Source organism: Halichoerus grypus, chromosome 6 (assembly GCF_964656455.1).
Source record: "Halichoerus grypus chromosome 6, mHalGry1.hap1.1, whole genome shotgun sequence".
NCBI lineage: Eukaryota > Metazoa > Chordata > Mammalia > Carnivora > Phocidae > Halichoerus > Halichoerus grypus.
In genome coordinates, this window is record NC_135717.1 from 170,195,335 (window position 1) to 170,317,391 (window position 122,057).

The 122,057-nt window shown below is 39.4% G+C and overlaps 1 protein-coding gene and 1 long non-coding RNA gene across 2 annotated transcripts; one reads left to right on the forward strand and one right to left on the reverse strand.

The window, feature by feature from the left end:
• Positions 1 to 6,125: 6,125 nt before the first annotated feature.
• ENTHD1 (ENTH domain containing 1) lies at positions 6,126 to 111,940 on the reverse strand. Its single transcript, XM_036078579.2, has 6 exons — positions 111,581 to 111,940; positions 92,467 to 92,709; positions 73,814 to 73,932; positions 60,025 to 60,148; positions 18,362 to 18,757; positions 6,126 to 7,238 (listed from the first exon to the last, which is right to left on the reverse strand). Exons 1-6 carry the CDS (start codon positions 111,927 to 111,929, stop codon positions 6,637 to 6,639), a joined length of 1,833 nt encoding a protein of 610 aa, XP_035934472.1. The 5' UTR covers positions 111,930 to 111,940; the 3' UTR covers positions 6,126 to 6,636.
• Positions 30,328 to 57,746, forward strand: LOC118527006 (uncharacterized). Its single transcript, XR_004912926.2, has 3 exons — positions 30,328 to 30,690; positions 36,248 to 36,318; positions 57,445 to 57,746. It is a non-coding gene; the product is annotated as an uncharacterized LOC118527006 (long non-coding RNA).
• Positions 111,941 to 122,057: the final 10,117 nt, after the last annotated feature.

A 122,057-nucleotide genomic window follows, 5' to 3' on the forward strand; every position in this document is an offset into this window, starting at 1 on the left:
AGGAACGATGCAGTACACAGTATAGGGGACAAGTTTTCAATGCAGCGCATCTGAACACACAGATCATGATATTTTATAATGGAATTTCACTGTGTGAATGGCTGTGAACGCCTGAAGCCATAATTCTGCAATAATTACCATATCTTTGAGAACTTTCTGCACCATCAGTGAGAAAACAGAATTTGAAATTACCAAACAAAATCATCTTGAAAACTGGGTTTCTTCTGAGCCAATTTACTCTTTTCTAAGCCTGCCTGCTGATAAGAGGTGGTATATATATTCTGGCATAACAATAATATGCTTGGCCTCCTCAAATTACTTGTTCTGCAGGAAAGAAAAATCTCTCAATTCCACATATCTAAATCCTTTTATCACATCTCAGAATCCCCTCTATTAAAAGTACAGTGAGACCGAGAAAACCAGTCCCCCATATCGGAGCATTTAACTGACTCACCAGGCTGCGCTCAGGACTCACCTTCTCTTCAGAAGGAAGGCACACAAAGAAGCAGCTCCTTATACAACCCGAGCAAACCACTGTCACAACCATCCTATTTGTGAGGAAGATGAGTCACCAAGGTCTCAAACAACAACAACAACAAAACAAAAAAAAACAACCCTATAAAGTCTATTTTTATCAGTTTGTGAATAGATTTTGGAAACCCCCAAATCTCTAGGACACTTCATTTTCAATATGATCCATTTCCTTGTCGTTCAGTCCTTTTCTGCTACTCAGTTGGTTAATACTACATAATACTAAGTAACCATCACCGTGTCTCTGCATGAAGGGAAACCAAGGCACTCAAATCTCTGATCTACCAGCTTTGTCCAGTCCTCAGTCTCACTTAGCTCCCTCCTGCTCCCAGCTTTTGTACCTGCTGTTCTCTCTGCCTAGAAAATTCTCTCTCTTCCCTGTCTTTGTTTGACGAACTCCTGCTTATCCTTCAGGATTCACTTTGTACTTCATTTTCTCCAGGAAGCACTCCCTGACCTTCCCCTAAATCAGAGCTGGTTGTTCCTCTTTACCAGGCCCTCCCACACTGTCCCCTGCTTCCTAAACTCTTAGGACTTACATATCACACTCTGCCCATGAAACGGCAACTCTGAAGACAGGACTGCCCCCATCTTGTTCACCATTGTGTCCCCAATGTCTAGCAAATTGCCTACTCATAATGAGCACTTAATAAATATCTAAAGGATGAACACATAAGTAATTTGACAATAGGTAAACTGTAAAATATTTTCATAACTGCCTTAAAATAAAATCCTCAGGTTTCAAATAAAATACTTAATAGCATTTAATGATGTATTTTTAATCTGAGATAATTACAAAGTCAATCAGAATATACCCATTCTTAATTTAAGCCAAGTTTGTTCTATTAATTTAATGGAGTTGGCTAAATAGAAACTCAAATAAGTGCTTGTTAATTATACTAATTAAAAAATGGTTGAATTAAAATATACGAGCTACATAAAACCTAGTTAAAATCTGAAGTTACTGGGACGCCTGGGTGGCTCAGGCGGTGAAGCGTCTGCCTTCGGCTCAGGTCATGATCCCAGGGTCCTGGGATCGAGCCCCGCATCGGGCTCCCTGCTCAGCGGGGAGCCTGCTTCTCCCTCTCCCTCCGCTTGTGCTCTCTCTGTCAAATAAATAAAATCTTAAAAAAAAAAATCTGAAGTTACTATGTGCATGTAAGGTAGCTTCTCAAAGGGATAGCTTTTGTTGCCTTAGTTATTTGTGGGGTTTCTCTGAGTGAATTTCAAGATATCTGATGCAACACCTTTTGGTAATGGGGGAAGGGGAGGGTGGAGTGCTGTATCTCTGGAGCTTTGTTTCTTCTCAACTCTTAGCAATGTACAACTGAGAAATGTTAGAGCCAGTAAAAAAAGGAGATACTATATCCTACTATCCCTTAAGAATCCATTTGTGGGTCTCCCAGACTTATGAAGAAAGCCAACAGAAGATGTCCTAAGATTTCATCCTCACTTTATGCTCTGTGTTGTTTCATAAAGAAGCCGACTTGCCCCACACGTCATTAGTGGCATTTACTTCGATAATCCTAGAATTCGTATTTCAGCTCAAGTGACTTCCTTAGATAAGCTTTCCCTGAACCCCTCACCAGGTCAAATCCTACATTTCCTTTCCCAGAATCACAGACTTTTACAATTTAAAAAAAAACAATTTGATTAATCTACCAAATCTCTCCAGAACTCTAGAACTCAATTCTCTGTGAGGACAGGAATATCTGGTTTTGCTCACCACTGAATCCCCAGGGCCCAGAACAGAGTCTTGTGTGAAATAGGTACTCAAAAACAAAGAACAAAACAACAACAACAACAAAAAACCCAAAAAACAAAACACAAACCCAGAGACCTGATAAGTAAATGATCACAGATGCCACTTTTCCCTAAGTGCATTAGTTGAGTTCAACAAATTCCAACTTTCCTTTTGATGGTGATAGGAACAGAAATCACCTCACACAGGTGGGAAGTCTAATAAGACATGCTCTTTACAACAAAGTGGAACCCAACAGCTATGCAATGAGAGTGAATTAGAAATGAACCATCCTTTATGAGGAATTTAAGCCTGGGATTAACCTGGGTATTACAGAAAAACTCAAGCTATGACCTTCATTTACCTAACCAGTATGGTGTTGCAATAGCACCAGGCACTTGGCAGAAGTAAAAACAAATTCTTGTATTAATCATATAAATATATTTTCAAGTGTCATGACTAGCACATAGTCAAAGATAATCAGGTATGCAAGGAAATAGAACATCATGAGCACAAATCAGCAGGGTAATAGATAACAAAAACAGAAATATAAAAACTTTAGATGTTAGAATTATTACAGTTCAAATGCTGGGAAGTTAAGAAATATACTTCTACACTTCTTCATGAAGGAATTAGAATATTTTTTGAGCCAAAGGACAATGAAAATATTACATACCAATACTTGTGGTAAAATGGTGAAGCTACTTCAGAAAATAGTTTGGCAACTCCTCAAAAAGTTAAACATAAGAGTTACCATATGACCCAGAAATTCTACTCCTAGATATATATCCAAGAGAATGGAAAACATATGTTCACACAAATATTCATAGTAGCCAAGAAATGCAAACAACCTAAATGTCCCTCAACTGATGAAAAGATAAACAAAATGTGGTATAGCCATACAATGCAATATTATTCAGACATAAAAAGGAATGAAGAACTCATACGTGCTACAACATACACGCTACAACATGATTAAACCTCCAGAACATTATGCTAAGTAAAAGAAAACAGACACAAAAAGCCACAGATGATTCCATTTATATGAAATATCCAGAATAGGCAAATTCATGGAAACAGAAAGTAGATTAGGGGTTGCCAGGGGCTTGAAGGAGGGGAAAATGGGGTGTATTTTTGTAGTGATGAAACAATTCTCGAATTAGATAGTAGTGATGGTTGTGCAACTCTGTGAATATACTAAAACCACTGAATTATATACCTTAAAAGGGTAAATTTTATGGTATGTGAATTATATCTCAATTTTAAATTTTGTGGGTTGCAGTAAAAGGAAATTTATAGCCTTAAATGCATATATTCTTGATAGTTTGCTGGTAAGAATACTCTAGTTTACTTATTATTCTTACTAGTAAAGTTATGCTTGAAAATATCTGCAAGAAACATGGACCTATGAAAAGTTTTTTCTTTTTTTTAAAGATTTTATTTATTTATTTGAGAGAGAGAATGAGATAGAGAGAGCATGAGAAGGGGGAGGGACAGAGGGAGAAGCAGACCCCCTGCCGAGCAGGGAGCCCGATGCGGGACTCGATCCCAGGACTCCAGGATCATGACCTGAGCTGAAGGCAGTCGCTTAACCGACTGAGCCACCCAGGCGCCCGTGAAAAGTTTTTTTAAAAGAATCTTTTAAAATATTTAGAAAGAACCAAGTAGAATTCTAGAAATGAAAAGAGGAATAACTGAATTAAAAACTTAATGGGAAGATTTAACAAAGATTAGACACAGCTTAAGAGAACTGACTAACTTGAAGGTAGGTTGGAAAATAATCACCCTGATTCATGTAGTAAAGTATGTTGCAGTATTCTGTGGCGAAGTGTCAGGATATCTGAATCTTCCTTTCAAATGATTCAGCAACACATGTGTGTACCTATTTACCTGTCTAAATAATAAAGATATAAACATGTTTAGCAAGAGAGGGAGATAAAGCAAACATTGTAACATGTTAACTATTAGTGAATCTTGATGGAGATTTAGATTTCTATCAACTGTTATGTTCCAAAATTTAAAAACTAGCAAAAAGGTAGCATTTACAATAGCACAAAAATATCAAACATGAAAATATTAAGTCTTTAAAAAAGAAACAGAAGCCCTCTGTGGGGGAGTTTATGAGTTTACTGAAGAACACTAAGAGAAGACATAAATGAACATAGAGATATACCATGCCCATGGATTGGAAGACTAAATATAAAGTTTATAAGACAAGACCCATAGAAACATACAGATATACCATGCCCCTAGATTAGAAGATTAAATTTATTTTAAAAATTCCCTAAATTGAAGAATAAATTTAATGCAACTTTGATCAAAATCAAATAGAGCTTTGAATCACTATATTGTACACCTGAAACTAATATTACACTGCATGTTAAGTAACTGGAATTTAAATAAAAACTTTTAAAAAAATCTAATAGGATTTGGGAAGAACTTGGAAAGGTGCTTCTGAAATGCATATAGAAGAGGAAAGGGCCAAGAAGAGAAAAACACCCTGGGCTTCTGAACACTACACACTACTGTTTTGTTCCTACTTCAGTGGTAGCTCCTTCTCAGCCTCATTCATTGATTCCTCAACTTCTTCTTGATCTTCTTCTGTTAGAATGCCTCAGGGCTTAGGCTTTCAGATTCTCTCCACTATCACACTCACTCCTTTGGCAATTTTATCCAGTCTCATAGCTTTAAATAACCACAAATTATTAACCCCCAGCCTCCATTCCAATCTAGATCTCTCTCTCTCTGACTCAACTCTCACATCCAATTGTTTACTGGGTATCTCCACTTGGGTTATCTAATAGACATCTGAGATTTTAACCTGTCTAAAACTGAATGCCTCCACATTTTCCCTATCTGCAACCTTCCTCATTCCAGTTGATGGCAAGTTCATCTTGAATTTCAACTGCTCCATCCAATACCTTGGGTTTGGCGGTCACTCTTCTCTCTCATATATTTTATCCAACCTATCAGCAAATCCCTAAACAAATCACTTCTCATGTCCCTACATTATGCCTAACCTGGCTTGATCCACCATCAGCTCTTACCTGGATAACTGCAATAGCCTTCTAATTGGCTTACCTGCCTCACCCCATGGCCCTGCATCCATCTCTCCCCCAAAGCCAACATGATCATTTAGAGCCCTAAGATCATTTTTCACCCTAAAACCTTGTCACAATTTTTATTTCATAGAGGAAAGGCCAAAATGTCTAACAATGGTCTTCTAGAACCTATATCATCTGGCACTACTCCTTGCTCTTTCCTCCATGACCTCAAATCTCCTACTAATCTGCCCTTTCCTCACTTCACACCAGCCACAGTGACTTCTTTGCCCCTCCTCAAATATGCCAAACCTCCTCCCAGTTCACAGTCTTCCCACTAACAGTTCCACTAGCAGTTCCCTCTAGTTCATAACCCAGTTTGCATGGTGAAAATCAGTTTTGGCTTGGGAGTGCACCCAGCATTAGAATATTTTTGAAATGTCCCATATTTCTTCAAAATAATCAGGAATTATTTTAGCTTTTAGTTGGTAATTGTCGAAACTGAGTGATGGGTACACGGAGCCCTTGCACTGTCCTTTCAAATTAATATAAATCAGGAATAAAAGCATCTCTGGTGATTCTAATGTGCAGTAGGATTGAGAAGCACTGGTCTATGACCCCGAAACTAGATCATTTTCCCATAAATATAAAAACTGAGATATTTCTACTTGAAAGTCTGTCTTAATGAATTAAAAAAATACATATTAGATGAAAAGTATCAAATTTATTTTCCAAATACAAGAAAAAAGTATGCATTTGAATTCACTTTGCAATATACATTAACAATAAAAACTCCTGTTCCGTGTCCTACTTGTCTCAACTTAACCCCTAACCAATGGTGGCAGCCACAAGAAGGGAAAGATTGCTGGCCCTTGGTTTGGGGAATCTGAAACTTGGCATGAGACCATAGGAAACAGCTACCCAGGCTATGAAGGGCTTCCTACTGCCTGCTTATCCGAATGCTCTAGAATAGCTAATAATAATAATAATAGCAAATTTGCAGTTTGTTTTCTCACAACTTCACTAATGTTTAATATATTTTGAGGTAAAGTCCAAAGCGTGGAAGAATGAAATTTTCTTCAGTTTCAAAGGAACATTAGTTCATATTTAAGTCTGATAATATTATCAAAGGTGATACCTTTTCTCTTTAAAAAATAAACCAAATGAGTTTATTGGTTTGAAAGAGATCTGTTAATAACCCTGACAAGGAAAAATCAAACCACCACCCTATTTTTGCCATAGTAATGAGAATCTATAGGAGGTTAACTTAGTCTTTGGGAAGTGGAACCACAGGAGTTCTACCAAAAATGGCTATGGAGCTTATTAGATGTGATCTGAGGTCCGCTCAGAAGACTGGGGAAGTGGTGAAGATTTGCTTAGTTGCGGACTATTCCCACTCATGCTCACCAGATGGCTATTGATGACATGAAGTTCCCGTATCACCATGCTCAGGTCTTCGTGTAGTTTGACTATGGCATTTTTCACCTCCCCGAGGAGAACCTTAATGGAATTGTTTCCTTCAGGCTCTTTCGGCAGACCTTCAGTTGTCTGAAAACTCGGACAGGACATAGAGGTGCAGTGGTCTACATTTGTGGTGGAAAACTCTGCCCAATTACTGCCAGAAGCAGGACTTGTCTGCTTCCTGGCAGACTCAGAGTTATCTGGAAGACGTTCCAGGAGATTGAGGTTGTCATTTTCCTCTTCATCAGAAGACAGTAGGCCCCTAAGAGCTAAGGGGTGATGAGCCCTGGCTGTCTTATCTTCATCCTTAAAGGAGGCAGAAGACTGTTGATGGGACAGAGTCCAGAAGGAAGGTCCAGCCAAAATCGGGTATAAGAGATGAACAGACTTCTCTGGAGAGGTTGAATCAGGAGGTGACACAGATAAAGTGGAAAAGGAGGATGTTCCTTCAGAGGTGGTTGAAACTAAAACGTATAAACGGGAGAGAAAGATTATGTAACATACAAATGAGAGTAATAGCTGAAATAATTTTACAATGTAAAGTCCTATGGGTAAGGTCTCAACATAAATATACTACTTATAATGTTATATGTTAAATATTCATAATAAGCCTAAATAAACCCAAAGCAGGAAGTGGAGAAAATTTAAAGATGTATCATATCCCAATACCGCCATGGAAATGAAACTAACATAGAAGTATCAATATTCGCCTTGACTCTGAACTGTGCCCAACATATTTTTACACTACACTTAACAGAGAGAGCAGAAAAGTAAAGTATTACACCCTATTCTACTGGCTGGTGGCATTTTAAAAGTTGGCATTTAAAGTAGACAGTGTGAGAAAGCTGTAACTTAGATGCCTTCATCTTTTTTTTTTCTTCTACAAAGAATATTATGGCAAAATGAACAACCAACTACAAGTACCCAAAAGCTGTGAAACGAATCTCTTTCTCTAACTGCTCAAATACAGTTGAGACTGAACTCCAAACCACCTGAGACCTGGAACATTTGAGTACACATATATAATTTTTTTTGACCAAGAAACAATAAATAAAATAAAAAGCATTTTAAACCTGTTTTCCGTAAAATTAAAAATTTGATAACATTTTAACTCCATTTCAGGCAAAATCATACTCTCTTCTTTTTGCACTTCACTCTAAATCATTATTTCCCAACCCGTGTTCCGAGGAACACTGTGTTCCTTAAGATGTTAAAAGACATTTTGTGAAAACAGGATTGTCAAGTCAGAGAAGACTGGGAAAATGCATATTGTGCCTCTCTTTAAGAGATTAACAATGAACATTAGCACATTGAAAGTTCTGAGAAATCTACAGTAATTTATTCAAGTGGTTTCCAAACTTTCCTTGACACAGAACTGTTTCTTGTCTTGGAATAGCTATTTACACTCATGCGTGTATTAGGTGGTACGCACGGTTCCAATGTCATCGCAGCTAACTAGAGTTGTTACTTTAAAATAATAATTAAAAAAAAAAAAGCTGAAGTCATAGAACAGGGAAATTAATGCTGACCCCTTAGCACACATGACTTATATATCATTTTATTTGCTTTACATCTGCATCTCCCTTTAAACTAAATTGAATCTCCTGTAAAAAAAAACATGGCTGGGGCAGGCAGCTTCTATTTTCTGCTTCAAAGCTCCCTGAAGCCCATCTCCAGCTTTTAGGAAAAATTCCAATTACAAGACATTTCGGGGGTGATATGAGTATTCTCAGTCGATGCAGCAGCAGGACACGAAAAGGAAAACAGGAACTTGATCGGCACATGGTCGAGGCAAGAGGAGTGCACAGAAGAATCTAGGTCAGCCTTATCCTGACGTCTGTCCTTGGACTGAAAAGCGGGCATGATGGTGATGGGCATGCTAATGATGAGAGCCTCAACGCGTGTGTGTCCTGAGTCTGGGTGTGCGATGTTCGGGTCACAGCTGTCACCTGACATGTCCCTGCCCCATCCTCCTGTGTTGGTTCTCCTGTTTTCTATATCCCATCTCTCTCTTTCTTGGTGTGCCTCCATTTTGGGGTAGCACATTCTCCAACAGTTCACTGAAAAAGGATAACACAGTTATGTTAGTCACATGGGCGTGATGTGATTAAGATAACCTGGTTAACTTTAACCTGGTTTCACTTGATGCTAGTGGTTCTCAAAGTGTGGTCCCCCGACACGCGGCAGCAGCACTCGGGAATTTGTTAGAAATGAGGTTCTTGGGCCCCATCACTCTAAACGAAATCAGAAATTGGGGTCGTGTCCAGGAAACTGAGGTTCAGCAAGCCTCCGGGTGTTTCTGATGCCTGCCAAAGTCTGAGAATCACTGCTTTCTCCTCTCTGTCCACCTTTCTTTTGCTTTGTAGCTACAACTGCTAACTAACTGGCTTATCATTGTTTACAGTTTTGTAGTTTCCATTCACAGGCTTTTGCTCATAAAAAGCCACTTCATCTCTAACTGCTGCACACCAATTTACTTTTGTTTCCAAACACACCACAGCTGTAGCAGACACTTCGAGCTGCACTTCAGGGTGCCTCTCCTGCCCATTTAGTTACCCTGCTCCTGCTTGCTCACTCCAGGAGGTATGTGACTATCTTGTTAACATTCATCCTTTCTGTTGAAAATAGAGCTACCATACGATCCAGCAATTGCACTACTGGGTATTTACCCCAACGATACAAATGTAGGGATCCGAAAGGGTACGTGCACCCCGATGTTTATAGCAGCAATGTCCACAGTAGCCAAACTGTGGAAAGAGCCAAGATGTCTATCGACAGATGAATGGATAAAGAAGATGTGGTGCATATATACAATGGAATATTATGCAGCCATCAAAAGGAATGAGATCTTGCCATTTGCAACGACGTGGATGGAACTGGGGGGTGTTATGCTGAGTGAAATAAGTCAATCAGAGAAAGACATTTATCATATGACCTCACTGATATGAGGAATTCTTTTTTTTTTTTAAAGATTTTATTTATTTATCTATTTGACAGAGAGAAACACAGCGAGAGAGGAAACACAAGCAGGGGGAGTGGGAGAGGGAGAAGCAGGCCTCCCGCTGAGCAGGGAGCCTGACGTGGGGCTCGATCCCAGGACCCTGAGATCATGACCTGAGCCGAAGGCAGATGCTTAATGACTGAGCCACCCAGGTGCCCCGATATGAGGAATTCTTAATCTCAGGAAACAAACTGAGGGTTGCTGGAGTGGGGGTGGGGTGGGAGGGATGGGGTGGCTGGGTGATAGACACTGGGGAGGGTATGCGCTATGGTGAGCGCTGTGAATTGTGCAAGACTGTTGAATCACAGATCTGTACCTCTCAAACAATAATGCAATATATGTTAAGAAAAAAAAAAGAAGATAGCAGGAGGGGAAGAATGAAGGGGGGGAAATCGGAGGGGGAGACGAACCATGAGAGACGATGGACTCTGAAAAACAAACTGAGGGTTCTAGAGGGGAGGGGGGTGGGGGGATGGGTTAGCCTGGTGATGGGTGTTAAAGAGGGCACGTTCTGCATGGAGCACTGGGTGTTATGCACAAACAATGAATCATGGAACACTACATCAAAAACTAATGATGTAATGTATGGTGATTAACAACAATAAAAAAATAAAAAAAAACATTCATCCTTTTCATACAGTGTATCTACCAGGGCTGAAATGCAGCAGATAAGCAGCAAGAAATGGCTGCATTTAAAAATCTCCCTGTGTGATAGATGCATGCGAATTAATGTTGCACCTGCTTAAAGATAGCACTGATAAAATTATTCCAAATGCTGATGTATTAGCTCTAACTTTTTATACTCATGAAAAACATCAGACCAGTTAATTATCTCATTGTAACTTTAAATTTAAAAAGCATTTAGAAGAACTGCATTGCAAAAATATAATTACAAGTGCATTTCTAGAAATATTTTTAAACTCTCTCCAGCTGTAGTTGTAAATGTAAATTTTTCTGTTAGCAGCAGGTCCTTGGTCAGCTAAACACTTCAGACTGCTCACTGTACAACAGAGGAACTTTTAATTCTTTGTCCAATTCCTCCCTCTCAGTTTTCCTGATATATAATGACTGTCAGGTTAAGAGTACACATGAATTAAAATATTTTGATTTTGTTCTGTGATATAGAAAGTAACATTTTACATAAATGTCCATAGCAAAATTATTCATAATAGCTAAAAAGTGGAAACAACTCAAATATCCATCAACTGATGAATGGATCAGTAAAATGCGTTTCTCTCTACAGCGGAATATTACTCAGCCATAAGAAAGAGTAAAGTACTGATTCATGCGACAACATGGATGAACTCTGAAAACACTGTGTGAAGCGAAAGAAGCCAGACACAAAAGGCACATATCGTATGATTCCATAACATGAGATGTCCAGAGTAGGCAAAAAGAGAAAGTAGATTACTGGTTGCGGGGCGGGGGGGGGGGGGAGCGGGCGGCGCTAGGGGGAGGGAGGAATGGGGAGTGACTGCTAATGCATGCACGACTTCTTTGGGGTGATGAAAATGTTCTGGAATTAGTGGTCGTGATTGCACACTTCTGGGAATATACTAAAACCCACTAAATTGTACGCTTTCATAGGGTCCATTTTCTGGTACATGAATTAGATCTCAGTTTTTAAAAACATAATATTTGAAAATTTACTTTAATGTCATTATTATAAATAAGCTACATGAAAGAAACAGATTTAGGAATAACATAGGATTAGAGAGAAATGCTAATGAGTACACCCCTATCACTAACACTAAATTGTTATTGGGATGATTGGATTATTGGATTAATGATGACTTCTCTCACTTACCTATGAACTATAAATTTGGTTCACTGAATTTAAAAAAATCAAATCAGTGTGTCTTTTTGCCTGCAAGAAGGCAGGCAGGAGCTGAAGGGCTGGAGGAACTGCCAGGACCGCGTCTGGGGGCAGAGCAGGGGTGCCGCTCTGACTTCCCTGCTGGGTCTGATGATACTCCTTCACCCTCCACTCTGCATGCTGCTTCTGAACCAGCCTGACGGGGAGCTCAGGGTTAGCTAAGACCGTTTGCCGAGCTGTTTCCTACCATTCTCCCCATTTCTTTTTGGGAAATGTTCACTATTCTGGCTCTGAAGCCTTTTATAGACAAAAAGTTAAAGGACGTGTGTGTGTGTGTGTGTGTGTGTGATGTTTGGTTTCTTTCCTTAGCAAAGATGAACTGAGAAACAGCTCTACTGAACAACCACTACTGAAATCCAGAGTACAAAAATGGAATCAATGAGATATAAACAAAGGATGGAGCCAGGGAGAATGCTCACCACTATCCCAGCATGAGAATGTATAGATTTTTTTTCCTCCCCCCAAATTAGAAAGTAAAGTCCAGCACAGTCTAACACACTTACCCGAACTGTGGCTCATGAATATAGTGATTTGGCTTCTGTGCATCTATTAGCTCCCTTTTTCTTTTCAGTGTGCACGACAAACGATCTAATGACCTAAAGGAATAGTTTGACCTACAGATAAACAACTTAAAATTTAAATGGAGGAGGAGAAGGAATGGACTGTTCTAGGAACAGAGTTATTTAGCATCAAAAGGTCAAAGGAGGTGGCTGCAGCAATCCGTCATTCAGTGGAAGTATCAGAATGAAAATATTAACCTGTATTTGGTGGCTGCCTTGGACAGAGCCCCCTGACAGCTGAAATCTGCTACACTGTGAGTGTGTAAATCTTTTAAAATTCACCCAGCTCTTTATCTCCAAAGAGTTTACACTACCAGGCCTGGACCCTTCATATACACAAATACTTCTTAAAACAATAAAATAGAAAAACAGAAAATAGACGCTGTCTTTTGTAGCCTCGATCATCCAGCGTCCACGGAGACTAGCCATCAATCCCACCTCAGCGTTTCCTGAATTCCTCCACCACGAGTCACCTTCAGCCATTCCTCTGAGCACTCCCTAGAACATGTCATCACTCAAGAACTGCCCTACTCTGAAATCTTGCTTTCCAAGATGACTTCTTCTCGATTACTTCCAGCCCTCTCGTTCCGTTTAATGCATCTACACTTTGGCCTCATTGAGCCAGTAGATCCAATAATCCTTTTATTCTCTCTCATTCCATCAATACCCACCTGACTCTCCTCTCTTGTCTAGTCTAGAATCCCATTATCCATCACTTGAACCACTTTCTTGCTCCATTCCCCCCATCACCCCCTGCCATGTTCTCTGCTTTATCTGCTGCTAATTCCTAATCCGAGAGTCAGCAGACCTTTCCTGTAAAGAACCAGATTGTAACTCCTTTAGGCTTTATGGGACACACGGTCTCTACTGCAAGTACGCTCCGCTTTGCAGCACAGAAGCAAACAAAGATGACACGTAAACCAATTACTGTGGTTGTTCCAGTAAAACTTCATTTACAAAAACAGGGAGGGGCCTCATTTGGCCCCAAAGCTATGGTTTGCAAGTTCCTGTCCTAATCCTATTTCAATTCAAGTATCTACCTTTTTCATTCCTACCCCCAGGCGGCTCAGCACTATTGAAGAAAAGGATCCTGCAAATTAGGATTCCTGCAAATTAGGATTCCTACAAATTACGGCTCCTGGCTCCTTTGTCAAATCGGTGTCTTATCGGCTCCTTCTTCCATTCTCTGGAGTGGTTATTCTAAATTGTACCAGTCCTTTCACCGACTTCTACCACTCCAAACCCCTTGGTCTGGGCAGGTGACCTCAGACAGTAAGATACGGAGGCCATGACATATAATGTGTAGTGCATGAAAGCTCGACACATCTTAATTATTAAAAACCACAAAACCCTTCTCTCACATCTGATACATCCTTTCCCCTCCTTCCGTACAGGCCCTCAGGATGAGGTGTTTTCTATTCTGGATTCTAGCCTCCTTGCCCCCCGGCCATGCCCCATCTCAGGCTAGCCCCCCTCCCTCTCCCCTGCTCTTGTCTCCCAGCTCCCACCCCGTTTCCTTCCAGGCAACAGCCCCCCTGCGGGGCTCCCTGCTCCAGTTTCACCCCCTCCATGACAATCCTCCACATTCCCTGACACAGTAATTTTTCTGAACACATTTGAAAAGCCACTTACCCGGTTTAACACCTTTAGTGACTTGCATTCTCTTCAAAATAAAGTCCAAGCTTCTTAACCTGGCCCACACAGCTCCTCATCATCTGTCCTGGCATAATTTTCCAGTGTTTTCTTCCATTATTTGTTCATGCACGCATTCCATCCCTGCTTTACTAGGCTGCTTTTAATTCACTTATTAAATACTGGGTACCTATTATGTCCAAGACACCGTGCCTGGTGCTGGGGATACAATAGTAAACAAGCAGACAGGGTCCCTTCCCTTAGGAAGGGGCATTCCACTTGGGGGTGGGGAGACATTAAACAATTCAATACATACATAATTATACTGAATTATATAATAGAATTAAAATTAGACCATACGTGGTAGAAGGATACTTATAGGTACTAAGACAACATATAGTGGGAGGGGGATTTGAAATAATAGAGGGGGTCAGGAAATCTTGCAGAAGTGCTCTCTGAGCTGACCCCTGAAGGATGAGTAGGAGTGAACTGAGGAAGGGGTGGATCAGAAGTGTTCTGGTCTGAGGGAACAACAGTACAAAGGTGGCGAAGCAATTTGGTTTACTTGACAAAACAGAAAGAACACAGGCTGCTGGGAGAGGCAGAAGCTAGGCCGAGCAGGGTGTGGAAGGCTATTTGATCTCTAGGAACACAGTGAGAAGTCTGGGGTTTCAGTGGGGGAATTTAGTCCTCAAGTCCTCTGGCTGTTCTGTGGACAATGAATCGGAGCTCCTAGAATCTCTTTGGTCAGTCATAACTGTGCATTTTTCCTCAGCCTGGAATGCCCTTTCTGGAAGCATAGGAGTCTCCTCGTTCGTGAGAATAAGAAAGGAACTCCTGGGTACTTTTGGGAAATAACCAGAATGGATCTGGAGGGTTAGGAGGGGGCTGGGGGCCTAGAGCTCGAAAAGTGGAACTAAAAATATGGACACTGGAGTAATAGCAAACTTTTCTATGGCACCTGCCTGGTACCAGATCCTACTCGGATCTGTTTCGTGTTTGTGAATTCATGGAACCCTCCAGCGGCTGTATGTGGCAGTGCCAGCCTGTTCCCATCCTGTAGATGAAGACACTGATGCATACGGGTCACAAAACCAGTGGCCGGGCTGAGACGATGAACCCCGGCTGTGTGACTCCAGAGCCTGAGCCGCTAACAACTCTGCGATTCACCACTCTCTGTGCTATGATGGAATATATACTCCATCTCCATGTTTTAAAACCCAAAATACAGTATGAAGATTTTGCCTTAAACAGTCATATGCATTTAAAAAATTAGAATAAAAATCAAGTTTATATTTACCCACATATTTATCATTTCCAGTGCTCAGTTTTTCCTCCCCACCAAATGCACTGGGGTCTTCCCCTCCATGAATAGTTTAACCGTCAGTCAAGGATTCAGGCAGAGTTTACAGACACAATGTGGGGTGGGGCTCACCCCTTCCGAGTTTCCCTCCCTTTTGGGATTTCCCGCAGAACTGTCCAGCTCCTTTGCCAGTACTGAAGCTCTCTTTTGATACCTCATATGACTGAAGTGTGCCCGGTCTTAATGTTGGCTACTGTATTTTTCAGCGCCGGAACTCTCATTTCATTCTTTCTTTACAGATGATAGTATTCTGATGAAATTCTCCATCTTTCCCTCTGTGCTCTTGATCATATTAATCACAGTTATTTTAAAGTACCTATCTTATAGCATCAGTATCTAGCTTATCTGTGGGTCTGCTTCTGCTGTCTGTTTTTCTCCTGGATTTTAAATGCCAAAAATTTTTGCACAAAAAATGACAGGAGCTCTTAAGAAAGGATTTCGTTGTCTTCTAGAAGACAGATGGGATACAAAGCAATGACTTTGCTCTAGCTGGAGCTGGGTTGCAGCATTTGTGAGGGCTAGTCTCGTTCTGGTTTGCCCTTCCCCCTAGACCGTAGTTCTGGTGCTTCGGGTGGGGCCTGTCGGCGGCCCCGGCTGAGAGCATGGAGTCCTTACCAGAGCCGCTACAACATGGCAGATCCTGAACTCTGACCTCTGTCTCCCAGCACCATGAGATGATTCGAATCTCATGGTTGGCGTGTTGGCCCCTTCGAAGCTGCTTCTCATGTAGTTTCTTGGCACCACATTCAGAACGTGTGTCGCTTTAGCAGGAGGCAGATGTTTCAGTAGGAAATTACACAAAGACTTTTCGGCTTTCTCCTCTGTGACTTCCTCTCCTCTGGAATATTGACTCCTGGAGTCCCTGCCACCTGGGAAGCCCCAAACTCCAAACCTATCTCCCAAGCTCAGCGAGACTGTGGAGAGCCCAGGCCTCTGACTTTCCCTTGGTTTCTATATCTTACTCTGCTAACAGGTAAATGATCCACGGTGGGAAAACTGAGGTGAATGTGGGACCAACTAAAAGTACTAGTTTCCTACTTTATTCACATCACTTCTGACACCAAATGTTTGGGTTTTACACACAAGGATTTCTCTCTTTCTCTGTATGTGACACCAACTAGGTGTCCTATAATGTAACTCCATTCTGACACTACCCAGAGTTAGTGCAGCCCCCAGAGATTAAAAGCTCAATCCCTTAATCTCAAGACTCAAGTCTCAGGACTGCCCTCCACTTTAGATGCCAATCAAAAGTCTAGGCCTCCTGTATTTCTGACCTACCGGCTATAAATTGAGGGATCCCATGATCCCTTCCTTGGGTTTGATAATTCACTACAATGGCTCATGGAACTTAGGAAAGTGCTTTACTTACTATTACTGGTTTATTATAAAGAATACAACTCAGAACAGCCAAATGGAAAGGATGCGTAGGGCAAGGTATGGGGAAGGGGCCCAGAGCTTCCAAGCCTTCTCTGGGTATGCCACCCTCCCAGAAACTTCATGTGTGCACCAACCTGGAAGCTGTCTAAACCCCACTGTCTAAGGTTTTTTATGGAGGTTCCATTACAGAGACATGATTGATCAAATCACTGGCCATGGGTGATTAATTCAACAACCCTAGAGGTCAAGGGGTGGGGCTGAAAGTTCCAAACCTCTAACCACCTGATTGGTTACTCTGGCAACCAGCCCCCAACCTCCAAGGGTTACCTCAGCATAAACTCAGATATGGAAGAAGGATCTTATTACAAATAACAAAAATATAACTCTTCTCACCCCTATCACTCAGGAAATTCCAAGGGTTTTAGGAGCTCTGTGCCAGGAGCCAGGGATGAAGACCAAATATATATTTCTCATTATATCACAACATCACAGTCCTTTTCCGAAGGATCTTGACCCATTCTGTGTTTTCTACCTTGGTTGTTTTACAGGACTTCAAACCAGCTTTTAATAGTTTTCCAGCTTTAACCAGTATTTTTGGTGGGAGGGTTAGAACAATACTATCTACTTCATTATAAATAGAAGCAAGTCTTCCTTGCTAACTGGCTTTAGAGGAGCTTCCAGCTAATTTTTATAACTAAGTGTACCTGGTACACAGGCAGCGGCCCAAAACTATTTTCAATGATCTTTTGGGGGGTATTTGTGAAAGAAATGAAATCAAAGTAACAACTTCCCAGGGGAACAACCATGCACTGAAACCACCACACTCACCGCGACCAGTACTCAGTGGCTTCCACATTGGCAGTCTCTGCAGAAGAGTTAATTTGGTGACAAAACTAAGACTCTGTTTATTTTTAGGCTATTCGGTCCCCCCCAAGTTCTGCGAAGGGCAGCAAGGAGAATCTGCTATCATTCATGGAGGTGAGTTTCCTTAGCCTCGACATGTTGGCTTCCATTGTTTGTACATATATGGCACTTTTGACCTGAGTTTGAGGCAGTTTAAAATATTTTTATTAAAAACTTTATATTTATATGAGTTCGTCAGCATTATTATACATAAGAACCAATAAAGCTACTCAGTCTTTGAAAAATGCACGAACAAACAAATCCTTCTTTTACTAATTGACTTTAAAGAAGAAAGCATAATTATACAATGTAGGATTTGGTAACTGACAGCCAACAACCTGGATTCCCTTTACCATCCAGGCTCAAGAATACTGTGACCCTTTGAATGTTTTATAGGACAGAAAAAGGAAGAGATTCTCCACTGTTGTTTTGCAATCGGTACACAGCCCTTTAAAAAAGGCTGCATGTGCATGCGCGCACACACACACACACATATTGTGTGTGCACACAGCAATATATATAATAACTAATTCTTTTTATACAGTCTCTAAATAAGTAACCTAAATGCCTAACAGGAAGCTCTTATTTAATGCTAATTCTTTCTTACTTGTTCGGCATTAGAATTGCTCAAAACTTGTGCTTCAACCAAGCACTTGAAGCTCCCAACGGAGAACTGCCTCTCAGGTCTTTAATAAAAGTGGTGCTTTCCCAACTGAGAAGTCCTTCTCTGGTGTGGACATTTTAATACCACTGGATGGAGAGTGAAAGTAGGGAACCAAAACCAGAGGCAGAAAGCACAGAAAAGTAACAGAAGAATGCTTCAAAAGAAGAGTGTGTGTGTGTGTGTGTGTGTGTGTGTGTGTGTATAGACTCACCCCATGTGGTCACAGGCTTGAGGTTTTCCTCATCCATCTGAGCAATGCTGGATTGTGTTAGCTTCTGAAAGTCCTTATTGCTTACAATCTCCTTCACTGGGTTAAATGTTTTAAATGAGGGAGAGACATAGAGTGTCTCTACAGAGGCTTGATTATAGAAAGTAGAATCGGACTTTGACATCCTTAAATTAGGGCTGATAAACTCTTCTTTAACCGGTGACCAAAATGATGGTAAAGCTGTCAACATTTCAAAACTTCTTGCAGCTGACTGCATTTCTAGAGGCATTTGCAAAGGGCGTTCGGTTACAGTATTTGTAATGGTATGGTCTGATTTCTTGTCCAAACTCACATTTGTCTGCAGAGATGGGCTCTTTTCTGTGCCCCTAAGCACAGCATCTGTAAAATGACAAATAAAAACTATGATCAAAAAATACAGCTGAAAGTATTCTATTCCAAGTCCGTTGCAATTTTATTTATTTTTTATTTTTATTTTTTTAAAGTCAACTCTACACCACACGTGGGGCTCGAATTCATGACCCTGAGATCAAGAGCTGCATGCTCCACTGACTGAGCCAGTCAGGCACCCCCAAATCCGTTGCAATTTTAATAAATCAGATTTTTTTTTAAAGATTTTTATTTATTTATTTGACAGAGAGAGAGAGACAGCGAGAGAGGGAACACAAGCGGGGGAGTGGGAGAGGGAGAAGCAGGCTCCCCGCTGAGCAGGGAGCCCGATGCAGGGCTCGATCTCAGGACCCTGGGATCATGACCTGAGCCGAAGGCAGCCGCTTAACCGACTGAGCCACCCAGGCACCCCATAAATCAGATTTTTTAATGCCATAACAGGATTCTCTATTTAGTTGTTTCTACTTTCTTACTATGTTTCTCTTCTGCCTATATAAAGTATACCCCAGCTATTACTGATGCATTAGTCATTTGGTGGCTATTTCTCTCTCTCTCCTCACTGAAGCACAAGACAAGGAAAACTTCAAATAACTTGTCTTTAAATATTTCTCTCTTCACCCACTTAATCTGTCTCTGAAACCACTATATTTTTAGTACCTTCAAACATTCATCTTTTACAAGATAAACTAGAGAAAATATGCCACATCATACTGGTCTATCCCTATAGAACCCCCAGCTACAAAAAAAGTCTATTCCCCCTATAATAAAAAAATGTCTTCTTGTCCCAGTGTCTAGGCAAAGCCCATGAAAGAAAACCCTACTTAGGTAGCAGCCTAATTTTAATAAACCGTTTGTCTATGTGGGAGAGCAATCTCTCAGAGCCGCTGTGATGATTACCAAAATGTAAGTTCCATCAGGTTGGAATCTTTGTCCATTTCATTCATTACTATCACCACAGGGTACATAGACTATAACAAAGTACCTGGAATGTAATGGACAAGCAACATTTATTACAAATGGAAGAACTGAAAGGAACAGATATTTAAGGTGGGTCTGATATAGGAAGATCTATTGAATCTATAAATTATGAACCTGGTCCAAATTTTTAGATGCGAATTGCTATCAACACTCAGTGCTAGGGCTTGCTCTCAAGTAGCTTTACCTGAAGTTGGATATGGAAGGAAAGAGAATTCTCTTAAGAGACAGAGTTGATGAAATGAGAGGCATAACGAGGTGAGAGTGGGCAAAAGGAAGATGAAATCATTTGAAGCTTCCAGAAGAGAAGAGGATACAAGAACTGTGTAATCTGCTATCAAGGGCTGACATATCACAATGCACATCATAACCTACCTCGCAAAGTACGTTTATAGGCCGTCACCATCACTGTCAGGCTCTGAGTTATTAAAGAGAAACAGATCTCCTTTGACGCTAAAAACCTTCCCTCCCCTTTTCACCCACCGTTGGAGGCCAGCCCGGGCAAAAGGGCTGCTGGGAGGCCGCAGCATCAGACCTCACTGCCTCTGGCAGGAAGTCCGGTTCTTTCCAACCCTCTCAGCTGCAAGCTTTCTCATCTTTTCAAACTCAATTCAAGCTTCACATTCTCCTGCCCCAATCCTTTCCTTTTCTTTCCTTGCCCTATCCTGTTCTTTGTCTTTCCTCCCCACACCCTGTTTGGAGCCCTGTGGATTATCATTTCTCACCAGTCTGGCCCCTACCTGAGAACAGGCCTCTGAAGAGACCTTAGAAGGAGTCTTGTTTGTGCCCCTTAACAGCGCGGTCCCTAGGATGTGCTCAGTAAATGCTTGTTGAGGAAAAGGACAAATCGAAGCACAAGGATAAAGAAAAAGTAATGCCTTTGTTTTTTTTTAAATCAAATATAGTTTACTAAATAATAATTAAAAGAAACAGCAAATCAGTAGATGAAAATAACTTCCAAAATATCTCTAATTTGCATATGACCAAGTTATATCTAGTTGGTAAAAGGGTCTGTTAAAAATACTAATATATTCCTGGTAGAAAGCTAGATTTACAGTATTCCCAAGTACATGTGTACATCACCATATTTACATAAAAGCATTCCTTAAAAATGAATTGTAGTCAAAGATTTCTCCATTGATTTCCATTTTACATCTGAGAAAAATGGGGGAAAAGCATTTTTCTATAGCAACAGAATCATCTTAAAATTTAGCAATATGTCAAGTAAAATAATTCAGAATGACAATGACTTTCTGATGGAAATACTCATAATAACACTCAATCTAAATCAAAACTGGGATGTATAAACTCATCTGTATAGCCATCATTTTACTTTATTATTTATTATTTTTTTTTTAAGTAATCTCTACACCCAACAAGGGGCTCGAACCCATGACCCCGAGGTCAAGAGTTGCATGCTCTAGTGACTGAGCCAACCAGGTGCCCCTAGCCATCATGTTGATGTTTAGTACAAAAGCTTAAAATTATAAAAGAAAAAGTTATCTTAAAATTCAATGAGATGGGGCGCCTGGGTGGCTTAGTAGGTTAAGTGTCTGACTCTTGATTTTGGTTCAGGTCCTGATCTCAGGGTTGTGCGATCCGAGCCCTGTGTTGGGCTGGGCTTGGAGTCTGCTTGGGATTCTCTCTCCCTCTGCCCCCCAACCCCCACCCCAGCCGCTCAGGTTCGGCTCTCTCTATCTCCCTCTCAAAAAAAAAAAAAAAAAAATTCAATGAGACAAACCAGACTGAAGTCTAGCCACCCTCTTTCCCAAATGTCCAGGAGGAACAGAACGCAGTCTTCTAATTGCTTAGACTTTCTGTTTGTTTGTTTTAAAAAATTCATTTATTTGTCAGAGAGGGAGAGAGCACAAGCAAGGGAGCGGCAGGCAGAGGGAGAAGCAGGCTCCGCTGAGCAAGGAGCCTAATGTGGGGCTCGATCCCAGGACTCTGGGATCATGACCTGAGCCAAAGGCAGATGCTTAACCAACTGAGCCACCCAGGTGTCCCTAGACTTTGTTTTTTAAACTGGTAATCTTTTTTTCTTTTTAAGATTTTATTTATTTGAGACACACAGAGAGAGAGAAAACAAGCTGGGGAGAGGGGCAGAGGAAGAGGAAGAAGCAGACTCCTTGATGAGCAGGGAGCCTGATGTGGGGCTCGATCCCAGGACTCTGGGATCACGGCCTGAGCCGAAGGCAGATGCTTACCCTACTGAGCCACCCAGGCATTCCTAAACTGTAATCTTTTTAATGAATAGAACACTATGATCTAAAGAAGAAAGCATGACAAGATTCAAAAATAATGATTTTAAATGCAGTGTAGATGACAGAGGAAAATGTTTACTTAACTAGAAGGTGGAAGAGGCCTGAAGAGTCTAGAGAGTAAGCTGTGCTGGGGCCCTCCGCCGCCTCCTTGCTCCACCCTTCTTCCTGTGCGACACGCCAAACAAATCCTCCGAAGTCCAACCACTACTTTATTTATAGTTAATATTCACAAATCCTTCAAAACTCCCTCTTGTTTCAGTGACAAAGTCTAAATTCCTTGGGTTTTAAAGGCCCTCCATTGCTGCTTCTTTTTTTTTAAATTCGTTTTTCCTTTTCTTTTCTTTTTGGTTACAGTCACTCTAGAAAACTAATATACCTGCTAAGGCCTTTACTGAGTTAAGAAAGTCTGACCCACTTGCATCTGGCTCTACATGGTCTGGAGGTATCACATGGGGGTGTCAGCCATACCACAGAGTTTGGCCAGCTGCTAAATGCAAAGTGGAAGGTGGCAGAGTTATAGCTTGCAAATACTCTCCCAGCCAATCCTTCCAGTTTCTGGAGAGCATGACCCTGAACAACAGCTTAATTCTTCATCAACGGATCCACTGAAGACCCTTCAACTTGACTTCCATTTATATACACATTATCTAGAAACCTCTACTGCCTTCAACTTTCAATAACTTCACTTTTTTGTTTCTTTTTAAAAAATTGAGCTACAATTGACATATAACATTGTATTAGTTTCAAGTGTACCACATAGTGATGTGGTATGTGTGTATATTGTAAAATGATCACCACAGTAAGTCTCATTAACATCCACCACAGTTATATATTTTTTTCTTGTGATGAGAACTTGTAAGATCTACTCTCTTAGCAACTTTCAAATATACAACACAGCATTGTTAACCTTAGTCACCATGTTGTACATTACATCCCCAGGGCTTATTTTATAACTGGAAGTTTGTACCTTTTGATCATCTTCACCCATTTCTTCTTTTCCCATTATTATTATTCTATTGCTTATTTTCTATTGCTACTCAACAGGAAACTAACCTCCAGTCAGGTCATCTCTTCCACACTCACATATCCCACGTTCATTAGGGTCCCTTTAGCTTCATTCCCCATGGTTCTTTAGCTTTACTACAATCGATTTCTCACCCTGCACTCCAACACTGGAATACCCTCCCCCTTCTCTATCTATTTCAACCCTACCAACTTCTCAAGGCCCATCTCAACCACTTTTGGAAACTATTTCCAATCATGTCTACCTAATCCTTCCCTTCTCTGCATAGTAAATATTAGTTTCTGTAAATTCATTTTTTTGGTAAATTCAGTTTTTTCACTAATTATATGCTCTATAGAACCTATAATACATATTAAGTTTCTTCATTCTGACTTTAGAGCCTCCACCATGCTTTTGCATGTAGGAAGTATGCAAATATTTGTTAAATTTAATAATTTATAAATTATCTAATATAAATGTTGTATGTTGATTTTGTGTATAATAATGTACACTGTATGTGAACGCTGAAAGGAATAATAATCAATCAAGAAACACTTGCTGAGCACCTACTGTTTGCACTGGACTGTATTAGACTCTGGAGCCATACATAAATGCAAGTCACAGTTCCTACTGTCATTGAACATAAGATCAACTGTGGATTTTATAGGGGTAGGTAGGTAGAATATATATACATACCTGCATATACATATGTATATACATACAAAAGTATATGTAAGATAAACACATAGAAATAACTAATAATACAAGTTACCAGTTCAGTTTCATAATGTCTAAGAGATTGTAGTTTCTCAATAAGTGAGTGAACATAAAGAATACATTTGTATAATACAGTAAATTGAACATGTTCAGATTGGGTTCCCCCGAAAACCCCGAAAGCAGACTCTGAGAAACAGACTTGGATGCTGGTAGCTGATCTGGCCAGCGATCCCAAGAGCACGAGTGAAGGAGTGCGAAAGGTCAAACAAAAAAGAGATAAAGTCAATAGAGTGTATTAATGGCCAGATGACTATTGTGGGCAAATGAGGTTCGATCCAGCTGGGTGCTGCAGAGCTGTCCTTTCAGGAATGGGAAGGAGACTCTCGCCTTCACTGGTTCAGTGTTGCCCCCATGAGTAATAAATCTGTGGCACTTCTAGGCTGTCCCGCGCTTATGCTGAACAAGTCTCTGGGCTCCAGAGGAAACTCCGGAAGAGGACTTTGGAGACACGGGCACTCTCAGGGTATATGGGAACTAGTCGCCGGGATTGCAGTGGTCCTCAGAGGCAGGCCCAGAGACTATGGGGTGGGGCATTCACTGCATTGCTACAAGATATATTCATTTATCAGCTTTCCTCCCCCAAAACCCACTGAAGTGGCAGAAATGGAATGACGAGGTATAAACCTAGAAGGGCAAATAGAACAGGAGAGAAGAGAGGACAACAGAAGATGAGAGATGTCAACAAATTGTTAGAAAAGGAACAGTTGATGGAGTAAGGAAGTAAACCCCCAGACACCTGGAGAGGGGAAGCCAATGTGAAAAAAATCAATTCCTACCACAGAACTCCAGAAAGTTTCAGGAAGGGGAGGGTGAGGCACCTTGGAAGGCTGGGGACTTTGTGCCTCATTATTTGGGGGAGAGGATCCTCATTCAGACAAACAGTGAGAGATGTTTTTGTTGCCTGGACATTCCAATACATGTAGACGAGTGTGGCTAGATGCTGAGTAGCCAGTGGATGGGCTGGGCCGGTTATGAAGCTATTGTCTCTTAGTTTTGTGACACTGGGGATGGGACACCACAGACCACACCTCTGCTTTGCTGCCTCATTTTGTAGCGCAATTCTTCCTAAAACAGTCTGATCCTACTACGCTTAATTTCTTTCAGTTCTTCAAATTTACCATGTTTCCTCTTTCTAACAAGCTTTCACCCATACTGTTTTTGTGCCTGAAATGCTCTTCCCCCTCTTTATATCTGATTTCCAATTTCCAAGGTGATGTCCATTAGGTAGACATACATTTGCATATCTCTGTATTTTTGCTCATGCTGCTCCCTCAGCCTAGAATATCCTTCATCCCTACCCTTCTCCTCTATCAAAAATGGTTTCATTTGTCTAAACTCAATTGAAATAATACCTCTTTTGTGAAATCTTTATCCTCCAAGCTAAAACGAATCTCTCTTTTCTTTGTTTTTGCATAATACAATATGGATATTCCTTTTTCTCACTTATTTCATTATTTCAAATATTAGTCACATTTGACAAATATTTATTAAGTACAAGGATGTGACAGGCACTATTCTAAGCTCTGTAACAGCGGTAAACAAATTTGTTTATGACTCAATTATAATTTCTTGTTTATAGATGTATCACCTCCAGTAGACTGCAAACTCCTTCAGGGCACACATCGTATCCAACTTGCTCAACCCATAAGTGACTAGCAGACTATGTGACAGTCATTTGATAAACGAATCATTATATGGATGGTCTAGTTCAATGAATTATTATATGGATGGTCTAGTTATCAAAATAAACTCAACTGTCGAGAAAAAAGTCTTGGGGGACATCCTAATTCAGTCCCTTTGCAATATACACAAGAACCTGAGACTTCCAGGACTAGGAAGGGTAGAACCTCAGATTCTTGAATTCTAAATCAATGCTCTTTTTACTAGGGGCATAGAAGAAGAAATTGAAAGTGTGGTAGAACCAGCTGTACCTAGTACTTCTTCACTGACAATTCTTCTAGTGGTTCCTAACTGTGAAGTGACTGAAGTTTACCTTGGGGGTCACTCCTTTTGTCCCTGGTGCCACTTTTAAAGATGCAGGGCCATGTGGAGGAGTACCAAGTTAAGTACACAATTGGCCCATATATCTGTACCTATTTGTCTCCTCCCAGGAAAGGCTTTGGGGTAGATGTTTTCTTGGATCCATATAAATAATGCACAGCATTTATGGAAAATTTTCTGAAGCCCATGGGAACTCCTGGGGATTTGCTGGAGAACAGCAATAAATATTATTTCTATGTGGTTGAACACAAAATACATAAATGTATACTCTGCAAACACTAAAACAATTGTTTCATGAGGGCTTCCCAACTTTCTCTGGGAGAGAATTTCTCTGAATTCCACTAAAAAACAGAGAGGACTACAGAGTGAATTAATTTGGTTGGCTTGCTTTATCTGGTTTCTCATTTTCTTTCAATTTAAACCTGAATGTCAAAGAGCTTTGTTCTCAAGTATCTATCTGGCAGACTCCTGGATGAGAAGCTCAGTATTAAATTATGAGACTGTACCCAGTTCTCTTTATTGTACAGTGCTTTACACCTGCCAATATATACTTGATTAATGCAAAATAGGACCTTGAAACATCAGTCATTGTAAAGCTGGTTTGATTATTCTTAACCAACTGAGCCACCCAGGCGCCCGGGTTTGATTATTCTTGATAGTTATCTTCAGGAAGAAGCTTATTCCTGTGTAACTGCAAATTTAAATACAGACTATCACTAAAATGTCTGAAGTAAGGGGAAAAAAACAAAACAAACAAACAAAACCCCAACACCTCTCCATGCTTTGAGCTTAAGGACAAAAGAGAAGAGCTATGCTGTTGAAGGTACTGAAAATGTTTTTGCTCATTTGGAGACGATGATGAAATCATTTTTGAAAGGGAACACTGGATTTAATTCTGGAGTTAAGAGACTGCCTACAGTAGGAACATTCTATACTGGTAACTCTTTTTCATTTTCCAATAATTCCGCTGCCTTACTTCAGGTACTATAATCACCGCATATTATTTTATATTCCATTATATGGTGAATCTAATAATGGGTGTTAATTCCAGCAGAGCTATTGCTGTGATCAATTCTGTTGGTCTGATACGCTGTATCCAATTACAGCTACAAAGCAGAGAGCTGGCAAACCTGACAAAAGATGGATGCCAAAATATGTCTTTCTGTAGTTTCAAAATGTGTAACCGAAGGAGCTTCTACTTTTGCAATTATGTTAATCAAAGGAAATAGGATCTGACGATAAGAAGTCCATTTTACTAACACGCTACAGTTATAAATTATTAATATAGAGGGGTGATTTGAATTGCTCATTAATATACTGGTTAAAAGTAGACAGACAAGCCACTGATTTAAAATGGATACTGAGGGGCTCCTGGGTGGCTCAGTCGGTGAAGCGTCTGCCTTCGGCTCAGGTCATGATCCCAGGGTCCTGGCATAGAGCCCCACGTCGGGCTCTCTGCTCAGCGGGGAGCCTGCTTCTTCCTCTGCCTCTGCCAGCCCCTCTGTCTGCCTCTCTGCCTACTTGTGCTCTCTATATATCAAATAAATAAATAAAATCTTTAAAATAAATAAATAAATAAATAAAATGGATATTGAATGTGAAACTTGAATAACATGTTTGACATGACAATCTTAATATATTTTTCTTACAGTATATGCATGAAACCCCAAATAATCATAGTAAGTTAGAGCAGCTATAATCTCCCTCTGATCCATGTTACATTTAACTGCAGAATATACTGCATCCAAATTTTAAAAAAAGAAAATATTTTGGAAAATATGGCTATGAAATATGGCATGTATATTTACTACTTCTTTCAGTATAAATTTGAGATAATGGTTTAACTTCTCATAAGAAAATAGAGATATGGACCCATTTAAAGGTCTTTAAAAACCTCTTCAAGGGGTGCCTGGGTGGCTCAGTCGGTTAAGTGTCTGCCTTCGGCTCAAGTCATGATCCCAGAGTGCTGGGATCGAGCCCCACATCGGGCTCCCTGCTCAGTGGGTAGTCTACTTCTCCCTCTGCCCTTCACCCTGCTTGTGCTCTCTCACCCCACTCCTGCTCTCTGGCTCTCACTCTCTCAAATAAACTAATAAAATCTTTAAAACAAAAAACAACCTCTTCAAGTAGACAGCTGAAGACTTTCAGGCCATGAAAATGGATCATAGTGAATGGATTATAAAATAGGTACCAAATGCTCATTATTAAATTTTATATCATAGTTATGGTTCCACCAACAATAAAAATTATAATTTCCCTTAATAGATTATCATTATAAAAACTGAAGCTGAACATGTCCTTGGGAAGCTAGTGATCATTACCTATCGCCACGTTTCCTGTTGTTTAGGTTAGGGTTGAAATGGAAACTAATCTCTGGCATGTGAAGGTCTCCTGCTTTACAGAGCAAGTTACTCCAGGATGGAGATGAGCAGGTGCCTGAAGGCACAAGTGTTTGTGACCATCAGACCAAGCCTTAGCATGCCAATAAAACCCTACGGGGCACCCCAAGAGAATAAAAAATTAAGATAAATTGGTCAGAGTTTCAATTCTGACATGAATTAAACATAGAAAATGCTTTAAGTAGTACCTGGCACACAGTAAATGCGACAGGGTCCTGGGTATGGTTATTATGGAGCAGTCTGAAGAAGGGAATGACTTTCCCAGCCAGCCATGGCCCTGACTGGAAGCAGATGGGCATCAGCACGCATCAGGTACTCTCCCTTCCCCCCTGGAAATTCCTGTTTATGTAGACCGCAAGCATGATGTGTGTCCTTTGGGCCCAATGTTCTTAGTAGGAGGTATTTGAGACCACGAGAACTGATGTTCTATGGAAAGATGATGATGAGATGAAGACCTATCATTCTCAAACATTTTCCTCATTAGATGTACAGACAGTAATTACCCTTGACTTCAATATGGCGTAAAAGTCATGTCTAAGTCTGCAACACTGCAACAAACCTGAGAATATCATTTAAACTGTCAATTCAGATGAAGTGTTATTTCTCATGAAGTATGAATGCTTGATTTACCACAATAAGCCAAGAAAAAAAAACCTCACCTATTACAACTTCCTATGTCATATAATATACGTCCCTTTGGAAAATACTTCCCTGAATACCTAAGAGGACACATACCATTTCTCTTTCCCAGGCAGAGTCAGTGTATAGTCCTTGCTCTTAGAGCTCTTTGCTTATATTTTTATAATATGGCTTACAGCACTATACTGTAATTTACCTATTAATGTTTCATTTGCTCTTTTTATTCCAGCACCTTCCACATATTTTCATTCATTCATTTTTGCAACAAATATATTGAGGAGGGACCGGGTACTGTGCACTGCGCCTGAAAGTTCAAAAGCCGGAAAAGTCCTCCGACATGGTAATTCATTTCAATTACAAAACACAGAGGATAAAATAATCATTGATATACTTAATATGTTTAAAGGAATACAAGCTTGAAAATATGAGCAAGGAATAAGAGATTATATAAACAAAATCAAGTAGAAAATCCAAGTAGAACTTCTAAAAATTTTAAAAATAAATAACTGAAATTAAAAAAATAATTGGTGACTTACACAGCAGATTAACTCCAGTTGAAAATAAAACTGGGAAATGGAAGATAGGTACAAAGAAATATTAAAAAATACAGCACAGATATCAAAGTGAAAGAAAATCTGGACGTGAGTTGAGGCAATAGGGTGGATGGAGTGTTTTCACACTAACGCTGTGTCTAGTCAGAGTGCAACCTTCCTTCTGGTCTCTAGTGACCCACCCCAGCACACGTCAGCCATTGTGAATCACTAGAAAGAGTCCCCACACACCTGGTGCTATCACACCTCTGGGCTTTTGTGCTGGCTGCTCTCCCTCCCTGGCCTGCTTTTACTCCTCTTTCCCTTCCCTCATCTGGAGGTTGACTTTGACCTACTTAAGGGACAAAGCTCCTTCCTCTGAGCTCAGCTCTATTCAGTGTCAGAGCAGAGTAAGGGGAGTAAGAGACAAGTGTCTATCTCTTCATCGTCTGGCCACTGTTTCAGTCACGTCTCTCTTGGTTGTGGCTCCTGCTTTGGCTAATATGGCCACACCCACGGCCGCTCTACAGCCGGCAGCCAAACGCTGGCTCTCACGGGGAGTGAATATGAGAATTCTTCAGGGCACCCTGAGGAGCCCCCTAACACCATTCCCTAATGTGGGACATCCAGGTCTGGTCCAACCACCTCCCTGCTGCACCATCCCCACGTGACTTTCAATGTTTGCATCTAGCACCTTGGGCCTGGCACACATTTGACTTCCTTCTTCCTCTCCTCTCCGAGTGTTAGGAGTTAGTTGGACAGTTAAATAGTCAGGGTCAGGGCCCCAACAAGAAAATTTGGAGTCAGGACAGCTAAAGTAAAACAGCGCTGACATCCTGTTCTGCAGCTTAGACAGGACCCGCCCTCACATTCTGCTTTGCAGCCTTTGCAGAAGTGACTTCTGCAAAACATCCTAAAATAAGACAATTAACCACAAAGCATTTGTCACCATCACAGGCAAGGGGCAGTTAAGACCTAAGCCCCCAGATATCAGCCAAAAAAGACCATCAGCGTGTAGACATAAACCTAATAGGTAGACAGATACGTGACCAAAGCCCTGATTGGAATGACTCAGCACAGCCTGGTTCCTTAAGATAGTTCTGTAAGAGAGCTCATAAAAGCCCTAAACTTAGAAACTCCAAGGGCAACCCTCTCCGGCCCCCCTCCCTCTTGGGGAGCTTTGTACTATCGCTCAATAAACTTCACTGCCTACCATTCTTCATCTGGTCTACCCCTTCATTCTTCAAAGTGGCGTGACCAAGAGCTGCGGGCACTAAGAGGACAAAAAATCCTGTAACACCGGGTGACTGACTGCTCCTGGGGAAAATTCACAACTGTAAGTTCATGGTCTCCAAGCCCCATGGGTCTTTAGGACTGTCCATGAATCCTTTTGCTTGTCCTTTACTCTCCCATTTCTCTCAAAGATGATTCCAAACCTTCACTGCTCTCCTCAAGCACTCTTGTCAACCAGACCTTTTCTCTCTCGTTTTTAGTAGATGATCTTCCCTATTCCTCAAGAAAAGAGAGGCTTTTCAACGGATTTGTTTCAGCTTCTCATCTTCCTGCCAGCCAAGTGAGCTACAATTCACAACTACTCCTCGCTCCCTTCCCTTCAGTCTTGAGGGTCAAAAACCCTTCCTATGACTGTTCAGGCCTGTCCTGCCATCTGTGTCACTGAAACCCCACCCAAGTCACCTCCTCTCCTAATCTTCAACTCCTTTTTTTTGTTAGCTTTCTCCTCTCAGCTCACAGAGGTGCCTCGTCTTTTTTATTTTAAATACTTCTCTGAGCCTTCTCTGTCTCCTGTTCCCCTCCCTCAAACACACTGAAAAACAAATGTTTCCCCCCTTGAATTCACTTCCCTCTTTCCTGTTCTCCTCCTCAGACCACCACAATCTGGCTTCCATTCCTCCTCCTCGACTGAAGCTGTCCTCTCTGAGGACCACTGACCTTTTCACTGCTAATTCCAATGAACATTTTTCAGTCCTATGTCACAGGACGTCTCTGTGTCATTTCAGCTCGATTAGTCCCTCCTCCCTCCCTCTGCTCCCCTTCATTTCATACATTCTCTCGTTCAGAAGATATTTATTAGGCAGTGTGGCACACACCCTCCTAAGAACTAAACACACAACCGTGAACAAAATCACAAAGTCTTTGCCCTGGAGCACAGTTACAACGTGCGTTACAGGGGAAAACGTTGTTAACAACCAAAGATTCATGCGCAGTACGTCAGACAGTGATGAATTCTGTGGAGGACAATGAAGTGGTTGGGGGCATAGGGAGGGCCAGGGGATGAGCAGGCCAGTGGGGGGTGGGTGGGAGGTCTCACTGTGAAGGTGGTGCTTGAGCAGAAAGCTGAAGGAGGTAGGCGAGAAAGGCAGGTAGAGGAGGGCAGTGTTCCAGTCGGAAGGAAGAGTCACTGCAGGTCCCAGAGGCAGGAGGGCACCCGGCCGACCCCGGAACAGTCAGGGGTCTAAGATGGACATGGCAGAATGAGCAAGGAGGAGAAGGGACAAGAGGGGAAGTCAGGAAGGAAGCTGGGAGCTAGATCAGAGCTACTCTTATGCAAGATGACAAGTCCCTGGAGGGTTTTTAAGCAAAGGAATGATATGACTTCTTTTTAATAAAATCACTTTGGCTTTTAAGTGAAGAAAGGCCAAGGGGGAATCAGGGAGAGGGGAGGTCCCAAGCGAGGAGAGCACTGCAGGCCCTGTGTGAGTGATAACTGCAGACAGCACCTCCAAAGCTACAGGGCAGCTTGTGTCTCTGCCAGGCCAGAGTCGGATCCTGACTACGATCTCTGGCACGAGTCGGGCACTGGTCCTCCAATTCCGGGGAGCATATGTCAAAGCCTCCCTCCCTGGGGCTGGGTGCAAGCAGCAAGGGTTCCCGTTCCCCCAGAGAGGGTCTGGGTGCGGCCTCAAAGCCTGGCAACAGCCGTCCTCCCCAGAAGTCTCCTCACCAGATTCTTCCTGTGCCACCACACTGTCCCCTTAAATCTTCCAAACTCTCTTTCTGTGTGTGTGTGTGTGTGTGTGTGTGTGTGTATGTGTGTGTGGTGAGGGCGGGGCTGAAGAGTTACAGAGCAGGTTTTCATCCATTTTTTAAAAAATCTTCACACATGGATTGGATAGCTGGTATCTATTTTATTATTAGCACCTGAAGCAAAAGAGAGTCAGAGAGAGTCCCATTGAATGTTCTAATACACATATGTAGCCTGGCAGAGTCTAAAGTTAATAGAGTAACCTAACTCCTGAATTATTATTCAGAGACTTTAGAACCTGTAACTCTTAACTTACCCTCTCTCAGTTGCATGTTATTGCTATAAAACTAGCATTTTAGTTCTTTTTCTAATACCACAAATTAAATGTTATAATTAATTTTTAAAAGACTACATTTGTTTAGATTGACGTACATATTTACCAATTTCTTTTTGGGGGTGAGGGGCAGAGGGAGAGGGAAAGAGAGAATCCCAAGCAGACTCCACGCCCAACTCTGAGCCCAAAGCAGGGCTTGATCTCACAACCCTGAGATCAAGATCTGAGCCAAAATCAAGAGTTGGGTGCTCAACAGACCAAGCCACCCAGGTGTTCCTACCAATTTCTTTGTTCACTATTCCTTCTCGCACTTCAGACCTTCCTTCTGGAATATTTTCTTCTTCCTGAAATAAATGTTTACGAGTTCCTTTACTAAGAATCTGTGGTGATAAACTCAGTTTTGTTTATTTTAAGCATCTTTTCTTGGAAAATATCTTAATTTCACTCTTGTTCTTAAATGACTACCCACTTTAGTTTGGCAGATATTTTCCCTGAGAAAGCAGATGATATTCCCTGTCTTCTTGGCTTCTAATGTTGCTGTTGAGAAGTATGCTATTCTTTCATGGATAATCTGCCTTTCTCTCTATCTCTGGTGTTGTAGACATTCATTATAACATGTGAGTTTGCAAATTTTTGTAGTTATTTATCCTGATTGTATATATTATGCTCCCTGTATCTTTGAATGCATGCCTTTCATCAGTTCTAGAAAAATGATCTCCTATTATCTCATCAAATATTGCCTCCAATTGGCCATACTAAACTTCATTTATCATTTGTATTTCAGCTTTTAAAAAATATTTTCTACCTTCTTGGCCTCTTTGCTGCATTCTGGGGAATTTCTTCGGATACACATTCCAATTCACTAATTCTCACTTCAGTTTTAGCAAATCTAGTGTTGAATCCATCCACATCCACTGAGTTTTTCCTTTCAAACAATTTTATTTTTTCTTTCTGAAAGTTTTATTTGGTTATTTTCCAAATTTATCTAGTCATCTGTCCCTCACTGATTCTATCCTTTTTTTTTCATTAAACATTTCATAGCCAGCTAATATTGTGTAGCTAATAGTTCATACCTGAAATCCTTGGAGGCTAAATCTTTGTGCATCTTTGTAGACTCTCAGGCATGCAGGCTATTCCATGTGTTTCTCGCAATCACGGATTGTGAGATCATGTTTGGTTGAGGTTAATCTGTAAGAGTCTTGGGTCTCAGTGGGGCCTCTAGAAAGGATCTGTATTTTTGTCAAGAGCTGGGACTACACACCTGAAGCCAGGGCAGCCCCCTTGAGTGCTCCACTGAAGGTCAAGTCTGAGGCTCCACTTCTTCCCCGCTGCCGGCTCAGGGATGCCGTTTCCGGGCTGCTGATGTCAGCATTTGCCTTCAGGGAAGCCTGCCTTTAGAGTCCTTCACACTTAACAGCTCCCTGCTCCAAAGAGGTTCCAGGTCTCAGGTTTACACAGCACGGTTTTTGTTCTATTTTGCCCTTTGAGATTTCCTTTAGTTCCCACGAACCCAAAAATGTATTAAAAGGTATCTTTTATCCAGAATCTAGGTTGTTGGGTTTTTTTTCCCCCATGGCAGGAGGCTCTTCAGAGCGTCTAGTCCACCACACTACTGGAAATGTAAGAAGTCAGGAGTATAGTTTTTATCTGTAGATAAGGAAAAGCCATTAGAGGCTGTTTTGAAGATTTGTGTGTTAGATCTCTGTGAAGATTATGTGACTGATAGGAGTGAGGCTCAGGCACAAAGATCACTGACAAAGGTATCCTAATAGTACAGGTGACAGATGACAAGAGCCCCCAAAGTAGGGACAGAGATGACAATTAAGATATGATTGTCATAGAACTGTCACAATTAGTGATTGAATATTTCTGAATAATTAAGCTTTTCCCAAGTTAAGCAAAGAACTGGTAACTATCATCAGCAAAGCATTAAGTACTCCTTTCTGGGTTTTTCTTTTCTAAATTAAATGAATCAAATACTTGCAAGGAAGCAAAACGCCCTTTTGATCTATATTTATTCAAAGTCTTTGACCTTGGCATGAGCCACACAAAGCTATGAAGATTTGTAACTGCTGTAGCCCTGTGCTTATCTTGTCTCAAGGCCACACTGCATGCTAATCCAAAGTATAAAAGAAACACCTGCTGTCCAACTCTGAGGCACCTTCCAGAACACCTTTGTGGTGCAGTGGTGCTACCATCTCTCTCTGTCTCTCTCACGCACACACATGTGCACACACATGTGCGTGCACGCACACACTATAAAATCTTTCAAAAGGGGAAAAGGACATTTGCAGGAGTCTCATCAACCCATCAGAAAGTAGGTCATTCATTGTCTACTTTGCCCAGTCCTCTAAAGCATCCATACTCTGTTGTATGGAGGACAGCAATATGCAGAGGAAAAATCAAGTACCACTATTTACATTTTGTGAAAACTGCTAACTTCAGGGAAGGTGAAGCTGTGGTTTGAACATGTTGGGCATGCTGGACTGAAATCAATAACAAGGGCAAAGAGATGAACTGCTAGATTGCTCTCAGAATTGTATTAAGGAATTGGGCATGTCTGGTGATGACCTACATTCGAGGTTTGTGGTGTCTTTTGTTTTTATAGTAATGGAATGCTCAGACCTCTGAAATGCAGAGCAGACATACGACCAGCATCCTGAAAGCACAGTTAGAATTTTAAAAAAATTAAGTGTCTCAAGGAAAGAGAGACTGATTCAAGAAGGAGGAAAAACAATCATCTAAGTTCCAATTTAGTTACTTTAGTGTACTGATATTCAGTCTTTCCAGAATACAGGGATTTAGATGGTATCTCACAGGTACCTCAAACATAACATATCCAAACCACAGCCCTTAATATATCCCCCCAACCCATTCTCTCCCCACTGTCTTTCCCTTCTCAGTAACACCATCACACACTACTTCCCAAAGGCAGAACACTAGGGCTCATCCTCATTTCCACCCTTGTCCTCATTCCAACCACCAGTCATCAGGAGTCCTGAGGGCTGAACTCCAAAACAAATCTCCACTCTATACACCTTTCTCCATAGCCACTGCCCCTGCCCCCAGTCATGGTCACTTGGACAGTCTGCCTACATTTTTCATTCATTTTTCTGCTTCTGTCTCCCCCCATAATGCATTCTCCCCTAGTTTATATTTAAGTAAATACAAATCAGATGATAGCATTCCTGTGCTTCAAATGTTTCCACTGTGCTCACAATTCAGTCTGAAACCCTTCCCTATGACTGCACAGTCCTGCGTGACATGGCTCCTGCCTACTCTTGTCTGATTTCCACTCATACCACCGTCCCCTCATTTGCTTGCAATTCTAGGAGCAAGCTGACCTCTTCTTCCTGCCCCTGGGCCTTTGAACTTGCTGTTCCCTCTGCTTGGAATATTCCTTCCAGGCCTCTTCATCCTTATCTCGGAGCACACCATCTCCGTATAGGGGCTTTCTCTGACTACCCGAACTAAAGCATACATGCTTCCATCACCTCTCTGAAGCTCCCGTGCGTTTCCTTAATAGCACGCGTTACAATCTGTAATATTTTGTTTATTACTGGTTATCTTCACCAGAACAGAAGGACGCCCTGCTCATGGCCGTACCCTTGTGCCTATCACTAGTGCCTGACACACGACAGAAACTCGTAAGTACCTACTGTATTAAAACCGAATTTCTCAATCTTCCCTTCTAGAATTTTACCCCTGTTTAGCCACCAATACCTAGTTGTTGATAGCTTTCAGTTTATGCTATAAAAAGGTGGACAGTCTCTGGGTTTTGGCTCAAATTTAGAGTTAGTTTACTAAGTTGGGGTCTAGGGAACACCTAGCATTACAATCAGTAAGAATTATAGCAACACTCCTTATTAGTATTAAAATGAACAAATCATGTAGCTTTGTTGAATAGAATTCTGTTTCAACAAAGAATCGACAATACTGAGCATTCCTTCCAGATCTCATTCCATCTTTACCCTGACGACCCCCCACCAAACTTCCACTCTTTTCTCTTCAATATCTCACCAATTTCTGACTCATCCAATATTCCATTCAGGAAAGATGAACTGAGAACCCACTCTGTGCCAGGCACCGTGCTAGGAACTGGGACCACAAAGGTAAAAGGATGATGGATGAAGAACTAACAGAGTCTCCCTCCCCACAAACTGAATCCCCAAGGCCCTTCGCCAAGCACAGTCACCTAAATACAAGCTACTGCTGCCCAAGAAGAACTGTCTTGATGGGTCAGAGATGAAGACTTAGATTAAAAACAAAAGCCAGATTAACTTGTCACAGAGGGAGTTTGGGGAGAATATTGCTTCTGCCTGTGTCTCCCTGTCCTACCCCTCTAGGCATCCACCTCAGACTAAAGATCCTCTGAGGGAGGAGACAAACAGAAGAAGCAAGAGTTAGATACTGGCAAGGAGGTCTTGTGCCCTGAGCCCGTCCAGGGCCCAGTTGTGGGAGTTGGGGAGACCAGGGAGAGGCCAGTCGTCCCTCTATCCACCAAGTATTTCTTGAGCACTTATTGTTGGCTAGCCATCCTACTAGGCCCTGAACATTCAGCAGGGAAGAGAATAGAAAAAACATTCTTTCCCTCATGCTGCTTTCATTCTGAGGGTGAAGAGGATTTCTGCTTGTTCCCCAAGTGGAGCCTGGAAAAGTGAGTGACATTTAGAATTCCCCCACCTGTCTTTACCTCATGCCAGTGGCACAGAATGGAAGCAGCCGAACAGTAACACAGGTAGGTAGGTCTGGGAACAGAGCATCTCGGGTAGTCATTCAGAGGCCCCTACTATGTGCAAGAGGTGTGGGAGAGCATCCAGCAGTGCCTGAAGGCTGCAGAATCAGCGGAGAGAGAGAGTGGCAGAAGTGAGAGGATCTCACTAGTGGGACAGAGAGGATGCTGAAGGCACAGTCTCCCAACCTCATACCAGCGCAGTGCTATTAAGATACCAGTGGACTCTGGCAGAAAGAGATGTAGACAATTAGAGAACAGTGGGCTGTTTCCTCTCAGCAGAAGCCAGTGTGAAGAGATGCCCATCCCCAAAGTCATGATGCTAAGGTGGTCCCTAAACTTGGATGCCATCCTCGAGAGGAGGAAGGAGAAAATCCTGAGTTGACTGAGTTTAAATGGGAAATGACTGAGAAAACAAAATAAGCTTATATTTTCTGTCATCAGGAAATTTAAGATTATCTTGAATTGTAGAAAAATATAGCTACCCCTTTTGGCACACTGGAGGTCATAGCTTGAAAATATCATGCCGATGACTCACGGATGAATAAGACCCATCTCTGCCTTTGAGAGGGCTCTTCCACCTCCCAGAAAGCCCTTGGTCTTGCCTCCCTACCTCTTCCCCACAAAGAGCTGCTCAGCTCTCTCTCTCTGCCTTCCAGACTTTCCTCCCTCTATAACCCACTACCTTGAGTAACACCATCCAGAAACTGAGGAGAAATCACCCATACTGTCTCTGGGCTCTTGCCACACCAGAGACAGATCCTGGTTTCAGACCAGACTTGAAGTGATATGAAAGGAAAAGCTAAATAAGTAATAGCTGGACCAACACCAGTGCTCATGGGTGTTCCCTCTTTATATCCTTGAACATGATTTCAAAATGTATGTGTTTTGAGCACTTCCTCCTTTTAAACAGACTCTCCTTTGGCTAATTTAACAATCAAGTGCCAACCAGTGATGACGAAAATTCTACAAAATTTCAAAAGCCGACTCTGCTGGTAGTGAACGTCATCGGTGAACTTGGAGTACATCCATGTGCTGCTCATGCTGCTCTTCTTTTATGAAACTATGATAACTCTTCTCTGAAGACACTTTTAAAGTATATGTAAAAAATACAGAGGAGCACTGGGAGGATGACTGTCTTCAATTTAAGGGCACTTCAAATGACACTTATTTAGCCAACAAGTATTTAGTTGATTCTTACTATGTGCTAAACACTGGTTTAGAGGTGGAGAATAAAATGATGAACAAGACACAGACCTTCTCTCAAAAAGAAATCATAGTCAAATCAATGGAACAGAATAGAGAGCCCAGAAATAAACCCACTCATATAATGGTCAACTAATTTACTACAAAGCAACCAAGAATGTACAATGGGGAAAGGACAGTCTTTTCAGGAAATGGTGCTGGGAAGACTGGACAGCCACCACATGCAAAAGAATGAAGCTGGACCACTATCTTCCACCATACACACAAATCAACTCAAAATGGCTCAAAGATTTCAAGGTAAGACCTGAAGCCATGACACTCCTAAAGGGAACATAAGTGGCAAGCTCTGTGACATCAGTCTTGGTGAGGATTTTTTTAATTTGACACTAAAAGCAAAGACAACAAAAGCAAAAGACAGGAAATAACAAGCGTTGGTGGAGATGTGGAGAAAAAGGGATCTTGTGCACTGTGCGTGGGAATGTAAGTTGGTGATCGCACCGTGGAAAACAGTGTGGGGGTTTCTCAAAAAATTAAAAACAGAAATACTGTATGATCCAGCAATTCCACGTCTAGGTATTTAACTGAAGAGAATGAAAACACTAACTCGAAAAGATATCTGCACCTCCATGTTCATTGCAGCATTATTTACAATAGCTAAGATATGGAAGCAATCTAATCTAAATGTCCATTGATGGATGAATGGATACAGAAAATAGGACACACACACACACACACACACACACAGGATTATTTAGCCATAAAAAAGAAGGAAACATGGATGGAACTTGAGTACATTACACTAAGTGAAATAAATCAGACAGGGAAAGACAAATTCCATATGATCTCACTTATATGTAGACTCTAAAAAACAAAACAAAGCCAACCAACCAACCAACCAAAACAAGCTCATGGATATAGAGAACAGATTGACAGTTGCCAGAGGTAGGGGGTAGGGGGTGGGCAAGGTGGATGAAGGGGATTAAAAAGTACAAACTCTCAGCTATAAAATAAGTCAGTCAAGAGGATGTAATGTATGGCATGGGGGCTGTTAGTTAATAACACTGTATTGTATATTTTAAAGTTGCCAACAGAGTAAATCTTGAGGATCATCATTGTATTCTTTGCCCAAGAAAAAAATTTGTGATGACGTACTGGTGATGGATATTAACCAGACTTACTGTGGTGATCATTTCGCAATATACACAAATATTGAGTCCTTATGCTGTACACCTGAAACTAATATAATGTTATACATCAATTATATCTAAATTAAAAAAATCATGGTCTAGCTGGTTTGACAGCAGGGAGGAATACCAGGCAATTACAAGAGAAAATCGGCAATGGATCTGGAGCATGCAGAGTGCCATGAGAATCCAGAGGAAGAGCAGTAACCCCTGCCTTTGGTGTGTCAGGAAAGGCTTCCAGGAAGAAACAACATCTTAGCTGAATCTGAAGGATTCACATACATGAATTCACACGCAGGGGGCGGGGCTTCCCAGCCAAGGAAGGACATATGCAAAGCACTGGAGACAACATGGCGTTTAGGGCAAGTAGTTCAGCAACCATAGCTAGACCATCACATGTGAAGGGGAGGGGGGAGGTGACAGGTAAAGCTGGAGAGAAAACCAGGAGCTTATCTGCCATGCTAAGGTGTTAGGACTTCATCCGAGGGGAGCTTCTCAGAGTTGTGACCTGACTAGAGTTGCATTTTAGGAATGTCTGAAGTCTCTAATTCTGTTTTGACCTGACTGCTCTTTCTAACTTGCCTCCTCCAATCCGTTCTTTAACTACCTCCACAGCCGCCTTCTTAAAGCAAGATTATATCATGTCCTTGCTTAAAACACTTCAGAGGCTCCCCATTGTTATTCAGACACACCTGACACCCCTCAGCATCGTTCATCAGGAGACGGGGCACACACGTCGGTCTTAGTCTGTTAGGGTTGTAATAACAAAATACCACAGACTGGGCAGCTTATAAACAACAGAAATTTATTTCTCACAGTTCTGGAGGCTGAAGTCCAAGATCAGGGCACCAGCACAGTCAGGTTCTGGTGAAGGCTGTCTTCTCAGTAGCAGACTGCCAACTTCTTACTGTGGGCTGACATGCTGGAAAGGGCTAGGCAGCTCTGTGGGGTCTCTTATACACTAATTCCATTCGTGAGGGCTCAATCCTCATGACCCAATCACCTCCCAAAGGCCCCACCTCCTAATACCATCACCTTGGGCATTAAGTTTTCAGCATGTGAATTTGGGGAGCGGGGCACAAACACCCAGACCACAGCAATGTCACTTTGCCTAGGGACTCCAGCTTTACATCTGTGATCCTGCGTAATTATTCATCGTGCCGCCTTTCACCTCAGAAGTGTCCTGGTCTGGGGGCTCCTGAGTGGCTCAGTCAGTTAAGTGTCTGCCTTCTGCTTGGGTCATGATCCTGGGGTCCTGGAATAGAGCGCTGCGTCGGGCTCCCCACTCAGCAGGGAGTCTGCTTCTCCGTATCTCTCGGCCCCTCCCCCTGGCTCACGCTTTCTCTCTCAAATAAATAAAACCTTAAAAAAAAAAGTGTCCTAGTTTGAACAATAAATTACACGGCCACCTTTACTGATACAACTTTACTTATCTTTCTTGCTCCATCTGGTACCTCTCCTGCCATCCACTTAATCCTCCAGCCCTGCTACATTTCTGTTGTTGTTCAAACTGCAAAGCTTCCTCTTACCCCACACCACTGGGCTCTTATACAGTGTTCACTCTGCCTAAGATATTCTTTTCTTTTCTCCTCACTTGGTCTGGCTCCTTCTGCGTAGTGGGCAAAATAGTGTAGTGAATTGTTTTTCAAACCCGTTAGTGGGTTGTGAAATCCAATTGTGGGTCACATCCAATTTTTTTTTTTTAAGATTTTATTTATTTATTTATTTGACAGAGAAAGACACAGCGAGAGAGGGAACACAAGCAGGGGGAATGGGAGAGGGAGAAGCAGGCTTCCCGTGGAGCAGGGAGCCCGATGTGGGGCTCGATCCCAGGACCCTGGGATCATGACCTGAGCGGAAGGCAGACGCTTAACGACTGAGCCACCCAGGTGCCCCACATCCAATATTTTTTTAAAAAGTAAAACTGTGGGGCCATCTGGGAGGCTCACGCAGTTAAACGTCTGACTCTTGATCTCAGCTCAGGTCTTGATTTCAGGGTCGTGTGTTTCAGCCCCTCATTGGGCTCCACACTGGGTGTGGAGCCTACTTAAAAAAAAAACCAAACTGTCTAGAATAAAACAGAATAGATCAGAGTACATTGCCAAAACTATTGTTTTGTGAAACTACTGTTGCAGGTGTGTGTGAGTCCATGTGTACTGGGTCATGGCATAAAAAGGCATTTCTGACTTGATCACAGTCTAAAGGTTTGAAATACATTGGTGTAGGCTCTGGGATCAGATTATTTTGGTCTAAATTCTAACTCTGACACTTCTAGCTCTGTGACCTTGGGCAAGTTATTTAAACACATTGGGTTTTCCTCATCTATCTCCTAAGATTGGCATGAAGATGAAATGAATTAAAATGTTTGAAAATATAATCAGCACACACAATATAAGTGTTGGCCATTTTACCTATCCTTCAGGTTCCAGTTTGGACATCACTTTCTCCAGAAAGCCTCTCCTAACACCTGAAGTCAGGGATAGGTGCCCTCCTGTGGCTTCCCTGTCCTCTCCCTATCCTCACACTTACCTCACTTGTCTGATTAGATTTGATCCCTGGGCTGGGAGCTACAGAAAGGCTGGGATCTTGTATATCACTGAATATCAAACAGCACCATGGCTGGCACATAGTAGGTATTCGGGAAATTTCTGTAGTACAAATAATTTACTCATTTTTAGAAAAAGATATACAGTCATTTGTTTCATTCAAATAAAATCCACTTGGGACTTATTTATCTGAGAAGTCAGTCATTTTGATGAAGAACCTGTCAACTTACTTTAGATTAAGTTTGGTTCTCTTAATTTGGAATGTTGGAGGGGTTATGTGACATTTTTAATAATACACACACTTGTTAGTAATGGAGAAAAGGATTTAGACTGGATGGTTTCTTGACCTAAAATTAATAAATAATTCAAAAATCAGTATCTCTTAATATTTCTTTTAATCATCCCAACGATGAAAAAATTTGGCTACTGTGTGACAAATAAAAGGTGACAACTTTAAATGTAGTTACATCCTGCCAGCCTTTTAATTATTTAATTGACTTCTACTGCAAATGATTGTGATTTTGCTCTATTCATTCATTTCAATGGAAGCCTTTAATAGTTTTGTTTATGTCTGTTTTTCATGTGTGAATCACGTTTTCCTATATTTTTGAAGTAAAAAAGAGGGACCAATTAAGTTAAAAAAGGTTTTAATTGGATTTCTTTTTTTTTTTCATTTTTAAAAAAATTTTACTTCATTATGTTATGTTAATTACCATACATTACATAATTGGATTTCTTAATACCAACCATATAATACACAGTTGCTATGTTGATAACCTCTCAAATTTCTATAGTCAGTTCCGTAAATCAAAGCATGCTTTGTAATGCTCTGATGATTGATATAAAGACTCTTTCAGAGAAATGTGAAAGCATACAGCAACTGCCCTCAAAACGGAAGGCACCAGTACAATGCACCCAATTCATGAGCAACATAGAAAAACAGTATGCAACTGCTTGAAAAGCATAATATATACCTAGAAGTGGCAAAGAGCAGAGCCCAGATTCACTATGATACCTGCGGGCGGTCTGGGGAACTCCCGTATCAGACTAGTCTCTTACTAAATCAAATAGATGCATGCTTCAGATGATGATTAGTGCTACTGAAGAGACAGAGTGGGGATGAGGCACAGGGAGTGCCAATGGTGGTGGTGGGGTGTCATTTTTAATCAAATGTTCAGCAAAGCCTCCCAAGACTCTTAACATTTCAGCAGGACTGGAAAAAAAGAGAGAGAGAAAGAGAGCGCCAGAGAGTGAGAGAGCACTGTGTACAGGACTCAAGAATGGTCTTCAGAACAAAAGGTACTTCCCTGGCACCCTGGAAAGGAAGCTTCAAGACTCCATAAGAGGGGACTGCTGGGAGGGATCTATTATGTACAACAGGCTCAGCCACATACTAATTGTCCTGGAGGACACTTGCTTCACCTAGGCATTCAGAATGTACTGTGACAGGGCACCAGCGTCACCAAAGAGCTTTGTCGTGCTTGTCTTCTGTAGGCTGAAGATGACCCCAGGGATGATGCAGAGGTGACAAGACCGGTAACAAAGAAACATGTGGATGGACCTCTTGGGATGTATATGTGAAGATATTCATGTCTCATAGAAATGCCCGCCATGGGACATTCCCTGTGGAAGAGGCTCTCAAAAAGCGGGTGGGCAAGACACTCTGTTTACTGGCCGCCAATCATCCTCTTTCCTTGGTCACTCCAGTGGCTGTCCAATAGGCTTTGACCACGTGGCCAGGATGGAGGCTATGCACAGGCTCCCTGACAAGAACTCCTCCTGACCAAGGTGACCTGGCCACCCAGCTGCTGAATGCCTAAGCTGTCAAGAGTAGAGGTTACTGCTACATCCCTAGCCTGGTACCACTTTCCAGGGCAAACAGCCAGTGACCTGGTGTCAGCTTGGTTATATTGGACCTCTCCACTATAAAGAGAGCAGGGCTTTGCCCATATAAGGACGCACATATTCTGGGTGCAGATTTGCCTACCCTGCCTGCAGCCCTTCAGGTGGCAGCATGAGTGAACTTACAGAAGACCTTATCTATTTTGGCATCATCTTACAAACAATTCTACACAAACTGGAATATTCAAAAAAGAGCAAATGTTTCCAACTGTTTTTATGAGTCTAGCGAAATCTTGGTATCAAAATGTGACAAAGAGAATATTAGAAAAGATAATCCCATTTAACTTCACTCCTAGATGTAGAAGCAAAACTCGTAAACAAAACATCAGCAAATCAAAGCCAGCAACATATCCATAAGATAGTATAGCACGGCCAAATTGAGCGTATTCCAGGAATTCAAGGTGGTTTTAATATTTGGAAATCAACTACTTTACAAATTAATATCTCAAAGGAGAAAAACCTATAACCATTAATATAGATGCTAAAAATGGAGAAAATTCAACATATACTCATGAGAAAACTGTTAATGAATTAGGAATGGAGATCTGCAAAATATATAGCAAACCCGTCTTAATGGCAAAATGTTGAAAGAATGCTCTTAAGATACAGACTAAGTATAGGAAGCCCACGATCACACTTTCATTCAACACTGAGTGGTTCTACTTCGCATGGGGTGGTAAGAAAACAATACGAAGGCTATGGTTTATAAATGAAGAAACAGTTTTGCCATCATTCACAGATGATATGATTTTCAACATAAAAAAAACAGAAGAATCTACAGAAAATTTAGGAAAATTAGTGAGAGTTAATTAAGCAAGATTGCTGGCTACAAAATCAATATACAAAAATTAATTCCACTCCTTTTCACCATCAACAGTTAGAAAATGCAGTTTATAAAATATCTTTCACGGTAGCAACAAAAATACATAAACACCTAGGACTAAATCTGATAAGAGATATAGGAAATTTGTGTGGAAAAAAACTATAAAATATATTAAAGAAGACTTAGATGAAGAGAATGATGTGATGTTGTAAAGATGTTACTTCTCCAAATTGATTTAAAGATCTGAGACAGTAGGGGACCTGAGGGACAAGTCCCTTTGTACCTGGGACACTCCCTGCTGGCTGTTACCACTTTTCTTGAATAGCAAAGCACCAGCCCGGGAGCAAGCCTAGACCGGATGAAACTAGTCCAAGACACGATGGCCACCAAATTTGACTTTTCACTGGCTTTCCCCCTCATTATAATGCTAAAAATCACACCCAGAGATGGAGACTTAACATGCAAATGAAACATACAACGTATGAAGAAGTTTGTTCTGCCAACCGTGCCTGTGTGCTCAATTCTCTGTCCTGTCCCACCCCTACAAGATTGGATGTCACTCCTCGTCTGTCTCAGGTCCTTTAAAACTTTCCCAGGCTATTGTTCAGCTCTGGCTCCTTTGTCGTGGCTGTTTCCCTTCAGCTGCAGCTGTTGCCCCAATTAAGCCTTGCCTGTGCTTTTAAATTTGGGGTTCAGCCTCATTTCTACCGTTGCTGGGTCCAAGGACCCAGTCTGGTAACAGATTGGCAGTGCCAATCAAAACTAATAGGTGTTTTTTTTTCAAAGAACTTGACAAGCTTTTATGTGGGAAAGCAAAGGACCAAAAAGAGACAAAAACACTCCTGATGAGGGAAAAGTCACCAAGAATTATTACAAAGGTAGGGTAATTAAAACTATTTGGTGGTGCTGGGATAGTCATATGACTTTTGGAATAGAATAGAGTCCAGAAACAAATCCATACATATGGGCAAACTTGCTTTAGAATATAAATAGCATCGCAGCTCAGTGGAGAAAAAGCAAACTTTTCAACTAATGATGCTGGGACAGCTGGTTATCCATTTAGCAGTAAAACTGGACTCCTGTTTCAACCACACATAAAAACCAATTCTAGTGGCATTAAAATTTTAACTATGGAAAGCAAAACTAGGAAAATTTTAGCCTCAATAGAAGTAGGCTATACGGTCTTGAGACAAGAAAGAAGTTTTAAAAATAACAGGATACAAAAAGTACAATCCATAAAGAATAAAATTCTACCTCATTAAAACTGAGAATTTCTATTATTCAAAAGACTCCTTACAGAGTGAAAAGATAAGTCAGAAACTGGAAAAACTTTATAAAATGAAATGTTTAGCTTTCAGATTAGATACAGAATTCCTACAAATCAATTAAGAAAAGGACAAGCAACCAAATGGAAAAATGGCCAAAAGACATGAACAGACATTTCACAGATCAGGAAACATGAATTAACCATACATATATGAAAATATGCTCCATTTCATTATTAAAAAAAACATTTTAGAACAAATGCTATACCAATTCTCACTCAATAGATTGGCAATTTTTCTTTTTCCAAAAGTGACAATATGAAGGCTGGGTGAGGGCATGGAACAACTAGAACTTGGAAAACAACTGGGCATCATCTAGTAAATTTGAAGATGCTTATACTGAACCATCAGCAATCTCACTTCCAAATGTATGCCCTAGAGCAACTCTTATTCATGAGAAGCAGGAGGCTTATACAAGTATGTTCACAATACAAAAAACCTGGACATGGTACTGATGATAGTGGAGCAGATAAATACACTCAAATATATGCCTACAGAAATACTGTACAGCATTTGTGAAAACAAATGATGAATCTCAAGAACAATTATTGAGTGATAAAAGGAAGTCACCAAAAATAAATTCAAAATGACTCCATTTAGGTAAAGTTTAAAAGCCTGTAAAACTAAGTAACATATTGTTTAGAGAATAAACGTAAGCAGTAAAACTATAAAGAAAGCAAAGAATGATGAGCACAAAATTCGAAAGATTGGCCACTCAGGCAGTGAGAGAAAGGGATGGGATCAGCTACGACGGAGGGCTAGTGAGGGTGTAAGTACTCCCACACGCTGCAAGCCCCTGTGAACAGCAGATCACTGTGTGCCCAAGGAGGGAGAAGGCACAGGAGAAGAGGATGTTGTACAGAATGACTTCCCTCCTTTATTTTTTTTTTTAATTTTTAATTTTATTATGTTATGTTAATCTCCATACATTACATCATTAGTTTTTGATGTAGTGTTCCATGATTCATTGTTTGCGTATAACACCCAGTGCTCCATTCAGTACATGCCCTCTTTAATACCCATCACCGGGCTAACCCATCCTCCCAACCCCCTCCCCTCTAGAACTCTATTTGTTTCTCAGAGTCCATAGTCTCTCATGGTTCGTCTCCCCCTCCGATTCCCCCCCTTCATTTTTCCCTTCCTGCTATCTTCTTCTTTTTTTTTCTTAACATATAATGTATTATTTGTTTCAGAGGTACAGGTCTGTGATTCAACAATCTTATACAATTCACAGCGCTCACCATAGCACATACCCTCCCCATGTCTATCACCCAGCCACCCCATCCCTCCCACCCCCCACCACTCCAGCAACCCTCAGTTTGTTTCCTGAGATTAAGAATTCCTCATATCAGTGAGGTCATATGATACATGTCTTTCTCTGATTGACTTATTTCGCTCAGCATAATACCCTCCAGTTCCATCCACGTCGTTGCAAATGGCAAGATTTCATTCCTTTTGATGGCTGCATAATATTCCATTGTATATATATACACCACATCTTCTTTATCCATTCATCTGTTGATGGACATCTTGGCTCTTTCCATAGTTTGGCTATTGTGGACATTGCTGCTATAAACATCGGGGTGCACATACCCCTTCAGATCCCTACATTTGTATCTTTGGGGTAAATACCCAGTAGTGCAATTGTTGGGTCGTATGGTAGCTCTATTTTCAACTTTTTGAGGAACCTCCATACTGTTTTCCAGAGTGGCTGCACCAGCTTGCATTCCCACCAACAGTGTAGGAAGGTTCCCCTTTCTCCGCATCCCCGCCAACATCTGTTGTTTCCTGACTTGTTAATTTTAGCCATTCTGACTGGTGTGAGGTGGTATCTCATTGAGGTTTTGATTTGGATTTCCCTGATGCCGAGCGATGTTGAGCACTTTTTCGTGTGTCTGTTGGCCATTTGGATGTCTTCTTTGGGAAAATGTCTGTTCATGTCTTCTGCCCATTTCTTGATTGGATCATTTGTTCTTTGGGTATTGAGTTTGATAAGTTCTTTATAGATTTTGGATACTAGCCCTTTATCTGATATGTCATTTGCAAATATCTTCTCCCATTCTGTTGGTTGTCTTTTGGTTTTGTTGACTGTTTCTTTTGCTGTGCAAAAGCTTTTTATCTTGATGAAGTCCCAATAGTTCATTTTTGCCCTTGCTTCCCTTGCCTTTGGCGATGTTTCTAGGAAAAAGTTGCTGCGGCTGAGGTCTAAGAGGTTGCTGCCTGTGTTCTCCTTTAGGATTTTGATGGACTCCTGTCTCACATTTAGGTCTTTCAACCATTTTGAGTCTATTTTTGTGTGTGGTGTAAGGAAATGGTCCAGTTTCATTCTTCTGCATGTGGCTGTCCAATTTTCCCAACACAATTTGTTGAAGAGACTGTCTTTTTTCCACTGGACATTCTTTCCTGCTTTGTCGAAGATTAGTTGACCATAGAGTTGAGGGTCCATTTCTGGGCTCTCTATTCTGTTCCATTGATCTATGTGTCTGTTTCTGTGCCAGTACCATACTGTCTTGATGATTACAGCTTTGTAATAGAGCTTGAAGTCCAGAATTGTGATGCCACCAGCTTTGCTTTTCTTTTTCAACATTCCTCTGGCTATTTGGGGTCTTTTCTGGTTCCATACAAATTTTAAGATTATTTGTTCCATTTCTTTGAAAAAAGTTGATGGTATTTTGATAGGGATTGCATTAAATGTGTAGATTGCTCTAGGTAGCATTGACATCTTCACAATATTTTTCTTCCAATCCATGAGCATGGAACGTTTTTCCATTTCTTTGTGTCTTCCTCAATTTCTTTCATGAGTATTTTATAGTTTTCTGAGTACAGATTCTTTGCCTCTTTGGTTAGATTTATTCCTAGGTATCTTATGGTTTTGGCTGCAATTATAAATGGGATCGACTCCTTAATTTCTCTTTCTTCTGTCTTGTTGTTGGTGTATAGGAATGCCACTGATTTCTGTGCATTGATTTTATATCCTGCCACTTTACTGAATTCCTGTATGAGTTCTAGCAGTTTTGGGGTGGAGTTTTTTGGGTTTTCCACATAAAGTATCATATCACTGCAAAGAGTGAGAGTTTGACTTCTTCTTTGCTGATTCGGATGCCTTTTATTTCTTTTTGTTGTCTGATTGCTGTGGCTAGGACTTCTAATACTATGTTGAATAGCAGTGGTGATAGTGGACATCCCTGCTGTGTTCCTGACCTTAGGGGAAAAGCTCTCAGTTTTTCCCCATTGAGAATGATATTCGCTGTGGGTTTTTCATAGATGGCTTTTATGATATTGAGGTATGTACCCTCTATCCCTATACTCTGAAGAGTTTTGATCAAGAAAGGATGCTGTAAATGTCCACAATAGCCAAACTGTGGAAAGAGCCAAGATGTCCATCAACAGATGAATGGATAAAGAAGATGTGGTATATATATATACAATGGAATATTATGCAGCCATCAAAAGGAATAAGATCTTGCCATTTGCAACGACGTGGATGGAACTGGAGGGTATTATGCTGAGCGAAATAAGTCAAACAGAGAAAGACATGTATCATATGACCTCACTGATATGAGGAATTCTTAATCTCAGGAAACAAACTGAGGGTTGCTGGAGTGGGGGGTGGGGTGGGAGGGATGGGGTGACTGGGTGATGGACACTGGGGAGGGTATGTGTTCTGGTAAGCGCTGTGAATTGTGCAGGACTGTTGAATCTCAGATCTGTACCTCTGAAACAAATAATGCAATATATGTTAAGAAAGAAAAAAAGAAGAAGAAGAATGTAGCAGGAGGGGAAGAATGAAGGGGGGGAAATCGGAGGGGGAGACGAACCATGAGAGACGATGGACTCTGAAAAACAAACTGAGGGTTCTAGAGGGGAGGGGGTTGGGAGGATGGGTTAGCCTGGTGATGGGTATTGAGGAGGGCACGTTCTGCATGGAGCACTGGGTGTTATGCATAAACAATGAATCATGGAACACTATATCTAAAACTAATGATGTAATGTATGGGGATTAACATAACAATAAAAAAATTTAAAAAATAAAAAAAAAAAAAAAGAAAGGATGCTGTACTTTGTCAAATGCTTTTTCTGCATCTATTGAGAGGATCATATGGTTCTTGTTCTTTCTTTTATTAATGTATTGTATCACATTGATTGATTTGCAGATGTTGAACCAATCTTGCAGCTCAGGGATAAATCCCACTTGGTCGTGGTGAATAATCCTTTGAATGTACTGTTGGATCCTATCTAGTATTTTGGTGAGAATTTTTGTATCCATGTTCATCAAGGATATTGGTCCGTAATTCTCCTTTTTGATGGGGTCTTTGCCTGGTTTTGGGATCAAGGTAATTGTGGCCTCATAAAACGAGTTTGGAAGTTTTCCTTCCATTTCTATTTTTTGGAACAGTTTCAGAAGAATAGGTATTAATTCTTCTTTAAATGTTTGGTAGAATTCCCCTGGGAAGCCATCTGGCCCTGGGCTTTTGTTTGTTGGGAGATTTTTGATTACTGCTTCAATTTCCTTAGTGGTTATAGGTCTGTTCAGGTGTTCTATTTCTTCCTGGTTCAGTTTTGGTAGTTGATACATCTCTAGGAATGCATCCATTTCTTCCAGATTATCTAATTTGCTGGCATATAGTTGCTCATAATATGTTCCTATAATTGTTTGTATTTCTTTGGTGTTGGTTGTGATCTCTCCTCTTTCATTCATGATTTTATTTATTTGGGTCATTTCTCTTTTCTTTTTGATAAGTCTGGCCAGGGGTTTATCAATCTTATTAATTCTTTCAAAGAACCAGCTCCTAGTTTCGTTGATCTGTTCTACTGTTCTTTTGGTTTCTATTTCATTGATTTCTGCTCTGATCTTTATTATTTCTCTTCTCCTGCTGGGTTTAAGCTTTATTTGCTGTTTTTTCTCTAGCTCCTTTAGGTGTAGGGTTAGGTTGTGTATTTGAGACCCTTCTTGTTTCTTGAGAAAGGCTTGTATTGCTATATACTTTCCTCTTAGGACTGCCTTTGCTGCATCCCAAAGATTTTGAACAGTTGTGTTTTCATTTTCATTTGTTTCCATGAATTTATTTAATTTTCTTTAATTTCCTGGTTGACCCATTCATTCTTTAGTAGGATGCTCTTTAGCCTCCATGTATTTGAGTTCTTTCCGACTTTCCTCTTGTGATTGAGTTCTAGTTTCAAAGCATTGTGGTCTGAAAATATTCAGGGAATGATCCCAATCTTTTGGTACCAGTTAAGACCTGATTTGTGACCTAGGATGTGATCTATTCTGGAGAATGTTCATGGGCACTAGAGAAGAATGTGTATTCTGTTGCTTTGAGATGGAATGTTCTGAATATATCTGTGAAGTCCACTTGGTCCAGTGTGTCATTTAAAGTCTTTATTTCCTTGTTGATCTTTTGTTTAGGTGATCTGTCCATTTCAGTGAGGGGGCTGCTAACTTCCCCCACTGTTATTGTATTGTTGTAGATGTGTTTCTTTGCTTTTGTTGTTAATTGGCTTATATAATTGGCTGCTCCCATGTTAGGGGCATAGATATTTACAATTGTTAGATCTTCTTGTTGGATAGACCCTTTAAGTATGATATAGTGTCCTTCCTCATCTCTTATTATAGTCTTTGGTTTAAAATCTAATTTGTCTGATATAGGGATTGCCACCCCAGCTTTCTTTTGGTGTCCATTATCATGGTAAATGGTTTTCCACCCCCTCACTTTCAATCTGGGGGTGTCTTTGGGTCTAAAATGAGTCTCTTGCAGACAGCGTATTGATGGGTCTTGTTTTTTTATCCAATCTGATACCCTGTGTCTTTTGATTGGAGGATTTAGCCCATCTACATTCAGGGTAACTTTTGAAAGATACGAATTTGGTGCCATTGTATTGCCTGTAAGGTGACTGTTACTGTATATTATCTGTGTTCCTTTCTGGTCTATGTTACTTTTAGGCTCTCTCTTTGCTTAGAGGACTCCTTTCAATATTTCTTGTAGGGCTGGTTTCGTGTTTGCAAATTCCTTTAGTTTTTGTTTGTCCTGGAAGCTTTTTATCTCTCCTTCTATTTGCTATGACAGCCTAGCTGGATATAGTATTCTTGGCTGGATACTTCTCTCATTTAGTGCTCTGAATATATCATGCCAGTCCTTTCTGGCCTGCCAGGACTCTGTGGATAGGTCTGTTGCCAATCTAATGTTTCTACCATTGTAGGTTACAGATCTCTTATCCCGAGCTGCTTTCAGGATTTTCTCTTTGTCTCTGAGACTCGTAAGTTTTACTATTAGATGTCAGGGTGTTGACTTACTTTTATTGATTTTGAGGGGGGTTCTCTGTGCCTCCTGGATTTTGATGCCTGTTTCCTTCCTCAAATTAGGGAAGTTCTCTGCTATAATTTGCTCCGATATACCTTCTGCCCCTCTCTTTCTTCTTCTTCTGGGATCCCAATTATTCTAATGTTGTTTCATCTTATGGTATCATTTATCTCTCGAATTCTGCCCTCGTGATCCAGTAGTTGTTTATCTCTCTTTCTCTCAGCTTCTTTATTTTCCATCATTTGGTCTTCTATATCACTAATTCTCTCTACTGCCTCATTTATCCTAGCAGTTAGAGCCTCCATTTTTTAAAAAAAAAATTTTTTTTTTTAAAGATTTTACTTATTTGTGAGAGAGAGAATGAGAGACAGAGAGCATGAGAGGGAGGAGGGTCAGAGGGAGAAGCAGACTCCCTGCTGAGCAGGGAGCCCGATGCGGGACTTGATCCCAGGACTCCAGGATCATGACCTGAGCCGAAGGCAGTCGCTTAACCAACTGAGCCACCCAGGCGCCCGCCTCCATTTTTGATTGCACCTCATTAATAGCCTTTTTTATTTTGACTTAGTTAGATTTTAGTTCTTTTATTTCTCCAGAAATGGTTTCTCTAATATCTTCCATGTTTTTTTCAAGCCCAGCTAGTATCTTTAAAATTGTCATTCTGAACTCTAGTTCTGACATCTTACTAATGTCCATATTGATTAGGTCCCTGGCAGTCAGTACTGCCTCTTGTTTTTTTTGTTTTGTTTTTGGTTTTTTTGAGGTGATTTTTTTCCATCTTGTCATTTTGTCCAGAGGAGAAGAGATGAATGAGAGAACAAAATGCTAACAGGGTAACAACGACCCCAGAAAAATATACACTAAACAAATCAGAAAAGACCTTCCAGAAAGTGGTCACTTTTCTGTTCAGAGAGTTGCTGCTATTCTTTTCCTCAACCTCCTGTTGAGTTCGTAGGTGTTCAGAATGGTTTGATCCCTATCTAGCTGAATTCCTGGGACCAGATGAAATTTAGGTCTCCTACTCCTCCGCCATCTTGCTGCTCTCCTCCTTTATTTTTGCCTTGGGCTGAAGTCGCCAAAATTATAATATGAAAAGTAGAACCATTTGACGACAGGATAAGTTGTAAACTGGACAGAATTTATCAACAGAAATTCTGAATAATGTATCTTAGAATCTGCATCCAATTGTGAAAAAATAAAATAATAATATAAATAAAGAATGATGAAATAAATAAAAAACCTACTTTATTTGAGAGGGGAGAAAGATGTCATTTCATTATTATTTATAATAGTATGAATATGGAAATAACCTAAGTTACCATTAATGTAATATTGGTTAAGTAAAATAGAATACATTCGTGGCATATTATTATAGTAGTTACAAAAAATTAAACAGACCAGGACAAGAAGAATGGATCAACAGAACAGAACAGAGTTGTTAAACAGATACTATTTAGTACAGGTTAAAGAGTCATTTCAAAACAGTAGAGAAAAATGAACTAGTCAATAAATATTCTTGAGACAACTGGCTGCCCATCATATCTAGAACCAATAACAAATACTTTAAATCTAGATGGATTAAAGCACTAAAACAAAATAAAAAATGGGTGAATATGTACTATGAATTTGGTGTAGGGGAAGCCTTCTTTAAAACACACAAAGGGCCACGTGGGTGGCCCAGTTGGTTGGGCGTCCAACTCTTGATTTCAGCTTGGGTCATGATCTCAGGGTCCTGGGATTGAGCCCCGAGTTGGGCTTCCCACTCAGAAGAGTGTCTGCTCAAGGAGTCTCTCCCTGTCCCTCTGTTCCCCTGCCCTGCCACTTGCATGCATGTGCACATGCTCTCTCTCTCTCTAAAACAAAACAAAACAAAACACACACACACACACACAAAATATGGTATTTGTCTTCTTCTACTTATTTCACTTAGCATTATACCCTGTAGGTCTATCCATGTTGTTGCAAATGGCAAGATCTCTTTCTTTTTTATGACTGTATACACACACATACACACACACATACACACAATGGAATATATATATGTGTATATATATATGTGCAATGGAATATTATTCATATATATATGAACATATATATGAATATATATATATATGTACACACACATACCACATCTTCTTTATCCATTCATTTATTGATGGACCCTTGGGTTGCTTCCATATCTTGGACATTGTAAATAATACTGCAGTAAACATAGGGGTACAAGTGTCTTTTTGAATTTCTGTTTTTGTCCTCTTTGGGTAAATACCAGTAGCGGAATTGCTGGATCATATGGTATTTCTATTTTAATTTTTTGAGGAACCTCCATATTGTTTTCCACAGTGGCTACACCAATTTACATTCCCACCAACAGTGCACACGGATTCCTTTTTCTCCACATCCTTGCCAACACTTGTTATTTCTTGCCTTTTTTATTCTAGCCATCTGACAGGTGTGAAGCGATATCTCATTGTGATTTTGATTTGCATTTCCCTGATGATTACTGATGTTGAGCATCTTTTCATGTGTCTGTTGGCCATCTGTGTGCCTTCTTTGGAAAGTTAGACCAAAAAAGACAAATACCATATGATTTAACTCATATGTGGAATCTAAGAAACGAAACAAAGGAACAAAGAAAGAAACAGGGACAAACAAACAAACAAAAAACAGACTCTTAAATACAGAGAACTGGTGGCTTCCAGAGGGGAGGTGGGTAGGGGGATGGAATAAAGGGCATTAAGAGGTACAGACCTCTAGTTATAAAACAAATAAGTCATTGAAATGAATAGTACAGCACAGGAAATATAGTCAATAACATTGTAATAATGTTGTCCGGTGACAGAAGGACTATACTTATCGTGATGAGCACTACTGAGTAGTGTACAGAATTGTTGGATCATTATATTATACACCTGAAACTTATATAACACTGTATGTTAATTATACTTCAATATAAAATAAATTTACAAAAAACAAAAGCTCTGGAGGGAAATAATAATACATATGACTACATAAAACATAAAACTTCTACAAAAACAACAAAACAAAAATCTTCTATAAAGAAATCTGAAAGACAATTCATAGCCTAGAAGATGATATTTGCAACATAAATAACAGAAAGGATTAGTAACTGTGGAAATTAGTAACGGGGAACCCTCACTAAAACGGAGTCTGGAGGTTTCCCCAGGGAGCTCTCACGCCCTACCACTCCAGTCAGTTGCAGGTGCAACAGGAAGAGTCCGAGTTGATCTTGCATGTGCACATTACTCTACCATTTAGGTGGAGGAAGCGACGCTTTCCTTATCCCCCTCCCCTCCAACAACAGCTCAGCCAATGAGAAGCCCCTACACTTGTAACTCTCAGTTTACTCCAATGGACTTTTTAGCTTATAACAGCCTTCCCAACTACCCCTTTTCTCCTTAAGAAAGTGTACCTCTCCTTTGTTCCTTGGACTTGCCTATGTTTTGCCACCACTTGTTTATCCTGGATTGCAATTCTTTTATTCCCAAATAACCCCATCTTTTGCTGGTAAAATAACTGGCAGGTTTTATTCTTAAGGTTAACAACATATATAAAAATGTTACAAAGTCACTTAATTTAATTGAATACAACACACAATCCAAAAGAAAAACAGAGTAAGGATATAAGCAGGCAATGCACAGAAGAGGAAATACATGGAGATATGCAAATTATACCTACCACGCAATGCAACCTTTTCCAAGTGATAAAAATATAAGACTTGAAAAATATCAAGTGCCAGTGAGGTTATGAGTGAATAAGTGCTCTTATAAACTGCAAGCCAGTGTAAATTGGTATTGATATTTTGAGGGGCTATTTGGCAGTATTCACTAAAATGAAAATGGGCATACATTATGACCCAGGGATTCAATTTCTAGGAATCCACCCTAAAGAAATACCCACATATGTGCACAGAGCTATTCACTGAAGCATCATTTGTAATAGTGAAAAATATAAAACACCAACTGTCTATTAGCAGGGAAATAAACTATAATATCCAGGCAATGTAGGAGTTAAAAAAATATGTGGTAAATCTCTAAATATTGACATACACTGAAGGATCGCCAAGTGATATTGCTTTAAAAAGTTCCAGAAAAATACAGAACAACATTCTAAATCAAAATAAAGTCAGTTCTCCATACTTTTAAAGGTACAGGTACGTATATAAATGCACAGAGAAAGACCTGGAGAGTAACCAACAAATTGATAATAACAGTTAACTCTGGGGAGGGAACTGTGTTGGGGTAAGGAACAGTCAAGGAGGATTTTGACTCTATATTGCTTGAATTTTAAAAAATAAGAGTACATTCACTTATTATTTATCTAATTAAAAATAGATAAAACTTATAAAATGATACACAACTATAAATTCGTATCTAAGGTTATAGGCAAAGTCCCATGGGAACACAGTGAAAGGAAAAATTGGTATGTAGAGATTTTATAGCACAGTGACATTTGAGCTGGGCCTCACTGTTTAAATAGGATTTTGTCAAGCATCCATAATTTGGTGGAGGATTGTGGCAGACTGTATTTTCCAAAGATGACTGTACTAACACACACACCATCCTGTGTGCTTTTCTTTCAATATGACATTGACACTTGTCCAAAGAGGGTGGGGGTCTACATTCCCTCCCCTTGAACGTGGGCAAGATTTTGTGATTGCTTTGATGAACTGAATGGGAAGGAAGTATCACAGCATGATTTCTGAGATTATTCAGTTTATGCCTGGTCCTTGCTTTTACAGGATGCTCACCCTTGGAACCCAGCCACCATGCTGTGAGAAAGCCCAAACTACCCCATGTGGAGAGACCACAAGAAGAGGCCCATGTGGAGAAAAACTGAGGCCCCCAACCGACAGTGGGCACCAACTACCAGACACATGAGTGAACACGCCTTCAGATGATTCCCGTCCCCAGCCTTTGTGTTCTCGGGCTGAGGCCCAAACATACGTCATGGGGCAGAGATAAGTCATCCCCACTGTGCCCTGTCCTAATTCCTGACCCAGAGAATCCATGAGCAGAATAAATGGTTATTTTATGCCACAAAGTTTTAGAGCAATGTGTTGCACAGCCGAAGTAACTGGAACAAAGACTTTCAAAGGAGAAGAAACTATACAAGTAATAGAACGTTGCAGAGCATTGTGAATATTGTTAGTACTGGGTGATGAGGTCACAAAGGTTGGCTGGGACCAGGCCATGAAAAGTCTCTTATGACAGTCTCATATGTCTAAAAAAATTAGACATCCTATTGGCAGTGGAAAACTGTGGAAAGTTTTTAAGCTGGGAAGTGAAATGCTTAGAACTGCACTTGAGCAAGATATCTCTGAGATTGGTGTGAAGTAAAGACGGGAGAAAAGGAAGACTCAAAAATAAGAAAAGCTCCTCCAATTATGATGAGTTCCAACCAAGTAACATGGTGGAATCATCCCTCACTTGACATGTTTTGTGACTTTTTTCCTCTTAAGGGCTGCCTCTTAGGCTCATTTATACTCCATCTCACTTGTATTATAATGTTGGCAGGGGAAACTTATTTCCACACAAAAACGTGCACATGGATATTTACAGCAGCTTTATTTATAAATGCCCAAACTTAGACACAACGAAGATGTTCTTCAGCAGGTGGATGGATAAATACCCTAGCATATCCTATTCAGCACTAAAAAGAAATGGGCTATCAAGACATGAAAAGACATGGAGGAGCCTTAAATGCACGCTGCTGAATAAAAGAAGACAGTCTGAAAAGGCTATATCCTGTATGAGTCCAACTATATGACTTTCTAGAAAAGGCAAAACTATGGAGACAGTTAAAATATCAGTGGTTGCCAGGGGTTAGGAGGAAGGGAGGAATGGCAGGCAGAGCACAGAAGTTTTGCAGGGCAGTGAAATACTCGTATGATACTATAGTGGTGGATACTTGTCTTTATACATTCGTCCAAACCCACAGAATACACAACACCAAGAATGACCCCTAATGTGAACTATGGTCTTTGGGTGATGATAAAGCGTTAATGTAGGTTTGCTGATCGCAACAAATGTGAGGTGGTGGTAGTGGGGGAAGTTGTGCTTGTTTGGGGGCAGGGGTATGCGGGAAAATCTCTGTACCTTACACTCAATTTTACTGTGAAGCTAAAAATGCTTTAAAAAGTGGAAGTCTATTTCAAAAAGGTTGGGGGGGGGAATATGAGGGGACATTAGATCACAAAAACGTTTTCCTTACCATTCTTCTTTCAAGCTTCTGGATCTGGATCAGTTTATATCAAGTGTATTCTAAGAATACAGAGCAAGCTGTCTTAAAAATGGTAACCACTTACAACTAATTATCCATGTGAGTAATACCATCCTTGTACTACAAATATCACCATAACCCACAACTTCATGTTCCATGTTTATTGAAATGTCCTCCTCATCATTCTCATGACTAGTTCATAAGAAAATTATATAAATGTGAATCTGTAAAATAAATCTAATCAACTACAGTTTTTATATTTTGGATATTGGGGATCTATATAAGGAGAAAATCACAGTACGTGGCCCAAAGATGAGGGAGAAGATGAAACACAACATAAGGAGCCACCTCTGCAGTGAGGGAAAGGATGCTTGGATGAATATAAAAGCAAAGATAAATGGAGGGATGAAAGATACTAATGAGAATGTTTCATTCTCCTCTTGGCAGAGGGTCCTGAGTCCTATTTTTTGAGAAAAGTAAGAGGAAGAAGGTATTAAAAATTGAGAGTTTCTGAAGAATAGGGACAGTATGGAGTGGCTCCACTGTGAATCAATCAGATCTTGAGTAGCAGCAGAGCCCAGTTGGAATTGGATAGTGTAATTTATTGGAGGCCAGGTTGTGTCATTTTATACTGTGCTTTCTCTAATGTTAATTACTCAAGAGGTGATTAGCCAATTTGTGGGATGCCGTACATCTTGCTTTTCACATTTTGGTCTAATGCTTGCTTATGAAAAATGTCTAATTTAAACTCTTTATCAAAGAGAAGTTAGTACAAATGAAAAAAAGAACTCTTATTTTTCTGCATTTTAAACCATTCATAAGAGATTCGAGGTTTGCAGTTAATAATTTTTGAAACAATGAAAAAGAAAAAAAAAGCAAAATAGAGGGAATGAAACCCCACTGAAACAAATGGTAAAATAAGATTACAGGATCATATGTGGGTTAAATTCATCCATGCTGGTCCCATCCCTCATTATCAAAGTTAAATTAAAACCATTGCTGCCATATTTCACAAAATAAAATCTGATGTAAAGCAATTCCTGCCTAATGTTTCTTATTCATGTTTCTGAGTAACCTTTCTATTCTTTAACCAATTTACCTGCATCCCAGAGGTTACAAACGTCTGCTGGCCCTTCTGATAACCATTTAGTTGACGAGATAATGGAAGGAGGAATTGTCGGCAAAAGTGGCTTTGGATCATCCTCATAAAATAACATCAGGTCCTTAGAGAAAACAGGAGAGCACATGAAAGTTGAAAAAAATAATTGATCCCAGTGCTTCATTTTGCTAAAGTAGGTGGACAATTTATGGAGATATAATGTGTCTGTATGTGCTAACATAAACACATTTAATTGAAAGAACTCAAATATAAGTTAGCTATACACTCGGTGTCCACTGAGTATAGGGTGGTTTTCTACCCTTGGAGATCCTCACTCCTTGATGAAGACAGCTGGTGCAGGCAAGCAAGATTCTGTTTGAGGCATTAACTGTCCCTATCAGCCCTTGAGCATCCTAGAGCACACTATCTCAGAAGCCAATTTTTCTGTTTTACTGGTAATAATAAAGCCACCTGTGTATAACTTTTATTCATATTTTAAAACTTTTTTAAATCATGGAGTTAAAAAATAGATGATAATTAATCCAGTCGTGCAGGTTAAACAAATCAATGCATGGCCAGTCTTGTTTCATTTATATCCTCCCACTCCTCATCTGTTTTATTGTGAAGCAAATCCCAGCTATATCACTTTTTTCAGTATATCTCTCTAAATGACAAAAACTCTTTAACATAATAATTATTATTTTATACTTAGAAACTTCACAACTCCCTAATGTCATCAATTATAAACTCATCTTTCCAATTTTTCCTAAGTGCCATAAATAGGTTTCTCTATAGCTTGTCTAAGAGAGGATTCAAATAAAGTCTACACAGTGGGATCAGTTGACATGTCTTTTGCCCCAATGAACAGAGATTTGTTCTACAGTAAATAAATAAAGTTTATTTAAGATATAATTAACATAGAATGCATAGATCTCAATAAATTTTAACATTATATCTATACCTGTGTAGCCACATTTCTGTCCTCCAGAAAGTTCCCTCAAGTTTCTTTCCAGTTGATACCAGCCCCCGTTACCAGTACACAGTGTTCTACCTTCTACCATAATCAATGAGTTTGCCTGTTCTTGAGCTTCCTGTGAATGTAATCATATACTATGTGCTCTTTTGTATCCAATTCCCATTGCTTAATGATTGTGAGATTCATCCATATTTTGTGTGTATCAGTTCCTTTTCTTTTCGTAACAAGTATTCCATTGTATGAATATACCACAATTTGTTTATCCATTCTCCTCCATATGGACATTTGGATTGTTTCCGAATTTCAGCTACTACGAATAGAGCTACTAAGAACATTCTTATACAAATCTTTTTATGGACAAATGCACTCATTACTCCTGGATATTTACACAGGAGTAGAATGGCTAGGTCATAGGATAGGTTAATTTTTTAACTTCATTGAAACTGCCAAACCATGTTCCAAATGATTTGCCACTTTTTATATTTTCAACTTTTATTTTAAAATCACTGTAGATTCACGTTCAGTTGTAAGAAACAGTACAGACTTCAGCTCAGGTCATGATCCTGGAGTCCCGGGATCGAGTCCTGCATCGGGCTCCCTGCTCGGCAGGGAGTCTGCTTCTCCCTCTGACCCTCCTCCCTCTCATGCTCTCTGTCTCTCATTCTCTCCCTCGCAAATAAATAAAAAAAAAAAAAAAAAAAAAAAAAGAAACAGTACAGACTGATCCTGTGTATCCTTTACCCAGTTTTCCCTAAAGGTAACATTTTAAAAATTGTAGTACAATATTATCCAGGATATTAACATTGATAGTCAAAATAGAGAACATTCCCATCACCATAAAGATCCTTCCTGATACTTTATTACCATAGCCTGCCCCCCCACAACTACTAAACTGTTCTCCATTTCTATAATTCTGACATTTGAAGAATGTTATATAAATGGAATCAAACAGGATGTAACCTTTTGGAATTGGCTTCTTTCACCTGGCATAATTCCTGGAAATTCACCCAAGTTGTTTCATGTATTAATAACTTGTTCCTTTTTATTGCTCTGTAGTATCCATGGTGTAGAATGATCACAGTTTGTTTAACCTGTCAAAGGAAATCTGGATTGTTTCCAGATTTTGGCTATTATAAATAAAGTTGCTGTGAACACTGTGTACAGGTTTTTGTATGAAAATAAATTTTCTTATCACTGGGATAGATGCCTAAGAATGCAATTGCCGGGTTGTATGGTAGTTGCATGGTTAGTTTTATAAGACACTGCCAAACCGTTTTCCAAAGTAGCCATACAATTTTACATTTCCAGTAGTAATATTTGAGTGATCCAATTTCTCCACATGTCTGCCAGTGTTTGGTGTTGGTATTTTTTATTTCAGCCATTTTGGTATTTCATTATGTGTTTAAATTACATATTCCTAATAGGTAATGATGTTGAACATCTTTTCATGTGCTTATTTGCCATCTGTATTTGCTGAAGTGACTGTTCTCGTCATTTGCCCATTTTTTTAATTGGATTGTTTGGTTTTTAACTGTTGGGCTTTGAGGGTTTTTTTTAATTTTTAAATTTTTAAAAAATAGGCTCCACACCTAAAGTGGGGTTTAAACTCACGACCCTGAGATTAAGACTCACATGCTCTACCAACTGAGCCAGTCAGGAACCCTGAAAGGGTTTTGTGTTTTTTTTTTTTATGCTCCAGATATTAGTCCTTTGCTGGATATGTGGGTTGCAAGTATTTTCTCCCAGGCTGTAACTTGTGTTTATACCCTTGTGTGATGAAGTCTAACTTTTTTTCTTTTAGGGATCATGTTTTTGGTCAGCCCTAGAGCCCAAAGATTTTTCTCCAGTATTTTTTAAAAGTTTTATAGTTTTACATTTTACATTTAAGTCCATGATCCACGTGGACTGAATTTCTATGAGGTTTAAATTGAGGTTCATGGTTTTGCCTATGAATGTCCAATTGTTCCAATATTATTTGTTGAAAAGGTTATCTTTCCTCCATCGAATTCCTTTTGTTCCTCTGTTAAAAATCAATTGACTATATTTGTGTGGATCTATTTCTTGGTTCTCTATCCTGTTCCACTGACCTAGGTATCTATCTCTCCACCAATATCACACTCTCTTCATTACAGTAGCTATGCAGCAGGCTTTAATATTAGGCAGAGTGATTAGTTCCACTTTATTCTTCTCTTTCAAGATGGTTTCAGCTATTCTAGGGTCTGTGCCTTTCCATATAAATTTTATAATAACCTTATTATCTCTGTATCAAAAAAACCTGCTGGAATTTTGATAGGAATTGCATTAAACTTATAGAGTAATTAGGCACATCTTTACTATGACAAGTCTTTCAATCCATGAACATGGTATGTTTGGTCTTTAGGCTCCTTCATCAGTATTTTATAATTAATTTTATGTATTTTATAATTTTCAGCATACTGATTCTATACATGTTTTGTTACAATTATACCTAAGGGTTTCATTTTGGAGCATTAACTGTAAATTGCATGTGTCTTAATTTCAGTTTCCACATGTTCACTATTAGTATATAAAAATGCAACTCATTTATGTATGTCGATCTTTTATCCTATAACCCTGCTGAATTCACTTCCTGGTTCTATGAGGTTTTTTGTTGTTGTTGTTTTTAAGATTTATTTATTTATTTGAGAGAGAGTGCACGCATGTAGGGGGAGGAGCAGAGGGAGAGGGATAGAGAATCTGAGGCAGACCCTGCGCCAAGTACAGAGCCCTACGTGGGGCTCGATCCCATGACCACAAGATCATGACCTGAGCCTAAACCAAGAGTCAGATGCTCAACCAACTCAGCCACCAAGGCACCTGAGGATTGTTTTTGTCTTCTCTTTGAGATTTTCTATGCAGACAATCTGTAAATAAGGACAATTTTATTTTTTCCTCTACACTTTACATACCTTTTCTTATCTCAGTGGTTGGAACTTCCAGTGCTATGTTGAATAAGTCCTGGCCTTGTTCCTGATCTTGAAAGGAAAGCATTCACTGTTAAGAAGATGCTATTGTAGGTTTTGTGTAGATTATCTTTATCAATTTAAGGAAATTCCTTATTTCTAGTTGCTGAGTTTTTATCATAAATGGGTGTTGAATTTTGTTAATAAATGTTTTTCTGCCTTAATTGACAAAATCCTGTGATTTTTCTTCTTTAATTTGTTGATATGATGAATTGCATTGATTGGCTTTCAAATGTTGAACCACACCTGGATTAAATCCCACTTTAACCTGGTGTGTAATTTTTTTAATACATTGCTGGAATCAATTGGATAATTTTTTTGAGGATTTTTGCACCTAATTTCATGAGAGATAATAGTCTATATTATATATATTTTTTTGTACTGTCTTTTTCTGGGTTTGGTAGCAGAATAATACTTGCCTCATACAATGAACTGGGAAGTATTCCCTCCTATTTTCTGAAAGACATTTGTGTGAAAATAGGGTCAATTCTTATTTAAATGTTTGATAGAATTCTCCAGTAAAACCATCTGGGCTTAGAGATTTCTTTTTCAGGAGACTGATATTACAAATTCACTTAAAAAAAATGGTTATAGGGCGCCTGGGTGGCTCAGTCATTAAGCATCTGCCTTCGGCTCAGGTCATGATCCCAGGGTCCTGGGATCAAGCCCTGCTTCGGGCTCCCTGCTCAGCGGGGAGCCTGCTTCTCCCTCTCTCACTCTCCCTGCTTGTGTTCCCTCTCTCGCCGTGTCTCTCTCTGTCAAATAAATAAATAAAATCTTTAAAAAAATGGTTATAGAACTATTCAGGTTCTTTTTCATCTTCTTTGAATATTGGTAGTTTGTGCTTTCTGAGAAATTGCTATAGTTCTTCTAAATTGTCAAATTTATGAGCAGAAAGTTGTTGGCAGTAATTCTTTATTATCCTTTTATAGCTACAAGAACTGCAGGAATATCCCCTTTCATCCTGATATTGGTGATTTAGGTCTTCTCTCTTTGTCAGTCTTGCTGGAGGTTTATCAATTTTATATTTTTCAAAGAATTAGCTTTTTGTGTCATTCATTTTCTCTGTTAACAGTTTTCCTGCTTTCAATTTCACTAATTTCTGTTCTTTATTATTTTCTTTCTTCTGTTTCATGTAGGTTTATTTTGCTCTTCTTAGTTTTTTTAAAGAAACTTAGATTATTGATTTTACACCTTTTCTCTTTTCTAATATAAGCATTTAGTGTTATAAATTTCCCTCTCACCACTATTTTACCTGTGTCTTATATATTTTGATATGTTGCGCTCCCCTCTCATTCAGTTCTATGCATTTTAACACTTTCTTTGAGACTTCCCCTTTAACCTATGAATAATTTAGAAGTTTATTTTCCAAAAAGTTTCAGGTAAGATTCCTCATTAGTTTATACTGATATACTTTCAATCCAATTCAGGTCTATTAGGGCATGACAATCTCTTCTATCTTATATTCATATCTCCTTTCCCCCATGCTGAGAATCCCAGTTCTCAAGGGTACCAAAGATGATACAAATAAGAGTATCACATGATTACTCATTTGATTCATTCCACATTATACTCACAAATCTTGGGTCAAAAATACCAACATCTTAGGGAAAAAACACCAACTAAATGCAAAGAACATTTGTTTAATTTTATTTTACATTTTAAAGGATTACTTTCTTTAGTATAATCTTGTTTATAATGATGCAAAAATATTTCCAGGATTCCAATAACAAATCTAAAAACATGGTATAATCAAAGAAATCTAGCTTCTATTTCTCTTCTCCATCTTATTCCCCTCTTTCCCTTTATGAATAACCTCTTCTTCTTTCTTTATTTTTAATGTTATAGCTGATCTTTAAAATGGTACATCTTCAATATAAACAAATGGAAAATGCAAGAATGGACCCAAGCATAAATGGGAATTTATTATGTAATAGAAACCACAATTCAAGTCAATGGGGGGAAGATGGATTGCTCAACAAATGACATTGAGATAACGGATTATCATTTGTAAAAATACAATTTAAAAGGTGGATCTTTACCACTCTCCATTCATCAGATAAATTCTTGATGGATAACATTTAAATATATATTTTAAATTAAATCATAAAAGAAGTAGGGTAGTTTTTTACAAAACTAAACACATGCTTATCACACAACCTAGCAATTGCACCCCTTGGCATTTACACAAAGGAGTTGAAAACTTATGTCCACAGAAAAACCTACACAAAATTGTTCACAGTAGCTTTATTTATAATTGCCAAAAGTTGGAAGCAATCAAGATGTCGTTCAGGAGGTGAATGGGTTAATAATCTTTATATCCAGACAATGGCATATTATTCAGTGTTAAAAAGAAATGAACAATCAAGCCATAAAGAGACATAGAGGAATCTTAAATGTATGTTACTAAATGAAAGAAGCAGTTTGAAAAGGCTACATACTGTATGATTCCAACCATATGACTTTGGAAAAGGCAAAACTAAGGAGACAGTAAAAGGATCAGTGGTTGCCAGGGGTTAGCAGGCAGAGGAATGAATAAATGGAGCACAGAGGATTTTTAGTACAATGAAATTATTCTCTGTGATACTACAATGGTAGATACATAACATTATACATTTGTCAAAACCCAGAGAATACATAACACCAAGAGTGAACCCTAATGTAAACTATGGTCTTTGGATGGTAATGAACATTGATTAAGGCTCATTGATTATAACAAATGACCACTCTGGTGTGGTTGTTAATAGTGGGGGAGGTCATATGGGGCAAAGGCAGGTAGGGGTACGCATGGGGTGTATGGGACAGTTAAGCATCTGACTCTTGATGTTAAGCATCCGACTCTTGGTTTTGACTCAGGTTCTGACCTCGGGGTCATGAGATTGAGTCGAGCACAAGCCTGCTTGGGACTCTCTCACCCTCTCTCTTTAAAATAAATAAATAAATCTTTAAAAAAATAAATAAAAAGCCAGGGTGTTATTTAATAAAATCTTAGACTACAGAAAGTCTTTCTAAGAATGACTTAAAATCTAGAAGCCATAATGGAAAGGCAAATTTGATTACTTTTTAATAAAAATTGAAGACTTCTTTAAGGCTGTGGTATTGTGATTTATAATAAATATATACTTGGGTTTCATCCATGATTCCTGGCACAGAGTTCCTAAACTCTTGTAATTTCCTAAGTGATAAGAGCACTAGGAGCATCTTTTGTTTTAATATTTGGTCTTTGACCCCCATTCCTGACACAGAGCTCTGAAATCCGTTCGAATTTTCAGGATGATCAGAGTGCCTTTTGTTCCATGAGGTGACTCTTGGTGGGCTCTTGGATAGCTTCAGGATGGGGACTGGTCACCAGAAAGACCAAGCCATGATTAGAAGCCTGGAACTTTCAGCCCCACACCACATCCTCCTGGAAAGGGAGAGATACTGGAGATGGAGTAAATGATCAATCATGCCTATGTGATGAAGCCACCATAAAAATCCCAAATATATGGGGTTCAAGGAGCTTTTGGGTTGGTGAATACACATACATGCCAGGAGGGTGATATAGCCCAGTTCCATGGGGACAGAAACTCTTGCACATGGGAAACTTTTGGGCCTTGCCCTGTGCATTTCTTCATCTGGCAATTCATCTACATCCTTTCTCATATCCTTTATTATATAATAAACCAGCAACTGTAAGTAAATATTTCCATGAGTTCTGTAAGCTGTTCTAGCAAGTGATCAAACCCAAGGAAGGGGTGATGGGAACCCCAATTTCTAGTGGTAGGTCAGAAGTACAGGGGACAACCCAGGACTTGCAATTGGCATCTGAAATGGGAGGTGGAGGAAAGGGAGCTTTGGGGACTGAGCACTCAGCCTGTGAAATCTGATGCTATCTTCAGGTAGACAGTGTCAGAATTGAGTTAAATGGCAGGACACCCAGCTGGTGTAGCAGAGAATAGCTTGGTGTGTGGAAAGCCCACATCTCTGCTGTCAGAAGTGAAGTGTGACCACAGTGTGAGAGGAAAAAAGAGACAAAGGAAGAGCAGTGTGTTTTCCCTTCACAAAGGCAAAAAAAAAAAGCCATAAAATCAAAAATCAAATGAAAAACTGAAAATGAATAGACAGATAAAGAAGCAGACAATGGGCTAATCATTTAATAGCCAAATAGCTCTTAGAAACTGGTAAGAAAAAGATGAGAAACCAAACAGAAAAAATGAGCAAAGGACAGGAATAGAGTTAATAATAAAAAAGAAACACAAATTCCAAAAAAACGCACGAAAAGTTGTTCTAACCTTACCTATAATTATCATGGAACAAAGTAAAACAAACTTCTCCCATCTCTCAGACTGAGAAAAATGTACAATTTGATAACACTCAGTATTTGCGAAGATGAGGGATACACTTTTGGTGGATATAAATTGGTGCAACTTTGGGGAGGACAATTTAGGAGGACTTTTCAAAATGAAAAATAAATATAACCTTTTGGTGATCCCACTTCCAGGACAGCATCATATAAAATACGTATAGGAGCCGTTATTACAATATTGCTTTTAATAGATAAAAACATAAAAATAGGGGCGCCTGGGTGGCTCAGATGGTTAAGCATCTGCCTTCGGCTCAGGTCATGATCCCAGGGTCTTGGGATCGAGCCCCGCATCGGGCTCCCTGCTCAGCGGGGGGCCTGCTTCTCCCCCTTCCTCTGCTTCTCCCCCTGCTCATATTCTCTCTTTCTTTCTCTCTGTATCTCTGTGTCTCTAATGAATAAATAAAAAAATCTTAAAAAAAAAAGATTCTAAAAAAACCCAAAAATATTCCTAAATGGGGCTCCTGTGTGGCTCAGTTGGTTAAGCGACTGCCTTCGGCTCAGGTCATGATCCTGGAGTCCCAGGATGGAGTCCCGCATCGGGCTCCCTGCTCAGTGGGGAGTCTGCTTCTCCCTCTGACCCTCCCCCCTCTCATGCTCTCTCTCTCATTCTCTCCCTCTCAAATAAATAAATAAAATCTTAAAAAAATATATTCCTAAATGATTACCAACAGGGGGTGGTGAAATAGATGAAGAGTCCTTTCTGCGTCAAGAATACAGCAGTTATACGTACTGATAGAGAAAGGTATCCATAATCTACAGTTTAGTGAAAAAAGATTTGGGACAATATACATTAAATGATTGCATTGTTTACATAAAAAGATGTCCAAGATGTATTGCTTAGTTCAAAGCATGCTGTAGAGCAGTATATAATGAACAGATCCCTTTAGGTAAAAGAAATGCATGGACACAGAAAATTTCCCTCCCAAATCTTTAAGAACCTAGTTAGTAATGGATGCCTCTGAGGAAAGGAAAAGAAGATGTATAGGGAAGTAAGAAGAAACTTCTGTTTTTCACTCTTTACCCTTTTATATTGTTTAAACTTTATCCCATAATTATCTTCCAACTTAAAAAGAAAAAAATACAAACATGAAAATAAAAAAGGACTTTTAAGCATGAAGTAATGATGCAGAAAAAAAGTAAAGGGATGATGGATTAGCATGATTAGAATAGGTATAATTTCCATTTCCCTAACAGCTTTGATGAGCTCAAATTTTTGCAAATATAATAAATGATATGCTAATAAGCCCGAGGATAAAAACTGTTTACTCTTCATTTAGCAAAATAATAAACAGAGGCAGTAGGAAATAAACATTTATCTTCCATCACTAGCAATTTAGCAACTCACAACTAGACTGAAGGCTTCGGTCAGCTTTAATTTTGTGTGAACCAATTTGTAGCATCCCTATCTGTTGCTATAGAAACAACTGTGACCAAAAAAAATCATAACACTTATTGTTGAATCTCCTCAAACAGGAAAAGAGGAAGGTCTTTCGAGGTGGTGAAAAGCTACATATAACCTTATTAATTAACAAATTTAATAATAAAGATTCCGGACAGTATGCAGAGAGAAAACATATCCATGTCTAAGTGTCATACATTTGCAGGCTTTTCTTAATTTTGAAAGTACCACAGGCAAGCACTGTTCTGCTTTTGAAAGCCCTATTCTGTTAAGAATTTTATTTACTGCTTTTAGATCATTCTTTCATTTGTAGAAAGAGAATAAAGAGGTTTCTATTTAAAGTTTTTAAAAGATATTTTTAAGCACCCCTCATCTGCCTAAGCAATCAACAGTATCATTTCTATTTCATTCTTATTAAGAACATGAGAATTTTAATGTAGATGTAGTACATTTGGCAACAACAATTAGATTTTACTGTTCAGCTTGGTAGGTGTTGTCTTCTGCCACAAAAGCAGATTTCTGAAGAGGACATATTGGGCTGCATCAAATGTTCCTGACGGTAATAAGAGGAGGTGCTTGTCAATAGAATGATGGAATCGTGCCACAATATAGTAGTAATGCACTGAAAAAGGAAAATCCAGCTTTAAACTTCTTTTGAGAGAAGGATACCATTTTTTGCTGATATAAGATGCTGAATGATGTAAATCAATTACAGTGGGTTTCTCTCAAGTAAGAAAAAACAATAATAATGAGAATTTGAAGACTGATACAAAAAAGCTGGGTGGCATTTTATGCCTTTGTTAGGGTCCAAAGCATATAAGATTATTCAAGTCTATTTTCCCCCTTATAAGCCAGCAGCAGCAAATAAAACTGATCTCAAATTTAAAAATCATTTTGACTTAATGTCATATCTTTTAAAATCATCTAATATAGGAAAGACATTAGGGTTTGAAGCCAACAGCCAAGAAGGAAATCTTGAGGGGCACCTGGGTGGCTCAGTCATTAAGCGTCTGCCTTCGACTCAGGCCAGGGTCCTGGGATTGAGCCCCGCATTGGGCTCTCTGTTCAGCCAGAAGGCTACTTCTCCCTCTCTCACTCCCCCTGCTTGTGTTCCCTCTCTCGCTGCGTCCCTCTCTGTCAAATAAATAAATAAAATCTTAAAAAAAAAAAAAAAAAGAAATCTTGAGACATCTTTGGTGCAAAAATGTGGTTTTACGAAAGCATGGGGATGGGACCCATGGGCAGAAAGAGCCACACGGGGGTCATGAGGAGCGGCCCATTATAGACTTTCAAGTTGGGAGGGGGTTAGGGATAGTGTAAGCCTCCCAGGTATTTTGGAAGCAAGGTTTCTGGGATCCTGAGGGGTTAACTATTGTTGGGAAAGGTCATTTATTATCGTTTAGTAAACCCTCAGTCATGAGACCCTTCAGATGTATATCGGTGGGTCATATGCTTGGAGGATGATTGCCAACATGTATCTGAGGCGGGGGCGGGGGGCGGTGGGTAGAGGTAAAGGAAGTTTTCAAAGGAATTTTTATATGTTCAAGTAGACTTACAGGGTCCTGGAGGTTGGGCTAAGATTACCTTTCGACCTTTTGCCCTTGGCAAAGTAGTAACATCGAGGCAGCTGAGTCCCTAGAGGAAGGTCCCTCTGCCTGTTCCAAGGACTTGTCAGTGGGCTGTAAGTAACAAGGAATTTAATAATTTTTCTTCTGCTTTTGTTTCCCACATCATAATCTACATATTTTCAGTCTGTGGGCTGCTATGCAATTAAGGAACAGTGAAATTTTAATTTTATGTACTTTTCCGAGCTGCTAGAAAATCAGGTAAATCCAATACCTAACTGGGTTCAGGAAAAGGGTTGGGAACAGAAGGTCAATAAATAATTCCAGCCACTCTCATAGGAACAGTGGCAGGGAACACTAAACAAAGCTCTCCAAGCAGGAGACCAAACAAGCCTCTTTCACAAGAAAGGGAGAGAAGGAAGTTAATATGGAGTTTCTACTATTCAATCATTTCTTCATTAACAAATATTTGGCAAATGAAGATTCAGTAATGAATAAGACTAAAATGGTCTCTACTCTCAAGGAGCTTTCCTTAGAAGGAGAAGCACACAGAAAAACAGAAAAACAAATGAGTGAATGAGATAATTGCAAATAGTCTTGAGCAGAACAGATTTCCAGTCAAGATGGTTCTATAAGTTCACACTTTGGGGATACCATCCTTCCGCAAACACACAGCAACAACAGAGAAAATACAAATGTGAAAATTAAAGACACAGGCCATGCTCAGAAACAAGATGAACATCTTCATGGATGAGAGCACAAATAGAAACATAATGGTATCCAGAACATATAAAGAACTCTCAAAATGTCAAAAATGGTAATAAACAAACAGTCCAATTAGAAAATGGGCAAAAGATCTGAACATATATTTCACCAAAGAGAAGTTATGATGGTACAAACGAGCACATGAAAAAATGCTCGACATCATTAGCCACTTGGGAAACACAAATTAAAACCACAATGAGATATCACCACAAACTTATTCGAATAGCTAAAATAAAAACGGTAATGGCAAAAGTTGGTGATGATGCAGAGAAACTGGATCTCTCATACACTGCTGGTGAGAATGTAAAATGTTATAGCCACTCTAGAAAACAGTTTGACAATTTTTTTTTTAACCAAATTTAGTATGCATTTACCACACACCCCAGCAATCACACCCTTAGACATTTATCCCAGAGATATGAAAACTTCACAACCTGAATGGATCTCAAGAGTATTATGCTGAGTGGGAAAAAAAACAAAAAAAACTATCTCAAAAGGTTACATATTGTCTGAGTCCATTTACATAACATTCTAGAAATAATAAAACTATAGAGATGGAGAAAAGATTAGGGTTATCAGGGGATGAGATGCTTGGGGGGTGGGGAAGAGATGGGGTGGATAGCACGATAGACCTCTTTTGTGTGGACATAACATTTCTGTATCTTGATTTTGGTGCTGGTTACATGAATCTATACTTGGAATAAAATTGCATAGGAAACTGCCCCCCCCCACCCGACACACACACACACACACACACACACACACACACACACACACATAAATGCAGGTTAAAAAACTGAATACTGAATTGAAAATTTGGAAGCTGAATAAGGTCTGTAGTCAGTCAGAAGTAACATATGGACGGCCATCTCCTTGTTTCGATATTGTACTACGGTCATAGAAGATGCCAGCAGGGGGGATGCTGGGTACTCGGTACGTGGGATTCTGTACTATTTCTGCAGCTTCCTCCAAGTCCATAATTTTATTTCACAATAAAAAGGTTTTTTTTTATTTTTTTTATTATTTTTTTAATATTTTATTTATTTATTTGACAGAGAGAGAGACAGCGAGAGCAGGAACACAAGCGGGGGGAGTGGGAGAGGGAAAAGGAGGCTTCCCGATGAGCAGGGAGCCCGATGCGGGGCTTGATCCCAGGACTCTGGGATCACGACCTGAGCCGAAGGCAGACGCTTAACGACTGAGCCACCCAGGTGCCCCAAAAAGGTTTTTTTTAAATGAGGAGAGAAAGATGACTGTTCAATAAATAAAATATTGTTTATCCACAGGGGTGCAAAGACAATAAAACCCCTATCCTACACTATATAGTAAAATTCTAGAGGGCACAAGGATTTCATTTAGAAGAAAAAGTAAGAGATCTTTATTATATTAGGATAAAAAGAATTTCTTAAATAAGATGTTTTTAAAAGCATCAGCTATAAAGGAAAACTTTGCTAATCTAACCTTATTCTTACTTAAAACTGTATATAACAGAAAACAACAAAAACAGAGTACAAAGACAAGCACCGTTTCTCTTAGAACACATGAAGCTGCATCTGGAAAGGACAAGGAAACAAATTCTCCCTTCGGGGCCTCCAGAAAGGAATGCAGCCTGCAGATGCCTTGTGAGCCCAGTGAGACCTGTGTCAGACTTCTAACTTACAGAACTGTAAAATAACACATCTGTGCTGATTTAAGGCACTGGGTTGGTGGTGATTTGTTACAGCAGCCAACAGGAAACTGCTACAAGTGACTTACCTCTGTGGATTTCCAAGCATTAATCTTGACTGGTAGTGTTTCCTGGGACAACACAGTCCCACTAGGCAGCTGAGTGTCTTGGCACTGCTCTTGTTTCAATCCTGCCTTGGAAGCGTTTTCTGTCAACAACATAAAGCTAAGATTTTACTTTGGCAAAAAATAGCAATGTTTTTACATTAGCTCACAATTTTTAAGTTAATTACTTCTGAAGATCCATTTTGTCTGCAACATATACATCATCTGCCAACAGTCATTTTAATATATCTCTTTGTAATAATTGACAAATTCAGGCCCATTTAAAACTACAACTTTGATTCTAGCCTTTTCTCCCATCAACAATTTTATTGTGTGCTTTATTATTTGAAACATATAAGGCACAATACAGTGTAGAAAATTAGTCTGAAAATTATCCCTAGCAATGACAACCAGAATTATTCTAATTAATATTTAAAAGAACTTTATTACTGCAGTGGGAATTTCATGTGTTCACATATATGAGGTATAGGTTGTATGATGAGAAAGCACTTTTAAACAAACTTTTTAAAAATTTTAAACATAAAAGAATATGCCAGTGAAAATAGAGATTTCTGCTTGTATGTCTGTACTGAATTTAATGATTTTGTAGTTGCCATTTTCCTTTCTATCTTTTTTTTTCCTGGGTAGGGGAGGGGCAAAGGGAGAGGGAGAGAGAGAATCCCAAGCAGGCTCTACACTCAGCGTGGAGCCCGTCGTGGGGCTTGATCTCAGGACCCGGAGACCTTGACCTGAGCCAAAATCAAAACTCAGATGCTTAAACGACTGAGCCATCCAGGCACCCCTCCTTTCTTTCTATCTGAATTACTGTGTAAACGAAGTATTAGCCCCAACTATCTCTCAACATATTATTGGGTAAAATAAGAAGTGTAAGAAAGCAATCTTCAAACTGGTGTTTGCATACCACTGGGGATACTTAAAGACTTCCCAAGGGCCAGGTGGGCATAGATAGTTTTAAAGGAATCAATGTCCAGACGTACCACTTTCATATACATTCTTTCCAAAAACGGATCTCCCTGAGAATGCGACTGTGTGCAAGCATCAGGCTAGTTCTTTCCTCTTCCCCTTTCATAATCAACTTCCTCCCACTCTACAAAGAAAGACCCATCCTCTACCCATCTTATTATGGTGTATCTTCCTTTATGGACAGAAGGAAAGCACAAGCACGGGAGGCAGGGCAGCTTATTTCATCAATGCAACAGAATTACAACAAGGCTCCAGCCTTAGCCATCTCCCCTAGGAAAAGAATTCAGGAATGTGAGCGCAACCACAGTGATGTTTACTTGAACAAAGTAAGATGTTTTCTGAAAGAAAGTTGAAATCTGATTTGGCAGACCGTTTTGACAATAAGGGCTGGCTTTGCCAACTAGGTAAACATAGTCAATATTTTCCAAAAATGGAATGAACCAAATCTGTGGTTCTGAAGAGTTGCTGAAACATATTTAAAGCATAAGAAACAATAAAATAATTATCTCAAAAATTATCATACTGACAGATATACTGCAATGAATGTTTTTCTTTTTCCTACTTTGAGTATATTGTGTTAAAGTGTAACTGGCAATAATTAATAATCATCTGATAAATGTTAGTAAAGGTCTTTTTGATATTATTCCCAGAAACTGAGGAAGTCTATTACTCCTACTGACTGTTTAACAAATCTTTTTCTAAGTGGGTTTTTCCAATTCTTTGCTTTCAACAACACTGAAGACAGACCTAATCAAGTCAATAGCTGACAAGAGATGAAAACCATTTTTATAATAAATTACTATATAATTCTGGAGTATTACTTGAAAGGAATTCATAGAACTGACTGACGTTGCTATAATAAAACACCTCCTATTCCCACCTACAATTTTATGTGAACAAGCCTTCTCAGCATTTACATCCATAAAAATGTAAAAGAGAAACAGAATTTATGCTGAACCCTGCTTATTTCCAGCAATAAGTAATATTCATAGGTGGGTAAACAAGCAGTTCCATGTATCTCATAGAAACATGTATTTCCAATAAAATGGTATTCTTTATGTTTAATAAGGGTTTTTAAAAATTTATAATACACTTATGTAGTTTTGGTTTTAATCAATTGTGTGGTAAAAGTAATTGTAATGATAAATCAATCTAGAAAGAATATTTTACCACTTAAAAGCCTCTGGTCCTAGAAAATGTAGAAAAATAATTTCAATTTATATACATGTTTGATGTAGAGAAGACTGTCAGGCATCAAAATACTTTCTATTAGGATGAAATCCTTTGAGGCATGTGCAGTAGAAATATGACTTCAAGGAGAAAAGGAAATTACATGATGTAAAGCTTCCAACAGTTAAAGACTGTGTTTTTCAAATGAATGGCTGCAGGTAGCAGTCACACAGTGTTTAGGTTCCATTAGATATGCTTAAAAGTCTCATGGAACTGTTTCATTTTGTTTTCTTTTGTCCTTAATGTCAATATTTTGAATTATGTCCTTTGCAGTGACTTATGATACAGTCACATGTCAACTTAAAAACGCATCAGGAGGTATATAATTTTTCAAAATCATTTTAGGGGCTATGCAAGAAAAATAGCTTGAAAACCAATGGTATAAGATGTGGTGGTCCTCGCCTTCGGAAAGTTTATAGCCTGACTCCGGAGATTAAGATTGACACACAGACTTTATGGGAAACAATTAGAGGAAAACAAGACCATGCCGAACTTTCTTAAATTAACTAACTTTAGGAATAAACATTCTAAGGAGGGAAAAAAACGGTGTGCACTAGAGTAATCAGAAAGTGCCTCAAAGAGGAAGTAAAATTTGAACAAGGCTTTGAAGGATGGCTAGGATGTAGAATGAGATGTAGAATGTAGAATGAGAAATTATCCCAAGTAGAAGGAACTACGTGGGCAAAAAGAGCGAGTATGATATATGCCAAAGACACTGAAGAAAGAATAAGAACTTTGCAATTATGGCTCTAAATTTTCATCTTCTCCTAATGTCACATGAAAATGAATAATTAAAATGAGCTTATTTTGGGGCCTGGAGATTTTATAATGAATACTGGCAAACAGTACTGGTTTGAGGCTTAGATCATCTATGTACTTTCATGTGATTCATCAGGAACTACCTTTATGATCACTCTTTGAGTATTCAGCAATAAAATTATCCTTGAAGTGATATGGACTTAGGGTTAGACATCATAGAGGTAGATTAATAACAACTGCAGGAAGTCAAGTTTGAAGTAAAGTGTGAGGAAAACTGAAGGATAGCAAGAACTGTGAAAGAAAAACATATCTTGACTATTTAGAGACACATTTTAGGCTAGAATAGCTAAAATATTCTAAACCTATATTAAATAATCTTCTGGAGGAAAGAAGGAAGGCAGTTAGAGCATGGTGAGTCTATGGAAATTCATTGAGACTTTTATTTTAGTACCAGCCCAACATTGGAAGTGAGGTGTGCTTAATTAAATTAGGCGATTACACAAGATTTATTTCGGGGATTTTCACAAGCAGATGGAAGGGGAGAGCACACGTTTCATTTCTTAGTGGAAATGAAGTCCCTTTGGTATCATAAGCTATTTATCAGTTGAGACGGTGAAGTCACAAGCCAGGAAGACTCGTGTGCAAATGTGAAACCCCAGAGGGAAAAGTGAAGATGCTGAGGCAGTGATGCTATCAGGTCATTTGAAGATGAGAGGTTAGATACCAAGGCTGGGGGTGCTGGGAGGAAACCATCGAGAGAGAGGCTGTAGATTTCATTGAGCCTGTACAACTCAGATAATACCACAGAGCAAAACGGGCAGGCCCTGTGATATTTCTTAGATGAGATATCAAACTGACATTCAAACCATCAGACGTTAACAAGGCAAGAGCACACTTTGGAATTGAAATGCGGCACAAATTGAGTAAATTCCCAAATTGCTCCACTTATTATTTAGTATCTAATAAATATTGTTGCTATGTATTGACAGTGTCCTTTCAGGTGTAATGCATTTACTTAACAAAATCAGCTTTAAAAAGAAAATGTGGGGCACCTGGGTGGCTCAGTCCTTAAGCATCTGCCTTCGGCTCAGGTCACGATCCCAGGGTCCTGGGATCGAGCCCCACATAGGGCTCCCTGCTCCGTGGGAAGCCTGCTTCTCCCTCCCCCACTCCCCCTGCTATGTTCCCTCTCTCGCTGTGTCTCTTTCTGTCAAATAAATAAATAAATAAATCTTAAAAAAAAAAAAAGAAAATGCATCCACCAAAGAAAATACTCTGTGGGCTAATGAACTGATAAGATATGGAAGTCTCATAGTGATTATCTTTATATCTAACTTTTGCAGAATCATGAGTTTGGAACCTTAACAACTTCACTGTCTTGGAGCATAATTGCACTTAAAACATCTTCAAGTAATTGATATTTGTCCTAATTTTTTAAACTTCCATTTTGTAATCATTTCAAACTTATGGAAATATTGCTGCAAGAATAGTACACAGAACTACCATAAACTTCATCCAGGTTTACCCATTGTTAACATTTTGCTCCATTTGCTTTATAATTCTCTTTCTTCACGGATATACACATATTATGATACCCCTATATTTTAAACCTTGAAAAAAACCATTGTCATAGGTGGGGTTCCCCAGGAAACAGATCCCAAGGCTCATATTTGTATGAGGGAGATTCACTGGGGAGTACTCTCTGTAACAGGACCCGTGAGGAGCCTGGAAGGCAGGACTGGGCCATGGGAGAAACTGATGTGGCTGCAGCCGAGGCTGTGACCCATCCTGCCAGGAGCTGGGGAGCTGGGATGGCTCTTCCCGGTTGTCCTGCCTTGGAGCAAGGGAGCAGCCCAGCCACAACCGCAGCTCACTGGATGCTGTTTCCCTCAGGAAGGGGCTGGGACCTTGGGCGAAGAGGTTTTCTTCACCTGTTAGGAATTCCCAGAGAAGGACTGAGCTGAGACCGCTCAGACACCAAGCCTCCCAGCAGCCGAGGGAACGAGTGCCTTGTTCTCGAAGAAGGGGTTCTGCGGGGGCACCACAACGTTCACTATTAGACCCCACCTCTATGCTCCTCTTCACTTCAGAGAAATGCTGCAGAGGGACTGGAGGTAGAGTGTGAGTACTGTAAATCTTTTTTGAAAGGTGGATTTTGAGATTAGTGGAGAAAAGCCTTTTTTTTTTTTCAACGAAAACAGAAAAAGAGAATAAGAAAGCAGAGATGTTTAAGCAGTTTTTTAAAAATTAATTTTAAATCGGTAGATAAGAAAAGTGAGAAAGGACAAACTTTTGTTGCAGGAAATCTTAAAAAGGGAGTTAAGGCAATTTTATTTCTGTGTTTTGCTAACAATAGCATACAGAATTTGAGACACTGCCAGTAGTTCTTACTTAAGAACAACAGGGAACAGGAAAACGCACAGACTGTGTTAAGCACTCAGCCACAGAGACAAGGAGCACAGAGTCACTACACAAGCAGGATTAAGGATGCAGGGGCTGGATCCTAGGCTGACAGTACATTGAAACTGCAACACATCTTTACTGCCTGCAAAACACACATTTCCATCGCCTAAAACTTAAGAAGTTTAAAAAAAGTCAAAACTAACCCAAAAAAATTTACAACAGCGATCTTTTTTTTTTTTTTTAAGATTTTATTTATTTGCGAGAGAGACAATGAGAGACAGAGAGCATGAGAGGGAGGAGGGTCAGAGGGAGAAGCAGACTCCCTGCTGAGCAGGGAGCCTGATGTGGGACTCGATCCCGGGACTCCAGGATCATGACCTGAGCCAAAGGCAGTCGCTTAACCAACTGAGCCACCCAGGTGCCCTACAACAGCGATCTAACACGGAAACAGGTACAACTAAAAATTTTTAAAAGGAAAATGACTGGTGGCCAAAGAAAGCATCCCCTGTTCCCCAAACGTGATAGCGATGAGTTGATAAGATTCTGAGATTTCTCATCACTATCCACATGTCTGCAACAAGGAGAACTGAGCGGACAATGCTTTTCTCACTCCTTATGACTGAGAAGAGGTGGAAATTGGTAAAGGGGAGAAAAAGAGGTGTACCAGAGTGAGTAAATACAGATGCTAACACTTTCACGGAAGTGAAAGCTACAGTTTCACAATGAATTGGGTGGATGATCTGAAGTTCAAGAGCAACTCCCCGCCCCAGGGCAGCAGGACACATTTCCCAGCTAGACAGGATGAGCAGGATCCTGTACAAAAGGCTCAGAGGACAGAGCAGCGTCCAGGTATTCTAAACGAGATTGCATATGGCCTCATGAAGGCTCCCATTCCTCACTGCTGCAGAAAAATGAATAAAATGAGAAACAGAACACAAACTGCAACTTGGTGAAGAAAACAAACCGGTCTCAGACATGGTGGGAAGAGTCAAGAAATCACTAAGTGTATCTGAGCCAGTAACTGCCCAATACGACCGTGCTGTACCTGTATCACCTCCTTTACTTATGACAACTCTGTGATAGAAACTATATTATTCCCAATTTACAGAAGATAAAATTGGGGCACCAAAGGCTTGCATGTCCAAGGGCACACAGCCCACACAGTCTGAATCAGGATTCAAGTCCAGTCAGTAAGGTGCCAGGACCTAAGCGCTTAACCCTTACTTAACTTCACTGCCTTCAAAACACACTGCCTGGTGAGAGCTGTCTAAGCATCAGCAAGATGGAAAGAGACCCGGCAACGAAACAAACACATTCCAGGGGGAAAATAGGAAAAGAGGAGGAGGAAGGGAGGGGGAAGCAAGAGAGAGAGAGGAAGATGGCATGCAAAAAATAGACTCCAAATGTACAAGAGAATGTACTTCAAGGAACAGAAGGATGTTCCTCACAATATGGCATTAGATGGTTTTGGAAGTTATTGTAAATTGCGTATTTTCATATATTTCATTTTAGAATTGTTGCTACTGTATATAACAATACAAGGTTGAGCATTTTTAAAAACATGTTTCTTGGCCTTACATGTTTCCTCCTCTTTTTTTAGGAAATGCTTTCCATATCTCCTTCCTATTTTTCCGTTGGGCTGTCCTTTTCTCCCTGATTTGCAGAAATTCTTTATATATTCTGGATAATCCTTTGTCACTTACATATGTTAGAAATTTTTCTCCTAGTTTGGGACTGTCTTCTTCACTTTTTATAGGGTGTTTTTTGACAGACAATTCTTAAATTTAATATAGTTTTAGAAGTTTTCTATTGCTGCCAAAAATTACAACAAACTTAGTGGCTTAAAACAATGCCCATTTATTATGCCACCATTCTATAGCTCAGCAGTCCAGGCAGGCTTGACCCGGTTCTCTGCTTTGGGTCTCACAAGGCCAAAATCAAAGTGTCAGCCAAGCTGGACTCTTCTCTGAAGACTCTGAGGAGCAATCCACTTCCAAGATCATTCAGGTTGTTGGCAGAATTTGGTTTCCCTGTGGTTGTAGGACTGAGGTTCCCGTTTCCTTGCTGGCTGGCAACCAGGGATCACTCAGCTTCTAGAAGCCACTTGTGTTCCTTATCACTCCATTTTCAAGCCAGTATGGGTGCATCAAATCCTTCTCAACTTGGAATCTGTGACTTCCTCTTCTGCTACCAGCTGGGGAAAACTCTGTTTTTTGTTTTTGTTTTGTTTTGTTTTTTAAAAGATTTTATTTATTTGACAGAGAGAGACACAGTGAGAGAGGGAACACAAGCAGGGGGAGTGGGAGAGGGAGAAGCAGGCTTCCTGCAGAGCCGGGAGCCCAATGTGGGGCTCAATCCCAGGACCCTGGGATCATGACCTGAGCTGAAGGCAGACGCTTAACGACGGAGCCACCCAGGCGCCCCGAAAACTCTGTTTTTAAAGGATGTGTGATTGGATTAAGCCCACCTGGATACTCCCTTTTTTTTTTTGAATGTTAAGTGACTTCATTAAAAAGTTTGTTTAATTGAAAATGACTACAAAATGGTAAGCATTTTACACCAGTAAACAAAAGATATCCATTATTTTTATATTTATTATTTATTTAAAATAAATTAATTAACATATAGTGTATTATTAGTTTCAGAGGCAGAATTTAGTGATTCATCAGTCCCATATAACACCAGTTATATCCATACCACACCAGTTATATCCATACCACACTGTCGTGATGACTCTTGCTTTAGTCATGTCACTCAGAAAGGCAAGCCTTCCACCTTATTCTTTTTCAGGAATGTTTTGGATATTCTTGACCTTTTGATTCTTCCAGATAAATTTGGGATTCAGCCCATCAAATTCAATTTTTAAGATCCTTTTTGGATTTTGATTATAATGGCACTGAATCAGTGGTTCTCAACTGGGGGCAATTTTGGACCTCAGGAAACCTCTGACAATGTCTGCACAGTTTGGGTTCTCACAACAGGAACAGATGTGTACTAATAGCATCTGGTGGGTAGGGGCCAGGGATAATGCTAAATATCCTACACTTACAGGACAGCCCCCACAACAAAGAATTATCTGGCTTAAAATGTCAATATTACCAAGCTTGAGGAAAACCTCCACTAAATTTGTGCAATTTGGAGAGAACTGATATTTACATTTCTGAGTATTTCTATAAACAAACATGAATATCATTCTATTTATATAGGCCATCTTTAATGTATTTCAGTTAAGTGTTATAATTTTCAGCATACAGGTCTTGTACATCTTTTTTTAAAGATTTATCCCTAAGTAGATAATGATTTTTTACTATTATAAATGGTATTTTAAAAAAATTATGTTTACTGTTTGGTGCTGATACATAAAAATATAACTTGATTTACATATTTTGATCTTATAGCCAGCCATCTTGCTAAAACTCTATTTCTAATATGTCTGTAGATCCTTTCAAGTTTTCTATATGAAGATCCTATCATCTGCAAATACATTTTTATTCCATTTCTATATTTTTGCTTTTAATTTCTCTTACTTACTTTACTGTGGTGGCTAGGGACAGTACAAAGCTGAACAGAAGCAAGGAGAATGGGAACATTCTTTTCTACCTGATTCTCAATGGAATACTTCCACATTTAAGTGTCTGAACATTTTAATTTACATTTTTAAAATTCAAACTTAATTGCATTTTTGCTAGAAAAAGTGGTCTGTGCAATATAGATTCTTTGAAATGTTAAGACTTTCTTTATAATATAATCAATTATAAAATCCATATTTTAAAAAGATGTTTTATTTATTTGATCTATCAATAATTGAGAGAGAGATTTTAAAATCATTACTATAATGGGATATGTTTCAATTTCTTCCTGTAGTTCTACCATTTTTTGCTCTATATACTTTGAAGTTATTTTATTCGGTACACTCACATTTAGAAATGTTATGTCTTCCTGGGGATTTAAGCCTGTTATCATTGTCCTTAATAATGCTTTTGGCTTTAAATTCTACTTTATCTGATATTAATATAGCTACATCAGCTTTCTTTAGTATATGTCTGGTTTATCTTTTTCCACCCATTTGCTTTTAATCTTTATGTGAACTTATGTGTACAGTATATATCTGGACTTCTTTTGCCCCAATCTGATAATCTCTGCCTTAAAATGAGTTTAATTCACTAATATTTATCATGATTATTAATATATTTGGACTTATTTCTACGATTTTTACCTTTTTTATTTCCATCCATCCCACTTTATCTATGCTTCTTGCTCTTTTTTTTTTTTTAAGGTTTTATTTATTTATTTGACTGAGAGAGAGAGAGAGAACGAGCACACAAGCAGGGGAAGCAGCAGGCAGAGGGGGAGAGAGAAGCAACTTCCCTGCAGAGCAGGGAGCCTAATGTGGAGCTTGATCCCAGGACCCTGAGATCATGACCTGAGTCGAAGGCAGATGCTTAATCCACTGAGCCACCCAGGCGCCCCTATGCTTCTTGCTCTTTATAAACTTTTATTTTCTCATTCTATTTTTTCACTACTTTGGAATTTATGCACTCTACTTCTCTTCCTTTGGGGTTAAACTTTTCAAGTTTATCATGCACATTTACTTTTAAAAAGTTGAGGGTTGGGACACCTGGGTGGCTCAGTCGGTTAAGTGTCTGCCTTTAGCTCAGGTCATGATCCCAGGGTCCTGGGATCGAGTCCAGCATGGGGCTCCTTGCTCAGTGAGAAGCCTGCTTCTCCCTCTGCCTGCCACTCCCCCGCTTGGGCTCTCTGTCTCTCTTACAAATAAATAAAATCTTAAAAAAAAAATAAAAATAAAATAAAAGTTGAGGGTCAAATAATATCCTTACCCTTCTCTCAAAAAATATAAGGATCTTAGAACACTGAATTCTGTAGACTCACTTTCAACTTAAATACCATGGCTACCCACTACTTTAGTTGTTTTTCAAACTCAAAAGTTAGACATTACTATTTTACACAGAAAGCGTTTATTTTATATACAAGTTTATTACTTGTTAGTCACTCCCTCTTGCATTTCCAACCATTCTTCCGGAATAATTTTCCTTCTTTTTGAAGTATATCCTTTAATGAAGGTCTCTTGGTGGTAAGCTCTCGGGTTTTTATTTATCTGTAAGTGAAATATTTCACCCTTATCTCTGAATGACAGTTTTGCTGGGTACATAATCACAGGCTGTTATTTTCTCTCAGCACTTTGAAAATGCTGTATCACTGTCATCTGGCCTCCACTGTAGGTGAAGAGGAGAGGTCACTGGCAGGGTAACCGTCATTCTCCTGCAGATGTGTCCTGCATGTCTTAACACTGCTTTTGTGTTTTCCTTTTCCTTTGGACAGATCTTCTAGTTCACTAAACTAAGTTTTTGATTTCAAATTAAATTTTTGATTTCAATGGTTTTTCTCATTTCTGTAAGTGTCCATTTTTCAAATTCATATATGCATGCCTAATAATCTATTTTTCAAAAGATTTTATTTATTTATTTATTTGAGAGAGAGAGAGCACAAGCAGGGAGAAGCAGACTCGCCGCTGAGCAGGGAACCCAATGTGGGGCTCAATCCTAGGACCCCAGAATCATGACCTGAGTCAAAGGCAGACATTTCACCAACTGAGCCACCCAGGTTCCCCATAATCTTTTTTTTTTTTTTTAAGTAAAACAGTTTTAATTTTTAGAGTTCAGTTTGGCCCAAGGAGCCAGGCGATGACAGATATAACTGACATTTGAATAGCTAGATTAATTTAGAGAAGGATAAATTCAGTTTTGACGCTTTTGCTTGTGTGTATGTCTTTTGAAGACTTTATTTTTCAGAGCAATTTTAGGTTTACAACAAAATTGAGAGGGAAGTACAGGGATTTTCCTTATACCCCTCTCTGACACATGCATCACCTCCCCATATCAACACTGTGCTTACATCCTTTATTTATTCAGATATTTAAATGCATAGCTCTTCTACATCATGTATCTGACCTTTCTACTATCTACAGTCTTTGGGGGCTACTCATTTTTTCCTGGTTGGTAATATGGATTGCGAGCTCATTGCCTGACTTTAATTAGTGGGAATCCTAACTTGTGAATCCTAACTTGTGAACTGACCTTTTTTCTTCCAGAGAAAACTACCTTGAATCACTTCAGCCCCACCTGGAGTGTCTGGGTTCAGCACAGCAAACCCAGGCTTTCCTTCCCAATGCTCAAGTCAGGCCCCAAACCATTTTCTTAACTATTGACAAGTGCCCCTAAACAATTCAACTCTGACAGGCACCTGCCGTGTCCTACAGGCACCAGCTCCAAGTCACTCTGACTCTAGCTCACTTGTCCTGTTCTTACTTTGTTGATTAAATTAAATTAATTAATTTAAATTTTTGGAAGGCAAGATCTTTGAAGATTTCCCATGCCCCTAGTGAGGCCAGAAATGTGATGGTTCATCATTTACAGCCTTTGGTTACTCTGCAATAAATGAGTTTCTTGGAGCCCCTAGTAAGTCTTATCACTAGAAGTAGACCTAAAATATCTTTTAGTAAAAAAAAAAAATGCATCCAGTACAATGCCATTTTTATAAAAAATAAGTTCTCTCTAGTTATCCATTTTCTATATGTATATATGCACAGAAAGATGCCTGGAATTTATGCTCATCTGACATGAATTATGGCTATTTCTGAGTGATGAGATTGGAAATGACTGATTCTTCAGTGTTTTTGAGCCTGTATTGTTTTTACAAGAATAGAGTAATTTTTTTCTGAAACAAAATAAAAGAAGGAAAATAGGGGCACTTGACTGGCTCAGTTGGTAAAGTCTGCGACTCTTGATCTCTTGATCTTGGGGTTGTGAGTTTGGGCCCCCCACTGAGTGTAGAGATTACTTAAAAATTTAAAAAAAAAAATTAAAAAAAAAAGAAGGAAAAGAACCAGACTGGAAGTGAATATTCTAAGATGTTAATGGTGGTTGGTTTAGGGTGATAAGAGATTGAAGCTACTGTTATTTTGTTATTTTCTTTATTGTACATTTGTTTATTTTAAGTTGAAAAAATCACTGCTTGACATTCATCAGTGCAGATGTTTTAGTAGGAACTGCCATTTGTACCGTAAGCCCTGCCATCTAGACTGTGTGTGACACAGCAACCAAGTGTGACTCCACATCGACTCTGTTAGTACAAGGTTCACCGTAGGAAGTAACACCAACACTGGTGTTTGTGCTTATAAAAGCATGACAACTACTTTGAAGTTTTACTTTTGGTCCAACAGGAAACATACATGATTTTTAGGGAAATATTTCCATGATATAGAGTGCTACTACATTTAACCTAGACCAGAGTAATCCTTCTCTAATACAAGTAAAGTTCCATTGCAAAGAATAATATCACTAAAGAGCTCTTTATGGAAGATCAGATGACCAACAGAGGTAATGCTTTGCTGGTCTGGTTGTAAGCAATATCTCTGGTGATGGTTTTTATAATTATCACCTCTAAGGAAAGGGTGTGACACTGATGCTTACAGCTCAGAGAAGCCGAGTTGTAACTGTGCACATGTAGTTTTCGTGTATTTCTGCTCTCTTGGAGGTTATATCTAGTGATAGCTTTCAGTCTGTTTTTAAGAAAGGATGTTCAAGGGGCGCCTGGATGGCTCAGTCGTTAAGCGTCTGCCTTCAGCTCAGGTCACGATCCCAGGGTCCTGGAATTGGGCCCCACATCGGGCTCCCTGCTCAAGGGAAGCCTGCTTCTCCCTCTCCCCTCCCCCTGCTTGTGTTCCCTCTTTTGCTGTGTCTTTCTCTGTCAAATAAATAAATAAAATATTTAAAAATAAATAAATAAAGATGTTCAAAAAGAGTTTTGGTGAATGAGGCATCATGGAAATGAATTTGTAGTAAGAGTACATGTACATCAAACAACAATTATCATTCAATCCATCTCTTCCTTCAAACAATAAAATCACCTAAACAAAAATTTTCCAAGCCATCTACCACAATTAAAACTTTGGGGAAAACATTTAGGAATAGAAAAAAAAGGAGTAGAGGTAGTAATGTGTGCATAACACCTTCTCCAAAGTACATTTTCCCCTTGCTAATTCACCACAAAGAAGCTAGGCACAGCTGTTTCAGCTCTAGATCCTAAAGCCTGGGAATCACATTTCTAGCAATGCATTCAACTTTACATTTCAATATAACTAAACAATTTAGAGATGTCTTTAAATACCGCCTGATGGAAATGCACCTGTGTAATATCATCACTTGCCTCTCTAACTGAAATGTTAGCCGTTTTCAATTTCTCTTTCTTTTCCAATACATCATCTACTTACCCCATTTCCTCTCTATATTCTGTCTTTACACATTACCTTTCCCTCATTTCAATAACCCTAGAGCGACATGCTGGATTGAAACAACTGTCTCTTACAGAGCTTCCCTCCAATTTGTATCGCCTTCATTTCTACACAAAGCAGTAAGAATTATCTTCCACCAACAGCTGTTTTCAGTAATAAGAAAGCTAAGTTCTGTGACTAAGCTAAACATCCCTTCTGTTCTCCGAGGCCTACAGTGGTTCCTAGTTGCTAGTGGTACTGAAGTGAAATCTCCAAATACTGCTCATTATGTCCTTTATGAACTCTCAGTGACCTGTCTACAGTTTCCGACATATTCAAATTTATGTTTTCTATTCCATTTAGTCTGACAACCATGCGTTAACATGATTAATTTGTTTCTTGTTTTCTTTACCATTACAGTAGGAACTATTTATTCTCCCGTACATTTATTCTCTCCTTCCTTAACAATAGATACGCTAACTTTAATCGGGGCACATGGCTGTCCAGGATAAAGACTACATTTTTCAGCCTCTCTTGCAGCTCGGAGTGTCGAGGGACTAAGTGCTAAAGAATAATATGCAAGCCAACATGTTATGAGCAACTTCAATAAGTGTCTTTAAAGGGAATGAGTATTCATATTTTTTTTTTCGATTTTATTTATTTATCTGAGAGAGAGAGAGCACAAGCAGAGGGAAGGGCAGAGGGAGAAGCAGACTCTCCACTGAGCAGGGAGCCCGACCCAGGGCTCGATCCTAGGATCCCAGGATCATGACCTGAGCTGAAGCCAGAGAGTTAACCGACTGGTACCCCCAGAATATTCATATTTTCAAGCTCTTCTTCCTACTGGCTAGAAGTCAGATGTGATGGCTGGAGCTCAAACAGCTATCTTGGATCATGAAGTGGAAGTTACATGATGAGTCTGGTGGAGTGACAAGACAGAAAGACCCCTGGGTCCCTGACATCATGAAGAGCCGTATCAGTCCTAGAATATCTAGTTCTGGATTATTTCTAGAAGAGAGAAAAAAATCCTGTTATGTTTAAGCTGCTAACATTTTTGTGGCCTCTTCTACCATCACTTCTGGGAATGCCTAATTCTAATCGATCCACCTATCTCCAAGTTTTCATTTGCTACTTCTGTCCCACTAAAAATGCTCCCCCAATTTATTTTCTTATCTCCCTCAGCACCCCCCCACACACACCAAATTGTCAGTTTTCTTTCTTCCTTTAAAATACAACTTCCGAGGGCGCCTGGGTGGCTCAGTTGTGAAGCATCTGCCTTCAGCTCAGGTCATGATCCCAGGGTCCTGGGATCGAGCCCCGCATCGGGCTCCCTGCTCTGCTGGAAACCTGCTTCTCCCTCTCCCACTCCCCCTGCTTGTGTTCCTGCTCTCACTGTGTCTCTCTCTGTCAAATAAATAAATAAATTAAATAAAAAATCTTTAAAAAAAAACAGCTTCTGGGGTGCCTGGGTGGCTTCGTTGGCTAAGCACCCAACTCTTGGTTTCAGCTCAGGTCATGATCTCATGGGTTGTGAGATCTAGCCCCATGTTGGGCTCCATGCTCAGCAGGGAGTCTGCTTGAAGATTCTTTCCCTCTGTCCCTCCCCCTCTGTGCGCACACGCTCTCTCTCTCTCTCTCAAATAAATAAATCTTTGAAAATCAATCAATCAATCAATCAATAAATAAAATACAGCTTCAGATTCAATGCCTACATGGAAATGGTTAGTATTGCTAAGCTTAATACAATTACTCTTTCTTGAACGCACACACATCTATGTAGCTAGTATGCATATGGGTATATATACATAGTGATGGATAAACGAAGTTTTTATTTTATTTAAATAAAAATATTTAAAAATATTTTTAAATTTTACTTTATTATGTTATGTTAGTCACCATACATTACATCATTAGTTCTTGATGTAGTGTTCCATGATTCACTGTTTGCGTATAACACTCAGTGCTCCATGCAATATGTGCCCTCCTTAATACTCATCACCGGGCTAAGCCAGCCCCCCAACCCCCTCCTTCTAAAAGCCTCAGTTTGTTTCTCAGAGTCCATAGTCTCTCATGGTTCGTCTCCCCCTCTGATTTCCCTCCCTTCATTTTTCCCTTCCTACTATCTTCTTCTTCTTCTTCTTTTTTTTAACATATAATGTATTATTTGTTTCAGAGGTACAGGTCTGTGATTCATCAGTCTTACACAATTTACAGCGCTCACCATAGCACATATCCTCCCCAGTGTCCATCACTCAGCAACCCCCCATCTCTCCCACCCCCCCACCACTCCAGCAACCCTCAGTTTGTTTCCTAAGATTAAGAGTTTCTTACGGTTTGTCTCCCTCTCCAGTCGAAGTTTTTAAATAATTTAACAGATCTTTAACAAATTTACTAAGTTTTTACACCCAAACATTCACTATTCACTTTTAAATAGTACTCTTACTACAAATTCATTTTGATGACTCCATCATTCACCAAAACTCCTTTTGAACATTTTTTTTTAAACAGGCTGAAAGCCATCACTAGATATAACTTCCAAGAGAGCAGAAATACACCTAATTTGGTTACCAGTCCTGGAACAGTGTCTGGCATTTAGTAAGTAGTCAATACATGTTTAGTGATATGAAAAAAAAATTGTAGCAAAACTTCATTTGAAGGTAGACTGACTTTTTAAAAATAGTTAAAAGTCATTCCAAGCTCAGTTTAGTGAATAAGATGTGTCATAAAGCTAGCAAGTATCATTTGGGGTTAAAAAAAAAAAAGCAGTGACTAGAAAGCAATAAACTTGATCTCCTTGCATGAATCATAAAAATGTCTCAGGGCTGGGCTACTTCTTTGGCAATTTAAAGATTCATTTCCTAAGCTTACAGGTAAGCAAGCCAAGCTCCCTCCAGTTTGCACCTGGAGTTCCCTTTGCCTGGAACATCCCAGATATACATGGATTGTCCCCTCACTTCATTTGGGTCTCTGTCTAAATTTCCACCTCCTCCAAAAGGCCTTCCCTCACTCCCTGACCTAAAGTAAAGCCATCCTTGTCACTCTCTGTCCCCAATACTGCTTTCCTTTTATTTATAGAGCTTGTTCCTAACATAATATTTTTTTTTTTTTTTTTTTTAAAGATTTTATTTATTTATTTGAGAGAGAGAGAACGAGAGACAGAGAGCATGAGAGGGAGGAGGGTCAGAGGGAGAAGCAGACTCCCCGCTGAGCAGGGAGCCCGATGCGGGACTCGATCCCGGGACTCCAGGACCATGACCTGAGCCGAAGGCAGTCGCTTAACCAACTGAGCCACCCAGGCGCCCCCTAACATAATATTTTATATCTATTTTGTTTATGTGTGGTTAGTAGCCGTCTCTGTCACTAGAATATTTGCTCCATGATGAAAGGGACTATGTTTTCCTCACTGCTATAGCTCCAAATTTCTGCTCGATATCCAGATTTCAAATAAATTCCATAAATATAAGTTTACAATGAAAGAGAAAGGAAGAGAGAAAAGCAGTGGAGGGAGAACAAGAAAGGCAACAGAGAAGTAGCAAAAGGAGTGAAGAAACTCTGGGTGAATTATAATTGGTGATTTTACTCCGTAGCTCCTTTTCTGTATTAGTTTGAACTGAAAGCTCCCATGAGAAAATTTCGGAATGGATCTCTTACCACTCCTGGAGATTTATTTCAAAATAAAATGGCTACCCTAAAGAAAGAGGTTTCACTACTTTTAGAAGCATGTAGATGGCATTTGCTGTCTTTTACTGTCTTTCCATCTCTCCAGTCCACACAAGCACAAACTGAGTGAACATTTGAGAACTCTTGACTGAGTCAGAGAAGTACTTCAGTGATTTTTAGCAGGATTGCTCCATGTTGGTATTACTATTAACATTCTTAATTTCCATACTTAACTGACATTTGGAACATCTGTTCATACTGAATACCTGCAGTTCTTTCAGGATCTTGCTTAATAGAGTTACATGATAAAGCTAGGAGACAAGCCTCTGAAAATACTTTTAACTCTATGTTACTCCTGCTGTGTCCCTCACTTACAGCACCCGAAGTTTAGTTCCTTTCAAGGAACAGTGAGTCAAGTCACATTTCTTTAATGCTTTTTGCTTCCTCAAACTGGCCATTCCTTATACAAAACTTATCAACACGGTTTGTACTGGAGAAGATAGAGCACAATGGCATTCTTTTATATTTTAGCAAATTTAGTAGAAAAGATAATCGCATTTTCCTACTGACTTCTATAACATTACAAAAAAATCCCTTTTCTAAAAAAATGTTCAGTTCATATTTAAAATTTTAGGCAAAGGAAAGAGTTATAAAATACGAGGCACTGTCGTCCTATAGGAGTTTTAGAGACTTTCAGAATTCTGAGGCACATTTAAGAAAATGTTAATTTCTTGGGGCGCCTGGGTGGCTCAGTCATTAAGCGTCTGCCTTCGGCTCAGGTCATGGTCCCAGGGTCCTGGGATCGAGCCCCACATCAGGCTCCCTGCTTGGCGGGAAGCCCGCTTCTCCCTCTCCCACTGCCCTGATTGTTCCTACTCTCGCTGTCTCTCTGTCAAATAAATAAATAAAATTTAAAAAAAAAAAAAAAAAAAAAAAAGAAAATGTTAATTTCTTGATTGGTAGGATCAAACAGCACAAAATGCACAGATACCCAGACCTTGAGTCTCACATTCCAGTTATGATTAAAATCTTAAAATGAATCATGATGCCAAATAAGTAGTCACTACTTTAATACCATTTAAGCTCAAAAATCCCATTTTATTTGAAACCCAGAAAAACTGCATTCAGAAAATAGTCATAAAATTTTCTACTATTATTCTTCATCTTTGTTTTATACAGTACAATGTCTAACATAGTAATAGGAGTACTCATATAGTATTAATATTTCAGTACTAAAACCTAACGTTTTATATTTTTTAATTGTTCTTAAATGATACCTACTACACTGTAGGACAGTGTTCATTATACGTACTTTTATTACGTAGCCTTGCAACCTTGAGAAGCTTACGTTTCTTCTCTGAAGCAGGAGTTTCTGGTGTGTGGGCAGAAGCACATGCTGTTGGTGAGTTAGCTGTACCAGGTAATCTTTTAGGAAATGTCATAGAGTAGGAGGTGCGCCGTCTTGTCCGACATGCTACTTCCCTCTCTCTATGCAGCAACTGTTCATCCATCAGCAATGTTATGACTTGCTTAGACTTTTCCCGGATATAATAACCTGAAAAATACGTTGAATTTGCATAGGTAAGAAAATATTCATTGAGGTTACAATTAATTTTTATTCTAAAGAAAATTAGGGAAAAAAATGTAAGCAATGTAGCAAAGCAAAAAAATCTGTAGCAAATGTACAGGGAAAACTAAGTTTCATTGGAATTGTCAGTAAGTACTCCGTTTCTTACACTTTAAGAAGAAAATAAATGTATGATGAAATCATATCACATATTGACATGAAATTTTTCACTTTAAATATGCTATTTCCTTTTAAAAGCAATATATACTCTGCAATAAATCAAACAATACAGGCATAAAAGAGAAATGAGTTAGATCTAGATATATTACCATGACATATAGCTAAAGATTTAAAGTAATATGCATGGTATGATTCAAATTGATAAAGCACAGAGGAAAATCAATCATTGTGTATGTGTAGGAGAGAGAAGTTGATAGAGAAGTACATGGGTGGGTGGATGGATGGATGGATGGATGGGCAGGCAGACGACCAGCTGGGTCCCCACGTGTTAATATCTGCTACCTTAAAGGAGTACAATTGGGGTGGGACAAGAGTAGGAAGGGCAATTAGATTTTCTTTGACATAACATCTTATCAAAACAACTTGGTGCCATTAATAGAGTGCCAGAGCACAGTCTAAGACCAGAATCCTAACGACAATGCTGTCCTTAACCATCCGTGTGACTCTGATATGTTAGGCGGTCTGTCTGTGCTTGAGTTTTCTATGTGAAAACCAGTAGAAGCATATCTGTTCAGTGTAATTCACAGATATAAAAGTATACTCACTCCAATATATAGTATTATTGTTACTATTCTCAATCCCCTCCCATGAAAAATGATAAAGGAAAACCACTTCCCTCTCCACATCTTCGGACCAACTCATATTATAACATCTCATGTTTTCCCAAGTCTTCTTGCAGAAGTGAAATGAAAAGTCCCTACAGATCCACTACTATGTTCATTTTGGGCTCTAAGCGTGATGAATTGAAACGTTAACACATCCAACTATAACTTACTAGCAGTGGAAGTAATGAGAAACGGTCAAATGTAGGGTGCATTTAGACAAAGACGCCAACCTGTTCTCTGCCAGTCATTTCATTAAGGACTGCTATGGACAGTGGCAGAAACCTTTGCTCAAGTTGCCGCCTTTCCCAAGATTATTTTATCTACTCTTAATCTCATTTTTTAGTCACTTCCTCCTTCCAAACTTCTTTTATAACTGCTGTGAACTGTATCATTCTTGATACCCTCAATTTCCTATGAGTTAATTTGTAGTCCATAAACAAAAAATCCCGCAGTGTTTTGGGTTACCACTCAGTGTCGCCTGATAGAAGCCTGCTGGGACTGTCAGCCCTTGGGGACAACGTGCCAGACTCGACTTTTTCCCTGGAAAACTGCCGTAGCTTGGTTTGCAGAAGGAGTGAAAAACTTGTTTTTCCATTTCTAACTTCACAAAAACTCATCTCCTTCTGCTTCCTCTCTCTCCCTCTACCCTAGCCACTCTGCCTGCCTTCTTCTGTAATCACACCGGGCTCTGTGTCTCCTTCAAGCTGTGTGCTAGCTGTTGCTTCTGCCAGGGACTCTGCATGGTTAGGTCCCTAATTCATTCAAGTCTCTACTCAAATGTCACCTCCTCAGAGAAGCCTTCCTTCTGCCCACCCTCTCTAAAATAGCCCCATTCCCAACACTCTCTATTCTCTTACCTACATGTGTATGTGTATATATAAATGTATATTTTTGTGTATATTTATTTGTATATATACATAATAATATATAATAATATTTTTATATATACATTTGTTTACTTGTTTACTGTTTATTTCCTCACCTACAAGTTCCATGAGAGCAGAGAGCCTCATTCACCCAGTATCTCCAGTGTCCGGAAGAATGATTGGCACATAGGAGATACTCAATAAATCTTTACTGTGTAAATGAATTGATAAAGGAGTAAATTACCAAAAGTCTCCATTTTCTCCTTGACATAGTGCAAATGGAACCAGATGGATGAAAGATACTGAATACCAATTTACAATGTAGCTGCCTGAGAAAGTTGCCTGGCCTGAAAGAGTTTCTTGCAACACCCTAATTACAAAAGGTCAGAACTAGAAATTATGGGACAGATGTGGATTATTTCACTTGGAGTCTGCATGAATTGGTGGGACTTGAAAGCAGCTACAAAAGTTCAAAGGTCCAAGCAGGTACATCAAGCAGAAAGCCACAATGACGAAGCACTTCTCCCTGAAACATCAGGGCTCCTCCCTGAGGGAGCAGGTTGACAGATGGGGAAGGTCAAGCCACAGTGGTTTACTTCTCACTCCAGGCTGCGCACTGCCCTGGCTACCTCCCCACCACCCTCGACATGCTGGAGAGTAGAAACCTGGCTGTTCTAAAGCATCGAAGTTGAAAGTGAAAAAAAAATCCAAGAACCCAATAAACATGCTTCAAGGATGAGTTAAATAATAACAATAGTACTAACAAGATGGCATCTCCTCCTTACTAAAGCAGAATTGTACTGGAATAGAACACATGTAGGAAGTAACCCTTTGTGTCTGGAAGAAAGAAAGAAAAAGGGGGGGAAGAAGGTGGGAGGGAGAGGGAGAAAGACAGGCAAAGGGAGGGAGAAAACATGGATTCTCTGAAATGAGAAATCAAACTATGAAACAGATCAATACCCAAAGATATATCAAGACGTAAAACTTGTTATTGAGGTGAAGGGTAAAATAAAAATAAAGCTATATTCTGTTTTAATTAGGAATCTTTGGGTTTTAAGTGACAGAAACTCAAATGGAGCTGGCTATGGGAAAACTAGGGGTTGTGAAACTGGGCCTTAAGTACAAAAGAGGCAGAGACTGGAGAACTACCAGGACTCCTTTTCCCTCTCCCAGCCTTCTTTCCTTTGTGTAATACCTTCATTTTCTCCTCCTGCAGACTGGCTTCCTCCATCTGAATGTGGACATGGCCACAGACAGCTCATGCCTCACACTCTGCCACCTGAGAAGCTTCCCTCTTCCTTCATTCAAATTGGAAAAATCCAGGAGAATGACTTGGCTTGGCCCAGCTTGAAAGTCACATGCCCATCCCCTTGGCCAGAGGGTGGTATGCTCCCATCAGCAACCCCCATCAGAAAGGCCCAGTGGAGGGGAGAGTCAACAGGATAAAAAAATGAACGAACAGAAAGCCAACTTGCAGAGGCATCCTAAACTCAGACAAAGGACAAGGACATACAAATCACCAGAGCAACTATGTGCCAGACCAATACCCAAGATTTCACTTATTCACTCAGGCAGTCATTTGATCACTTCTTGAACACGTGAGTCAGGAATTGTTCTAGAAGCACAAGTGAGGAAAAAATAGACGAGATTCCCAAGACAAGATAATTTCAGATAAAAATAAATGCTCTGAAGGAAATAAAGAACAGTGAGGTGCTAAACATCAAGTTGTGGTGCAGTGAAGAAAAGTCGTATCACCTGCATCTTGAACAGCAAGAAAAAGCCAGCCCTGCAGACATCCAGGCAGAGGGAATAGCTTGGACTTCACTTCTTCAGGAAGCCTCCTGCTGAGAGACAGCAAGCCCCTCCCAGCTCGGCCTGCACATACGTGCTCAGGCCTGGTTTCCACACTCAGGCACCTGCACTTGTCTCTTACAGAACTTCCACAGCTTGTAATTGCTTATTGATTTGATAAGTGTCTTTTTCCTCCATTACAGCATAACAGCCATGAAGGCCAGAATTATACCTGTTTGCTTAAGAGTTACTTCAGAAATGTCTGTTAAATAAATGAAGGAACATGCTGAGGAAAAATGTCCCAAATGCAGGGGAGGAGTGTCTGTAAATGCACAAATGAGCATCATGTAAAGAGATCTGGAAATACAGTAAATTCAAAAATGTTGGGCAATGAGATGCACCAGCAGCAAAGACACACCAGACTTCTAGAAAAACATGTATCAGGCTTGAAACTGTGGTCATAAAATATCTAACACCCCTCCCTCCATACCTGACCCACTAACCAATCAAAATTTCTTCTTCTTCTTATATTCCTTTCTCAATGAATTTTATCTCCATTCTAAGCCCGAAATATGAACATTCACCTCCCCACACTCAGTACCCCATGTCTACTGATGGTACCAACTAAGTATCTTCTAACACATCCTCTCTTCTCCATCTCCCTTAGTTCAGGCCCTGCTCATATCTTGCCTGTGGAGTTCTGAATTATTTACTTATCTCGAGTCTCCCTTACCCTCTATCCACCACAATGTCTCTGAAGGTGAGGGTGAGTGTGGGCGTAGGGAGGGAGGGGAGAAGTATCCCCAACAGTGTTATTTTCAAGTTAAAAAAAAAACCTTCAGTCAAGCTGGCACAGTAAGTTCATGCTTCAAAGTACCCCTCTGCTCTGCTCCAAATACACAGCAATAATAGACATTGCCAGTCTCAGAAACAAGATAAAAACCTCCACAAACCAGAAATGTATGAGAAATGAAAAGGTGATGAGCAGGGCTGAAGCCCCAGGGCTGCTGGGCTCTTGATCTGGCAGCCAGGAGCTCAGCTCCTCAGGTGTTAGGGAACCAGAGCTGGTCTCACTCTTTGATGTTAGGGGGTATCCATGTTTGTGAGAAAAGGCTGAAAAGAAAAGAAAAAGAAGGGAAAAAAAACAGCTGCTAATTGCTTCCTGGGCTGTCACATATTTGTAGCTGTGGGTCCGGAAGCCAGAAGACAGGTGTGCAGGCTTAAACCGAGCCATCCCCCGCCTCAGTGACTGCATCTAAGACACTCTGGTTCTATCACAGGGCATGAGCCCTGAGATGCCTTTGTAAGGGCTGTACGGGAGCCTCTAAGGACCTGGCTGGCAAGAGCTGAAAACCAACATAAAAGGGTGAACATAGATGATGGAGGAAGAATCTCCCAGTCAAAACAAGATAGAAAACTAACATTCCAAAATAGTTTTTTAAAAAAATCTAATGCTTAAGAAAGATGGCTGATAAAAGCAGCAATCAAAACAGTACTTCACTCTAAATGAAATCAATGTTCTATAGGATTCTGTAAGATCTTCTATAAATCAATATTCCATATTGTTAGATTTTAAAATTGTAAACGAAGATTTTTATTCTTATGTATTTATGCATTTGTTTGTGTATTTATTTATTTATTTGAGAGAGAAAGATCACGTGAGCATGCATGAAGCGGGGGTGGGGGGTGGGGGGGCAGAGGGAGAAGGAGAGACAAAATCCCAAGCAGGCACCACGCCCAGCGTGAGCCCCATGTGGCGCTTGATCTCAGGACCCTGAAATCATAACCTGAGCTGAAATCAAGAGTCAGACGCTTAACCACCTGAGCCACCCAGCCACTCCCTAAACAAAGATTTTTAAGTAAATGCGATTAAGAGAGATTAATATAGGAATCATATCCACAACAAGAAATATGAGATTATGAAACAAAACAAAAATAGGCAGAAATGAAATAAAAATAGATGGATATGAAAAGAGCCAATTAAAAATCCTAGAAATGAAAACTATAGTCAGCGGGATTAAAAAGAAAAAACCCTCCACATCCAAGATAAACTCCAGAATTTAACAGTTGGAGAGATAATCGAAGAATAGTTGGTAGTTGAAGAATAGTATTAAGGAATTCTTCCAAAATACAACGCAGAGAGGCAACAAGATTAAAAAGATTAAAAGTCATAAAGGACAGATTGCAAGGCCCGGTATTCGCTTAGAAGAAGTTTCAAAAGAAGAAAATTATGGTAATCACAAAAAAGCAATATTCAGAGCAAAAGGGGCTGGAAATTTTACAGAAAAGACATGAATCCTCACATCAAAAATGATCTCCAAAGACTAAACAGGATAAATAAAAATAAACCTATTATGTAGAAACACTGTAGAAAAACAGAAGAACATTTAGGATAATGAGAAGCTCTTAAAACCTACCAATGAAAAAAATTAAAAAGTTTCCAAGCCCACCTTCGGACCTACAGTAGCCCACTAGTCAGCTGTTCAGTCAGCAAACATTTATTCGGCATCTCCACCAAACCGGGTGAAGAAACAGAGATACCAGTAAAGTAACTTCAGCTCTCTAAACCCTGCAGTCCAGTGAAGGAGACTGACATGTACTTGGGTCATACAGCAGCGTGCTTCAACAGATGTGTGGGCAAGGTGCATCGGATGAGCGGAAACTGTGGAAACAGGGCAAAGTCCTTCCTAGTGAATGGGTGCACTGAGCGTTATTTGGACATGAACATACATTGCAGGAAATAAAAGTAGTAAGAGTAAAAATACACCAAGGATTAATAGTATTAGTCAATACTGACTGATGACTTACTAGGTATCTGACTTTCAGACATTATCTCCAGTCCTCACTAAGTCCATTTTGCAGATGAGAAAAGTAAGTTTAGGGGGAGTAAAAAACTTTCCCAAAGTCATAAAGTTAATAATAAGCTAGAAGGTAGAGACTAGCTCTATAGAAAGACCACAATACAGACTTTAATTTCTTTGACTGAATTTAGCATACAAATGTAAGCTTTTTTATTTGATGAGAACCTTGAGAAGAGAGTGATTTGTGTTGACACAGCACCAAAGTGCTAAACTGGTTATTCTCCCTTGTTTGTTTACTGTACTTTGCTGTCCACGTGTATACAATACGTAAAGAGAAACGTGGGAAGACTGGCTGGACTAGCATATTTAAGTTTAAATAGATTCATGGTTTGTTTCTTGCTGTTGTGATGACCAACGACTATATTTGTTCAAAGGAGCAAAAGGTGATCCAAAATACTCAACTGTTTTAGGTATAAAGGTTTTGTTTGAACTCACAGTAATATAACTTTTAAGTAACTTTTAACAATAACAGAACAGGCTTATGATGACCCAAAGCCTGGGTGTTTGTTTAAAGGAAATTCATTTGTTCATCAAAACTATAAGAATGTTTGTTACAGGAGATGACATTTGTTCAGTGGCCTTGTGTTAATTAACCCACCTCTCTGAAAATGAGCACATCTACCTCGCACTAATGAATCCACCCACCACCATCCATCGGGGTGTGGGGGGGTCTGTTAAAGAATTCCGACTACTGCCATAGAGAGAAAATCAAGTCTGATGCACTGGGAAGCTAGATTCTTCCCACAGTGCTTAGCCACTACCCCACACGCCTGGGAACTGCCTGCCTCACACCGCCCCCCCGCCCCCCCACATTCTGTCCCTCCTGTACAAGAAGGAATACCCTCAGATTTCAGTTATTCAGCTTTTAGTGTCTTAACACAGCTAACCAAAATCTAAAGCAACTCTTTCACACTTTTAAATATTTTCTTTTTCTTGAACTCACTCTTTCCAGGTATCTTGGCTCTGTTTAATTTATTATAGCCACCTTGAAAGGGAAATTCCAATCATTCTCTTTTTCTCCTACTTGCCCACTTTCCCTCTTTCTCTAAACCCTTTCAGGGCCCAAATTCCTGGTGTTTCCTCCCCTTCTGTGAGAACCTGAACTCAAAAAACAACCTCCTCCTCCTCAAAATATATGTAAATATATAAATGTATATTATATTGTAAATGAAAATATATAAATATATAAATGAATCACATCTTCCAGAGTCTTTGCTTTTTACATTTTGGTTTATGTCTCTTAACTCTGGCTTACAAGGCTTACTTCCTACTCTAAGACATTCAGACTTCAGTGAGCAAATGGGTAGGACCAATCCTGGAGGCAGAGAGGTAGGCTGTGCAAAATCAGCCATGGATATAAGTGTGAAGCATCTAATTCCCCAAATTAGATGACCAATAATGATGGTGGAAAACTAAAATGGCAGTAATGTCACCAGTGCGTACTAAGTTACTTCTAGTAAAACTGCTTAACATAACCTTTTTTAATACAGATTTTATTTACTTTATTTGAGAGAGAGAGCGTGAGCAAGAGAGAGAGAAGGAGCAGGGGGGAGAGGGAGAAGCAGACTCCTCGCTGAACAGGGAGCCCGATGTGGGACTCGATCCCAGGACCCTGGGATCATGACCTGAGCTGAAGGCAGTCACTTAACCGACTGAGCCACCCAGGCGCCCAAAAATTTGTACCTTTTAAAAAAAAATCTACTTTTAATTTAAATATGAGTGTATGTACATATAAAATGGCCCATTTTTTTTTTTTTTAGCTTTTTTTTTTTTTTTTTTTAAAGATTTTATTTATTTATTTGACAGAGAGAGACACAGCGAGAGAGGGAATACAAGCAGGGGGAGTGGGAGAGGGAGAAGCAGGCCTCCTGCAGAGCGGGGAGCCCGATGTGGGGCTCGATCCCAGGACCCTGGGATCATGACCTGAGCCGAAGGCAGACGCTTAACGACTGAGCCACCCAGGCGCCCCTAAAATGGCCCATTTAAACAAAATTAACTGCAATCTCATGACTCACCTAATTGAGAATAAAGTAGTACATAAATCTATAATGCACACATTTCCAAGAACCTGAATTGGTTTTATAAAAAGAATACCATAATTTGTATAAATAAATAATTTGATGGTATGAAACATTCAACTGGGTATTTTTCAGACAATTTTAATTAAGTTCACTCTAGTAGTTCAGTGAAACTTTGTTAGGATATTTTTAAAAACTCAATTAGGAGAGGCTGTGTAGCATAATAATAGAATAGGACTAAATAGTATTAAGATATATGAGCTTTAATCATGTTCAGTCATCAATTAGCTGTGCAACCTTACCTAAATAATTTAATCTGTCTGAGCGTTAGCTCCTCATCTCTGTAAGAGAGATAACACATATCCTTCATTCCTCTTAAGATGTTGTAAGGCTCAAATGAGATACCAAACATGAAAATGCTCTATTATTAAAATCTAATAACTCAAACAACTAGATACCTCATGGAAAAGAATGAACTTTACTTCTACCTCACAATATACACAAAGTTAATTCTAGATCAATCATAGACCTAGCTAAAACTGTAAGATGTCTGGAAGAAAACATAAGAGAATTCCTTCATGGCCTCGGGGTAGGCAAGTTTCTCAGACAAGATACAAAAGGGTTCAGCCATAAAGGGAAAAAACACACTGCACTTCATCAAAAGACATTTAGAAAGTGAAAAGACAAGCCACAAACTTGGAGAAAATACTTGTAATCCATATATCTGACAAAGGACTCATATCCAAAATGTATAAAGAAACCTTATGAATTAAATCAAAAATAAGCAAAAAAAAAATTGATAATAGACAAAACACTTGAATAGGGAAAAGATGTTCATATGTCCACAAATCATACAAAAAGATGCTCAACAACTCTTCAGGGAAATTGAGATTGAAACAACACTATATACCCATCAGATTGGTAAAATAAAAAAAGAATAACAGTATTTAAGTACTAACAAGGATGTGGAGCAACCAAACTCTCAAACACTGCTGGTGGAAGTACAAAATGGTAAAAACCACTTTAGAAGAATGAATATACACCTGCTCTATGACCCAGAAATGCCACTCCTAAGCGTATGCCCAACAGAACTGAATATGTATGGCCACAAAAAGACTTACATAAGAATGTTCATAATAGCTTTATTCATATAGCCAAGAACTATACACACACCAAATGCCCATCAACAGAAGATGGGCAAACAAACTGTGAGATGTTCATATATGGAACAGGACTCACCAATAAATAGGAATGATACTACTGATATAATGCAACAACATACATGAGTCTCAAAATCATTAGTGGAGATAAAGGAGCCAGAGGCAAAAGAATACATATGTTTCCATCTGTGTGAATTTCAAGAACAAACACAACTAATTTATGCAGCAGAAGAAATTAGAATAGCAGATGCCTCTGGGAAGGAGGGAGAATTGACTAGAAAGGGGGATAAAGGAACTTTCTGGGATGATGGAGATGTTCTTTATCTTGATATGGGTGATTGGTTATACTTACCAACATTCATCAAATTGTACACTTAATATCTGCGCATTTTATAGTATATAAACTATATCTCAATAAAGCACTGTTAACATTAAAAATCTATTTTAAAAAGTAATTTATAGTAAAGAGATGGAAATTTTATGGTTAAAGGAGTCAACTTTGACATTTATATTTTTTATATTCCTAAAAGAAAGTCAATTGCTATAAATCCACTAAAAGTATAAAAGTATTAAGGTATTAGTCATCCATTCATCTAATATCTATTGAGTAATCCTACTCCCAGGCAATGTAGTAAGTGCTAGGGATAATGTTCTTGCCCTTTAGAAATTCAGTTTTGCAAGAGATATAGGCATGTATATGAATGTGCTCTGACAGATGCTGTGCACATAAGGGAGAGAATGTCAAAGAGATTCGGGACTATCAGTTGGAGACCCTGAATCACCTGTAGGAACATGGCACCCTTTCTGATGAGTTTGAGTCTAATTTGTAATGGGCCCTAAAACTGAAATAAAAGAAACGGGCCCAGCCATGCCAACTCATCTAGCTATTTGTCCAAGACCACAAAATTAGTTAGATTTGAGTGAAGGGTATTTTAAGCCATGATTGCCGCAAGTAAAGAGTATTAAGTATACATTTCTTGTACCATCTTTGGCCTAAAATAACTCTGAAACAGATGAAAAAAAGGATAAACTTCTCAGTTCCTGTCCCAGATTAATGAACACAACTAGTTCAGTTCTCAGGTCCTTCCTATGTGCTCCGTTGACAGCGTGCAGCAGAAGAGAGAACAGCATGAGCAGGATGGGGATAACATCATTCATTCATTCAATCATTCATTCAACAATATAGTATTAAGAACACGGATTCTAGAGTCAAAACATCTAGTTAATAATCTTGGCTCTGCCACTAACTGTGTGAACTAGCTATTCAATCTCTTTGTATCTTACTTTCCTCATCAGTAAAATGGGGCCAATACTGCAACCTGTCTCAAAGGGTTATTATGAAGATTAAATGAGTTAATACATGCAAAGTGTTTAGAAGAGTCTTTGTCATGTAGTTAAATGCTATAAACTTGTTTGCTAATATAGGGGGTCCAAAAAGTTGGGGAATACAGAATAAACTTATTCTTAAACAGTATGTTGGTTACATTTTAAATTAATATGTTCAATGTTTTTCTATAGATTCTAGACACTGTTTCAGGTAAAGTACCTCTAAATTTAAAGCAATGTGTTCAATTGTCAACCTAAAAAAACCCAAAACTATAATACAATAGAGTGTCCCCAAGATCTGGAAACACAATGAAAATCATGTATTTATTGTAAATTTTTTCAGTTTAATAATTAGACTCATTGCTTTAAATTTACTTTATCTGAAAAGCTGTCTGGAGGTTGAAGAAAAGCATACTGAGAACCTTATTTGAAATGTTAACTAACAAACTATTTGAAAACAAGTTTCTCCTGTTCTCCAAGTTTTCCGAATTGTTTTCTCAACCTTTCCCCCCTATAGTCCAGTTGCCTCCCCTTAGCCGTGGGGAATACTTTCCAAGACCCCTAGTGGATACCTGAAACTGTGGATAGTATCAAACCCTATATGTGTTTTTTTCCTACACATGCATACCTACAATGACGTTTAATTTCTGAATTAAGCACAGTAACAGATTAACAACAATAAAATAGAACAATTATAACAATATACCATAATAAAAGTTATTATAGAATGGGGTCTCTCTCTCAAAATATCTTATTGTACTCTACTCACCTTTCTTCATGTGATGATGTGAGATAATACAATGTCTATGTGATGAGATGAAATGAAGTGAATGGCGCAGGCATTGCGATATGGCACTAGGCCCTACCAACCTTCTGAACAATATGTCAGAAGGTGGATCATCTGCTTCTGGACCATGGTTGACCACAGGTAACTGAAATTGTGGAAATCAAAACCACAGATAAGGGGAGACTACTAAAATACTTCTATTAATTATGGGGCAGGCACTGTGTGATAGGCACTGTTGTAATGTTGGAGATAGAACATGGACAAAGCAGACATAAAATAACCCTGCCCTCATGAAACTTACATTCTAGTAGGAAGAGATAGAAAACAAATAAATAATAAAATAAAATATGCCCTATGTCAGAGAAGAAAAACTATGAAGAAAAATAAAGCAGAAGGTGGCTAGGGTATATCAGTGCAAAGAGAGGGATAGGGCTGATTTTTCATAAATAGGGTAGATATAAAGGGCCTCACTAATAAGATGACTTTCCCAGCAGAGAGCTGAAGTATGTGAGAAAGCAGTGCAGGTATCTGGGGATGAGCACTCTAGGCAGAGTAAAAACCAATCAAGGAAACAAAAAAAAAAATCTTTTTTCTATAATTTCTTTTGCTTTTATCTTTTTTCTTTGTCTCTTCTTCTTCTTCTTTTTTTTTTTTTTCTTTGTCTCTTCTTGATAACCTGTATCTCAGGTAGGATCCAGCTATAGATTACTTGGATCACTGCAATTTCTCTCTCATTAATTTCTCAGTATAAACTTCACTCTCTTTTTTTCTCTTCTGATCCAATAAAATCATTCTCATTGAGTAGCTTTTCAATGATCACATTTCTTACCTCAAGCCTCCTGCTTTTTTTATGACTTCTACTCAATAAAAATTTACTGATGTCTTGTATGTACCAAGGCCTGATGGTAAAAAGATGATTATCATATGACATAAACCATTCAGAATCTAGTCAAGGATATATCTGTACATATATATGTACATGTATACACACACATGCACACATATATGACATACACATATACATCAAATGGATATACTGTAAAAAACACACACTGATATTATTAATGAAGTGCTGCAGCAATTAATTCTGCCCAGTGAGGAAAAGAAGAGATAGCTGGAGATATAGAGGAAAAGACCTCTGAGCTAGGATTTGATGACTAAGTAGGAACTCAACAAACATATAGCAAGAAACGACTATTATAAGGAAGAAGAAACATCTTAAGCATCAACACAGAGAGGTGGAAGCAAATAATACATTAGTAATGCTAGACGTAATGTATTAGATTGAAGACTAAGGAAATAAGAGTAGAAAGGTCAATTGGGAATATGCTAAGGAGCCTGACTTTAACCTGAAAGCCAGTGGTTCCCAAATTATTTTGACCGCATACCCGATCAGTAACAAATTTTTGTGCATGCATCCACCCCCAATATATATATACATTTGCTTATGTATAAATTAAATTATGCCAAGAGCTACTATTCTAATATGTTACACTCATTAGAAAACAAACACAAAAAGATAAATGCATGAAAGATAAAAATGAAATAAGTAATATTCTTCTTGTCCTCTTGGTGCTACCAAATCATCAGGAGTATTTACAAAGTCCAAGATAGTGTACTTGCACTTACTTCTTTGATCCTAAGCTCAACTGTTAGGAAATCTGAAAGACCGTGAGTTTAAGCATATCCAAATATACCATACTTCGTACATATAAAAGTTATAAATGCATAAATAAGCTTGTTTGTTTATAATTTTATACTTATCTATTTTATCTCTCAAAATAGCTCATAAACTCTTTAGAGCAGGAGCTGATCCTCTCTTTCCACTTAAAAATCATCAAAGTACTTAGTACAGTGATAAAATAGCTGCTCTGTAAAGTAAAAAAATGATTATATTCCATTCACTATCATCCAAAATATTATGCCTTTTTTTTAAAACCTAATTCTTGGGGATGCAAAATCTTAATTAGTATTTTATTTTAATTTTTAATAATAAATTTAATCCTCATGGAGGTTGATGCCTTTACAATTTCTAGACTAAGAAGCACAGCATGATCAAAACCCAAGAAGATTTTCTCCAATTTCATCATTAAACCTCAAACCTGGGGCGCCTGGGTGGCTCAGTCGGTTAAGCAACTGATTCTTGATTTCAGCTCAGGTCATGATCTCGGGGTCATGATATCAAGCCCTGTGTCGGGCTCCACACTCAGTGTGGAGTCTGCTTGAGATTCTCTGCCTCTCCCTCTGCCCCTCCCCCTTGCTCATGCTCTCTCACGCATGCACGCTCTCTCTCTCTAAAAAAAAAGATAAAAATCTTTAAACCTCAAACCTGACCTTAAGTAAACAGTTCAAAAATAAAGAGGCTAACTCTGGAAAACAGTATGGAGGTTCCTCAAAAAGTTGAAAATAGAGCTACCATATGATCCAGCAATTGCACTACTGGGTATTTACCCCAAAGATACAAAAGTAGGGACCCGAAAGGCTACACGCACCCCGATGTTTATAGCAGCAATGTCCACAATAGCCAAACTGTGGAAAGAGCCAAGATGTCCATCAACAGATGAATGGATAAAGAAGATGTGGTATATATATACAATGGAATATTATGCAGCCATCAAAAGGAATAAGATCTTGCCATTTGCAACGACGTGGATGGAACTGGAGGGTATTATGCTGAGCGAAATAAGTCAAACAGAGAAAGACATGTATCATATGACCTCACTGATATGAGGAATTCTTAATCTCAGGAAACAAACTGAGGGTTGCTGGAGTGGGGGGTGGGGTGGGAGGGATGGGGTGACTGGGTGATGGACACTGGGGAGGGTATGTGTTCTGGTAAGCACTGTGAATTGTGCAAGACTGTTGAATCTCAGATCTGTACCTCTGAAACAAATAATGCAATATATGTTAAGAAAGAAAAAAAGAAGAAGAAGAATGTAGCAGGAGGGGAAGAATGAAGGGGGGGAAATCGGAGGGGGAGAAGAACTATGAGAGACAATGGACTCTGAAAAACAAACTGAGGGTTCTAGAGGGGAGGGGGTTGGGAGGATGTGTTAGCCTGGTGATGGGTATTGAGGAGGGCACGTTCTGCATGGAGCACTGGGTGTTGTGCACAAACAATGAATCATGGAACACTATATCTAAAACTAATGATGTAATGTATGGGGATTAACATAACAATAAAAAAATTGAAAAAAAAAAATAAAGAGGCTATACATCATGACCAAGTGAGATTTATGCTAGGGATGCAAGGCTGGTGCCCATATGGAAATCAATCAATGTAATACACCAGATTAATAGAATAAAGGGGGGAAACACATAATCATCTCAATAGATGCAGAAAAAGCATTTGACAAAAGTCAATAGCCTTTCCTCATAAAAACACTCAACAAACTAGGCATAGAACTCCAACAACCTTATGATAAAAAACATCTATAAAAACCTACACCTAACATCATACCTAATGGTGAAAGACTGAAAGCTTTCTTCTTAAGATCAGGAACAAGACAAGAATGTCTGCTCTCACCACTTCTATTCAACATTGTACAGGAGGTTTTAGGCAGGGAAATTAAGCAAAAAGAGAAATAAAAGACATCCATATTGGAAAGGAAAAGTAAAACTTATCTCTATTTGCAGATGACATGATCTTGCATGTAGGAAATCCTAAGGAATCTTAAAAAAAAAGAAACGAGTTCAGCAAGTAGTAGGACACAAGACCAATATACAAAAATAACTTGGTCAGTTGTATTTCTATACATTAGCAATGAATAATCTGAAAATGGAATTAAGAAAACAATTCCACTTACAATAGCGTCAGAGAATAAAATACTTACAAATAAATTTACCAAAAGAAATGTTAAGACTTGTGCACTGAAAACTACAAAACATGTATGAAAAAAATGAAAGAAGACCCTAAATAAAAGGGAAGACATCTTGTGTTCTTGGATTGGAGGAACGGATGTTGTTAAGATGGCAATATTCTCAAAATTGATCTACAGATTCAGTGCAATCTCAATCAAAATTCTAGTTGTGTTTTTTACAGAAATTGACAAGCTAATGCTAAACTTGATATGGAAATGCATGAGACCCAGAAAGGCCACAACAATATTGAAAAAGGACAAAGCTGGAGGACTCAACTTTATTTTGAAATTTACTACAAAGCTACAGTAATCAAAATTGTGTGGAACATAAGGATAGACACAGAGATCAGGAGCACAGAAATGGGAGTACAGAAATAAACCCTTACATCTATGGTCAACTGATTTTCATAAGGCTGCCAATATAATTCAATGAGGGAAAGAATAGTCTTTTCAGCAAGTAGTTGTGGGACAACTGGATATCCACATGCAAAAGAATGAGGTTGGACCTCTACCTCACACCATACACAAAAATTAACTCAAAATGGATCTAAGATCTATATGGAAGAGCTAAAACTATAAAACTCTTTTTTTTTTTTTTTTAAAGATTTTATTTATTTATTTAACAGAGAGAGACATAGCGAGAGCAGGAACACAAGCAGGGGGAGTGGGAGAGGGAGAAGCAGGCTTCCCGCAGAGCAGGGAGCCCGATGTGGGACTCGATCCCAGGACCCTGGGATCATGACCTGAGCCGAAGGCAGACGCTTAACGACTGAGCCACCCAGGCGCCCCTAAAACTATAAAACTCTTAAGAAAAAAAAAACATAGGTATGAATCTTCATGAACTTAGATTAGGCAGTGATTTCTTACATATGACACTTAAAGCATAAGCACCAAAGGAAAAATTGATAAATTGGACTTCATGAAAATTTAATAAGAAAATAAAAAGACACCCTATAGAATGGGAGAAGATATTTACAAATCACCCATCTGGTAGGGGTCTTGTATCCAGAATACATAAATTCTTAAAACTCAACAATTAAAAAAAAAAAAAAACAGTTAAAAATGGACAAAGGATTTCTACAGACATTTCTCCAAAGATCTATAAATGGGCAACAAGGGCATATAAAGATACTCAACATCATTAGTCTTTAGGGAAATGTGAATTGAAACCACATGAGATACTACTTTTCACATTCAGTAGAATGGCTATAATCAGAAAGATGGACAATAACAAGTGTTGACAAGGATGTGGAAAAACAGGAACCCTCTTACATCCTTGGTAAGAATGTAAGATGGTGCAGCCGCTGAGGAAAACAAGTTACTGGTCCCTCAAAAAACCAAACATAGACTTGCCATTTGATCCAGCAATTTCACTCTTAAATATACACCCAAAGGAATTGAAAGCAGAGACTCAAACTGACACTTGGATGTTTTCATTCATTGCAGCAATATTCACAATAGCCAAAAGGTGAAAACAACCTAAGAATCCACCAACTGATGAATAGATAAACAAAATGTGGTATGTTTATACAATGGAATGTTGTACAACTATAAAAGGAATGACATTTTGATACATCCCACAACACATGAACTGGAGGACATTATGGTATGTGAAATAAGCCAGACAGAATAGGGCAAATACTATATGATTCCACTTATGTGAGGTACCCAGAATAGGCAAATGTACAGAGACATAAAGTAGATAAGAGGTTAGCAGGAGAGTCATTGCTTAATGGTTATGGAGTTTCTGTCTGGGGTGATGAAAAGTTTTGGAAACAGTGGTGATAGTTGTGCAACATTGTGAATGGAATCAATGCCACTGAACCGCACATTTAAAATGACAAATTTTGTTATTTACATTTTATCACAATTTTAAAAAATTAATAATATACCTAAAGCCACAGGATTGTATACTTTATTTTTTTTTTATTTTTATTTTTTTAAAGATTTTATTTATTTATTTGACAGAGAGAGACACAGCGAGAGCAGGAACACAAGCAGGGGGAGTGGGAGAGGGAGAAGCAGGCTTCCTGCCGAGCAGGGAGCTCGATGTGGGACTCGATCCCAGGACCCTGGGATCATGACCTGAGCCGAAGGCAGACGCTTAACGACTGAGCCACCCAGGCGCCCAGGATCGTATACTTTAAATGGGTGAACTGTATGGTATGTTGAATTGTATCACAATAAATTTGATTTTTAAAACATGAAGAAAAAAAAGAAAGGCACTCTGGGGCTATAAAAGGACATGGGAGAATCTTAAATGCATACTGTCAAGGAAAGAAACGAGTCTGAAAAAGCTTCATATTGTATGATTCCAACTATACAACATTCTGGAAAAGGCAAAACAATAAGGACAATAAAAAGATCCGTGGTTGCCAAGGGTTCTAGGCAGGGGAGAAAAAACCAACAGGTGGAGCACAGAGCATTCTCAAGGCAGTGAAACCATTCTGTATGATACTGGAATGGTACCTACATGACAAGCATTTTTCAAAACCCACAGAACTGGAGAACACAAAGAGTGAGCCTTAAGGGAAACAAAGGACTTTAACGTATTAACACTGGTTTGTCAACTGTAACAAATGCACCACACTAATGCAAGATGTTAATAGGAGAAACAACGCGTGGATAGAGAAGGGTTATGTGGGACCTCTGTTCTTTCTGTGTAATTTTTCTGTAAACCTAAAACTGCTCTTTAAAAAGTCTATTCTAAAAATGTATACTTAACACAAAGACTGCACTGAATTTTATCCTCTTCTCATGATTCATAAGACTATTCACTTTAAGCACAGATTATAATTTTACATTAGACGAGGAGGAAGTGCTGATTCTTTTAGCATTGTAGATCTCAGACACTACCAAATCATCTCAGTTCAGTATTCCACACACCCTTCCCCTACTTCACCTCCTCCTCCACCCCCGACAAGATTATTTTATGACCTAAATTCTTGTATTCATATAAGTACTTCCATCTAGATAGTCTTTGAAGATTCTATAGTCTTTGGAAACACTTCCTTACACTTATGACTGAATTCCAGTCTAATTATAATTACGAATTACAGTGACATTATTATACCAAGCCGCCATGCCTCCTGTTTTATTCACTTTGTTCATTTTCTATGAGGTATCATTTTATCAGGAACCTTGGTATGTTAGTTTTACACATCTTTTTGGGGGAAAAAAATTGTTCTCGAAGGCCCTCAAGAGTCAACACAAAGGGAAACTATAGCTGTCCCAGAAGAAAGATGGCCAACACATTTAAGAAGAACTTTTCCCCAGCTCCTGGTTTAAAATGATCCCCTCCCAAACCTCTAATCTTTATTGGCACACTGTATGCATTTCTTTTACCTTGGTCTTTTCCAGCTTCATCTATGTGTTGAAAATCTTTTAGTGTTTGAAGGTTACAGAACCCCTCTCTGCAATGCTGAATAACTTTCTTTGATCCATTCTTGATGAGATAATCCATTAGCGTAAGGGATTTATACACATGGCGCCAGTTCTTCCCGTGATCATCGAGTCTCTGCCATAGCATATTCATAATCTCTGACAGAGAAATTGTGTTGAAGGTCAGGTCACTGATATCTAACATCAGAGAACTAGAAGGACCCCAAGGGTCATTAGAAGTTGCTTCTCTGACTTTTATTTCGGCATCTGAGTAATTTTTCACGAAGTTTTTCACTTGCCTCCTGAATGCCATAGGTAAGACAAGTTTGAAGGTGAGATGCGGATGAGAGCAATGGAATAGGAGTTAATATAATTGGTTTATAAAACTCTTGAGAGGTAATTGATCCCCAGTTCTGCTGCTCCCAAACACAAATGATTAATCTCCATTTTGACAAGGCATCAATTTCCTGCAAAGCAAAGCACAAAATATATGTAAGTTAAACACTTTTCGAAATGTCTATAGAAGACCAAGTCAGTCTGAAAAATCTAGGTTTACTTATAAATCAGCCCCTCACTTACATCAGCCAGAATTGAGGGCACTATCTAAATTCTCCTAGCATCAGTATGGGAAAATCTCTCATAAGGGATCGGCCTATATTACTTAAATAAATATAGATGGTCTTCCTAGTCCTAAAAGTTTCTGCAGAAAATAACATTCAACCTCTTTGGCCAGGAATAAAATAATTTTAAAGCATTACAGGACAGTGGGCAAGTTAGGAGAAGAAAATGGGACTTGCACTCTGACATCTCATGCTTAAGATTTGTTGTCATGTATAAAAATAGTATGTCCTGAAGGTAATGAGGATGGTAACATCTGAGTCTTGGAGTCAGCAAGTGACCCTAAGGTTGTATTCTTAGAACTACAAGTCACTAGAATCAGATCTAAATACGTTCTGCTTTCTTGTTAATCTGAAAGTAGGGAGGGTTGTCAACTATAACACAAGTAGTTGGACCACAGCAGACTCCACATCTAACTCATGGTACCCTTGGCCAGTATTTTAGTCCTGGTAAGGTTAGTAAGTTCAAGGAAAAGGTTAAATTACTTTCTTTACTGGGCCTTAGAAAAGTATGCGTTTAAGGAGTAAACAATGTCAATAGCAGGATTCAAATTGGGTAACAATTTCCCTAAAACCTGGAGTAATCAGCATGTTATCTGCCACATTCCAAAACAAGTGTACACAAAGAGAGGCCCATTTAGGTTGATACAAAATACACTGAAACCTAAAGGAGGTCCGCAGCCCCCAAACCTTAAATGATGCTTATGAATGATCAATTCATAGTTCATATGAAACCATTCCCTTCCTTCTTTTTCATTGCTTCGAATTAAGGTGGGTCAGTTAGTTTGCAATTTCCCTGGTGATTCACCCCTGATAGCCACCAAGAGAGTGCACTAAATTGATTTCAAGCCCTGACAAGCATCCAGGCCCAATGAAGCCTTGATGATCTATAATCAGAGTTTACTAGAGAAACTGCACGCACAAAAATGACAGACATTAAAATCCATAACAAATTTGTCTTGTTTTCAGTTTTGTTTCTCTTCTTTGACCTTCGCAATTCCTAGCTCAAGTTTGATTAATTTCTGTGTGTGTTTTTAAGGAAGACATAAATTTTCAGAAGCAAACTAAATGAGCTATCCTTTCTTTTTCAAAAAATAAGAGAAGAGGTAATTAACCTTTTTTTTTTTGTAAAAGTACAACACATCCTCAAATGAGCAAGATGGAAAATGTATCAGTTTAATTAACATTTCTCAGAAAGAGACTATCATCAACACTAGGAAGAAAAAGAGAAGTTGTGTGTTTTTACAATTTTCTGATTTTCTCTCTTGTTTGCACTTCAAACACAGGCATTTTTATCTGATTCATTCCTGCAGCGAAAACCAGATTTATCATGTGTTTCAATAAGCCATTAAAATTTTCAATCATGAGGGTTTTCTTTTTCTATTGTCCTTTTTTCCCTTCTACCAAGCTCACGCAATGCAGAGATGCACTGTGACACTGGCTTAGAGCAACAAATATTGATCTGTTTCCTCACAAGTCTATTAGGAAATATTAGGAAAAAAAAAACCTGTTAGGATCATAACCTGCTGGAATTAAACAACAGTCACCAAAACGCTATTTTTTTTTTTTTCTTTTTTGGTGAGCTAACTATCTATATTTGGAGAGACAAAATCCTAATTTTTAGGTTTTCCTATATTCTCTATCTTGTATTTAAAAAATTTTCTACCCCAGGAAAGTATCAAATAATAGGCTTCAATCCACTAGGGTAGTTTAAAATGGATGTGCTTAACATCATACTGAAATTAAATACATTCCCAACCATTAGAAAAACCATGAAGCACAAAGTCTGGATGACTGAATTAATACCATTTACAAATACACAGTACTTTGTGACATGACCACAGAATATGTAAGACACCATTCTACTATTGTTATCTTTTCAGATTAACAAGGAGTTCGATTGGTGTTAGTTGTAAATTATACGTTGGTTTTCTGTGTTTTAGACATGTGACTATATACAAATGTTGTTTACTCATACCATCAGAAACTTGAGATTGTAATTACAGTATATGACATCTGAAACAAAAGTGGTGCCCAAGTGAGTAAATTTTCACACCTGAATCTTAGTTGTCCGGCTACCCAAATCCCTAGAATACTTAGAAACAGAGGCAAGGTAAGATATTCCATGTCACCAATCTGGGTCACCTCCTCTAAGAGGCCTTCAGCTAGCATACTAGCTACTTAGATCTTCCCAACATATTCTTTCTGTCCCGATTTATTTCCTTCATGGCACTTACCATGATCTGTACCTGTGTATTTGTCATTTGCTTTCTTCACCACCAGACCAGAAACTCCATGACAGCACGAACCATGACCATCTTATTTACAAGGCAGTATAATCTTATTGCCTAGTAAGTACCTAGAACATAGTAGGTACTCAAGAAACAGGTGTTCAGTGAATGCCCAAATGACTGAATGAATCTGCTTAGGATACACCTGCATTGATTCTACAGCTTTGGATTATAAACATGACATTTTAAAAACATATTCCAGCCTTGCAACTGTCAAGTAAAATTCTAGAGTTTGGAGTAATTATTTTCAAATCAATCAATCTATATTTCTTGAGTATCTACCATTTGTACCGCTTTGTGGATGACATAAGAAATATAAAACATGATTCCGACATTCAAAAACCAGTGTTTGGGGGCTGGTGGCGGCGCCCGGCGGGCCTCCTCCATCACGAGCCAAAAACCAGTGTTTGATTAAGGAGCTTTCTCCCTTAAATAATTCCAAAATAAACACATAATGAGGTAGAAAAGGTCTCTTGGTTTCCTTTTTAGGCTTACTCACTTCCACAATACTTTGGCAAAGGCTGTTTCCTCCCCCCAACTTTACCTTAATCATAACAGGAAATCATTTAAGTTATCAAGTGACATTGTGGAATTCAAACTCAAGGTTTTTTTTTTTCAGACTTCTGAAGGGTAACACAGTGCCTATACCATATGTTACATGATACCCACAGTAAGGTGTGGGGCCACTCTGAACAAGCAAACACATTAACGTGACTGCAAAAAAAACTCGTAAATATTTGCAATATATAAAAACAAATGCCTCATTTCAATTCAGGTTTTGCTGCCAAATGAGTTGGGGGGAAAACTGGTCTTCAAAATTCTTTGGCTATCAGAACTGAGAATAAGGAATTGAGGAGCTGAACTGACTTTACCCAAAGACCTAGGACAATAACAGCAACATCTAAGAGGCTGAGTGTGAGAGCCATCTGGAAAGATGCATTTAGGGTAGAGAGAAGCTTTCCTCTTTGCACAGTTTCTGCCTATAGACTTAAGTTTACTCAGGAGAAAATAAGCTCTCTGGCCAAGATTGTTGTGGGAGAATGATTATAGAGAATACCATGGCATTAGGAGGTGTTACTATTTGGATGGGAAGATTACTACAAGAGGCAGAGAAATCAACTTTTTGGAGCCCTCCTGTGTGTTCATTAATTCATTCAACTATTAGTTCTCTAGAGTTCACTACACAGCAGACTCCATTCTACCAAATGGAGAAACAGGTGCACAAGACACAGTCCCCATTCTCTGGAATAAAGGGCTACTCTTTTTTGAATGCTCACAATGTGCTCACACCGAGGCATCTCATTACTTTAATTAGGATTCCAAAGGCATGGACTTGAGGTCCTGCTCTGCCATTTCCTAATTAAGGCTCAACAACTTCGCTGAGCCTCAGTTCCCTCATCTGCAGCATAAGGACTAATCACCACATAGAAAGAACAGCTGAGAGGAAGAAATGAGATGCTTAAGAATTTGGAACATGAAGGGTGAAGGCTGAAAGAATCAACTTCCTGTAGACAGCGTCTTTCTTTAGCATCCATTTCTTCAGAACAACCACTGCGTACAAGGCAGGCCCCATGCCAGGCCCAGAGCCACACAGATAAGCCCGACCACCGACTCCCCTCGGAAAGCACGCAGTTTACTTGGAGCAGAAGGCTGGGCCACACAGAAGCTTCTAGAAGGAGGGAGTGTGACACGATGGCGTCACACAATGGGGACCTTCCCTCATGCAGACCGTAGTGACCTCGGCCCCCTCTCGCCCGCACCCAGTCAGCGACGGCACCAGCCTGGGACAAGAGGCGGCGAGCAGGCCCCTCCACGCCCGCCTGCACCCGCAAACAAGAATCTACTACCTGAGGGGAAGGTCCAGCCACAGCGTCAGGACCTTTTCCCGCTCAAATTCAAGCCCCTCGTTCCTAGGCTGATCGCCTCCTGCAGCCAGGCCCAAGCGCCCACGCCCTTCCCCACTTCCGCTTCCTCACTTCCGGCCCCTCACTTCCGGCCTCTCCGAGGTCCGGTGTCCGCTGATCCCAGGGCATCAAGCAGGAGGGACGCGAGGTGTTAGGCTTAAAATGACCCAGCTTTGGGGCCGGGGAAGGGGGGCCGTGGGGGTAGCGGATATCAAATGGAATGAAAGCACATGTCTTCATTTAACAATCCTTGGGGCTGTGGTGCTGCTGCTCTCCCTCTTTTCAAAGAAAAATTTTACAGTTTGTGTTACTAATGTATTTTAACTGACTGGAAACGGCACCCGCAGCTGATCTCCTCAAAGGACAAAGAAGGTAATGGTAGTTTGCTCGGGATGAAAAACGTAGGGTGTGTGACGGGCAGTGATGGAGTGCCTCCAGGGAGGGCCTCGGGCTCCAGTGATGGGTCATCGTTGAAATATTCAACTGATCTTCAGTGAGCGCCCCCTATGTGCCAGGCACCCCCACCAAGCTGTAAGGACCCGGAGATAAAGCATGAGTCTGATGCTGCATGAGTTTACAGGTTAGTGGAGCTGACAGGCACCGTCACAGAAGATTGTGACAAGATATGTATCTTGTAATAAGAGAGGAGAGAGCATCTAATTCTGCCAAGGAGTATTTAAGGGCAGGTTTCAGAGAAGACTTTCCATCTGTATCTTAAAGGATGACAGGGAGTTCAGTGGATAGACAAAGTGGAGGAGGCCATTAGAGGCAAAGGACACATCATGTGTAGAGGCTTGAAAGCTGAGAGAGCCTATTATCCTGGTAAAACTACAAGTACTGTAGTTACTATGGCTGTCTCAAAGGCTATTAGTGGAACAGCAGAGGGAGAGGAAGTGGCAGAGGAAAGTCAGATCATGAAAGACCTTGTCCGAGCTGCTAGGTGATTTTATCTGGTAGGCATTGAAAATATAATCAAACCCATGTTTTAAAAGCGTATGGCTGGCTGTGTGGACATGTCAATATTCCACCAGGGTGGAGGGAAAAGACTTAGACAATAGAAAAACTCTTCCTAGATGAAAGTAACATTTGTTTTTAGCTCCTACTACTTCAATCATAATTATTATAACAGACGTCATGATCAATACTGATATGTAATTAGGTAATTATAATATAAAATTGTGGAAGATATGAAAGAAGTTGGTGTGTTTGAAATATGGCTTAGCTGGCTATCATATAGAATAATGGGCATAGTAACCAGAGGGAATTTAGAAAGGTGGCGGGGAAACAGATTGTTCAGGGCCTTGAATGCCAAGCTAAGGTGTTATTCTATAAAATAGTGGGGGACAAACAACAAGTATTTTGTTTATATAGTTATAGTTTATGAAGATTTTTTTTTGAGTCATAGCTTATGTAAATTTCAAAGGAACTCTGAAAAGTAGGTATAATTATTCCATTTTACAAATGAGGAAGCTGATTTGGGGGAACATGCATTCATTCTACATTATTGAGCACCTGCTAAGTGCCAGGCATTATGCTGAGCTATGGGAATACAAAGAAGTAATAGTCTAATTAAAAAGACAAAAATAAATTAGCAATTATAATAAGTTTCTGTGATAAAAGTGCTTTGGGAGTAAAAAGAGGATTTGTCTAAATCTACATAATTAGAGAAGTCTTCCTGGAAGAGGTGAACTTGAGCTGAGTTTGAAGGAACAAATAGATCACATGAATTGCTCAGAAATATTCAACTAGCAAACGATTTAGCTAGAACTTGATCCAAATTTGCAGTGTCCAATTCTATGCCCTTTCCTCTCCCCTAAGGACCAATTTTTGGTTCTTGATGTTGAGCTCCACTGACACTCTTTTTTTTTTTTAAGATTTTATTTTTAAGTAATCTCTACACCCAACATTGGGCTCAAACTCACAACCCCAAGATCAAGAGCCGTGTGCTCCACCAACTGAGCCAGCCAGGCACCCCTCCATTGACATTCTCAGTCACAAATCTACCTGTTGTATTTTGAAAACATTGGAGATCCCAGTTTTTCCTTTTTAAACCCATTCATTTCCTCCTTTTAGAATGAATCTTTGGGTGTATCTGAAAGGTTGTTGACAAGGCTCAGCAAAACTGTAAAGTGTTACCTACCTAGTGGAATTAACTTCGTTAAAGTAACATTATGCGAGAGGTTCTTCTTCTCTGCTTTCTTCCATTTGGGGGCACCATAATTTAGTTGCACTCACCAAATACAGACATGGTTTTACAATAATAACTTGGTGTGTTTTTCCCCTGAACTCAGAGTTTGATAAAAGTGAACAAAGTTTTCTTCGCTTGGTTTCCAGGAAACCATTGCTCCTTCTCATCTCCTTGGCTGGTTTCTTCTCATTTCTCTGACCTCTCGACTTTGAAGGGGTCTGTTCTCTATCAATATTCATTCCCTGGTTGGCTTTATCCAGTTTCATAACTTTAAATAACCTTCTCCCTGTCTCTCAACAGCCCTCAAGTTTTTATCTCCAGCCCTAACATCTCCTGACCTCCAGACTCATATCTATCTTGACATCCCCACTGGTATTTCTCATAGACATCTCAAATTTAATATGCCCCAAACCAAACTTCTGGTCTTCCAAGCTTGTTCTCTGTCTCAGTAAGGACACATTCTTGCTTCTGGTTTCTCACACCATGAACCTTGGAGTCATCGTTGGAGCCCCTCTTTGTCTCTCAGACTTCACATCATATAATCAGCTCACCTTTAATGCAGGGTGGCCACCAATGTGGTTGGTAGGTGATAAATGGTTTATTGATGCCACATTCTAATTCATGATAAAATAATAACATTTATGTTTCCAGACTTTATGGTTACCCCATATATTCAGAATTCAGTCACTTCCCACCACCTCTGCTTGCCGCCACCTGTCCTAAGGTGCCACCTTCTCTTGCCAGGACTATTGCAGTAGCCTTCTAACTGGTCTCCCTGCTTCTGCTCTTGCTCCCTTACAATTTAATCTCAACACAACAATCAGAGCTATTCTTCTAAGACCTAAAACCCAAATTAGATCATGTTCAAAATCTTCCATTTGCTCCCATCTTCCTCAGAATGAAATCAAAGACCTTGCCATGGCCAACAAGGCCCTATGTGTTCCAGCCCCTGCTCCCTCTCTGACCTCCATCATAACTCCTCTCCTCCTCACTCATTGCATCAAGCTTGCTCCCACCATAAGGCTTTGCACTTGCTAGTCCCTATACCTGCAAACTATTTCCCCAGAGAGCCATCAAGCTGGTTGCCTCACTTTGCTCTGGATTTAGCTCAAATGTTCTTTGATCTCCCAATGAAATCACAACCCCCCACCTGGGCTACACTTCCTCTAACTCTTGCCCCATTTTATGATTCTCTGTAGTAGTACAACCATCTGACATACGTAATTATTTCTCTCTCTGCTAGAAGATAAGATCCAGGAGGGCAAGGACTATGTTTTGTTCACTGCTATATTCCCAGCACTTAGAACAGGCCTAACACAGACTAGGTATTCAAACATTTAACGAATGAATGAAACAAGAATGTCTGAATCTGTACTATTGAATGAAAAGTACACATTTTACCATAAAGGTAAATTAAACATAATTAGGTACAAGAGATTCGGATATTAACAATGACCCTTCAGGACGCCTGGGTGACTCAGTCGCTGGGTGTCTGCCTTCGGCTTGGGTCATGATCCCGGGGTCCTGGGATCGAGCCCCGCATCAGGCTCCCTGCTCTGCGGGAAGCCTGCTTCTCCCTCTCCCACTCCCCCTGCTTGTGTTCCCTCTCTCACTGTGTCTCTCTCTGTCAAATAAATAAATAAAATCTTAAAAAAAACAAACAAACAATGACCCCTTCAAAGGAATTGCTGAAAAATTGTAAATGAGTATGGTTTTAAAGAAAATTCTCTGTTATGAGTAAGTCCACATTTCACAGATTCTTGAATCCTCGCAATTTTGCTGATATTTTCTGAGTATCCCATGATTGTGAGGACTGAAATGATGGCATTCTCACATTAGAGTCTTTATTCTTAGGTTCTGCCTTTGCACTTGTTCAATTACAGAGCATCCATGAAATAAACCACTAGAGTGGCCTCGCTCCCCTGTCAGTATGCTCTATAACATGTCTGTTGATCATTATTTGCTGCTTCTGAAATAACTTCTCTTTGAAATTTTCCTGTTCTGCCCCACACTTGTAAGGGGAGGGGTTCTATTCTGCTCCCTGGGGGGATAGTACCCTGTGGAAAAGTAGCTTCCTCATTAGGGTGCAAGCTGAAAATCCCATGATACTTTCTATAGAACACTATCTTTTCTCCGTTCTTCACACTCTCCAGCTGTGCGAGTTCAGGGCCTCACTGTTCAACCACTTCAATACCACTGACTTGGGATTAGGAGTGTGGCCAGAAGACTTCAGTGTCTGACATCTGGCTATGAAGCTGCTGGGCATAATTATGGGATCCAAGAACGTCCTTAGACCATGAAGACTGAAGAACACTGAGGCCCACATTAAGATGTTTATTGTTTAAAATCAGGGACATGCTGTTACCATTAAAATTCTATCTTTATAACATGTGGAAATAGTGAGGACCCTGTTCAGACACAACTCGGATTTAAGATAATTGAACAGGGGCGCCTGGGTGGCTCAGTCGTTAAGTGTCTGCCTTCGGCTCAGGTCATGATCCCAGGGTCCTGGGATCGAGCCCCGCATTGGGCTCCCTGCTCCGCGGGAGGCCTGCTTCTCTTCTCCCTCTACCACTCCCCTTGCTTGTGTTCCCTCTCTATCTCTCTCTCTGTCAAATAAATAAATAAAATCTTTAAAAAAAAAAATTGAACAAACTTGCATTAACAAAAAGAAAATCCTGTATTAAGGAGTTAGGAGTAGCAAATTCCTTCCTTTAACTCATTCAATAAATATTTACTGAGCACCTACTACTGTGACCAAAATTCTCTGATGATTCCAAACCAGATTCTTCTTTTCTATTTCAATAAAAGTGTTGAGCAAAAGAGAAATCCTCCCCCAAAAAAGGAAATTTTGAACAAGATTTAGGTATAAAGGGGATGAAAAGATAAAAAAAAAAAAGATATCATCTCATAATGTTGAATGAGTTTAAATTTTAGAACTGCAAACTGAGTCTTATATGCTACCCTCCTTAGCCTTCAAGGGATTAATGCTGGGAACATCCTGTGAGCCAACATTTCCCTCTTTCTCTTGGGCCCAAACTCTGACTGGTGCCACTTAGCAGGTAGCAATGTCTCTTATTTTGTGCAAAAGATGCATTGTTGGCAATCCATTTCTAGTAAGAGCAAAGAGAGGAAGAGGCCTTCACAAGTTGCACTTGGTATGGAAACCTAAAGGGGAAGGAGGGTTTTCACAAATTTGGGGGTAAGAACTAAGGAAGTTGGCAGTGACAAAAACCTTAGGTCAGTGAAAAATCTTGAAATCCTTTAGCCTAACCAACTCAGGAGGAAGGGAAATCCCCAAGATCTAAAGAACCAGTCCTTGTTCTTGCCTGACTGGCCAAACTGGGGTTAGAAGTCATCCTGGCTCAGAGCTTTTCTTCTTTTGTTTTTTGTTAAGGGTAATGTTATGGATTAAGAGTAATATTATGGCTGAGTGTACTA

Excerpts from the sequence above, each read along its gene's own strand:
- ENTHD1 (XM_036078579.2), bottom strand. The coding sequence starts at position 111,929 with ATGGCATTCAGGAGGCAAGTGAAAAACTTCGTGAAAAATTACTCAGAT. Across the intron at positions 92,710-111,580 it reads TGAAGCTGGAAAAGACCAAG|GTTATTATATCCGGGAAAAG; the intron begins GTAAAAGAAATG and ends CGTATTTTTCAG. Across the intron at positions 60,149-73,813 it reads ATGCTTGGAAATCCACAGAG|GACCTGATGTTATTTTATGA; the intron begins GTAAGTCACTTG and ends GTTTTCTCTAAG.